The sequence below is a fragment of the Adiantum capillus-veneris genome, chromosome 21 (assembly GCF_014529385.1).
Source record: "Adiantum capillus-veneris isolate H3 chromosome 21, ASM1452938v2, whole genome shotgun sequence".
Classification (NCBI taxonomy): domain Eukaryota; kingdom Viridiplantae; phylum Streptophyta; class Polypodiopsida; order Polypodiales; family Pteridaceae; genus Adiantum; species Adiantum capillus-veneris.
This window is the reverse complement of record NC_140951.1, coordinates 91,897,752-92,041,930: the sequence shown is the minus strand read 5'-3', so window position 1 is coordinate 92,041,930 and position 144,179 is coordinate 91,897,752. Positions and strand designations below refer to the sequence as shown.

Genomic DNA, 144,179 nt, shown 5'->3' with positions numbered 1-144,179 from the left:
GCAAAATCTTTTCAAGTTGTATATACATGAGTTTCTATCTATACAATCACTTAGCAATTTGCTATTCATCATATAATCTATTGACTTATGTCTAAATATGAATCTGTTGTTTATGCTTCTGCAAAGAAGCACCAGCAAGCCCCAATCCTGAGCTTTTGGCATACACAATGGTATCATCCAAGGCTCATTAAACACATCTTTGCTTGAATCAAAGCTTGGGAATTGTGTGATCAAACCGGTGCCCACACGCAGAGAATAACTCAGTACTTGCATTTGAATGCCCTTCAACCTCTTTGTCCTAACACTCTGAAGACCGATGAGCTGCTGCGGATCAATGCAAAAGTCACTCTTGCCTCTTGTTGTGAGAGCTTGGGACCTCCCATAAGTCCCCGCTTGCCCTCCAGAGGTTGTGGGTTCAAATCTTCTATGACCCAATAGGGCTCTCTTTCAGCTGGCTGTGACAGAGACTCCCTCTTCATAGATAGTGTCAAGTGGAGGCCTCCATAGGCGTGCACAACTTTTCGCCAATATATGGCTTGTGTAGGCACTCTGCAGTTCTGGATTGCCACTGCCTAGCGAAGGGTCTGCAGCAGTGCGCTTCTCCATTTGCAGCTTTGCTTCTGCGAGCACGCGTTGCACAAATGCGCGTGACATAGCACGGCCCCGCTCTTTCTCATCCTCTTCCTCCTCGTCATCATCATCATCATTATGGCCATATGTTCCACGTCTTGCAGGCAATGGAAGGGGGGCTAATTGGGAGCCTTTGTAGCTTGCTTTCCTGGCCATCGAAGCTTTGGAGATCAATGCAGAGATGTCTGCATGCGATGGGGCTGTATTGAGCATACGCTTGGGGAGCAAAAAGTAGATCTGTCCAACATCCATTTCATCCGACTCTGAGAGGGTGGCAAGCAAGCCATTGGAGCCGCCACCTAAGAGAAGCTGAGAGAGGCCATCAACGTGGCAAATGAAGTGATCGGGGTAATCGACGAGAAGCTCGCCTGCTTGAAGCGGCCTGTGGAACTCTTCAATGAGACCATTGCTGTGCACAAGCTTGACAACCGGCTTGAAGCCAGCGTGTCTGCCAAGGCCACAATTGCCCATATGAAGAAGCCCCGAACTGCCTGATTATGTGTAGAGCTCAGCAAGCGCGCCCACTTACCCAATTAGGGCAAAACGCTGAATACCCAGTTATCGAAAGTGCGCCCCAACAGATTTAAGCGCCCACTTTACCTGATTAAGGAAACAGATTAAGCGCCCAATTTGCCGGATTAGGTGAAGCAACCCACTAATCAACAGGGTTGAATTAATGACTAATCAAACCACTTCTTTTGAATCAGCGTTTCTCGCTTTTGACAAAAGGGCTTTATATACGTATGGTTCTAGCAGCTAATGACTAAGTCAGCAGGTTGCGCTGCCCTCTCTCAATTCAACAGAAGAGAGCCTCCGGTTTTGGAAATGTGAGGAGTCATCACATGCAAGAGTACTATTCTTGAAGATAAGAAATCGCTCCCTTTTCCTTTGGAATGTTGATCACCTGGCCTCATCTTTGACCACCTACCGTCCTCCTGGGCCCTCACACGTGTGCAAATTGCGCCCTTTCTTATTCAAGATCCGTTTACCTCTTCTACCTGGCCGGCCATGGTGGGCTGCTTCCTTGCTCCTTGAATTTGCGCGCGCACGCACACACACACACACACACACACACTGACATTTTCTAAGAGAACTTTTGGTAATTTCACCAAAAGCGTTGTCAGTGGAAGGTTCATATTTCACGCAAGGCACCTATGAGCCTAGTTGTCATTGCACAACTTGTTGTTAACATACACAGTCTAGGTGTTCACTCTATGTAAAACTACTATATCATATGCGTTCAAAGGGTAGGATTATATTCCTTGTTTGGTAAATTATAACACACCCTTTTTCTATTAGATCTCTAAATTTGGTGAAGTAACCCTAGATATTTTTTGAATTAAAAATATCCTTCACACGTAATAGGTACATATGTTATAGGTGATCGTTGAGACCACACGAAAGTTCACACGATGTTAAACCTCACAAAATGTCTCACAACCTACAAGCGGAGATACTAGCACGAATCCATTCGCTATCAACAATGGGAACTCCAAAGAGACGAAGAAATCTTTTGTTTTCGAGAGGGACGTGTTGGCCAACTACTTGGTGGGTTCACCTTCATTTAATCTACCGTATCCACGATGGATGCTTTCCCATGCTCATGCTGTTTGTCCGTGGAGTCTAAACCATGCCTATAGCACCACTTGAATAGTGCATGCCTAGATGCATGATGCACATCATTTTCCAACACAACTCTTAGAACGCATTAGTTCACACTATGAATGGACATGTGTTGCACTTTTATTTTCTAGCACACACTACAAATCACTGATTGGCCAAGCATACATTGTTGTATCCATGGATGCGATTTCTACCCCAAAACATTTGCACACAAGGTTTTCTGTTGAGTGACCATGACAACAAAGCTAGTGAAAGGTTAACTATGAACAAGTGTGCTTGTGGGTGTTTCCTTATCAGTGCTCCACGAAAGTAAAGGTCACTCCGGCATGCGCTATGATGTGGAAGACAAAAGAGAAAGCCCACTGAATCCGAAAAAAGGGGGCCCCAAAAGTATTGGCCAACCCCTTTCCCTCATCTGAAAACTAGATACATTGCACATTGGCTTTAGCTTTTTTCCAACTACAACTCTCAGAAAATCAGCTAAACTAGCTACCTGTGAACAATAGGGTCAAATTTTGAAGTTTTACTAAACATTGTGCACAAAGTGCAGGAGAGATCATTGCTAACATAAGCTACGATGTGTGTGCATGTTGTTGAGAGGTCACTGGCACCCTACATCAAAGCTTCAAATGATGGGTCTGTCCAAGTCATCTTCGTGTTAAGATCTTTTAAGTGCAACGAGGTGAAAGATCATATAGGCATGTTAAAGCATATTAGTCTCTTGAAAAGTGTCTCTTAACTTACAATTCTATTGTTTAGAATTTTGAAAATGATACATCTAAACAAAAAAATAATTAAAATGCTCCTTGTAAATTTTAAAAAATATAAATTAAAAAAACATGCTTAAATAACTAAATTTCTACTTTTGAGAAGCTATAAAGAAAGTGTGCTTATTTATGTGTATTTTAACCCCACCCTCGTGATTTCTTTGTTAGACTAAATAAGCCTTTAGCAAAGCGTTGCATTTTGGGTGGTGTAATTGTGGACCATTGGATAAAGCTTGCTAATTATTGCCACATGGCAAGTTAATGTTGACAAACTTTCTTTTTAATTATTTTTTGTAGACCGTTGTGAGAGGGTGTTAATAGTTGTTTACCTCCCTCTTCAAAGGGGCCAATGTATTTTAACCGGCTGAAATTGTAAAATCCCGGTTAGGTTTTGAGTTTGCCTTTAAGGAAACCGGCAAAATTTACACAAGTTTTAGTGTAATTACCGGCAAAAGCTTCAAATTTTGACCTAAAAACCGGGATAAGTTCAAGTTTTCCCTTATTTTGATGGGTTAGGAAAAATGTATTTTTCTAGCCCTGGGGGCAAGTTCTTGTAAGTTTTTGGGATGATCAACATAATTCACTCACAATTGTGAATTTTGGTATTAAAAAAAAAAAGGGCATTGAGTATTGGGCCACAGAGTCTTTCCCATCTTCTTTTTGCTTTGTTTCTCAGTTTCTTACAATGCTTCCAAGTGTTTTCTCGATCATTAGTGGACTACATAAGTAATCCTTAGCAAAGAGATGAATGTTAGGTGCATCTTTGAACCATCGGATAAAGCTTGCGGATTAGTGCCACATGGTAAGCTAATGGTGATAAACTTTTTATTATTATTTCTTTTAGGCATTTGTGAGAAAGTCTTTACATGTGTGATTGATAGTGAGTATTGTATCAAACATTATTTTTTATGCTTTTGAAATATATTGTAATTTAAACAATTCACTTTTTTAAAAAAAAACATAATATTTTATTTTGCTACCGCATGTTGTAAAATATTAGTGTCACTTTGTATTTTTCTCTCTCAAAAAGAAGCCTCTTATTACGAAATTCTTCTCTATAGCCTTATGTAGACCATAGTGAATTTTTACATTGTTATTGATAGTGAGTATTGTATCAAACATTATTTTTTATGCTTTTGAAATATATTGTAATTTAGATAATTCACCTTTTTTTTTCAAAAAAACATAATATTTTATTTTACTACCACATGTTGTAAAATACTAGTGTCACTTTGTATTTTTCTCTCTCACAAAGAAGCCTCTTATTATGAAATTCTTCTCTATAGCCTTATGTAGACCATAGTGAATTTTTACCGTGTTATTGATAGTGAGTATTGTATCAAATATTATTTTTTATGCTTTTGAAATATATTGTAATTTAAATAATTCACTTAAAAAAAAAACATAATATTTTATTTTGCTACCACATGTTGTAAAATACTAGTGTCACTTTGTATTTTTCTCTCTCACAAAGAAGCCTCTTATTATGAAATTCTTCTCTATAGCTTTATGTAGACCATAGTGAATTTTTACCTTGTTTTTAATGGGTTTGGAATATATTGTAATTTATATAATTCATCAATATACTTGTTTTCAAAAAATGTAATACTTTATTGTGACAACAAGTTTTTAAAAATGCTAGTGTCACTTTCTCATTTTTTTTCTCTCATAAAGAAGCATGTTACTATTAAATTCCTCTCAATAGTCTTATGTAAGCCAGATTGAACTTTCTTATGTTTCCAACACTTTTAAGCCCCGCGTTTGAGGGACACATGTCCAACAATAGCAGATGAATGACCTTTCATCCTTCTCCCTGATGGCTTGTTTTAACAAGCCAAAAAGGATTTGAGGTGAAATGGAAAACAAGACATAAGCGTTATACACTCAAAGCAACTCAATTTCAAAATCTCTTTTAGCTGTTGTTTTTAAAGCGGAGATGATGGAGAATGTGCTTGTGAAATCTCTTTCTTGACGGGTCAATAAACATTTCTAGCATTTATGTTATTTTGAATGTCATTTCCATGCGGAAAAAAATGGCAACCAATCAATTGTTGATTGGTCTTGTATATTGCATAATGTCAGTATTATCAATCCTTTCGGTGATTCATGGTAGTTTTACGCTTTCAACCAAAGGGAAACAAGTGGAAAGAGAAAACTAATGGCCATGCAAAGGTGTTGTTGGTGGGTCTTGGCGAGCTCTTAGTACTTTGAATAGTATTTGGTGAAAATGAGTTCTTGCTATACTCTCTCTCTCCTGTGGTCTACTATCTCTATATTAGGTGGAATCTAATGAGATTCCTTCCCAAAGAGACACCAATCTAACATTTCAAGCAAAAGAAATTATTTATGTTATTTTGAATGTCATTTCCATGCAAAAAAATGGTAACCAATCAATTGTTGATTGGTCTTGTATATTGCATAACGTCAGTATTATCAATCCTTTCTGTGATTCACGGTAGTTTTATGCTTTCGACCAAAGGGAAACAAGTGGAAAGAGAAAACTAATGGCCATGCAAAGGTGTTGTTGGTGGGTCTTGACGAGCTCTTAGTACTTTAAACAGTATCTAGTGAAAATGAGTTCTTGCTACTCTCTCTCTCCTACGATCTACTATCTCTATATTAGGTGGAATCTAATGAGATTCCTTCCCAAGAGACACCAATCTCTACTGAAACTCTCATTCAACGATCATCAATTGAATGCAGAACCTTGGGCCTTACACATGGCGTTCAGCCTATGCTAATATACCATAATGCAGAGCCTGCAGGGCTAGCGACATCCTCTCAAAAACAAAAGAGAGTTTTCTGGGTCATCGGCCATCGTATGTGTCCTCCCCTAGCATGGTTGCTTCTGATCGCGTCCTGTGCTCGTTGCCTTCCATCCAGTGCTCGAAAAAAACCTTTTTCCAAAAACTTGGCAAACCTACGTATGTGAAACAGAAAGGTAAATTGACAAAATTTGAAGGTTTTTACACCAAATTACACTAATTTTTTCAAAATTTTGTAAGTTTTCTCACCTTTAAATATAAAATTTAGAGGCAAATCTCAAAATTTGTAGGTGGGATTACACTAAACCTAGGTTTTTTTCGAACACTGCTTCCATCCCACCATCTGGGTCTTTGATGTACTTGCTCTTGCCTTGCCGTGTGAGGTCTCTTGCTTTGATGCGACTTCCTGTAACGCATTTTACTTTACTTTTCATCCAAATTGGGGCATCTTCTAAGATACCCCTGATCAATGCTTTTGTGCACCTGGGTCTTCTTCGAGATAACCCATTAATTAGTTAAGAAGATTCCAAAGGAATCTTCAATTCCAAGGGAAAAGAGAATCCCCTCGCCTTGGCTGCCTGCTCCATGCTCCGCCTTGCATCGTGCCATTTCCGCATTGCGACCCTCCGCCCTCTCTCTCGCTGCTGCTCTGCCAACCACCACGTAGCTTTGCTAGCCTTTCTCAGCACCTGCACAAGCCACAGAGAGAGAGAGAGAGAGAGAGAGAGAGAGAGAGAGAGAGAGAGAGAGAGAGATCTATTGCTAGCTTTCCTGCCGCATCATTGCTCCCACCTACAATCAGAGCTATCATTATGTCTTGTGCTCAACATTGGTGCCGTCCTCTCTCTGCCGACCATCTCTCTCCCCATTGCTCCGAGTACAAACACAGATAAGCGCTTCTGTTTCCTTCCCTTTAGCATTACCCCTTCACTCGGCGAAAGGCATGCAAGCCCCTACCCCCGGCTGATCCTTTGCGTGTGTCGTCCTGCCCTCCCTTCACTCTTATCAGCACCATATCCCCTCCACTTTAAAGCCATGGCAGGTCCTCCCTTGGCCAACAGAGCAGTGATCGAGGCATACACAGCCACTACCTTCATCACACTCCATTTCAACGATCTGCATGGACAACTGAGAAGCGACCGGGGCACACAGAACCAACACACACACACATACACACTGTCTTTGTCGTAGCTTGCACAGTGAACCAGAAACATGTCTAGCCAGCTCAAACTGCACGAGCTCCGCATCGGAGGGACCAAGAAATCCTTCTCTGCATGCCCCGTCACCGCCGCAAATGGCAGAGTGCCTTGCTTTCCCCATTGCTCCCACATATAACACCTCTATTTTTGCATCGCTCCTACGCATGCCATCTCCTGACTGCATTAGCTCCACCATTTGTTCGGTAGACACAGAGCCACGAATAGCGCAAAAAAGAAATCTCTTCTCTCTCTCTCTCTCTCTCTCTCTCATACGATTATAGTTCTCAATAAAAATTTTGTACTCTCTTTCGATCTCTACTCCACTTGCTCTCTCCACGTGGAAAGATGATAGAGAGAGACTTTTCTTTCTTTTCAAAAAGCGTATCTCCTTAGATACCTTCTATTAAACCCCCAAAACCAAAATTGGCAGGGCTGCTAGAAATATGCTAAATGATATGCACTTTCTACCAAGGAGTACCAAAAAGAAAGCTAATGGCCATGCACGTCTATTGTTGTCTCTTGACAAGCTCTTAGTACTTTTATTGGTCACTTGGTGAAAATGAGTTCTTACCAATATAATGGAAATACAATTAATGATTTTGTTTTTCTTTTGCAATTCCCACATTACGGGGGATGTTGTATTAAGAAGAAACAACAAAAATAGTGTTCCATGGGATCATAGGGGCTACCAATTTTTGGCTAAAACCCATACATTTATCCATCCAGCCATATCCTCAATTAGGTAGTCCCAATGTCTTTACTAGACGGAATCTAAAGAGATCCTTGGGCAGTCGAAAAGGAAAAAGGAGTTTTGAATGGAACGAAAGTTTCCCTTTGACTTAAAAGGTGAAAGGGAAGGGTGATTAAAAGGTGAAAGGTAAGGGTGAGGAGGGAGAAAGGAATAGAACAAGTCAAAGGGTCACGACTGCTTTCAAAAACAATAAAAAAGTGATAAAAATGTACGTTGAATTAAACTGGTATCAGTGTTTGGGAAAGGATTGCCTTAGCTTAATCTTGAGCTGATTGAAAATCGAAACTAGCTAGCTATAAACCATGGTAAATGGAAGAAAAACTGATCAAATATGTGAGAAAGTTGTCCAAAAATTTTGCAAATCTCAAACTCTCTCATAGTATTTCTCGTTTTTTTTTTTTGTAAGGAGGAAATTCGATTAATAGTCGCTTAATAAAAGAGACTTTTTCGAACGTTAACACTGACTGGAATCAAGCTATAAAATGCAAGAAATGTAAAGCCATATGAAGTTGTGAAATGAAAAGTGAAATAAAAAGAACTAATTAATATATGTGTGTGTATAACTAATCAATATACTAATATGTGATCCGCGCGGCCAAGGAAACAATGCCTCTATTCTCATAGGGCTATCTTCTCTTCCAAGTGGAACATTGTGTATACTCTCTTCCTACATGTATAATCTATCGCATTTATAAAAGTGATGCATGCCACGACCTCTTAATAGATGCTCCAAACCATTCTTTGATACCAAGATTGGAAGCTTCTCATAGACATTATTTTTGATGAGGTGCTAGCACTTGTTCAACAAACTTAGAAGTGCTCCAATTCTATTGGGGTGTGTGTGTGTGTGTGTGTATATATATATATATATATATATATATATATATATATATATATATAGAGAGAGAGAGAGAGAGAGAGAGAGAGAGAGAGAGAGATATTCCTCCTTTTGGTCTACCTTGATCTAGCAATACTACCAAGCTTGATTATAGAGTTTAGATAAGTTAGCATGGTGTGAAGAGATGGAAGCTAAGAGAAGCCAATGTAATAATGATTTTATTTTTGGCTTTCTAAAAGAAACCCTTAGTGTTCACATCCTCACACGATGGAGACTTACCTTTCATTTCACATCCTGACATGTCTTTACTTTTCTTGAATTCTATTGTTTTCAATGCATGATGGAAACTTACCTTTCATTTCATATCGGGACATGTCTTTACTTTTCTTGAATTCTATTGTTTTAAAATGCTAAAGTAAAGCTTCACCTTGCATAAATTTAGTAAATTTTACACACACACACACACACACACATGTTTTTTTTGCATTCTATTGTTTTAGAATGCTAAAGTGAAGCTTCACTTTGCATAATTCTAATAAATTCTATACACACATTAGTTCTTTTTATTTCACCTTTCATTTCACAACTTCACATGGCTTTACATTTCTTGCATTTTATAGCTTAATTGCAGTCAGTGTTAACGTTCGAGAAAGTCTCTTTTATTAAGCGGCTACTGATCGAGTTTCTTCCTTACAATGAAGAAAATCAAAAATACTAGCAGAAACTTTGAGATTTGCAAAATTTTTGGACGACTTTCTCACATATTTCATCGGTTTTTCTTCCGTTTACCATGGTTTGCAGTTAGCTAGTCTCGATTTTCAATCGGCTCAAGACTAAGCTGAGGTAATCCTTTCCCAAACACTAATACCAGTTTAATTCCACCTAACAATTTAATCACTTTCTTATTGTTTTTGAAAGCCGTCGTGACCCTTCCACTTGTTTTTAAATGGAGTGGGTTCTAGAATTGGTTTCAATGATAGGAACACAATTGGATTCAATGTCTGTGCTCCACTCTCTTACTTGCTTCTATCCTTGTATGTATGTATGGATGTATGTATACATATATATCTATATGTACACACACACACACACAATTTATTTTTTTGCTTGAAGCGAAGATTTGTCACATAGGTCTTGAGGCATTTTGATATTGTTTCAATTATGTCTATATGTACACATAGTGCGTACACACACACACACACACACACACACACACACACACACACACACACACATATATATATATATATATATATGCTTCAAGGAAAGATTTGGTACATAGGTCTTGAGGTATCTTGCTATTGTTCCAATAAATAACTATACTATGTGACCCGCACGTTGCTACAGAGAAGGAAACAATGCCTCTATTCTCATAGGGCTATCTTCTCTTGCAAGTGGAACACTATCAGTACTGTCTTCCTTCACGTATAGTCTATTGCATTTATAAAAGTGATGCATGACACGGCCTCTTAATAGATGCTGCAAAGCATTCTTTGATACCAAGATTGGAAGCTTCTCATAGACATTATTTTTCATGAGGTGCTAGCCCTTGTTCAACAAACTTAGAAGTGCTCTAATTCTATTGGTGTGTGTGTGTGTTTTATATATATATATATATATATATATATATATATATATATATATATATATATATATATATATATATAGAGAGAGAGAGAGAGAGAGAGAGAGAGATTCCTCCTTTTGGTCTACCTTGATCTAGAAATGTTGCGAAGCTTGATTATAGAGATTAGATAAGTTATCATGTTGTGAAGAGATAAAAGCTAAGAGAAGTCAATGTAATAATAATTAAAAAATAAATAAATAGAGTGGGCTCTAAAATTGGTTTCAATGATAGGAACACAATTGAATTCAATGTCTGTGCTCCACTCTCCTACTTGCTTTTATCTTTGTATGTATGTATGGATGTATGTATACATATATATATATATATATATATATATATATATATATATATATATATATATATATATATATATATATATATATATATATATATGTACACATAGTACACACACACACACACACACACATACTTGAAGCGAAGATTCGTCACATAGGTATTGAGGCATCTCGATATTTTTCCAAATATGTCTATATGTACAACATAGCACTCCTACACGCACACACACACACACACACACACACACACACACACACACACACACACACACACACACATATACTAGCTCGCGCGTCCCGCCTATCGGTAGGCCTTGCTCGCTCTTACCACCTCACTCTGTATGTGTTTGTGTGTGTGTGTATCTTTATACATCTCTCCATGACACACACACGATCGACACTTTCTATCTTTGGCCCCTTTAAACTACTCATGGTACATTTAGCCCCTTTTGCGCGCGCGCGCGCGCGCACACACACACACACACACACACACACACACAGAGAGAGAGAGAGAGAGAGAGAGAGAGAGAGAGAGAGAGAGATTACATAAAAAGCACATGAGAGAGATTACATAAAAGCACATGACGAAAGCACATTACATAAAAAAATAGTTTACATTATTGCCAAAAAGGCTCATGAACATATCTGCATAGCACTCTTAGTTGTGCTATTTCAACAGGATCAAGATATTGAGCTGGAGCTCTACAAAATTCTCTTAAATCTATTTTTTGAAGCCAGCTCAAGTAAATCTTGTAATGACAAATCAACCTAAGCTCTTGCTTTAAGAGCATGCGCGTAATGCTGAGAAAGAAATAGGGATCAAGCAACTTGATGTAAATCGTGTCCAACTCTTCATCTACATATGACCCCCAAACAATGTAGTTTTTCTCAATCACTTCCCATGCCCATTGCCATCCCCGTTCAGCAGGTAACAAATTTTCTTCAAAGGCATCAACAATAAATTTTTTAGCACTTGGAAAAATATTCACAATTTCGTGGGCCATTTAATTGGCTGCAAGAAAAGAAGACAACATTAGTACTCAAAGCTTAAAATGAGAGAGAGAGAGAGAGAGAGAGAGAGAGAGAGATGATCAACATGGCCACTTAGACACTTTTAAAAAGTATAAGCACAATACGAACACTTCAATTACTAATTGTCATGCCAAAAAGTGTCAAGAGGTTCATTAGGTCAAAGTCTTTACAACATTCCATTTTTTTTTGTTTACAACGACTCATATTCTACTCTATAATTGGACGGTTGAGGATCGCTCCAATATACCCCATTAATAAACTTCACAATTAATTTCAAAATTTCAAACTCTTCGTCCGAAATGCAAGATTTGTGATTGTGATATATCTTTCGCAACTGAATATCACAACCACAAACATTGACATAATAAATATCAACCATATGTAGTTCTTGTAGGACTCTTATCAATTTTATTTCGCTCAGTATTTGTGATACTTTGCATAGTGAAATGCTTAACCGTCCACAATTTCCATACCACCCATCAACATATGAATACACCCAATGATGCCACCAACACCATGTACCATATTCTTGACAAATGTACTCTTCCTTAACTTTCAAATATATAATCATCCTTATATGTATTGGGAGAATAGCCAATACATCATGACCCATGTTAACCTACATTAGCAATTTGTAAATATCTCTCTCTCTCTCTCTCTCTCTCATACTCATATTAACTTATCTAGTAGATAAAAACCCACTTCAATAAGCCAACAATAACTTAAAAAATATGGTACTTAGCATGCATAGACAATGGATCAAAGTGTTCGATCATCTAGAGAAGTTGAGCCTACGACACACTCTACTTGGAACTCTTAAGATCCAAAGTCCGACACGTCAAACACTGCGACTGAGGCATCGAGGTGATTCACCCAAAGAATAGATTCTAAACATCCATTCATTCACTCCATAGGGATCGTATGAAAAGTTGCAATTGAAAGGCCGTTGCATACCTAACTCTCGTATAGTGATTCGCATATCAACTCTATGTGATAATAACCTACAACACTTCTAAAATATCGTGCTTCATATAATGCCAAGACAGAATGTTTGCAATAATATTGAAGTCTGCAATGAAAATAACAACTAACCATTCAAACATAAAAAGTAACAACACATTTAACGTCATATGGATTCAAATTCAAGCTGTATGCACCGAAGGATCTCAAAATCCTCGATAATATGAACAATATCCTCAGCATGTGCAGGACCCCTCCACAATGGAGGATCTAGAAAAAATGTAACACGTGTAAACATACAAAATAAAGGCCACAAAATTCTCATTCATGGTAAAAGTAAGTAACAAAGATAAGATTTTACATTTACATACCTCTAATATAAGTAGGTACATCATTGAGGGTGTACGAAACCATGATGTATCGTGCCATTCTTATTCTACTCTAACAACATAGATTTGGAAGTTTAAGAGGAACAAAGATGAAATAGAATAAAGAAGACTTTGACGATCATGCCGTAGAGAACCATGCCCTTCTTTCTTTTGTTTTAGTGAAGGATTTAAGAGAGAGAGAGAGAGAGAGAGAGAGAGAGAGAGAGAGAGAGAGAGAGAGATGAATGAAAGTAATTCAAAAGACTTTGAAATTTCACAACTTCACAAAGAGACAATACAAAATAGTTATTCAAAGTGTAGCCTTCGAGAGACTACATTAGGGATTCTATAAGTCCAAGGACCTATGTTGTATACGTTTTGCAAGGTACGGGGTGGTGTTTCAACTTGAGTAAATATCCTCAATCGATATGGTGTAGTGTGGTATCTAGCAACCCCCACCTGTTGTGCATTGACTGGCCTCTCGTCACTCACAAACCAAATATTAACTTGAATTTGACGATGCTCGTGGTCCGAAGAAAAGGCAACATGTAGTATCCAAGAACTTCCATAGACATATCTCTACCTAAGTATATCATTTCATAAACACTTACGATGATAAAACCTCGATGGGAGTGATCTCTGTAAAGGCATCCATGAAATATATGGAGCAATAAAAGCTTAAAACTACCAATATACCATATACAAAAAATAAAAACTCTTACAATATAATATGATTAGTATCAAATAAGATCACCAAAAACATAGCAGGAACTCTTCCCCTCCATTGCGGTGGATCTTCAACAAAGTAAGTCAATGTATAAGCCAATCTTCTCAAGAAAATAATTGGTCAAGTTAATAAACTAATTCAAAAAGAAGATAAATACCTCGAATGAATTCAGCGATGTGACCCACTACATAGGAGGCACTGCGTCGAGGATCCATCTGTGGGCTATACTTTGATCTAAGAGATATGAATAAAATTTAACATCAAGTGTGTCTGACTTTAAGTGAGAGCCACAATGTCACCCTAAACTTATTGTTATGAGCTCGCTAGTTGTAATACTTTCTTGAATACAATGTTTGGAGTGTAGTAACACTCCGCTTGCGTGTTTTCAGTAGTAACACTCCGCTTGAGTGGTTTCAGTATTGACAACAATCCTCATAGAAACTGCACTACGTACACGTGACATTGCAACATACAACTGTCCATGAGAGAAGATCAATGATGCAAGATATAGACCAAGAATTCCAAGTGTTTGCCCTTGTGCTTTGTTGATAGTCATCCCAAAAGCAATCCTGATTGGAAACTGACGACGCTTCATTTGAAATGGAAGCCCCTGAGGGTTTCCAATAATAAAGTCAATCCTTGGAAGAAAAACTCTCTCTCCAATATTCGATCTTGTAACTATCTCTGCCTCAATTACCTTATGATGAAATTGCTTGCATATCAATCTGGTTCCGTTGCATAATCCACGTCTTGGATCCAAATTTCGCAGCAACATGATAGGAGAATTTTCTTTCAAGACTAAAGCATGAGGTGGAAAACCACCAGCAAGAGTAAGGCTATTAAGATATTCAATTGTGTACAAATGTGTGTTTTCCTCCTTGCAATTTCCATGCATTCTTTGCAATGCATAATCATGAATTAAATCCACCTCTTTATTCCGCGGAGCAAGTATTGCACAATCTCTGAAAAAAGTTGCATGATCTTGCACATGACACAAATCTCCATATATAAAGTTTAGAAGATCTGCCAAACTATTTCCTGGAAGCATCATGTGTGAAGGTATTTTGACTCTGTCTAAATCTCCTCCATCATCCATAACCCCATTGCCAATATCAAGCACCCAACGAGAAAAACTTTGTTGATGTGAATTTGAACCGCAATCAAGTATACGCATATTTCTGGTAAGCCCCAATATCTTCGTATATTTCCATATGTGAGAATGACACAATGAAGCATTTACAATGTCTATACGACTACCATTTGGTACAACAGGTAGTATTTGTCAAAAGTCACCTCCAAGAAAAATGACTTTTCCACCAAACAAAGTATCTCGCTCCATAATATCTCTTAAAGTTCTGTCCACTGCTTCAAATGCATAGTGATGTGTCATGGGAGCTTCATCCCATATAAGTAAAGTTGAATTCCTTAGAAGTTCTGCAAGTGTTGCAAGTTGCTTCAGAGTGAAGCTCCAAAGATATCTTAAACCTAGAATGAGCAGTTCTTCCATTACTCAAAAGCAAAGCTGCAATACCCGAGGATGCACATGCAAGAGAAACTCTACAACTTCCTCGCACTCGTGAAAGAAGTGCATTATATAAGTAAGTTTTTCCTGAGCCACCAGGACCATCTAGGAAAAATACCATCCCTGAATGTGTGTCAACAACTTGTAGCACTTGGTGGTAAGCATCTTGCTGATCCTCATTTAAGGAAGTCTCCATACAATTTGCTATACCACACTGTTCATCAACGTTGAACATTGTTTCTTCAGCCATAACACCATTTTCACTTAAGGATACCATTGTTGAGTCTATTGCAGGCAACATATAATCGCAAAGCCTCTTGCCATGTTGTTGCAAAAAGCATTCTATATGAAGCAAAGCTTGATTTTTTGCCACATCAAATCACACGCTTGCATTTGAAATACGTATCCTTAGGGCATAAACATAGTCTTCACAAAATTCGGTACAGTCCCAAAGAGCAGCTGGATGAAGTGGCTCACAAAAGACTAATATGATTGCAAAGAGTTGTCTCAACTGCATTCCATTTTGAAAAAAAGATGTCTCTTGGAGGCAAAATGACCATTCTTCATCATCTTGCAATAATCCTCTAGCTATACATGCCTTCTTGTATGTATCATAAATGTGACCATCATACATCCGCAAGTCTTCAAAAGACTTACATCCCTTGCAAATATTGAGAAGCATTTGTAGGTTATTAATAAACCTCACCTGCAGCCAGTAGGGACAATATTATACATTCTTCCAATAGAAACACCCTTTGTCGTGGAGACCATGCCTTTCGACTTTTATTCCATACCTAACCATTTGGAAAGTCAGCATATGTGAAGCTATTTGCTTCTGGATAGTTTTGATTTGCAACAAACCATTCTGTCAAGGTATTTTTTTTATTTTGCTCATTATCTAGCAAATGTGATACATCATCACCATCTTGAAATGTAACCATATTATGCAATGGAAGGTGTACTTGCAATCGTTGAATAGCTGGCCTTTCACTATGCATGTCAAAGCCAAATATTCTCCACATAGCCTCAGATGCAGAAACATAACGTGCATTGAGATAACTCTTGATCTCATCAGTAGCTCCTTCACAATCTTGAAGAACAATAGTGTCTCGATCATGTCCCTTGTAGACATATTTATAAAGATATTTCACGGCAGTGACATTTGAGCAGATCTCCACATTAATATGGGCTTGGTATCTTAGTGATAAGAGGGGGCTATAAGGTACAACCCAACGATTATCTAAATTATAATTTTTAGATGGAACAAACCTTCCATCATCTCGTCTCATATACACAGGATATCCACTTTCATTTACATTTGTAGACGCGGAAAATGTTCGTGGAAACTTGAGTCTACACTTTCCATCGACCATATATGGAGAACTTGGGTTCAAAGGACCACATGGCCCATGAACATTACAACGACTCACTACATCAAATAATTATGGAAACACATTCTTGTCAGGGAGCTCTGCACAAACCAACTTGTCATAGTGTAATGTATCTATGGGTTTATATTCGGATGCAAGCATCAAAAATATATGAGCATGAGGAAGACCTCTCTTCTGAAACTCAATTACTGAAACATGTCCAATCACCTCCCCAAAAACGGCTTGCTTGATAAGTAAATGCATCATATCTTGGAACTTCTGATAAAGCACTCGTACAGTCAAATCAGGACGATCAACAACACTTTGTCCAGGTAGTAATGCATCATCTATTTCCTTCCATCCTGGATTACATGTGAATGTGATGAAGAGATCCGGTTTACCCCTACTACGAAAAATTGCCATTGCATCTTGAAATAGTTGGCACATATATCTTGGACCTCCAACAAAAGATGAAGGAAAAACAATTCTACAGCCAACATTTTGACCTTCAGCCCTCTCTAAGCCATCTCTAGCCTCAACCATGTCAACCAATCCTTGATACACTTCACCACGAAGTGGTTTTTGGTTATTTTGCATCCACAAAAGCCTTGACTCCTCTAGAGTACTATAAGCATCCACGACACACTGTTGTAATAGCCTACCCCCTCGAAGAAGACACTCCACTGTATCATCTCTTATTTGTAAGTGAAAGACATAATATTGCTTTTGACTCATTTTTTTCCAATCGGTAGTCTATAAATAAAGATGCCACCCATCCCCTCCACTTGGAAATAATAAAACATACAATAAGGAAATGTAAGCTCGATGCATGCTGGAGGTTCTTTTCAAGCCCCCGTGTCAAAAATTCAATACAATGTCGCGATAGCCAATATTTCTATCATCCCCTTGTCCTAGCATAATTGTAGCAACTTCAGAACCCCTTGGAGCAAGATATTGCCAACCATCACAACGATGCTCCACAATAACCATCCTCATATTGGGTACAGTAGCATCTCTAGACAAAGAAGCAGCAGATTGTAGAGCATTTGAATAGGGATTTACTCTATGCATCATCAATTGTAAACACTCTAGAATACTATGATCTAAATTTGAAACATGATGCAATCTGTTGCTCAACTCATGTTCGGTATCAAAAAAATATAATTGTGCAAAGCGTGGAACTTCATTTCGTCCTTCAGCAGAGCTGGCGCTAAAGAACCAATGCTATGATAGACAGAGCCATGAACCTTAAAAGTGTATACACCTCTCCCACCATAATTAATAGTCTCATCGATATGGGCACCAAGAGACACAAATGCCAATGCATTATTATATCCCCGAATGTTTTGTAAGAACTGTCTACTTCTTGTTGTAGTTGAGCTCATCAAATCTTTCAATTCGTTTGGTGACTCATTCAAAGGAAGTAATTGAACTCTTCCATCAGAGCAGCAATATTTACCCACAAATATTTGGATAGTCTTTCCTTCGTCCTTCCAGGCCTTTGCTCCACATTTGGAGTAAACATAATTTAAGCTTCCTAAGTTGTGCAGCACACACTTTTTGGATAGAACTGGTGCCATAGACTTGTGATGTAAAAGGAGAGACATTGGATATTCAAAGCGGATGGACAAACAATGCTTTTCTACTTTAGAATAGTTTCCCTCTACTATGTTCATTGTTGTCCCGACATCCATGGCTTCAGAGTTTCCTTCATGTACATCATGCATGCTCTGCCTTTCATTGCACTCCAATAAAGTTCCAATAGTACTTTATAGTGAATGCCTTGTTCTCTCTCGTGCTATTTGATGCCTCACCTTTTGCGAATCATCACACAGTTGCCTACGTCGTGCATGACTAGGTGATAATATACGTGGTCCAGATACTATCTATGAAATCAGGTGCAAATAGATCTCATATAAATATAATATACTTGCTATACTTTTGATCAATCACTAAAAGACATTCTTATGCAAGATAATCAATATAATATTGGACATCTAATTATATCCTCTAAACTAAATACATTTGACACATTAATAGTGTCTCAATTCAAAAGTACAGTTTGATGAAAATACAGGATAACATTACATATTTCTTCCATTAGTAGGATTAGGTCGTTGAGAAACTTGACGCTGCCTTGGTCGACCTAATCTAGCCAAAGAACTTAATTTATTTGAGGTAGCTCGGATATCTGAAAGTCTTGAACCTTGAACCTTTGTCAAAGCACCAAGCTTGTTGACGATACTTCTCAATCTTGGCATGATTTGTCGTAGAGTATTGTCTTGAATCTGTCCTTTTGATTCACGTTGACTCCGTGAAGCCTCTTTTCGAAGATTCTCAATAGATTCCATTATCATCGTTTGAGAATCCTCAACTTTGGAAAGTTTCTCTGTAATGTATGTCTCACTCTCTAGCCTCTGCAAGTTTGATGCTTTTGTCTCTTCTCGCAATTTCCATAGTATCCCACTTTCAATCTCCAATGCAGAGCTTAAAGTTTCAACCACATCAGAGACATTGGTTTGTATTGTCTCCATCCTATTGTTGCAGGAGGCTTTGATCTCTAGCAAGGTTTCAATAATTTGGTTTGTAAATTTCCTCTCGACATTTTGAGCTGCTCTCTTTGTCGCACGCACATTGCGAATACGAAGAGATGAAAGTATCTCTCGTTCATTAGATGATGCACTATTCCTCCCGACATTTGGAGCTGCTCTCTTTGCTGCACGCACATTGCGAATAGGAAGAGATGACAGTATCTCCTCTTTACCTGCTGATGCACTTACAGCTATTCTAGAAGATATCAAGCCGTTGGTTGCAGTAGCCAGTGGAATGGCACAATTAATCTCCATTTTATTGTGAACAAAAAACTACAGTGGCTGCAAAGTGATATGTGACAACCAAAGAGAAAGGTTTGAATGCTTGTAAATTCAAATGCTTGCTATTTTAGAATTAAAAAAATACATCATCTCTATCTAGATGTGAAAAACAACAAAGGATTACATGAGTGGAAAACAAAACCAAAATGCTCATGAATCACTTTTGTTAGTACATAAAAGTTTTTCTCAATACATAATCAACCCCATCTACATTTGAAAATGGGAAAAGAGCGTTTAGCGCTCAGACACTTGAAAATAGGCTCCTTATGATTCTCTATCTTATCAGGTCCTACAATGCTCTTTAGCACTTCAATTTTGCTATAAACTTCATATATAGAACAACAACCTAGCTCAGAATCAAGGTAGAGGGCATCTGAATATCCCAACTTTACTCAAATTTGCAAAAGGCGTAAGTTGCAAAACCATTGATTGGGATCATTCTGGATTCTGACAAACACCTGGGTAAAGGGTACCCCATCTCGAGTCATGGAAGTGCGATCGTAGGTTCTCCAAGCTTCTTATATAGTAACATCAGGAAAGAAACCTCGAACAATGCTTTGAAAGAAGTCAGCTTTGTTTTTTGGAGAGTAGTGAATCATTATATGATCCAATACTATCTCCATCGCTTCCAATTCATGACCAAAACATTCAACAAATACCCTAGGTCCCATAAATTTCCTAAGGAAAAAATAAGAGACAATGTGAGTGTAGTTGCTCTAGGACTTCATCCACAAAAATTGACTTTACAATATGTCTCTTTAGATGAGTGCTCGAAGCAGCATAGATCTCTCTCTCTCTCTCTCTCTCCCCCCCCCCCCCCCCCCTTTTTGAAATCTATAGAGAGGTTTGTTTTGATCTATGATGCATATGTAATTGCATCAAAAGAGATGCCCTCACTTCGCATCACATGAAAAATAGACCAGTCCATGTCCCTTTGGGACATGTTCCACTGTCAAAACACTTTAGAAGAATAGGTCGAGTTCAAGACTCATAAAATAGAAATGCTTTTAAACAGGTTGAGTTCAAGACGCTTTTATTTCTATATTGATGCTTTTATTACTATTATCAATCACGGCATGATGTAGAGAACAATCAGGTGTTTTATCTTATTGTTAAGAATAAGATGTTGATTGTGCAAATGCCCTCTTGAATTTCATGCCTTCATTTCAAAACTCGTCAGAGTTCTTTATAAATAATAGTAGATAAATGCTAGTGTCATGGCACTTACAGCATGTGGTCACCTTTTGGTGATCAAAATGTGGTTTATTTTGAACTGTAATGCATATGTAATTTCATCAGGAGAGATGCCCTCACTTCACATCATATGAAAAACAAACCAGTTCATGTCCCTTTGAGAAATGTTCCACTGTCAGAACACTTTAGAAGAACAGGTTGAGTTCAAGACTCATAAAAAAGAAATGATTTTATTTCTATGATGCTAACATCATCTCCTTGCACATGCAATTATCAAACACGGCATGATGTATAGAATAATCAGGTGTTTTATAGGGTGAAGGCAAAGATTGGCCTTGCTTAAAGGCCTATTTCAATGGTGATTTTTGGCCTCTGCGTCGATTTGTAGGTGCATTGGCTTTCTTCTCTGTGGTGATGGAGAATGCGGGTTCATTCCCTTCACTCGGCTCTACATGCAATGGTGGCTCCCTGTCTAGCCAATGTTGCTCTTTGGTCCTTTTTGGTTTTCTATGGAAGTATGCTCCTATTGTACTGGGTAGGGCTCCTTGTAATATTTTGTGGTTGTATCTTTGATCATCTTGAGGGGTCCCCTTCATGGGTGGTAGCTCTGTTGGGTTTCATGGCGACATCGTGATGGTATCCTTTTGGTATAGCTGTTGTGTATGGTCTGTTGAAAACTTCGGTCTGATAGAAGCCCTGGCTTGATGTGTGGAATGAGAGCTAGTTTCTTCAGATAGCTATTCCAGTGCTAGAGTTCAGAGCTACTGATTATCTAAGCAGTTCAGTTAGTGAGGACTAAAATAGAGTACTGGAGTGAAATAGAGAACTAAACTGGAATGATGTATTGAAATGAAAGACACAATTGGAAGAGGGGAAATGGTATTTGTAGATTCAGATCAATAGCTCAAGGATAATCAATACAGTGTACAACACACTTAAACTCAGGTGAAGTATGAGGATTGATTATAGGGGTGAATCCAGAAGCGAAGAGCTCGTAAACCAAGGGTGTCAGAAAGCCAAAAAGCCAAAAATCCAAAAGCCCGGTTACTGTGTAGCGGGTCCTATTTATAGCTCTCAGAGTTACTACAATAACTACGGTAATTATTTCCAATGTAGCTGTTCCCACTTCCCGTTGGTCGGCCTTCTAAGGAGCAATTCCCGCCTGTTGGTTTCCGCCTGCTGGGACTATCCTCGCCTTGTACATCCTTCCCTCCTTTCTTGAATTTTGGTATAACTCCAAAATTTCATTCTGGAAAAAATACACCGCCTGAGTTTGATTTGTTGTTGAGAAAACCATCTGGTTTTTTGATTTGGTCGATGTTCCTCATGATAGTACTCTTTTGGTATTGCCAGCTTTATACCATACTTCATGCTTCTTGAGTGCTTGACACCCATATAGTTGTCATTCCAAGGGTGCCTAGCCAAGGAGATTCCGGTGCCTAACTGGAAAAATCCATTGTTTGATTCTAAGATGGAACTACCTAGTATCCTTCCAAAGAACCCGCTTCCTCTTTCCCTTCTTCTTCGTTGGTGCCTCAGAAGTCCCAGTGCCAGTATTGTCCTTTCGGATAAGTCCATAAATGGCCTCCTGCTCAAGCTGATCCCGCCTTTCTGTGGTGATCTCAAATTCATAAGGCGTGAGGGCATTGTAAGTTTTGGTGTCGGGATCATAGAGACTGCATTTGCCCTTAGTGAGACGGGTTTTGGCCAGTTTATGACAATGTGAAGCTATGTGAATCCATCCCGCAAAAGTGGTTGATTTACCTTCAGTCTGGCCTCGAAGAGAATCTCCACCATTTCTCTGTATTGTGGTCCCTGCCTGGGTCTGGAAACGATATCCTTTTCAGGAATCTTGGAGGACTCCACAGTCAGTTGAAGCAACTGATTTGTGATCTCGTTAATCCATGGAGTTGGACCTTCCACTATCTCATACAGAAATTGAACCTTTACATTTCCTTCTGTAGGTTCCATGACAATGTCCTTTTTGAGGGCACCATTGACTAGTGATTGCCAAGCTTTCAATTCCATAGTGGCTCGCTCATACCAGTCCTGAAGTATATTAGTGATACTGAAATAAGTCAGCCGATCTACTGGTTCTGGATGATGAGGATACAAAGTTGGGAAGAATCTTGGCAGTTCAGCCTCTTTGGAAGGTAATGCATACAGGAGTACTGGAGAATCAGACACGAACTCCAGAAAATTGAGAACAACTTGGTTCTCCTGCTGCATCATCTTCCTAGTAATTTGCACAAGCTGAAAAAGCTTTCGAAGAGCAGTTGCATGTTCTCCTACTGTCATTTGGGTTTGGGGTCCTTTATTGCTAGAAGATTGATCTTCAATGATGGCCTGCACCCTCTGATCCGAAACACCTCTGTCAATCTGCATCTGAAGCAAGACTTCTTTCAATTGAGTCTTGACCTCCTTCATACATCTGTATGTAGGTATATTTCCTAGTAGTAGATCCAGTTCAAGAGCTATAGAGTGGCAATTTGCAGTGGTGGATTGTCTCTACCAATGTGGATTGACTGTCATATCCTCGGAAGTCAGCGTCCACTTAGGTACCCTTTCCAGCTAGATACTACTGGGATGCACAGATAATTGACACAGCTCTTGATCATGAAAGGCAGCCGAATTCCAGTGCTGAATCATTTCCCTGGCTCCTACACACAGCTCTTGGAAGCATTCCAGATCAGAGATAAGAGTGTCATCCTCCAAATACTGTCTATTTATAGGAGCTTGCTAATGTCTTAATCTCTTATTCAGTGTGATGAGCTGTAAAGAGTGTTGCTCATCAACCTAGAAGGATGCAATCACAGCCTTGGCTTTTTCTTTGCTATCTGGAATGTACCGTGACTGGTGTACTGGAGGATCTCCAGTGTTTCCCTTATTGTGCTACTGGCCACTGCCTTGCTGCTGATCATCAGATTGTTGGTCTAGCTGGTCTTGGTGCTAGTCTGTCTGGTCTTTGTTGGGTTCACTGCCCCTTGTGGCAACTGATCCTCCAGCTCCAAAGCTTGAAGGTGAGGAAGGAGGAAAATCATCATCATCACATTTGTCCTTCAGCTGGTCATCCCCTTCCTCATCCTGCTCTTCTTCTCGCTTAGACTCTTCGTTAGTATCATTTTGCATATTGATATAATCTATGATGGCATGATTTGCTAAGGCTGTGTTGTATTTAGAGACCTTATCTTGCAGATCACTCTGAATAGTCCCCATGAGTGCCTTCAAATTGTCCATATTCAAGGTTACATTGCCTTGTGGATTTAGGATATCAGCAAAATTATTATATATGTACCTTTCTGTAAGGGAAGCCTTTAATGCAGTGTGGATTGTCAGTAGCTCTTTGAAGTCTACACGCTTTACTTGTAGCAGAGTCTGAAATCTGTCAGCATCTCTTAAGGCAACATCCTTCTCTTCATTCAATCGCCTTTTTTTTTTCTAGCTTCAACAGAAGCCTTTAATGCAGTGTGGGTTGTCAGTAGCTCTTTGAAGTCTACACGCTTTACTTGTAGCAGAGTCTGAAATCTGTCAGCATCTCTTAAGGCAACATCCTTCTCTTCATTCAATCGCCTATTTTTTGTTTCTAGCTTCAACATCTTTGTTTGTAGCTCCTTAATTGTTCATGTTGATTGATTTTCAGCAATACCATGCCTGAGAGGCTGATCAGACATCTTCTGTTGAAGTTCGTGAGTCTGATGTTCGTTGCTTTCTAGTTCTTCTTTCAGCTTAGCCACTTCTGCACTGGAAGCTCATACATCCATCATCTATCCTAGTGAATGCACAATAGTGTTCCATGATGTTTGGATGATTGATGAGCAGCCATCGACTACTGTAGCTGCATCAAATTCAACTGGCTTAAACCATGACTGGAGCTACATATGGCAATGCTAGCAAATCTGGTTTTTGAAGAATCAATCGGACCTTTCCTTTGTTAGTATTAACCGCCACCTATTCAGTGCTTGTCGTTTCTTGCTGGCCTTTTCCAGTGCCAATTTCTATTGGAGTCTGCTCTTTGGGCATTGCTGAAGTCTGGCATGTTGAGGATTTTTCAGTGGGTAGGGGTTGGACTTGACTCTCCAGTTGCTTTCAGTAGGCCTCCACCTGTGTGGCCTTCCTCTTCTGTCAAGTTGTGGCCAGTTGATTGCGTGGATCCTCTTCATCTGAAGATAACTCTACATTGTTATTGACTAGAATGGGCTTCAGACTCCAAGCCATCTTTACCTGGGGAAAGGCTTCTTGAGTAGTAACCCGGTACAAAAATTGCCAGACATACCAAGATTTGAATACACTCTGAGATTTCAACTTGGCAGTCTGCTGTAAAACATTGTGAGACAAGAGCTGGCTCAGATTGATTTTGGCTTTAGCATTCAGCCTTTTTGCGAGCAGCATGGCAAACACCTTCTTTGACATACATGTGGGATTGTTCTTCAAGATGACAGCCTCAACAACAAATTTGTGGGCTGAGGGGACATCTAGTCCTACTATTGGAACCCCTTGTGCACCAATCTTCCTTTTCTTTTTGGCTGCTTCATCCTCCTTCAGAGCCAGACTTATCTTCTCTATAGATGCTGTAGTTGGCTTTTTCTCGTTGGGCATTCTGAAGGCGTAGGCAATGTCTTTAGGTGCGCCGTTATTTTTATTCCATTAGTAGTGGCATTGCCTTCCTCAACATTAAAAGAATCAAGAACCTGTTTGATAATGGCTTTGTCAAAATCTAACTTTGTAGCCTGTATGACCACATGCAAATCCCATAACTACAACAACAATTCTGCCTGCTACGTAAACACATATCTGTGTATCTTGTTGTGTGGGATAAGTGGGAGGGAGGTCTGAATAGAAGTGATGATTGCTGCAGTTTCAGCCATTGTATCCTGCATCTTCTCTTACACTTTCTTTCGACCCATACACTACGAGGAATGCAAATTTGTAGAGGAAGAAGACTTACTTGTATATTCAAACGCGTAGCAAGGTGTGTCAGGTAGGGACAGATAGGGACCAACAGAGTCTTTTGTTGAGGAGGTTTTTGGTTGCAGTGAAGAATTCTCAGAGCTTGGAGATGGTGAGTGTGTAACAATAGGTAGTCATCGTGCAGGAGACTTGTGAGGAAGAATGCCCACACACCTTACTGTTATACACGTACGCACCATAAAAGCTCCACTACTTATCATTCTTAGAGTTGTGTGCACCGTTGGCGATGTGCACACATGCATTGGCCATTTTGTTCCATAATCCCTGTCATAAAATCTAATATCTAACCAACCCAAATGATTTCCTCATATTAAACTGATCATTTAATGTGGGAGAATAAATGGGAACAAGGGTTAAGATATAGACATGTGTTTATAGATCTATCTCAATAAAGGGGCCCAAATGAGAGATGGTCTATCAAAGAGAAAGGCTAACCAATGGAGCATAAGACCTTAGGGTTAGCTTCATTGAAGACCTCCAATAGTTAGTGTAAAAGTCCTTTGACCTTAGGTAAGCAAGGGTTGAGCTTGAGGTGGGAACTCGGCCCAAGTTTGAGGTTCTTGAGGTGGGAACCTAGCCTAAGATTAAGGTGTTTGAGGTACCTGATGACTGAGATGCTTGAGATGCTTGATGATTGAGATGCTTGATGATTGAGATGCTTGAGGTGCTAGGGTTGTACTTGAGGTGAGAACCCAGCCTAAGCTTGAAGTTCTTAAGGGACAAGCTTGTGGTGGGAACAGGGCCTAAGCTTGAGGGGCTTGAGGTGTCAAAAGTCAAAGATCCAATCCCTACAAGGAGGGGGCGAGCCCTACATGAGGGGGATGAGAGAGAACACACACACACACACACACTCACACAAGGCATGCCTAGTACAAAGAAAGGAAAGGGGACACTTGTCAAGTTCCTCCTAATGTTGCCCTCATGGTGTGCTTGAAGCCTATTGGTTGGCCACCCAAGGGATCCAATGATAATTTAGGAGATTTATTTAATTATCTTGCATTTATCAAGTCCTCTCTCTCAAAGGGGAAAGGGGGACACTTGTCCCAAGGCTACCCTTGTTACTTGTAATGCCTCCTGCTTGTGATTGGCTAGGCCTGGAGGGGTCCAATGAGCTTCAAGCATGAGATACAAGGGGGGGTCGACCAAAGCAAGCTAGGGTGTTGATTGAGGGGTATACTCTCCCACACACACTCACAGACACTCTCATTTTGCAATGTGCAAAGTGCAAGAGCTCCCTCTCCTTCTCCAAGCAAGTAGAGGTGAGAGCCTACACCAACACTCTTGGCTATGGAGTGCAAATCCAACCAAGAGCCATGCTTCGATGCTTAAGCTTGCCATCTTCTCCATCTTCATTACTATGCTATTATGTATGCTAGCAAGAAGAGTGATGATAAGTGAGGAAGTAATTCTTTCTCCTATGAAATGTTTCTTCTTTCTCTTCCCTACCCTCATTCCCTGTTAGCTCTCTCCACCTTCGAAGGTGTTTGAGGTCTTGGGACTGAGGCTTAGGATAGTTAAATATTTCCACAAAGTTTATGTTATGCTTGTGATGCATGAAGCTTTCCATCTTCATTGCATCATCTAGGTCACAAGGAACACAAAGATTGTATTGTAACAAGTCTCTCTTAATGGGAGAAATCATAATACGAATGCCTATTGGAGGGGGGACCTCTCCACATAAATCCGGTCCTCAACTATTCATGTTCTCTAAATTCTCTCTCTGAAAAAAGTATTGTTCATGCCAAGTTAACAAATTGCTTTGCCTATGTTTTTATCTTCAATTATGTTCACACGCTATGCTCACAAAGTAATTTCTCAAAAGTACTCTCATTAATTTACACCACTCTCAAGTTAATAGGCCAATTCCATTACATTGGTATCAGAACATTTGGTTTCTCTTTTCTTGCTCAAGAAGAAAGGTCCTTAAGTAGCCTATAAATGATTGATTTTGTTAATTATACTAGGGTAAGTGGAACTGGGATCTATTATCGATTTTGTTGAGCCCACTATGTGGGATATGGTGCACACCTCGAGAGCTTTGGACTAAATAATGGAGAATTTTTAGACTTGCCTACGGCTTTACCATTATTGAGCCATAAGAAGTCCGAAAGGAGCTAGCCCTCGGCAACTCTACTATGTTATACCTACTCCACTACTCTCTATAATTAACCACTTCGAGCTGTTGGTGTAGATACTTAAGAGCCTATTTTTAAAGGCTAAGAGGATTGGCAACTAAGGTTTTGAAGTGCCAAAGCATACACTAAGTACGTACACAGTTTTTGTTAGCATGGATGACAATAATCAAGAGAGTACAATGAACATTGATAGCTTTGATTTTGCACATGAATGTGCTAATGATGATGCTCCCATGTTTGTGAATTATCTCGTTACTAGGTTGCAGCAAGCTATGGGCAACCTTGCCTTGCAAGACAAAGTTACACAACAACTTCGCGCTTATGGGATTTCCCTTCCTCTCCAAGGGGAGAGAGAGCCTATGAGACCCCTTGAAGAGAAAACTCTCTCCCATTCAAGAGGAGGAATCCAAAGAGCAAGAAAGCAATGAAACTTTAAGTTCCATTGAAGATGTGACTCCACAAAGACAACGGTCTAGACGATCGCCCACTCCTCCCAAGAAGAAAAGATCAACACATAGTCCTTCTCCTCCTCATTCCAAAAGGGAAGAGAGGAAACAAAGGAAGAAAAGGGCTAGAAAGAGGTCACCCTCTTCTCCTTCTTCTTCACATTCCTCCTCTTTCGATAAAAGCTATGGCTATTCTCCCAGAGAATACAAGAGGGGAGAACATCGCAAATCATACCGTGCATCACGAAGGTCACAAAAGCTAAAGAAGTTCAAGGAGGGAGGAAAGAGTATCTCTTTTCTCACCTATGATGGCACCTTTGGTGCTACTGACAAAGTGTTGGCCTTCATCCAACAATTGGATGCGGCCTTTGGAGACGAGGGCTTCCCAGAGTCCTCCAAGCTACACCATGTAGCTATGCACTTCCAAGAATCAGCTCGTCAATGGTGGGCTAGCCTTTGTGGAAATGGCGAATCCCCAAAGACATGGAAAACTCTACAAGTCCCATCATGAAGCAATTCCTTGCAAGCGATGCAAAGAACGAAGTGCTTACCGAATGGTGCAACTTGAAACTTCTCTCTCATGAGTCTATCCACAAGTATGTAGACAAGTTTTGGGATTTACATCTCAAGGCTATTGTCTTTCAAAAGATAGACTTTGCCGAGCAAAAGCAGCAATTCTTTGCAGGATTACCTGAAGAGATGGCCAAATACATCAACTCTCAATGGCCTGGTTCTATCACAAAAGTAATCCATCACAACATGGTTGCTTCACACATCAATTTCCATCAAGGGGTTAGAAGGAATGTCAAGCCCATGGAAAGCAAAGACAAAAATGATGCAAAGGGGAAAACCAATGCTCAAAATTCTTCCCACTGCACTTCCAACAAAAACAACAACAATCGGTCCAAGGAGAACGGAGTTTACAAAGGCAAAAACAAACTCTCTCCTGAAGAGCTTGAAACTTTTCGCAAGGACCATAAGTGTTTCAAGTGTGGGGAGCAAGTACATGGCTATCGTTCTTGCCCCAAGAAGAATGCTCGCAATGGAACTCCTAGGGCTTCCACCATCAAAGCTCCAAAAGGGGACGTTCATTGCAAAGGGTCATCACTTTCCTATGCTTGGGGAAAGGTAAGAGAGCATGATGACTTCATCTTGTTTGATCCTAGCTCTACTCACAACTTCATATCAACGGAGTTGGCCACCAAGCTGGGCATTCAAGCTTTTGAGATGGGAGATATGGTAATGGCTGACACAACTTTCAAGGGACAGCAAGCCTTCGTTACTCCCTTGATTGGGAAGTTGAGGCTTCATGTCCAAAGCTATGTTGACAAAGAAGAATTTTTTATCTCTCCTCTCCAACATGAGGATGCTATCCTAGGGGTTGCCAATATGAAGTTCCCTAAAAGGAGAATCTACTTCACCTAAATGGGAAAGAACATGTATATAGATGCTAGTGAGCGTGGTCGCACTATTCCACTTGTAAATCCTGCTGCTTTTGATAAGTCAATGAAGAGCTCAGTTTCTGCGTACATGATTTTTGTCAAAGAGTCTCCAAAGGATCCTAATGTTTCATCAAATGTAAATGGTAGGAATAAAGAAGAGTTAGACTTGTCTAATTTTCTAAAAGAATTCCAAGTTGTGTTCATCGATGATATCCCTATGGACTTACCTCCAAAACGAGGGGATAATGACCATGAAATTGAGCTCCTTCCAGGAAGCTCACCGCCTAACAAGCCTCCTTATTGAGTCTATGAAGCTCAAAAAGAGGAGATCATGAGGCAAGTATAGGAATTGGTAGACAAAGGGATGGTGAGGCCTAGTTTATCTCCCTGTTGTTCTCCAATCTTTTTTAGTGCAAAAGAAAGATGGTACATACTGTATGTGTTTGGACGAGAACTAAACGAGATCACTATCAAAAAGTCACGTGCCTCTAGTAGAAGATCTGTTTGATAAGCTACAAGGCTCTACCTACTTCAGTAGGATTGACCTTAAAAGTGGCTATCATCAAATAAGGATAGTGGATGAAGATATCCTAAAGACCGTGTTTCGCACAACGCTTGGTCTTTATGAATAACTAGTCATGCCTTTTGGTTTGATTAATGCACCAGCTACGTTCAATCGTCTAATGGAGAAAATTTTTAGACCTTACCGCAAATTCACTGGAGTGTTCTTTGATGATATCATCATCTACTCCAAGTTTTTGGAGGAACATAAGCAACATCTCCAAGTGATTTTTCAAGCATTGAGGGAGAACAAGCTTTTTTTCAACCAAAAGAAAAGTGAATTTTTCCTTCAAGAGATTCAATACCTAGGTCATATTATCTCTCAAGATGGTACCCGTATGGAACCATCAAAGTTAGAGGTAATAAAAGCATGGCCTAATACAAGGAATCTACATGAGCTAAGAGGCTTTATTGGTATGTGCGCATAGTATAGGTGCTTCATAGAAAAATTATTTCAAGTAGCAGGACCACTACACGCCTTAACTAAGAAGAACGTTAAGTATGCATGGATTGCTAAGGAGCAAAATGCCTTTGATAAGCTCAAAGAGAAGCTTACTTCCCAACTAGTCCTCATGCTTCCGAATCTCTCAAAGCCATTTGAGGTCCAATGTGATGCTTGTGGTGATTGCCTTGGAGCAGTTTTGCTTCAAGAAGGGCATGCCATAGCATATGAGAGCCGAAGGCTCAAAACGGATGAACGAGTCTTGGGCATTTATGAGAAAGAGATTTTAGCTGTTCTACATGCCCTAGACACATGGAAGCCCTTGTAGCTCATGCTTGAAGCTCATTGGACCCCTCCAGGCCTAGCCAATCACAAGCACGAGGCATTACAAGCAACAAGGGTAGCCTTGGGACAAGTGTCCACATTTTCCCTTTGAGAGAGAGGACTTGATAAAATGCAAAGACAATTAATTAAATCTCCTAAATTATCATTGGACCCCTTGGGTGGCCAACCAATAGGCTTCAGGCACATCATGATGGCAACATGAGGAGGAACTTGACAAGTGTCCCCTTTGCTTTCTTTGTACTAGGCATGCCTTGTGTGAGTGTGTTTGTGTGTGTGTGTGTGTGTGTTCTCTCTCATCACCCCCTCCTTGTCGGGATTGGATCTTTGACTTTTGACACCTCAAGCCCCTCAAGCTTAGGCCCAGTTCCCACCACAAGCTTGGCCCTTAAGCACTTCAAGCTTGGGCTGGGTTCTCACCTCAAGTAAAACCCTAGCATCTCAAGCATGGCAAGCACCTCAAGCATCTCAATCATCAAGCATCTCAGTCATCGGGCACCTCAAGCACCTTAAGCTTAGGCCGGGTTCCCACCTGAAGCACCTCAAGCTTGGGCCAAGTTCCCACCTCAAGCTCAGCCCTAGCTTACCTAAGGTCAAAGGACTTTTACACTAACTATCGGAGGTCGTCAATGAAGCTAACCCTAAGGTCTTATGGTCCATTGGTTAGCCTTGCTCTTTGATAGACCATCTCTCATTTGGGACTCTTTAACATTGACCCTGTGTTGAGATAGATCTATAAGGACATGTCTATATCTTAAACCTTGTTCCCGTTTATTCTCCCATGTTAAATGATCAGTTTAATATGAGTAAATCATTTGGGTTGGCTAGATATTAGATTTTATGACATTACCCCTCTCTTGAAATCATAGTCGTCCTTGACTATGAGGTAGAAGAGATAAAGCCTTAGTCATTAGTCAATTTTACTTAGTGGGTAGAGGATCCCTTTTTACCCTACGACGTCTTTCCCAGATAGATGACTAATCCATTTGGTGCTTAGGAGACAAAGCTACCGCAAGCATGTCCGCTCTTTACTCCATTTCATTCTCCCAAAGTAGAGTGACAAATTCTACTTGGTGTTTGAGAGACGTCATCATCACAAACATGATTCTAAGCATGCATACTATTTAAATTTGTGCACAATTAAAAAGAGAACTCGTCTTATAAGACAAAAACATGGGTCATTAAAAAGAAATTCGTAGATTTTCTTACACTAATGCAGCATTGTAAGCATTGACAAGGTTTATACTATCCTTAAGATGTATTCCTTGCATCCATCTAGCTCTCCTTTGTAGGGCTTGAGTAGGCTCACATGAAAAGCATTGTGTATGAGCCAATGGTTGGGCAAATTGAGTTGATAGGCTATCTCATTGACAGCCTTCAAGATTTGGAAAGGACCATAGTATCCTTTTGCTAGCTTAGCATAATACTTTTGATGGCCCGCAGGATTTTTGCCCGTTGTTGCCTTAATCGAGTCTTAGGAAACTTAAGTAAGACCCAATCATTCTCTTTAAATGTTAATGCCCTTCTGTGCTTGTCAACAACAACTTTTTGCCTTTGTTGAGAGATGGATATAGCCTCCTTAATCTTTTGAAAAGCTTCTTGTAGGTCACAGCTATATTCATTGGCAACGAAGATCTTCCCATGTACTTTGAGTAGCAAGGGACTTTTAGGTCTTTCCTCAATGATCTTAAAAGGTTCTTTTCCTGTAGAAGTATGTACAATGTTATTGTAGGCATACTCTACAAGTGGTAAGTACTTTTCCCATTGTGAGCATTGATCTACTTCGGTAACATAAGTCTTGAGTAGATCGAGTATCGTAAGATTGGCTACCTCACTTTGGTCATACGTTTGTGGATGATAGGCCGAAGAGAAATTCAATCTTGTTCCTAGATTTTCAAAGAGACCTTTCTAGAAATTACTGGTCATTCTAGGATCTCTATCTGACATGATGGATGTTGGTAATCCATGGTGTTTGAAAATCTGTGATATGAAGAGAGTTGCCATTTGGTGTGCCTTAACAGTCTTTTTGACACGAATAAAGTGTGCTTGCTTGCTAAACCTGTCGACTATTGTCCATATGCCCGTATTCCCATGGATAGACTTGGGTAATCCAAAAATGAAATCCATGGATATACTCTCCCATGGTGTATTTGGGATAGGCAATGGCTAGAGCAATCCAAGTTGCTTCCATCTATCATACTTGGTCTTTTGGCATACTACACATTTTGAAACATAGTCATGTATGTCCACTTTCATGGTAGGCCAATAGAAATACGTCTCTACTCCTCGAAGAGTAGGTTGAATACCTCTTTTCCCCACATAGGGAGGAGCATGGGATTCGTACATAACTTTCTCACAAAGGGAATGGGTAACACATAGCCTATTTCCGTAGAGAAGATAACCATCCTGCAAGGTGAATGGTTCCTCTTTCTTCCCCAAAGCAAGGGCTTACATTATGTCTCTAAAGTCAGGGTTAGTAGCATACTCATCTATCATAGAAGATAGATCATTGTGAGTAGCTATAGACACCACATAAACTTTTGTTCATCGTGAAAGTGCATCAGCCACTTGATTGTGATTACCAGCAACGTGAGCAATATGGAAATTAAATTGCCAAAGAAAATTTTCCCACCTTATTTGTTTGTCAGAAAGCTTGGTTTGCGTCATGAAATACTTGAGACTTTGGTGGTCGGTTTGTAGAATAAATGGAGTCCCCAACTCACACACACTTTCATTATGCGATGTGAAAAGTGCAAGAGCTCCCTCTCCTTCTCCAAGTAAGTAGAGGTTGAGAGCCTACACCAACACTCTTGCTATGGAGTGCAAATCCAACCAAGAGCCATTCTTCAATGCTTAAGCTTGCCATCTTCTCCGTCTTCATTACTATGCTATTATGTATGCTAGCAAGAATAGTGATGATAAGTGATGAACTAATTCTTTCTCCTATGAAATGTTTCTTCTTCCTCTTCCCTACCCATATTCCCTGCTAGCTCTCTTCACTTTTGAAGGTGTTTGAGGTCTTGGTACTGAGGCTTGGGATAGTTACAGCTTTCCATAAAGTTTATGTTATGCTTGTGATGCGTGAAGCTTTCCATCTTCATTGCATCACCTAGGTCACAAGGAACACAAAGATTGTATTGTTATAAGTCTCTCTTAATGGGAGAAATCATAATACAAATGCCTATTGGAGGGAGGACCAGCTGCATATAAATCCGGTCCTCAAATGTTGTCATGTTCTCTAAATTCTCTCTCTTGCAAAAGTATTGTTCATACCAAGTTAACTAATTGCTATGCCTACATGGTTATCTTCAATTATGTTCACCCGCTATGCTCACAGAGTAATTTCTCAAAAGTACTCTCATTAATTTCCGCTACTCTCAAGTTAATAGGCCAACTCCATTACAATCCCTTTAATGATTATCACATTCATTCCCGTTGGCCCTTTTCCCCATAGAAACTGGTATTGACTCGAAAACTCTACTAGCTCTATCACTGGCATTGGTTTACATGAATTTACATGGAAAAGATTTAGAATGGTTGGGGCTAAAAATCCCTGGTCATTAGCACCCGGAATATCAGTATCATCTCCTCTGGAGGTCTCTTTTTCATTAGAATACTATAACTTGATCTTGGACCCATTATAAACACCTGGCAGCAGTAACTCAGATAATTCTTTCAACCTCACTGCGCCATTGGAAAATACCCAATCGGCTTTATATGGACCAGCCCAAGCTATCTTTAAATTTGGTTTCCTAGGGCCAAGGTTGGAATGATAAAGCAAAACTAAGTCTCCCTTCTGGAACTCCCTAACCTTGATTCTTCTATCATGCCTGTTAGGGGCTCATAGCCCTAACAAGTGTTAAGTGCAAGAAACATGATGTGGATAGATAAACGAGGCAGGAGACTGCATGTTAAACCACATAACTGCATAATAGAGAAATGAGAAAGACCATAATGAAGATAAGAAAGTGTAGCATTTATTGCATATTCATCATCACAAGAAAACTACAAAGCAAGAGCAATAGTACGACTGCAACAGATTGCCAAAAGTGCATGTCGATTACATCCGAAAACTGCTACATGCCATATGACCCTTCAAGACTTTTAAAAAACTAACTAGGCATAAAGTTGTTGTGTAGACAAACCCCTAAGTCTTAAAGCTAAGACCTTAGTTACACCTAAAAAGTAAGTACCCTGATAGATCAGGCACCAACACCTAGCACACCCGGTGGGAAATTTTTCTCAAACATTGTGAGGACCCACCATTCCTTGATCAACAACTTCAACATCAAGATGATCTGTATCTTCAGGTTGCTTTGAACTTTCCCCTTTTGTTGCAATTTCCTTACCATCTTTATCAAATCCTGCATCCATTCAGCTTCAGGTGCCTTCATTAGAACCTCTACATCATCTTCAGTGAGTATCTGCTCCACAATAACAATACTAGATCTTTAAACTGCTGTTGTCCATCTGCAGCACCTGCTCCTTCATTTGCAATTGCGTTTGAAATTGTGATTGCACCTTCAGTTAATTGTTCATGAGCTTCAGTTTCAAGTTGCTCCAGTATCACAATATCTCTCTGAGTAATCACTTGTTCAAGTTGATGTGTTCCCTGTTGATCCAGCTATAACTATAATTCTTCATACTTCTTCTTTAGTTCATCAAATTGTCTATGCACAAACACATTTTCCTCCTTGGCTTCTTCCTCCAAAAAAATCTAGTATGGTTTGCTAACCACATCATGCATTCTGAGTTTGATCTGCTCCCACACTCCTTTCATGTACTCCATTAACTCAGTTTTCATTTTTTCCACATCAGCCTTAAGCTAAATACCAACCCTCTATATCTAGCTCTTCTTTTGCCATCTCCCTAATATTTTCTTCCACTCTTCTGCATGTTGTAACTCTGTTCAATAGAACTCTATTATTGCTTTCAAGTGTTGCATTCAAAGTTGTCATTTCAGTCAACTACCCCTGTAGCACACCTAGACACTCATCTTTCCACTGAGTAATTCTTCCTAAAGTCTTTCCTCTGTATACTGCCAATTGCTTGTAAGATGCCAACTCTTGTTTCATAATCTCTTGGTTATCAGTCAATTCCTTGACCTGCTTTTGCAAAATCTCCATTTCAGACTAAGTCTTATTTTCCTTTTGTGCACCCTCTCTGATTTGCTTCAACTCATTGTGTAATCCCTCATTTTCCCTGCTCAACAAGGTAAAATCCATGGCTTATTGATCCACATACTCCTTCACTACACCCAATGCAGTTTGTACCTCATTTACAGATACATTTGGAATACTTCAAGTAAACCATGGGCATCTGATTCTGCCTCCAACTCACCCATGGAAGTCTTGCAAAATCCAATAGCCCTATGCCCCTCAACCATGTTACATTGTCATCATTGGCCACCAAATCATATTTGAAATCCAAAAAAGTATACTCCTGTAGTGGTTCTTCCTTTGCAATTGGCATAGCCTTGAGAGGTGTTAGCAACTCAGTCTCTTCTTCAGAACTGGGGTCACGGATAACGGGCCTTTGATTTCTGACTTTATGCAAAGTCCTTAGCATGACAGGAGGTTCATCATCCTCCAAATGCGAGTCGGACGCTGCTCCCCTAGAAGTATTGTGATGGCTTGACATATTGTAAGAAGGAGAAGCACTCAGCGCAACAGAAAAACATTGAGAACTCGTAGCGCTCTTGCTAATAGTCACCTCATTAGCCATCTCACATGAATAAGTTGTCACTATCCCATCATCATCATTAAACATATGCTCCACTTGAGGCCCGATTATTTCTCCAAAAAATGGAATTAATCGAAAATCATTAACTGGATCAGCAATGAGCTGCCCTGACTTATCAGTTAAAACAAAAGTATTTGTCCTCGCAATTTTAGCTATCTGAAATGGACCCACATATCTCAGTTTCAATTTGCTAGGTCTGTGTCCTAGCTTGCTATTGTAAACCATCACCCAATCTCCTGCAGAGAAAATTTTAAACTTTATATTCCTGTTGATCCATGCTTGCCTTCTTTGTTGGATAACCTCTGCAACATACATGCTTTAAATTTTGTCTTCCTCCAGCTTCAATAATGCTTCCTTTCTACAGTTTATTGACTCTTTAGGTGACAGTTTCTATTGAACTGCAACCCTTAAACTTGGTACTAAAAATTCCATAGGAACTACTGTTTCCAACCCTTACACCAACTTGAACGGTGTCATACCTGTTTTGTCACTTTAAATGTAGTTCTAAATGCCCAAAGTGCTGATTCCACCCAATATGTTCTATTTTGGTTGACCAATTTCCTAATTATCGTGATCAAAATTTTGTTTGTACTCTCTGCTTGTCCATTTGCTTGGGGTAGTATACGGTTGATTTCTTATGCACGATCATATGCAACTCAGTCAGTTTACTGATCACTTTGTTAATGAAATGTCCTCCCTGATTAGAAACTAACTCAATGGGACATCCAAACCTGGTCATAATGTTTGTATACAAAAACTTTTCCACACTACTTGCTGTGTTATCTCTCAAAGCCACAACTTCTACCCATTTTGTGCAATAATCAGTTGCAACCAATATGTACCTGTTCTATATAAACCTTGCAGGTGGCTTGACTGGACCAACAAAATCTAATCCCCACTTCTGAAATGGTTCCAAAGGTAATATAGGTTGCAAAGGGCCTCTTATCTACATTTAGTGGCCTACCCTCTCTCTGACACAACAAACAGTTCTTACTGAATTCTTGAGCATCTTTTATAATAGTTGGCTACCAAAGTCTTGGTTGAAATATTTTCCTTGCAGTAACATCTCCTGAAAAATGTCATCGTGAATACATGCATGAGCTTTTGCCAGTATTCCTCTTTGTTCAAATTCAGGAACACATCTCCTGATCACCTGATCAATTCCTCTCCTGTACAATAACCTTGCAATTACTGTGTAAGGTTTACTTCTTAATGCTAATCTTTTTCTTTGATCCTTAGTCATTGCTTCAGGTAACACCCCTTCAATAAAAAATTGAAGCATGTCTTCATACCAATCCCCTAACTGCTCTACCACTTGAACTAAAAATAACTCTCCATCATGTAATTGATCAGGTACTCTTGAGGAATAAACCTCACCTGTTCCAATCTACTGAGATAGTCAACCAAAACATGAAGTCTCCCAGGAGTATGTACTACCACATGTTCAAATTCTTGCAAGAGCAATATCCATCTGGCCAATCTTCCTGATAAATGTGGTTTGTTCACTAGATAAATAAGAGCCTTATGATATACGTCTATTGGCCAAAATAATGTCTAAGTTTTTGCAATGCATAGATCATTCCCAAGCATTCCCTCTTTGTGACTGTGTAATTCTTTTTTGCAGGTGTCAGTACCCTGCTTGCATAGTAAATTGGCTTAAACCAACCTTGTCTGGTTTCTTGCGTCAATGTTGCACCTACTGCCACATGAGATGCGTCTACAAAAATATGGAATGGCAAATTCCAATCAGGAACAATTAAAATTGGTGCTACAGTTAACATCTTCTTTAGAATCTTGAATGCTCTTCCCTGGTCTTCTCCCCATTCAAATACTATATCCTTGCTTGTAAGCTTTGTTAAACATGTGCTAAATATCTCAAAAATCGGTTATGACACTTCACTTGACCCAAAAATCTGCTCAACTGCTTAATTATCCTTGGTTCCGGTGCTTTACTAATTGCTTCCATCTTCTTTGGATCTATAGATACTCCTTCTTCAGAAATTACATGTCCCAAGAGAACTCCTCTCTTAACTGCAAATGGACACTTGGCTGGGTTCAGTGTGACAGTCTGAATTCCTTGCATTTCTAATAACACAACATCAAGTGCTCAAGGTGCTCCTGCTTCTTTCCAAAAACACTAAAATCATCCAAAAACACCCTCATAAATGTTGTAAGGAATTCAACAAACACACACTGGACCACCTTTTGAAATGCCGGTGGAGCATTCTTTAAGCCAAATGTCATCACATTGCTAGCATAAACTCCCCACTCAGTGACAAAAGTTGTCTTCTCCCTGTCTTCAAGTGCCATTAAGGTTTGGTTGTATCCACTAAAACCATCCTGAAAACTATAAAGCTCATGTCCAGCTACTGCATCCAATAGTGTATCACAAAAAGATAATGGAAATGGATCAGTCATTGTTATAGCATTTAGTTTCCTATAGTCTACACACACCCTGATCTTTCCATTCTTCTTGGGAACTACAACAATTGGCGACAGCCAAGTAACCTCATCCATTTGGTAAATGAAACCCACAGCCAATAGTTTATCAATATCCTCTTTAACATGCTTGGCATAGTTAGGATTCATCCTGTATCTTTGTTGTATAATTGGAATTGCATCTTCTTTCAAGTTAATTTTGTGCTGACAAAAACTAGAATCTACTCCTTTCATATCTGTATATTTCCATGCAAAAACATCTTTCAATTCTAACAACAACTTTTTCAGTTTCTCCTTAAACTCCTCATCCAGGTCTGCTGACACCCTCAATGTTTGTGGTTCCTCCTGAGTGTTCATATTCAGTTCCTATACTTCATCTTGAGTGACCCTAGCAGTTCTTTCCATCTAATGTTCAAAAGCTCTTTCTGCCTGCTTTACTGCTTCAATAGCTTCCAATTCCTCTTGATTTTCAATTTGCAAATTTTTCAACAACTCATTACCCAATTTAGTAGTTGACTGCTTATCTTGAGCAATCAATGCTTCTTGAGTCAAAGGCTTCAACCCATTATCCAGATTCTACAAAACATATTTAGTTGCTATCTTTTGCACATCCACTTCAAAAATAGGTACCATTGATGAATTATTTCTCAAAAATTCTTCTTCTACATCCTCTCCAATTTCTTCCACCATGTTCAGTCCCTCTGCATGCCGTGCCCTAAAGCCTGTTGGTATTACCTTTTTGGCACCCATTTGCATTCTAACTTTCTTCTTTCCTCTTTTGATCACAATGGATTTTGCACCCCATAACTGCTTCACTCTTGTTGCTCTTAACCATGGTCTTTCCAACATTATTGGATAAGAATGAACAGATTCTTCCAACGTGAGTACTACAAAGTTAACTACAACATACAGTCCCCCAACAAATATTTGCAAATTCCTAAAAATTCCCAAAGGTTAAACTCTCCTCTGGTCTGCCATTTTCACCTGAAAAGGAGCTGGATACCACTTGAGGAGATTCAAATGTTTGCAAATTGACTCCGAGAGAATATTAACAAATGATCCCCCATCCAAAAGTACATCGGGAAAAAACACCTTTTCAATCGAAGCCCCTACTGCTGGTACTTTGTAATCAGCAACTAAAGGTTGAACTTCACAAACTTCCCCACAATGAGGATTCTCACTATAAATTCCTATTTCCTAATTCTTTCGTGCTACTTCCTTAGTAAGTCTTTTTATTAGTTGTTGTGAAAATGCAGGTACCAGCCTCAACATTTGCTTTACTATGATGGTTATCGAAGCTGTTAACAAAGCATCATAAAATTCATCACCACCAACCTGTTCTTGTAGTACAGTTGACTGTGTTCTAAAGTCCTTCTTCCCTGATCATCCAATGACCTTATAACTAAATCCACCCCCTCTCTGAGAGTCTTGCACCTCCTTGAGTTGCCCTGTCCTTACTACTTTTTGATCTTTCCAGTTCAAACTGCTCGAGTTGTCTACGACTTATAGGGTGGATTTTCCAACCTTAATGGACTTTTCCCTAGTGACCACCATGACATCAGTGTATCCACTGGGTTTCGGAACATCCTCAATTAGGACAAGCCGTGCAATCACAATTATAATACCTAGGTGTTTCTTGAGTTAGGTTGCTCTCCTGCACCTGTTGATCAGTTTGTTGTTTTTCTTTTGGAAACTCTGCCTTTTTCTCAATCCATTCTTCCTCAGTCCATGCCTCTTCAGTCCATTCCTCCAATCTGCTTCGTACATTTTTTCTTCATGACTCTACTTTGTCTCTGCTATTAAGTTAGAACTGCAACAATTTTCTTTCCGCTCAGTTGTCTCACATTTGTCTCAGTTGTATACTAATCCCCTCTATAGTTGTCATTGCAAGTTTCTGACTAATTATTAACCCCACACTAACACATTTTGGATCTATTAGCTATACTTTGGTGTAAGTTCGCTAGTGCAGCACTTGTACCCATTCCTCTTTTCGTATTTCATTTCTATGCATTGTACAATGTTCTAACTTGAATATTCAAACATTGTTAAGGTCGTCACTTCTAATTATATTGAAAGAAATTTTTATTGAGATGATTTGTCTATAAGCTATGCAACTACTCGTGTGAGCTAAGGTGCTCTGGGATACTGAACAACAGTTTGTAAGTACCCTCCTACTCAAACATTTTCCAAATTGGTCTCATACATGTGATAAATGTTATATTTTTATGCCTAGCCTAGTCCATTGGTCACGGACACAGAGATTCGCCGATTTAGGCAGTGTGTAGATACTCATCTGGGTGCAGATTCGCCGATTTAGGCAGCACAACAACAAATAACAGATTCACATTTTTTAAACAATACCAAATGTAGATTCGCCGATTTAGACAGCACATTGACAAACTTTAAATTTATTATTTTTAAACAATATCCAATGCAGATCCATCAATTTAGGCAGCATTAGTGTAGAATTGCCGATTTAGGCAGCACGCTTTATTGGTGTAGACTCGCCGGATGAGGCAACACCAATCACAAAATCATGCTGCAGTGGCTGGCCACCACTGTAACTGGTATGATTTTGTTACTCGGGTACATAATAAAAGTGATTTGGATTTGGACTTACATTGTGGAAATTGGAATTGGATTGGGATTTGATATCTGATGATTATTACAGCAGTATTTATGTGATGGGACTTGACATTATCAGATTAATCATGGGTGTGACCAATGATATCCTGATTCATCAGGGTATGACATATACTGCTTATTCTAGTGGTATGGGACACTAGAATAGGTAGGATGTGGACGACGGCAGGCATAAGCTAATGATTGTTTAGTTTCATAAATTTTTCATTTATTATGTGATATTTTTGACACAACATACTAATCACTGTTTTTGATAAGTATTGTTTGCAGATTTTTATATTCTCAACTGAGGACAGTTGCTTTCCAACGGAGAGGTATGTTATAGAATTGATATTTTATTATTTATTACAGCTGACAGATGGAAAAGACTAGACCCAGCTTGGCCTATGCGAATGGATATGTATATCATGTACATTTTATTATTCAAGTGCTCTTTTATGAGCTTTGGCCATTTATAACCGGCCGGCCAGTTTGTAACCAATTTGACCATTCAAGAAATCTATATAACAAATACGTGCAAGAGGAAAATGGTCACTCTTGCACGGGGGGAGATTGCACCCAGTGTCTGTGTATTCTTCTCTCCTCTCTTCTCCTCTCTCTCGCCGTGCCAGGCGTAGCACTCCACTCTAGGAGGTGCGCCTGTGTATGTTCTCTTCTTCTCTCTTGCGCGCTGTCTCACTCTGTTCGCGTACGTCACGGTTTATGTGCTATGGAAATTGCCAAGTATGCAGATTTGTCGGTTTATGCTAGATATTGTGTTATCTTGGGTATTTTGCAGGGCAGCCATGTTTCCGTTTGTAGCAACAAAGGGTAAAACTCAGCATTAAATTATCATTAAATAAACTATCAAAGGGAAAACCTTAGGTATGAAATACCACAGTCATCACAACCAACAAAGGGCAAAACTTAGCATTAAATTATGATCATTAAATAAACTATCAAGAGAAAACCTTAGGTATGAAATACCACAATCATCACAGCCAAAGGGAAAACCTCAGGTAAAGAATAAAAACTTTAAGCTTCTAGAAGTTTGATATGCTTCTTGGATACTAGGATGAGAGTGGAAAAATCTTAGTATCCAATTGGCACTTTTAGGCCATGATTCTTATACTTAAGACTTGTGATGCAGCATACCATTACGTGTCAAAGAGTCTTGATGATCTAGGATGATCTTAGGTACAAGGATTTCATAATCTTCTTCTAAAAAAGATAAATCATTAGTGATAGGGAGTGATAGTAGAGAACCTTTAAAAGGACAAAGAAGACTTATGTGAAATATGTTGTAAATTTTTCAAGAGTCAAGGAGAGCTAATAAATAGAACTATCATTGATATGTTCAATGATTTTAAAGGACCATAATACCATGTTGATAACTTGACAATAGGTTTGGTCTTTATACTCTTAAGATGTCTTTTTTCAATGCAAAGCATCACAGATTCTCATTTTTTGAATTCCACGGGTTCTCTCTTTTTTTTTTTCATATATGCATGTTGTGCTTTATCAATTTCCTTGCTCTAAGATTTTGGGTGTGTTGTCGAGCGATTTCATCAGCATGTGGTACTTCATGAGAAATGTAAGATAAAGGAGTAGTCAATGAGTACGCATATACAATTTGAAATGGTGATTTCTCTATGGATGAATGAGGAGTGTTGTTGTATGATGAAAAGCAAAGCAAGTGGATGTACGTGTCTCATGTTCCTGGTCTCCCATGAGAGTATGTCTATAAAAGATCTAGAATGGTGCTATTGGTCTCTTTGGTTTGTCCATTAGAATTTGGATGAAATGTAGAAGTGGTCTATTTGAGTACCCAAATTTGTTAAGAGTGTCATCAAAAATGATTGCAAAAAATTCTATTTTGATCAAATATAATAGATTTAGGCATTCCATGTGAAACAAAATATGCTTAAGAAATAATAGAGCTGCTTGCTTAGCTGAGAGGATCTTCTTACATGGTAGAAAGTAAGTCTATTTGCTGAATCTATCCACGATGGTCCAAATCATATCGTTTAGTGCATAAGTGAGTGAAAATCTAGTTTAAAAATTCATAGAAATATATTTCTATGGAGAGTTAGAAATAGGTAAAGACATTAACAAACCTTATTGCTTACCATGATGACGCTTGATGCATTGACAAACAAAACATTGTACAACATATGTAACAACATCTTTTCGAAGGGAGGTCCAATAAAATTGATATTCTTTGATGTGAATAGTTGTGGAAATCCCACATGGGACTATATAAGGTGGTTTATTGGGACTCTTTAAGGAGAAGTTGACGAAATGCAATGATTACACACAATCGCTTTTCAAAGAAAAAATACCCTTTAAAGAAAGAGTGTTGCACATAAAGAAAAGATATATGGTTACAAAAGTAAGCATAAATATCAGCAAAGTAAAAGTCATGAGCATAAGTATCAATCATGTTTGAAAATTTTTCAACAGACATAGCAAAAATATCATGAATTGATGGCATGTATATGCAACCTTATTTTGATGCATTGGTTGATACTGAATGAGTCGACTAAAACTTTGAATCAATGATGCCCAAATTTTATGACAATCAAAGGTAGTTGGTTGTGAAAGCAAATGATGAATGTTTTATTGATCAATTTTAATCAAAAATTCAAATCCCATCAAGTAATATTTTCACAATTTAAAACCATGCACAAGGGCTAGCAATTCGTCCTATAATTGAGTTCACTAGGTTTCATCTTTCTACTTTGATATGCAATGGGATGATTACCTTACATTAATACAGCACCAATCCATGCCCACTAGAATAAATTTTTGTAACCAAAGGGAAGGGTCTTTTGAAATTGGAAATTTATAAAACAAGAGCATGTGTGAGTACATACATTTAAGTGTCTCGAAAAAAATTTGATGTTTTTCACTCCAAGTGAAAGATGTGTTTTTTTTTTAAAGGTTTGTCAGTGGTAAAGCTAAATATAAAAATTTTCAAATGAAATTTTTATAACAACTACAAAAACCAAGAAAAGAATAAATCTCATGAATATATTGAGGTCTAAGCCATTAATACAATGAGTCTTCTTAGGATCCACACTCTAAAAGGAGGTAATCTTGAAGGTAGATCTTCAGTAAAAATTTCTTCATATTTCATCAAAAAGTTCCCTTGAGATGGAGACAATTGATCTTCGTGTGCTTCAATCTCATTGATGAGAACCAAAAAATTGTTTGCTATCTTTTTGAGCTAACCTTTTAGCCTGAGTGTGACTAAAAAGGAGTTCTAGTTCTACCTTTTGGTTAGCTTGTAATGTGAAAGTGTATACTTGTCATAGTCACTCTTTGGATTAAAATGATGTGTCCAAGGTATACCCAAAATTAAATATGTTTTTTGCAAAGGTGCTACTAAGAAATATTGTGATTGAATGAAGTCTCCAAATTGATATTGCAATTTTTTTACCATAAATGTACAATTTATTTTGATTCCTTGGAAAGCTACTTTTACTTTATATTCATGGGAGTCATATGCAATTTTGACTTTTGTGTAGCACGTGTAGTAATGAAATCATATGTGCTTACATCATCATGCAATAACTTAAAAGCATCGTCACCAATTTTAACTCTTCTACATAAGAGACTATGTACCTAAAAAGTAGGAGTATCTGTGTGATCTTGTTAGTGTGAGCTACCTTGAGGTTCTTGATTGTTAACTTCAAAAGTGTTGACAATGTTGAACTCCATCTCCATGTTGTACACTTGATGGTCAATATCATCTTCAATCCCCTCAATAAAGTGTGAGGAAGGTGCGAATTTGTGTTCAGGACACTTGTTAGTTGTATGGTTCCATCTTGTGACGAGTGTAGCGAACAACAATCTTCATATCAAGTTTTCCATTATTCTTGTTGCCATTATTGTTGATGTTTAAACTTTGTGGAGACTTCATCTGTGACCTTAAGAAAGGAAAAGATGAAGATTTAAAAACATTACTTGAACCATTGTTATTTACCTTCTTTTTTTCAAAACCATTTTGATTGAAATTTCTTGATTATGATCGATATTGATCGTAAGGTTGTATCCATTGTTGTCCATTGGTGTCATTGGTCCTTGGTTGAGGAGAAGTAGGATTTGCGATTGGTGGAAGAGAAGGATAACATTTTTTTATTGGTGACCCTTTTAGAGTTGGGTCTCTAACTTTTGTAGCTTCAGCATCATGAGCTAAAGAAATAGATCTTTCCAATGACCGCAATATGCAAAGTATACTTAAAGATGGCAGTATATTTGCATTTGAAAGTAAAGCGAGATTTTCTTTCTACATTTTGAAGAGCAACTAGAATTTTCTAAAATATGTATGTGTATTATGTGGCACTTTTTCGTGTCCTAGATTGAAGAGTATCCAATGCATGTTTAGCTTTCTCTTTGTATTGAGAAGGAAGAAAGTACTTCATCCTACATCACATGTAACTTTGGTCCCATAGGTCATATTTTACTTCTGAGGACGATAATAAAATCTCTCTCTCTCTCTCTCTCTCTCTCTCTCTCTCTCTCTATATATATATATATATATATATATATATATATATATATATATATATATATATATATATATATATATATACACACACACACACACACACACACATATATAAAGAGTGGCACTATGGCATGCGGAGGAGCTTTTAGAATGAGTAGAATGTCACACCCGTGCCATTAGGAGAGGAAAAGATCTGTATTTAGAATATATACATAATATGTATGGTCTATATTCAAAATCATATACCACGTGTTTGGGGTGTGGGTGCCTATGTGTGCGTGCATGCGTGTGTTTTCTTAATTCCAAAAATGTTCATCATACAAATAAACAAACTACACCATGTGTGTGTCTTAATATCTCTTCAACCATTGTTTACCTGCTGGCTTGTGGAGCTTCTAGAGGAAGCCAAGCTAAGTCTTGTACATGTAAATGTAAGCAAATAACTTATTCATATCAATGCTACTTGAAATCTTCTCCAACTCAAGGTATAGTTGCTTTGCTACTGTGATGAAGGAGTTGTTACCTCAAGATAAGAAATAGTCTCTCTCTCTCTCTCTCTCTCTCTCTCTCTCTCTCTCTCTCTCTCTCTCTCTCTCTCTCTTTTTGTGGACTTTGCTCTCTCTTCCCTTTTGCCAATGGATGCTAGAGTGTAGCTAGAGTTCTCCCACAAATTTTCCTCCATAGCTACCTAATGTGGTATCTCGTCTTTGGCGAAAATGTGACCAAAAGAAATTCAACACGTATGATATATTTAATAGCATAACGATTTAATTTGGCAGGGGGCTATGCATGAAACCAACGGTTAAATAGATCATTGTGGTTCATGATAAGAGAGAGAGAGAGAGAGAGTTCTTAGATCTAAAAAAGTGAGAGGGTGTGATATTATGATCATTTGTTAAACAGCCAGAGAGCTAGAGAGATACAGAGCTTCTACTCATATGCTAAAGAGATAGAGTCCAAGAAAATGTATATCTTCTCACTATGTTTTTTTTTTGTCTTTTGTATATATGGTTTTCTCTCAAAGAAGAAAACAGTGGAAATGGAGCCATGGTCAATCCAAAAAATATATATGTTTTTTTGATGTTATATATATATGGTCTTTATCCCTACGGTGCATGTAGTAGCTTGTAAAGGATGCTTTCCTGCGCATTGTAGAAGGAGATAAAATAGTTTTTTTAATTCAATTATGTAGTTAGTATATGAGCATTAGAATAATGTGCGTGTATGTATTAGCATGTGCGTGTATGTATGAGCATTAGAATAATGTGCGTGTATGTATTAGCATGTAAAAAATGTCTCTTCGCTTTTGCTGTAGGAAGAAAGAAAATTGCAACTTTTAACATGTATATATGTTATCATTACTTTTGGACATTTTATCAATTTTACTTATGTTATATTCTCAAAAACCATGTAAAAAAATCAATGTAAATTGAACTCTCTTTTACCTACTATTCTCAAAATTTAAGAGAAAAGCAACCACGTCTTCTATTTTGGGTGCATGCATGGAGAAAGAAAGAGAATCCCAAAATCGTGTCTTTGTGTGTACCATACGTTTTAAGCAAGAAGCATCTTCTTGACTGTTCACGAGGAAGATGAGCACTCTAGAGAGTCCTGATCAGGTGACTTAGTGTTTTATCCCCCTTTCAAATCCAACTAAGACACCAGAATCTCCATCAGAGCAAAGCTGCAAAAGATACACATTTGCCCTCTTTTATGCTAATTTTTTCTCTTAATCATGGTATACACTCTCTTAATTGAGTTGCTCATGCTCCCTTATCTTTCATAGATTTATCTTATTGTAATTCATGCTCCATGAGATGAATAAAGAGGTGGAAGGCAAGTACTCAATCATATTGATTGTGTTTTGATTCTTGTTTATGTTGTTCCCATTATTTGATGTGATTATTCAATCAATTTTCTTTTCTAAACTTATATTGTTGGATTAATGAAAACTGTGTTGAAAGTGTTGGGAAGATTCCAGGAAGCGAAAGTGGTCTTAGAGCTTTGAAAATGCTCCAAACAATGTGTAGAAGCAAACAAGAGTGCTTTTTGTGGAAAAATTAACTAAATCTAAGCATGATATTATGTTTGGAAGGCTCTCTATTTGTTATAGGTGTAAGAACAACAACCTTCCTCATCTCAATAGTTTCAATCACAACTTTGGGCAACTTACTTTGAAAAAAATGATGCAAGCAATTGGAGAAAAGCAACAAAGGAAATTCATACATCACTTACACTCTCAAAGGTCAATCACTAAGTATTGAAAATCAACCATAATATCAATCAAAGTGCCTATAATCATCACACACTCTCTCATCTGCCTCTATCCATAGTTTTGGATTGTTTAAAGGATTGCATATTCACTCAAGGTCTTCTTGGAATTTTTCTGGCTCGTTCAACATACACACATATCATCTTATTTCTTTTCTTATATTATTTCTTCTTTTTGCAAATTTAACTATTGCATATATATTTTAGATTTCCAGCTATATTTTACTATTATTTTGCTGAGTCAACCAACTATGACCATCCACAGATATTCTCTTGTTATGGATCAAAAGACCGATGTTCTTTTTGAAGAGATTGAAAAGGAACACAATGCACGTCATCTCCTTCAACAAAAGCTTGAAAAGATATAGAAGTAGAGTCTCCAAAAGCGCAATCATGAAGACGATAATGAAGAAAAGCGGCTTATCAAAGTGATTAAGCATACTTTGGATGTTGAAGCCAAGACAAAACTACAAAAGATATCTAAAAAGACAGTTAATTTTGTAAAGTACGATGGAAAAAAGGATGCATGTATGCTTCTCTCTTGGTTATCATCCTTGGATTACTACTTTCAAGGAGAAAAGTTACCGAATGAGACAAAATCACATGTGCAACAAGCAAATGACGGCATGCTTCTCTTTGGTGGAATGTGACTCTAAACGATAGAGACGATCATGAACTTGCAAGAAATTTCAAAGAATGGTACAAGGGGGTAGGTTAGGCAGTCAAAAAAGCAGCCTGGAAAGCCAATGAATATTTTGAAGGTGCCAAGACAGAGAAAATTTCAAAGAAGCTTGGTGATGTTTAGGGCAACAAGGAAAGCTTAAAAAGTATTGAGCTATGTGTATCCAAGCTACCATTTTAGAGGCTTGTGAGTTCCATTGTTAAGAAGGGTGTGCAAGCACAATGAGGTGGAAGAATGTTCCTCTGTTGGTCCTTCAAGAGGTAGCTCAAACATTTCCAAAATGATATTTGCATTGTTGTTGCGCATGGACATCGGTTCACTATTAAGGGAAGTGACTCAAAACCCTCAAGAGAATAAGGTGAAGATATGACAATCTCCTTCATTGACAATAAAATGAGGGATATTTTTCTCATATCAAAGCACAGGCACAACCTAAACTAAAAATTGTAGAAGTGGCCTATGAATTTAACATCAGGTCCAAATCCGAGCAAGAATCAAATTGTGATGAAATTGACACAATTGGAAGCGAGAAGGAAAGTTGGAAATTGGTGCGAAAGCTGAGAAGAAAATCCAATTATGATGGGGATGCCACAATAGGAAAGGAGAAGGAAAGTTGGAAATTGGTACAAAAGCTGAGAAGAAAATCTATTTGCCAGCATTCAATAATGAGATAGATGAGAGTAATAGTGAAATCATGTCCACAATGAAAAAAGGACTATCAGCAAAGATACCATAGCAGATGGGTCAAGGAAATTAGCAATTGAATCTGTGGATATTAATATATTGAAGGATCTAGATGCAGAAATAACCGAGTCTAATGTCTATATATATACCTAAAGTAAGTCCCATTCTCTTGCTTTAACTAACTTAGCTTCTAGTTTTGGATCGGATACTAACTTGCATATTTTGTTTATAGTTTAACACAGATCCAACTTCCTCAACAACACCAATGTGAGATATGTATTTTGAATCCAGCTATTAGTGATTCTTTGAGTGCAAAACACCTCTCATGGTACATTAGGCGGATGGTTTTCTCATTATCCTATGCTCCAAGTCACAATGATTGTTTTCCATACATAAGCAACAATCAATGGTGCCTAATATACATTGAGCTTGAAAAGCTAGTAGTTTGGACTCTCAATTCAGTTTGAGGAGCCCATGGAGAACTAAAACTAAGAGTGTTCAGATTTTGAAATGAGTATTTGGTGCCTTTAGAGATACATAAAGAGATTATTGCATGCATGTGGAAAGCTATCTCACAATTATTAATTGTATAAGGCAGACATAAATGATGTTACACTACTCAATCAAACAGATGTGATCTCATGTGGATGGAGACATCTCCTCCATGTAGAGTACATATTGTAGATCCACTTTGCATTAAAGCCATTCATGTCAAATGTAGCCATTTTGCAATGTATTACAATATTTTTTTGGTTGTATAGAATGAAGAGTTGATCAAAATTTCTTTTAATTTTGTAGAGTGCATTGAGAATATACACCTTTCAATATCTACTACAATACTGCACAACACTTATCCAGCATCTACTAGCTATCTCACATCCTCAAACTTTGGATGCAGAAGATAGCTTTGTGGATGACCATGAAGTGAAAATGACTATGAATGGCAAGATACCTAAGCCAGTGCAAATGAAAGAGTCCTCTTCAGGAGACCACTTCCCTCAAAAGCCTAAGGAAGATTAAAAAAAAAGGTACAAGAGGAAGAGGAAGATACTCGCCATGCAAAAAGAAGGGTTGAGGAGGAGAAAGGAGACCAAGTTTTCTTAAAAATGGATACTCCCAAGACTCAAACTGAGTCATCTTCCATGCAAACAAAAGTACCTCAACCTCAAATAGAAGACCCTAAACCTAAAGAAGATGAGTCCTCTGTCGTGGAAACACAAGAGTTTCAAACTTCGAAAGAACAAGGGATGGAGGAGAACCTTGAGAAATCAGAAGACAATGTCGACACTGGACAGGACAACCTCAAGAATAGTCAAACCCAGTATGGACCTTTTCTCCAACTAGTCATGGTTGTTTCGATAATATACAATGTAGTGAAATATAAGAGTCATCCTAGTTTCTAACTATTCATATGTTCCACACAATGTTTATAGAGACTGGTCGTTTTGGACATCAATGTAATGCTTTTGCTTTGAGAGCCATATATACAAGACATAGAGTACAATGGGTTGTGCACTTTCCCAATCAACAATCGCAACGCTATTGTTCCACATAATGTTTGTAGACACTGATCAATTGGACATCAAAGGAGTGTTTTAGCCTCGGGGGGTTCGCCTCTAAGACATGTAAGTTATCACGCGAGTTCAAATGAATGGGTTTCTTAATTGCCAAAAGTTTAAAATTTTAACAAGATTATATTAACAGAAGGGTTTTTGAAATTGATTTTAGAGAAAAACCCGTAAGTTTTAGAACAAAAAGGGGGTCAAATTATTACCTTAAGCATTTGAGTAAAGGGTTTTTTTAATACGTTTGAACGCATCTTATATGAATAGTTTCTTGAAGGTGCACCCCCCAAGGTTTTTGCTTTGACATCCATATATACAAGACATAGAGTACAATGGGTTGCACACTTTCTCGGTCAACAATCGCAAGGCTATTGTTTGTTGCCGCACCAAGGAATTTTTGCATTTTTCTTCTTCCACGGTTCAGGGTTGCTATTTGGCTTTGAAGAAACCCAAAACCTCAAGCCAGTGATGGTCGTAGTTTGTACATCAAAAATTCAATTTTGTGTATAGCCAAAAAAATTGTGTTGTCATCAAGGGCCATTGCTTCCCTACCAAATCCAATGTACACCTCGTTTACAAACCATTTTTCCAAAATTCTAACACTCCTATACATTAAAATAATTATTTGTAGCTATCAAGTTGGTGCCAATGATGTGTTATAGAGAGAGAGAGAGAGAGAGAGAGAGAGAGAGAGAGAGAGAGAGAGAGAGAGAGAGAGAGAGAGAGAGAGAGAGAGAGAGAGAGAGGGAGAGGGACACTTTTAATACACAATTGAAATAAAGATTTTTATTCATTCAAAACATACATTTTTTGTGAGAATTAGATGAGATTTACTACATTGGAACGATTTGAACTCGGTCACAAATATCTCTATAGAAAACTTGTTGCATCCACTCAACAAAAAATAAAATGTTGGGCTCATTGTTCACAGTCTCCTCCACTATGTCATGTCAGAGTTAGAGAAGGTTACAGTGCTTCCTTATTCTGATCATTGTCACAAGGTTGAGGTCTTTATCCATCACTTCCACATATATGATAGCATTGTTCTCCAAACCTGTTGACCCTTGATCAATAGGCACATAGAAACTTTGCCATCCACCTCTTTCAAATACCATCCTCTATCGAGAAGCTTATCACAGAAGGAAAAGTCAAGGGATTTTCAGATTGGCATAGTTTTAGCAATATATACATAGGAGGTGTGAAAAAGCTCAAGAAATACACTAATAGGATAGAGTTTTGTAAGCATGACCAATTTAGTGGGTACAAAGTTTTGGGGAGACTTTTGTACATCCTTGTAAAGCTTACTCCACAATGACTCATTCAATGTTGTGTTAGGAACTGCCAGTCCACGTAGTTCTAGTTGGTTGGTAGAGGAGTCTTTACCAATGTTTCTTTTTTATTCCTTTGGTTGAGTTGGTAGAAATGTTCCTAGTAAAAGAATGCACCTTCATCTGCAAGGCTCTTGCTAGTTCTTCCTGCATATTGTAAGCCACCAATGTGAACATGGGTTGCAGAGATGATATCTATGATGCACTCCATGGGCTCCTCGATTCCTCATATGAAGAAGAATAAACATCTGTAAATGTAAAATCTAGATGTAAGAGAACAAAATAAGGATAAAAAAATCTAGATGTAAGAGAACAAAATAAGGATTAAAAATTTTGTAAATCTAGAAAAGCTAGATATAAGAGAACAAAATAAGGATTAAAAAATATAAATGTGAGAGCTAAATGTAAGAGGAGCCATTGCAATAGAATCCGCTTACAACTGCATCGTGGAGATGCACCATTGAGACATCACCACATGAGCAATCACATCAGGGGGAGTGAAAACATATTGAATTAAATCTCTTTTACATTCTTCTTAGCAGCTTTCACTTTAACACGAGTCTTGTAATTAGACACTCAAGTGTCCTCAGACACTAGTGTCCTCTTTTCCTACCAGGTTTTGGCAATTTATTTGTCAATCTAGAAAGAAGTTTTTTACATCTTGCTTCTACCATAAGTTGGTTATGAGGGAAAGGAAACACTAGATTTTCTCCATGTCAAAATACAATCCCTATGGAGAGAATCACGGTGAGTTTTAAGTCATAAATTTTAGTAAAATTTCAAGCTGTTTTGCCAAAAAAATCATAAAAGTCTTATATCTTTTTCTAGAGATGGCCCTTTTTATGTTTATAAAACCCAAGTGTTAGTACTTAGTGTTACAAAATAGTTAATGGAAAGGGTAAGCAATGTATCACTTTCTAAAACTCACAAATACATCAAAAACATATTTTTCTTTATATACAACGATATGCTTAACATGGCCATATCAAAAACGTAGAATTTTTTAAATTTTTTTATATACTCTAAAGTAATTTTTTTTGCACATGAAACTTTCAATTATCTATAGCACAATTATGGAGAAGTCACGTAAAATTTTCCACAATGTCGGTTCATTTTTTCTTGAGCTTATAAAGTCAATTTCTTCAAAGCATCCATCGAAAAACTTACGAGGATCAACTTGATGAGTATAGTTCTTGATCATGGTAGCTTCTAAACTGCAAGGTTATATTTTTAAAAGACCCTCTAGCTAACATATTTAAGCATACCAAGAGGATTTCTTAAATACATTGTCTAATGCAAGTAGCATTTAATTTAAATTTGCAAAAAAAAGGACACTTAAGTGTCTTTTTTTGGTACCAAACTAGTGTTAAAGTCTAGCACTCTTGCTTTCCATGTAGAACAAAAAAGATTTGTTGTAATGGACCTTTTTCTCCTTCTTGCTACATGAGAACCCAAGAACCTTTGCTTATCCTTTGCACTTGTTATTTATATCTACGATGAAAGAGTTTGAAATGGAAATAGAGCTTATGTTAGTGCATGGCCTTCTTGGTAGACTCATGGTGAGATAAGTTGGGGGGAGAGTAGAGCAACCCCTAGAGGTTTTTGGACGGGAAGAAGAAGAAGCCATGGTTTTGAGAGTAACAAGAAAGATAGCCTTCTAATCAGAGGGAGAATGAATTCTAAAAGCTTTTCTTATAGAGGGACAATCATGGTGCTTTTAGGAGTATAGTAAAGTCACTATCTCTCAGTACCTGGACAGCTATCAGACTCTCTTGGAAACGGGTTCGCATATTGAATCGCCAACTACATGTATTTTCTACGTTATGTCGCACTACTACTCATTGGATGTACTTTTTTCCTCTCTTTTCAATGTGGCCCTCTAAAAGACCTTTCAAATCTCCTAATGATTCTATTGGTTGAAGAAGATGATGTATTGAAGAAAGAGAAAAAGAGGGTCGCAAAGAGAGGAGGGAGAAGAAGGTGGTAAAAAGAGGATGGAGGTACGAATGGAAGGGAAAATAAGTCCGTGGAAAGATTCAAAATCTCTTTTTTGCTAGTGAAAGAGATCTTCTTGAGGTAAAGGCATCATGTAACTAAACCTTCTATGCCAATAAAGGGAGGGCTTCCATTACGGAACCTTCTTGAGGTGAACATTCTGTAATGGATGACCTCCCCTCATTGGCATAGACAATTTTCTCTCTCTAAACTCTAAAAGAAAAGAATGGTGTGTATATGTGTGTGTGTGTTGGGGGGGGGGGGGGGGGGGGGGGGGGGGGGGGGGGGGAGAAGAAGAGTATTTTAACATTGTAGGAAACTATCCAAGAGACCTTAAAGATCTACTCGACGAGGAGAGTTGAACTATTCAAGGGGGAAATGGCATAACCAATCTACCACACGTACGTGTGTGTGTGTGTGTGTGTGTGTGTGTGTGTGTGTGTGTGTGTGTGTGTGTGTGTGTGTGTGTGTGTGTGTGTGTGTGTGTGTGTGTGTGTGTGTGTGTGTGTGTGTGTGAGAGAGAGAGAGAGAGAGAGAGCCCTTGGATGGAAAAAAGGAATAGAGAGGAATTATTCATGTGTAAGATCCATTATATAGGATAGCATGCTTATGCTAATTGTCATATAATCAGTTTTTTTCTAAAGATTTTGGTCATCAATCTCCTTTGTGTTGCCTTTATAGGAGTAACAATCTTTGTTTTGTATAATTGTTAGCCCAAATTACAGTTAAACACCTACCAATCATAGAAAAACTTTGAGTTCTTCCAAATTAGTAGAATGAGACTATTAAAGAATAGCATGCGTTTTGAAGTTTCCATTTCTACTTCATTTACTAAAATAATATGCTTAAGGCAGTGAACTTCTAAGAAAATCACAGTTACACACCATATTAGTGAATTTGGGAATTTCCCACTTCCCACTTTCAAAATAATCTTAAGATTTTTGACCACATGGCCAAATCTTACCAAATTTTAAAGAGCATAGCTCAAAAGAGTTTTTCAAGTACTACATTCTGGAAGCATTTGCACTTTAAAAATACTTTGAGATTTATCCATGTGGCAAAATCTTTAAGACATAAGTTATTCCCAAATTGATTGTAGAGTCTCAAACTCTCTAATATGTTATTATTATCTCTTTGGCATAAAGCTTATGTTGATGTAATAAGTCAAACGCTTGCCGAAGATGTTTTAAATGCTCCTCTTTATTAGGATTGTAAAGAAGGGTATCATCAAGAGAAAAAAAATGAAGTTTCCAGAGAAAGGTTTTAAAACACTATCTACAAGTATCATAATTGGGGCATTCATCAAGCCAAAGGGCATAAATAAAAACTCATAGTGGCTGAACCGTGTTTAAATAGCAAATTTGGATACACTTCATGCCTTATACATACTTGTAGATTTGTCTTCTTTAAATAATATACTCCATGCAATGAGTCAAACAATTTAGTACTTATTCTTAACAATAACCTAGTTCAATCTACGCACATGCATCGGATCATCTTTTTTCTTCACCAATAAAATAGGAAAACCCCATGGTGAAGAAATGGCTTGAATGAGCCCCCTATTGAGATACTCTGCAAGCTAACATTCTACCTGAGCTGCTTCTTTATACTAAGCCGATAGGGCGGCTTGCTTATACATTTACTACCTAGCATGATATCTATGCCATGTTGCACAGCTTGAACTAGTCGTAAACCATCAATTGCATCACTAGGGCAAATATCGTTGTATTCCTTTATCAACTCACCGAGTTGAAGTGTAACTTCTAAATCTTGACATAACTAAGTAGTTTGGTTAAGAGGTAAGCTTGTAGCTTGAATATTTAGTTTTGAAGCTTGTTCTAAGTATGATTTATTAGCCATTGGAAAGAAAAAAGATAGAGAAGCATACAACATTGAGGAAGCTTTATGTACCAGACTTAGAACTTAAGATAGAAACAAACAAAGCATGACACAATGAGTAACAAAGGAAAACCTGCTCTATTTCATTATCAGGATGAAGTTGTTTAGCTATATAAATAAGTATTGAGGGAGGGATGTCCTTTTCTCCCAACATCAGCACATGCAAACCATTAGCTTTTAAGATCAAAATATTGTACTCCTAGCTATGGTGTAATGAAAGATCCAACCCATGCAACCACTCTCGACTTAGAACCACATCCACCTTATCCAAGTTCATAACTTGGGAATCCATATTCACATTGTGTCATGGCACTTCGAGGGGGCATCTTTAAATTGAGTATCCCACATCTCAGGGTGTCATACACATTAAGCAACAATGCCTTGTAATGATGTGAATTGGGAATCTATGGGCAAATTAAGCTTCTTAACTAACTATAGTTAAGAGGCACCATCATCTGTCAACATACACTGCTTGTGCCCTTTGATACTATCGTGCCTTCTCTTGGATGAAATAACAACATATGTATATGGAAAATAGAATTAGTTATTTTGTCATCTCTTTTCTTCTTACTTAATGAATTAGTCCTCACTTGGTGCTCGCTCAATCTAGTTTCTCTCTCTCTCTCTCTCTCTCTCTCTCTCTCTCTCTCTCTCTCTCTCTCTCTCTCTCTCGTGTGTGTGTGTGTGTGTGTGTGTGTGTGTGTGTGTGTGTGTGTGTGTGTGTGTGTGTGTGTGTGTGTGTGTGTGTGTGTGTGTGTGTGTGTGCATAATGACTTAGGTCTCAAGCATGCATGATGAGACCTATTATCCAATCGTCCAAGTGATAACATTACTCTCTCTCTCTCTCTCTCTCTCTCTCTCTCTCTCTCTCTCTTCTCTCTCTCTCTCTCTCTCTCTCTCTCTCTCTCTCTCTCTCTCTCTCTCTCTCTCATGGTTCTATGTTTGAGAGCAAGTCGCTCGTCGTCTGTTGACTTGCTCAAAAATATTTGTTCGCCATTTGGTTAGACTCCCTTATCATCACCTATAGGATACAATGGTTTATTTTTCTATGCTGCAAGGGTTTCCTTCTCCTCGTCCTTGACAACTCTCACCATCTCCCATGGGATAGCATGGTTGGTTGCTTTCTATGGTGAGATGGGATCCCTCTCCTTGTAAATGATGTTGCAATGGTATATATAACTGCATTTATAGGGTTGGGCTTTAAACTACCTTAGAGTGAAGTTGTAAGCTGGATGTGGCATGTTTTCCATGTATGATACTCGAGAGAGAGAGAGAGAGGAGAGAGAGAGAGAGAGAGAGGAGGGGGGGGGGGGGGGGGGGGGGGGGAGGAGACTTCAATAGAACAAACACCATCTTTGAGAGAGGATGAGAGTGAGGGAGGATATCACGACCTTTGGACAAAAGTCTTGTGCCTACAACTTAGTGGTGGCTAGGAGACTACGGGAATAGGAACCATAGGGTTCCCTATTCTAGGAGATGCACATACGGCACAGGGTCCTATATATAGGGGCACGGACAAGCTATACAAGAAGCTGATTGGGTGGAGCCTATGGGAATAAGGACCATAGGGTTCCCTATTCTGGGAGATGCACATATGGCAAGAGGTCCTATATATGGGGGCACGGACAAGCTATAGAAGAAGTTGACTGGGTGGAGCTTTAGTGTTTTTTTCTTACATACTCAAGACTAAGGTCGAGGTCATGCAACTTCTTCCCTCTAAGTGGTTTGAAAGCACAATGTTGGATCTTCCTCTTCGCCTTTTGCGAAATAGCCCTTGATACCATATCTAGGCAATAGTGCTCAATTGAAGCACTACTTATGGCACTCAGCAATAGTGCTCAATCGTGACACCACTTGGTGTGTGTAATGGACCGTGTGCACAAGGTGGTATGGTCCAATCTCAACCACGCTATTTTATGCATTTATGGGACCAAAATCAGTCACCCTAGCATACTACGGAAATTTCTCCTCTATTGCACAAGCTGAAACAACCACATCACTTTGCGTCGAACTCTTCAGTGGGTCCCAACCCTCCATATCCATTTGGTTTTATTGTATTTTCATATTATTAAAGTTTTACCAATAATAGGCCTCTTCTTGTGTTGAAAGCACCTTTGGTCACCATGCATTCTCTGGCCACATGTCTCTTGTTCTTTAATCATGCACTCCTAGGGGGAAGACTTAATGGCGTTCGCCATCAAAATTTGAGTTTAGGATATTTACTTTTGAGTCTAGATAACATTGTAGGGTTGGATTGATTATTGCCACTATTTGAAAACCCATCCTCCAATTGGACCTCTAAAATCTATCCTAAGACTACACATGATAAGCAGCTTATTATGTGGTAGTTGCTTCAGAATTATGACTCACCCCCAAAAAAAAAATCGGGATTTCTCATGTTCAAAAACATGTAAAGAAAATCCCATTTGATAAGTCATGGAACTCGATTTCAAGAAAAACGTGTACATAATATATTTACTTATAACATCACAAAACTAAAATCGCTTACCATTGAGGTTGCGGGAATGGGGAGAGTTGTGGAGTACATGAAAGATGTGCCAAAGCTCGCCGCATCAGCTTGCTAGAATTGCAAGGGAAGCCAACAACAAAATTCATAGATGCAAAATATTGAACTTGAGATATTGTAAGGCATTAGAAAGGGGTTTGGAATATGGAATGCAGTCATGAAGGGACTCTTCCCTAGTGTCCCAACACCCCATTTCACATTTAAGGGAGTGAGAGCTAAGTTGGATCCTTGCTATGGTGTGGATTGTGGATCAAGGTATAGGCTCAAGCGTGAATGGGTGAGTACAATCTCCTCTCTCAAAGAACACGCTTTTGTAATTGAGAGCGATGTGGGTGGTGTAATGCATAACACGAGCATCCAAATCTTTCCATGGCATTGTACATTGTTGTAAAAAAGGCTTTTTTTCTAGGTCTAGCAATGCTACGTGAAGTGTTATGCACATTGTCCCTTGCAAGTTCAAGAATTTGAGTATCATGCCCTACTCGGGTGTTCAGCTTTTGGTCACATTTGAGCTTGCTTCCTTGAAAAATTCGGCCCTAAACACCCCCATACATGCCTCTCTCCCCCAACCACTTTGCAGACTTGCGATTAGCAGTCCTCAAACATCGAGTCATTAACATAGAGCATGCAACATGTTTCATTTGGTCCTATAATGCACTCATGATTGTACTTCCCCGAGCATATAGATGTGCACCCATAGCCCCATACATACCTCTCTCCCCCAACCACTTTGCGGACTTGCAATTAGCAGTCCTCAAACATCGAGTCATTAACATAGAGCATGCAACATGTTTCATTTGGTCCTATAATGCAATCATGATTGTACTTCCCCGAGCATATAGATGTGCACCCATAGCCCCTAGAGATAGAGCCCCCCTCATATACCATGTATGTTGTATCCTAGCCTCCCATGGATCACCCACTCCCACCATACCACAAGACCACATTTTTTTACTTTGTACTTTGTCCTTTCTCGATAGATGGAGGACACATGCCCATCATGTATTTGATTTGTCTCATGGGCCAACTTCGGCCTCTAATAGGCGTACAAAATCTCTCTCTCTCTCTCTCTCTCTCTCTCTCTCTCTCTCTCTCTCTCTCTCATGGCCCTATGTTTCGACCTAACATCCCTCTTTCTTTCTAGGTTAGTTTTGCACGGCTGCTTGCTTGCTCAATGCGATGTTTTGCACACACTGCTGCTTGGGCTAAGTCTGCCATCATGAGAAGCTTGTGTGGGGTGAAAGCATTCCTTACAACGTGTGAAAATAAAGGCCATCCATCCACCTCCAACCTACAAAGGTGTACTCACACATCAAAGGCCTATGATATGAGAGACAGCTGCAACCTCCCATCATCACAATTACAAAAGAAACGTTCACAAGCAAGGTATGGAGACACCAGCATTAAGACAAATTTGTAATACTCGGGATAATCAGCATGGAACAGGGTACATGCTATATGACGACATATCCACGGCGTAATTCAGAGTGCTTATTGCAATAAGCTAAGTTTTCTTTGAAATTACAAAAAGGCTTTGATGGACATCAAGTTACTCTGTTGAAGAGAGAATTCTTTCAAAGTAGTATACAAAACTTCTTAGTTGTGCGCTATGACCGTGCCTTCTAAACATACAAAGTGTATATCCTTATTGACAAACCGGAAGTCTTTTAAAGATCATCAAATGACTGAAAGAATGGACTTCTACGCTTGCAGATCTCTTTAGTGGAAAGAAGCCTGCCTATACCTCGGCATCACAATTTCAAGTTTCAGTTTAGATGTCCTACGATGTAATCCACTATTTCTTTTGTTAAGGGCTAAGCAGAGCCCGCAGAAACCTTAACAGAGTCATCAGATAGCTCCAAAAGCACATCATTGATATCCCAAAATACGTCCTCCTTCGGACGATTTCCATCGATCTGCACATAGAAAAAACTCTCTCTCTCTTTCTCTCTCTCTCTCAAAATCCTCTCATTCACTCACACTCTCACACACACACAAGAATTTCAACATTGTAGGAAACAACCTTCAAGATCTATTGAAGACTCTTGAACTCAAGGTTATTCAAGAGGAAACTGGACTCACCTTTCTATCACCCAATTGTGGTAGATTGGTTATCCCAGTTACCTCTTGAATAAGAGGTCTTGAGTTCAATCCTCGTCAAATAGATCTTGAAGGTCTCTCGGAATTGTTTCGTGCAATGTTAAAATTCTTTTCTTTTTCTTCTTCTCCCCCCCCCCCCCCCCGTGTTAGCGCACATTGTTCAGAGAGATGATCAGGCCAGATACATGTGGGTGAGATTGAGAGCTGAGACAGGCAGATTCTTATACATTGCTAAATGTTACTTTGCCCCCAGCACATCAGTGTATGCCGCACCTAGAGGACAGTCCCCTTTCTACGAGGACATATGGGAGTTTTCAGAGATGGTGACATCATTCTCTTGGGGAACTTTAATGCCCGCACGAGAAATCATCAGACATTTTTTTATGATACCCCAGATGTATCACTGAGAGAGCTAGATACCAGTGATACGGGGCTTGACAAACGCTCACACGATGAGGAGTACACTAAGTACAGGAGATATTTGAAGGAAATGGGAGTCTCACATGGATTGGCTACACTTAATGGCCTACAACAATTCCCCGCAGCAGCTGGGTTTACTTGCTTCCCACATAGGCATGGGGCCAGCACATGCACATCTACAAGTACCTTCTTTACCACTGAAATGGTAAAGACAGCCATTGACAAGATGAGGACCAAGAGGGCATATGATCATGATGGTCTAGTAGCAGAGCACTTTATACATGCTAGAGATATGTTCGCAGAGGTTTTTGTAGTCTTGTTCAATCGTATCATGTGTGAGGGTCTACTTGAGACTTAGATATTGTCTACTATTGTGCCTATCTTCAAGGCAGGTGATCCTATGGAGCCTAGAAACTACCGTACTAAAATGATGGACACACATTGGCACGGTTGTATGTATCTTTCCTTGAGTGGCAGTTGAGCGGCAGAGAGTAAGGGCTTACACGCAGCAAGGACGGGCCGATTTTCAGGAGAGGCTTCTCCACTCTTGACCACATTATGACAGAGCCATTATCGAGGAGGGTAGGGCACGTGGGAAACGGACTTATTGTAGCTTTGTGGATTTCCAAACAGCATTTGACATGGTGCCCAGAGCCCAATTGATGCGCAGACTACAGGAGATGGGAGTGCCTCATGAGTTGATTTGGGGGTTCATGGCTCTATACAAATCAGTGGCGGGACATGTACGCACTCCAGAGGGGATATCTGATTTAGTGCACTTCACTATTGGAGTGAAACAAGGTTGTCCATTGTAGATGAGGTGTCTAATTACATTGACAGAGAGGGTGCCCGGAAGGGGGGTAAGTTGTCCACGCTGAAGTCATGTATTTGGAACCATGATGACATTTGTGCATAGCAGCATGATGTGTCCCCTTGCAAAGCTAATTGTCTGGAGGACTCAAGGGCCAATTTGGCATATCTATCTCTAGTAGTACCCCATAAGTTGTGCATGAGGGAGACTGATCTGGTAAGCACCTCTATCTCCATTGGGGTCGTGGGAGGGGTGGGGGGGGGGGGGGGGGGGGGGGGGGGGGGGGGGGGGGGGGGGGATTTAATGATCTCATGTGGCATGGAGGCCTTGGCTCTAATCAGTCGAGAGATCATAGATACCAAGGGCCTCTCCATACCTCTCCACCCATTCTGACCTATAGAGAGTCCCCAAACCTGAACCCCATATAGCATAGCTGAAGCTACTACATATCAAAGAGCCAGAGCTTTGTTCGGGATTCCTTGAATTGAACCTACGAACACATCGTCTCCCATCCTCCCAAGGCCGCATACGCTCGGGTCAGTCTAGTCTCTACTGCTCTCTTCAAAGAACCTTGGCCCAGTGAAGACTACCCCAAGATAAGTGTATGCATCTGTGTACTCCGCAATCTCCTGACGATAAGTGAACGTAGGTGTTGATCTCCTAATCCACTGCAGTGTGGTCTTGCACATCATAACCTTGGTTTTACCAAGTTTTACAGACAATCCACTATCCTTTGCAAGCTATGTAATGCATCCAACTGTCGTTTGCATACCCTCCGCTGAGTCAGATATCAACACAATATCATCAGCATATAGCAACAATGGAATCCATGTCCTTGCCAACTAGTACTCCCTTGATGCGCCATCGTTGTCTCTTTCATGCGTTTAGATTACTAGACTCATTCGCCAAGACTTGACCCAATTGGACACCACGAGGGGACATGGATAGAACCAACACAAGAGTTGGGTACGAAGATGGCTTCCCATAAAGAGCATCTTCTCTAACTCATAGGGGATGGGTTTGTGATTCAACCCAGCTATATGGATACACATCTATCTCATGGGTTACGGTGTGCCATTGGTCAGATACGGACATCTTCCCACCAGCTTGAGGTTGAGGTAGATTCAGAGGGATACCAGCAGCCAGCAGGATATGCTGCCTATGCCATACAGAGCCAGAGACGGAGATGCATTGTATATGTCAGTGCACAATGTAACTCGCCATACGGGGTTGCTTCCACTGTCTATTCAGAGACACCTCCAGCCCCTTCTCTAGAGTCATGAGCTATCAAGACCAGAGATGCCTTGGACTGTGTCTACTTGAGTTACACAGACACCAAGGACAGTTTACTGAGGAGATCTGAAGAGAGACAATTCCCAAGACACATTACCGATTTCTTCACACCAGACACTGGACAGATAGAGGAGCAGCTACCACTGCAAAGCTCAGCTCATACTCACACCAGCGGTACTCTCATTGACTGAGCATTGGAACTAGGGAAATTGAGATGCCTGCAACTAAGGAGAGGAGCTTCACAGCATCAACAGAGACTGCAGCAGAGGATTCGAGCCATACTATCTCGACATCCATAGTACAAATGAGGATAGACTCATGACCCATCATATCACCCTCTTGTAGTGGGGTATCAGTGATCACACATACCCCACACAATTCCAGCTAGTAGCACTCCTAGATTCACTTTAGCATCCCTTTTTTGTACCCAGCCATGGGGGGGGGGGGAGAAGAGAGAGAGAGAGAGAGAGAGAGAGATGAAATGAAATGATCAACCCCCCCCCCCCCCCCCCCCCCCCCCCCCCCCCCCCCCCCCCCCCACACCCCAAGACACACACACACATTTGTTACAAGTATTAGCATTCCAATTGCTCAATACTTATCGGCAACTATGAGACAGGTCACAGAAAACCTAGAGCGCACCAATTTATATACATGTTAAAAAATAAGCAATTATTTTAAAGGTAAAGTATAGGTTTTCATCTTTCAAAATAGAACAACTCACAGAAGGTTTGCAATACACAAGGTGAGGCCCTTACCCTTCTGAGAATATCGTTATAAATAGCTAGAACTGCATCAACATTTTGTGAATGAGTCTGCAACCGTAACTTTGCCTGAAAAGCATCAAATGACCAGAAATATGTTAGGCAAAAATGAAGCAATCATTACCATAACAAAGCAATGAATTAGACACACTCAGTTTCAATTTGTTGATCGTCTTGACTACTACTTTTATTGTGTAAAGCAACAAGTCCTTACAAACACTCAAGAATAATAGCAACCACAACTTCAAGAAACCAGAAGCATAAAAGATCTCCGTCTTGAAGGCACACGGACACAATTATTTCCTATCTATTTGCATGGACCCAATGTTTGCATATGCGTGTATGGTTGCACGGTCTTTACACACACACACTTTTTTGTAAATCGATTTGATTAATTTACTAGTGGGAAACCTCGAAGCGAGGAAAACCCACAGAAAGGATCATATACAAGGGGAAGAACACATAACTACTCAGCTATACAGTGTAGCTAGAAACATTCATAGGAAAGCTGATGTATCTCTACGGTGATATCACCAACTTCCAAAGCAAACCGTAATGATTGCCTAAGAGAAAGCTTGAAGAGTGGGAACGGGGCTGCATGAGTACGATGGAACATGTAAGCATTACGCTGACGCCACAGGGTCCAATAAGCCCAGTATTTGACCCAAATGAAGAAAGCCAGGAAACGTTGTAGTGTCGGTGAGAGAATGCCAAACGCCCAGAACCTTTTGTGGAAGACAATCCTTGGAAAACGGAGCTGCATACACACACACACACATACATGCATGTGTATGTGTGTGTGTGGTGTGGTTTCGACGAGAGAGCCCCTGTACGACCTATGTAGCTGTGCGACCTGCCCCCTGCACGTCCCTCTGTTGCTACGCGACCAGTGAGACCTGCGCCTCTGCATCCCTGTGCGACATGCGCCCCTGCGTGTTCGTCGCCCTTTACACAGCAGTCGGTCCTCAGCATGCTCTATCCTAATACAGCTCTCGTCCCCAGCTAGTGTCCTGCTTTGGGGGCGGGAGGGCAGGGGGGGGGAGAGAGATTCATTGCTTCACAGAATTTTCTGTACGCTGCCCTGTGGGGTGTGTGTGTGTGTCATATGTGTGTGTGTGTGTGTGTGTGTGTGTGTGTGTGGTGAATCTGTGTCGAGCTCTTGACGTCTTCCTGTCTGCGCACGTGCCTGTGTCAGAGGCTGTCTGCTTGCACATTGTGGTCGACTTTTCTGCATGCGCGAGCTCGACCTGCACGAGCTTCGCGGCTTGACCTGCCTGCACGACTTCCCCTGCCTGCGCGAACTGAGCATCTTGACCTGCTCCAGCTCTGCGCATTTTCCTTGCAGCAGAAAGCCTTCAGCACTGTGGTTATGCCCCTGCGCAATCAGCTTCGATTCATTGTATAGGTGTGCCAGGGTTTGTAGGCTGTTTTCAGTCGGCAGGTGATGTTGTCAGGTTGATCAGAGGTTTGGTATCCGATTGTATTGTGTCAAGCTCGGAAGTGTGGAAAGGGCAATCCAATTGGATGGAATGTCACTCACACGCAAAAAGTGGATTGGATTATGCGCTTGAATGTTAAACTGCATTGCTGGAAGCTTTCTACTTGGCCACTGCATATGAGAGAGAGAGAGAGAGAGAGAGAGAGTCGACACCGCACAGCGGAGTTCTGCCCCCACAAGCACTGGCCCCAAAGACTGGCGCCCCTTCCGGTATTTCTTTATTATTGTTCACAGCAAAGTACAGCTCTCGAGGGTCCTCTGCTCTCAGACTCTTGAGTCCAGATGCTCTGCAGAGTGAGGCCCTTGAGTTCTTTATACACAATACAAGGGTTTCCTAAAAGCAGAGCCCCAAAAGCAATTCTCTCAAAAGCACCAAAAGCACTAAACCCCAAAAGCGTCTACTCCCAAAAGCTAGCGCTGGAGACTGGCAGAAGCAGCTAGCGTGATTTGTGGAAATCCGTACAGCCTGCTATGTGGCATCAACAATACAAAACGCAGAAAATCTGTATAGCAACTGCCACGTCACCATCCGTACAATGGGCCACATCAGCATGCAACGCGTTTTATGGAAAACCTCCTCAGAGTTCAAGCTTTGGGTTTTTAGGGTTTTAGGCCCCATGGTCTGTGCTCATAAGTCCCTTAAGGTTCAGTTCTTTAGTCTCTCTTGTCCACGCGGCCATTTCTCTTCCAGCTCAGCATGCCATGTCATCACTTTGTGACATTCCCTCATCTTGTAATCGCCCTCGATTACACCTGCAAAAACAACCAAAGGACTAACACTGACTCTATGTACTCATGCACCAGACTCCACCAATCCAGCACTTCTACAAAGACATCAGTCACTGATCAATCACATTTTTGTCGAGGGTCTCAGATACAAATCCTAATCATTGTAACCATTTAGCAATCACATCCATCTTTTCACGGATGTCTAGATCTACTAAATCTTGTTACTATCAGATTCATATCCTTTCATTTCACATTTCAGCCAAGCAGACCATGCCCATGACCATCCCACAAGACAGTACATCCACATAGCATGCAATTCACAAGATTACACACTTAGTTCACACTGAACATCGTGTTTCACTCATTCAATCTAGCCAATCTCATTCCATCCAAAACTCTTGATGCACCTAGATCATTGTGCAGCCATCTCATCCTATGGAACTCTTGATGCACTCACAACAAGATCCGGTCATCTCATCCAAATAAACATCTTGATGCACTAGAATCTCATTCGGTTCACGTAGCCATCACATCCAAATCTCGTTGATCATCAAATATCTAGATGCACTAAGTTCAGCTCATTCATCAGACAAAATATTGCAGACATTTCATCTTTCTCTACATGTCTGAGCACGTGTTTTCAATTCAATAGAAGAAGTCTCCAATTCAGTAAACATAGTTCACACAATCATTCCGCAAAATACTGTCAGCCCATCAGTATCCTAAGATCTCAAAGAGAAATTAGTGACTTTATTCAATCTAGCAATCTGTGACAAAGGAGTGGAGTGGCTCCCCTCTCGTGCAATCCGCACTGTACCAAATTCAACCTGTTGATTTATCGGTAACTTTTGGCATAGGCATTGCTAATAGCCCAAAAACGTCAAGAGAATTAGTGACTTTATTCAATCTAGCAATCTGTGACAAAGGAGTGGAGTGGCTCCCCTCTCGTGCAATCCGCACTATACCAAATTCAACCTGTTGATTTATCGGTAACTTTTGGCATAGGCATTGCTAATAGCCCCACTCTGAAAAGAATTTGCAATGTTCTCTACCTCCATCCACTCTGCATGGAGGGCCCAAAAGTACCCTTGACCAAATTATCCGGTGGACCTAGCTTACCTTTCTATTCTTTTCTCGTGCCCTGTGACTTGTTGGTAGCCTTGCTCGCCTCCGTGTCCTTGGCACCTCAATCTGGATCTGTGGAATTCTCTAATCTACCAAGCTGATTCCTTTTCCTTTCTCTCCTTGTGCCCTGGGACCTGTGGGTAGCCTCGCTAGCCTCCCTTGTCCACTCGCACGTCGGTCTCAATCGTTGGAACCTTGAAACGCAATATCATCTGATCCTTGTTCTTCTCCGAAATCCTCTCATGAACTTGCATCATCTAGTTCCCTTAGTTCATCAGAACCCTCGGATGTGCTACCATCCGATTCTCTTACACCCAGTTCGGGAATCCTGTGATGAGTTATCCAGTTCTGCGATATATTGGTAACTTGGCTGGCCCCCGGACACACACTCACGCTACCCGGATATTGCACCAATAGGCTAGCTGACACGTGGCAGGACGTATGGATTGCCAAAAATCACGATGATGACCTGGCAGCCCATACGGAATTGTGCAAATCACGATGGCTTTGGGTAAAAGATTTTTAAGGAATTGCTTTTGGGAACTTTGCTTTTGAGTTAAAGGATTTTGGGGCTCTGCTTTTGGGCATCCCTTGTACCAATAAATAAGTGGGCTAGGCCTCATTACTCAGAGCACTTGGACGTAGTCTAGGAGTGAGGGCCTGCCTACTCTCTTGTACTTTGAACACAGATTAATATAAAAAGAAATACCGAAAGGGGCGCCAGTCTTGGGGCCAATACCTCTGGGCACAGAACTACGCCGGGCCGTGTCGTCTTTGTGAACTGTTGTGTCATGGTAGAATCTTGACTTGGGGTGTCCAAGTTTGTTACAGGTTCCCCTGATTCATTCTTTTCACTGGAAGACTCTTGCCCTGGTGAGGTGGATACTATCCTATCCGTAAGATAAGTCAATGAGTCGGCATGCATCCCAAATACTTGCTTAGCATGTCCCATAAGTGTCTGAATAGAGTCAGACTTTTGTTCTAGACAATACTCTCAAATCTCTTTTGGCAAACCATAGCAAAACCGCTCAATTTGGTCCCTCAAAGTAATCCTCCGAAACGAAGACATTGGCAAATAAGTATCCCAAAACCTCTAGCAGTAGTCATCCAATGCATCTTTCTTAGTCATTCTCAAATGATGCCAAGCCATGATGACATCTCTTTCATATTCGTCTGATATCCAAGTTGACATGATAATTTTCTTTTAACTTTACCCACGTTGCAGGAGCTTCTCTAAGTAACAACAGAGGAGACCACCATGTCTGTGCAATTCCTTTCAAGTAAGATGCCGCCCTTCGCACCTTGAGTGTTCCGTGAACCAACCTCCAAAGAAAGAGACGTCAAACTTCTGTATAAATTCAAGGGCTCGATGGGTGTCCTAGTAGCCTAAAAATGTCTCAAACCTGACAGCCTGGTCCCCTTCCTTGAACTCCTTGGTCTTCTTGCTTATCTGCTCACTGCCAGAAGAGGACAAGCTCTTCTTCGTTTGAATTGCTCGATGGCCTCCCATGCTTGTTTTCCTTGGTGTTTTTGCTTTCTCTCCGCTTCTTCCGCCTTTTCTCATCCTCACTAGAACTAGAGGATGAGGAAATGTCGGAACTCTCTGAAGTCGAAGAAAAATCTGTGTCATCCTCGAAAGGAGCACGCTTCTTGGACCTGCTTGCCACCTCAAAAGTCGACTCCGGCCCAAATAACCAAGGAAATCCATCAATTTCTTCTTCTTCCGAGAGCGCTTCAAGCTTTTCATTATCTGGTTCATCTTCTTGTCAAGAGATCTGTCCAGCTCTTTCTACGAGTACAGTTTCCACTTTTTTGCACTCCGCTTGTCTCTCAGTTTTCTTCCTGACCAGAGGAGAATCAATGGCCTCACGCCATCTCGAGTGAATCTTATCAATCGGGTAATTCTGTAGATGTTTCGCAAATTTCGGGTCTCTGGAGTACTTGACCAATCTCTTCACACACGTGTCAACCTGCACTTGACGTTTGTACTCTGCTCTGTCAAACTCCCCACCAGAAAATTGTATGTGGCTCGCATTTCAAGGTGGCTCCCACTCTGTGGTTCTCTCATGACTTAATGGCCCTTAAGACAGAGCGATGAAGACGGAAGCGTGCTTTTGGGGATAATTGCTTTTGAATTGGACTTATTAGCCACTCCCACCCTTCATACATCGCGCATCGGGCCCACTCCCGTCTTCATCGCTCTGTCTTACAGGCCATAAAGCCATAAGGAATCCCAGATTACACATGGGTTCTCGTGAAGAATCTGACAGAGATGACATTTCTCAGTGGAAAGGCAAAGAAAAGTTGAAAATCCGGCGCAAGAATTGAAGAAAGAATAAAGATTTGGCCCAAAAAAAAAAAAATGGACAAGTTTGACAGAAAGGAGTACAAACGTCAACTGCAAATTGGCATATGTGTGAACAGATTGATTAAGTACTCCAGGGACCCGAGATTGGCGAAACACCTAAAGAATTACCCGATTGATAAGATTTACTCAAGATGGCGTGTGGCCATCGCTTCTCCTCTCAGGTAGGGAGGAAAGCCGAAAAGACAGACAAGTGCAGAAAAGCGGAACATGTACTCGCAGAAAGAAATGGACAAGCACTCTTGAAAAGAAGCACTTCTACAGAGCCAACCAATATGACTTCCTCGAAGACAAGAGCAAGAAAACAAAAGAATTTAGAGGTGGACAGTCGATTAAATTTGAATCCGTTTCTGGGTTCCGAGATGCTCGAACATGGTTGTCCACTCTTCTTCTGAGGAAGGAAGCTCCAATTACATGGTTGAAATTCAAAAGGCTCTTTATTTTCTTCTTGGTTGACTCGAGAGTACGAACGAGATATACGAACCGCTTGGGATATCTTTGGATGACCAAGGGAGATTCTTTGGACGCTTATTGCGAGAGATTTTGGAACTCTTTTCTACCAACCTCTTCATTTATGAAGGTCTCTTTTAAGGAACAGATTGAGCGGTTTTGCTGCGGACTCTCTACAGAGATCCGAGACTACTGCCTGGAACAAAAGTCGAATTCTATTCAAGAATTGATGGGTCATGCGAAACGGGGTTTGCGATACATGCGGGAAATTTGACTTGCCACTGATGAGATCTTGACTCAGAGAACCAAGAGACCTCTCACAATGAAAGTAGAAAGAGAAAGAGTTCACATGACAAAGAAAAGAAAGATACACATCCCCGACTGACTCTTAGAGAAAAGGCTATCTATCTCCAAGAGGGGAAGTGTTTTGGTTGCGAGGAATTTGGACACATCTCCGCAAAGTGCCCCAAATAGGCACAGCAAGAACAGACTGAAGACAGGCCAGAGAGTTCTAGAGCAACAGAGGAACATGGCTAAAAAGGCAGATGAAAACAGAACTGGTATCACTTTGCGTGGGGCCCGAACCGAGTTAGATGAACGAAAGTAAAAAACTTTGCCGCACTTAGGGCAAAGTTAAAGATCAGGAAGCCCTCATTTTTTTTGATGGAGGAGCCAAGGCCAACTTCTTTTCAGTTGAATTGGCGGCTCGACTTGGAATTACACCCGATAGGCTAAGGCCACAGGCGGATGAAGTTCTAGGGGCACCCGAATGGGATGTTGCCATTACACCCATCATTGGCAAACTTCCTTTGCAATGTCAGGGGTATTTAGGGCACGAGGACTTCTATGTAATGCCCTTCGAAAGGTTGTGACGTCCTCCTCGAAATCCCTTGGTACCACAAGAACAACACCGTGCTTGACTATCGGGCTGAGAAAAAGACTTACAAATGAAGGGCAAAGAGATTGTACTTGATGAAATTCAGTTTCTTTACTCGATTTTCTGGAGAGAACTGAATAATGATTAAAGGTCGCATATGTTTTGACCTTGATAAAGAATGCCACGATTCTCTCCACACTCATGCCGATTGCTTTTCTGAGGGCCTGTCAGGCGAGTTGCCATCATCTCATCTTGAGGATCATACTATTGATCTGATACCTGGAAGCACACCATCGAACCGACCACCTTACCGTGTGAGCCGAGCCCAGAATGAAGAGATTATGAACCAAGTGAAAGACCTCTTGGAAAAAGGTCTTATCCAGCTGAGTACTTCATCTTATTGCTCTCCGGTGTTGTTGGTTTTAAAGAAAGACGGATCTTGGAGAATGTACATTGATTATAGAGCTTTCAATAAAATCACTGTCAAGAACAGATTTCCGATTCCGAGAACCGATGATATTCTTGACAGATTACACGGATCCTCTTGTTTCAGTAGGATCGATTTGAAAAGCGGATATCATCATATCCGAATCGCACGGAGAGACGTCTACAAGATAGCTTTTCGGACGAGCTTCGGTTTATATGAATTTTTGGTGATGCCTTTTGGCCTTACCAATGCTCCAGCAACTTTTAACCGAATGATGGACAAGATTTTCAAAGAGTACAGATCTTTTGTTGGCACTTTCTTTGATGACGTTATAGTCTTCTCCAAGGATGAGGCAGATCTTTTGTTGGCACTTTCTTTGATGACATTATAGTCTTCTCCAAGGATGAGGCAGAACATAGACAACATCTGCTACAGGTCTTTCAGGCATTGCAAGATCACAAGTTGGTGATCAATGCAAAGAAGAGTGAATTTTTCTTATCAAAGATCCACTTTTTGGGACACATCGTCTCAGCAGGAGTAAAGATGGACCCGGCCAAGATTGAGACTATACATGATTGGCCCGATTTGAAGAATGTCCATGAAGTTAGAAGCTTCTTGGGCTTCTATTCTTACTATCGGAGGTTCATTAGAAAGTGTGCAGAGGTTGCTTCCCCTTTGCATATCTTGAAACAGAAATGAGTCCCTTTCTCGTGGGGACCCACAAAGGTGACTGCCTTTCAACAGACTTTGAAAGAAAAATTGACTACACAACCAGTTTTGACTTTGCCGGATTTACAAAAGTCATTCGAAGTATATTGTGATGCTAGTGGTCGTGATCTGGGTGCGGTCTTAATGCAAGAAGGCCATGTCATTGCCTATGAGAGCAGATTGTTTTCAAGGCCGGAATTGACAACATAGATTTATGAGAAAGAGCTTTTGGCGGTTATCCATGCTCTTATTCAATGGTGACATTACCTATTCGGAGCCGATTTTACGGTCTTCACTGACCATCACAGTTTACGCTACTTCTTGTCACAAAAGCAGCTATCAGAAAAGCAGATGCGGTGGGCTAACATCTTGTCACAATTTCACTTCCAGATTGTCCATGTGCAGGGACAGAAGACCTTGGTGGGAGATGCTTTGTCCAGAAAGCCGTTAGCCTTGGCTATTTCCACGATTCACCATAGAAGCTTCGAGGACATGGTCGATCAGTACGCCATAGATCCAGATTTTTTTGATGTATTCAGTCGAATACAGAATGGGGAGGTAGTAGCGGGATATTCCATACGGGATGCCTACTTGATGAAGAAAACGATGTTGTGCGTTACACAACCATTGAAGGAAAAGGTTCTAACCGAATGCCACTGTCCATCCGATTCACGAGTTCGTTTTGGAAGGCTATTTGGGAGAACATTTGCACACGGTTGGAGTTCTCGTCATCTTTCCACCCGTAGACAGATGGGCAATCTGAGATTGCAAATTCAATCGTACTGGATTTATTGAAGTCTTACATAGGATCAGAAGACTCAAGGGGAAAAGTTTTTGCCCTTGGTGGAATTTGCCTACAATAACACAATCCACTCTTCGACGGGGAAGGCACCATTTGAGATCATTGAAGTTGCTCCGAAGGTTCCACCCTTCCTAAGCACAAAAGATAAGATTTTTGAAGCCGATCGGTACATAAGGGACTTGGACACTGCTTTTGCCAAGGTCCGGGAGGCTTTAGCAGCAGATCGACACCGTCGCGATCTGAAATTAAAAGAAGACGATTGGGTGCTCTTACATTTTGAGAAGACACGTCTGAGAAAGCAAAAGGGAAAGGAGCGGCTCTTTCCAAAGGTTAGCATGAGATGCAGAGTCAGATGACTCTTCAAATGTGATCATCTATGCTTGCATTTTGAAGGCGTGTGGCATTATGTAGGATCAGCCCCTCGTCTGGAACCCCATGGTTAGCACTCAAAGAGGCCACTTGGTTGGTAGTCGGCCTCATGTTTCCTGGGGTCCCATGGCAACAGGTCCAGCGCGCTCTCTAGGTGACTGGCTAGAGTTCACAGGTTTGTAAGAGGAGGTGCAAGGGCTCCAGCTACAGGGCATGAGAGGGGTGCAGAGCATGTGTCAGGACATCTCAGAGTCAGTTCCAGCTGAGTGGCTCACGCCTCTCGAGCTAGTAGCACCCCGATGGATGGGAGCCTTCACACGACTGGAGGTTCTCATCTCAGTCAGGGCCTGCTTAGAGACTGTCCCAGCCCTATTCTTCGAGCTTCAGGGTGGGGGACGACTACAACGAGTTGCAGTAGAGGCCCCGCAGGTAGCAGAGTGCTGTTTTCAGAGGATCCCAGTCGTGGGCATCTGTGGGAGGACCTGCGTCATAGACCCTGACCCAGCAGCTCTTGAGACTGGACACTGGAGGCTGTGGGCTTGGGAGTGTTGTCCAGTGGCACGAGTACAGTGGGATCCTGGTGAGTGGCTATGGAGGGACCCCTTCTCTTCTGCAGACCACCCAGGAGTCCCGTTCTTTCAGTACACTGTTCGACTGGGACGTCATATTCTAGCAGCACAGAGAGAGGCCCGCCCCGCTGCAGCACGTCGTTGGCAGGAGGAGGGTCTCACAGTCGAGTTCTTGGAAACCTTTTGGGAGAGGTTGTGGGACTCCAGACAGCCGAGGCGAGTCACCTTGTTTCAGTGGCTGGTCACACACAGAGCTACAGCAGTAGGGAGCTGGCTAGTGCATAGTGGTCTCTCGACCGCATGTGAAGCTTGTGACCATTTGGTGGAGAGTCAGCGTCACTGTCTTTGGGACTGTCCCTCGGCCCAGCAGGTGTGGCTACGAGTTCTTCGGCTGATACCTGCTCTCTCCACGGCTCGACAATACACTTGGGGGGCAGCGGCTTGGTCCACCCTCACGGGCCCGGCACTTCAGTTTGAGCTATCTTCCACCAGCAGGATGATAGTGATGCAGGAGGGGCAACCTACACTCCAGCTTGCTATACAGAGCTTACTCCACAAGAGTGGTGCAGTGAGAGAGAGGAGTGTTGGGAGCTCATCAGTGGCCTGACACTTTGGTTCATCTGGTGGGTCCGCTGTTTCCGCATCTTTGAGGCTCGCCCTGTGCCACTAGCAAAGACTGTTCGTGACTTTTGGCTAGAGCTGATCCATACTCTCAGAGGCAGCTTGAGGGACTAGAGGGCAGCTCCGACCGCATGCGAGAGCACCGCGAGGCTTTCCTTTGACTCTGGCGCCTTGGGCCTTTCTACACCATAGTCCAGGGTGTGCTCAGATAGGGTGTGCTCAGATGGCACTACCGTCCACCTGTGTGGCTCTTCCCTCCTCCCATCTCTTGATTTAGCCTCATTGTATATATGTTGTTTTTTCATTGGGAGAGTCTCCCCATCATGTTTGTTGTAGCCCTCTCTTGCAAAGGTGGTTGTAGGCCTATGGGCAGTTTTCATTAACTAATAGAAGGATCTTTTTCTCGAAAAAAAAAAAGAACAGATTGAGCAGTTTCCCTTGGGACTTCCTACAGAGATCCGAGATCACTGCTTAGAGCAACAGTCAGATTCCATTCAGGAACTGATGAGTCGTGCAAAACGGGGTTTTGCCATTCATTCAGGCAGTTTGACCTACCCCACATATGAAATCATAACGCAAAGGACAGAACAGACTTCGAATAATGAAAGTAGAAAGAAGAAAAGCAACCCAGAAAAGAAAGAAAAGGATGCACGACCCAAGCTCACTCTTCGAGAGAGAGCTCTCTACATCAAAGAGGGAAAGTGCTTTGGCTGCGGGGAAACGGGGCATATCTCCGCGAAGTGCCCTAAACAAGGATGAAGACAGGCCTGAGGATTCGAAAGCAGCTGAGGAACGTGGACGAAAAGGCAAGATGAAAGCAGGACAGGTTCAAGATTGCATGGGTACTGACCCAAGCACGATTGACAAGAGTACAAAACTCTGCCGAGCTTGGGGCAAAGTAAAAGACCAAGAAACCCTGAGTTTCTTTGATGGAGGAGCCAAGGACAACTTCATTTCACCTAAATTGGCGGCGCGGCCCGAGATCGCACCCGATCGGATGGGACCACTAGCAGAGGCAGTTCTAGCGACACCCGGCAAGGACGTAGCCAATACACTTGTCATTGGCAAACTTCGGTTGCATTATCAAGGGTATTTGGGGCATGAGGACTTCTACATAATGCCCTTGGAAGGTTGTGATGTCCTCTTGGGAATTCTTTGGTACCAAATGAACAACTCCATGGTCAACTATCGGGTGAGAAAAGCGACTTTGAATACAGAGAAGGGCCGAACCATTGTACTTGATGTAAAACTTAAGGGCGAGTCTGTCCCTATTGTATCGGCTTCGGCCGTTTCAAAATTAATGAAATCCAGTCTGATTGTTAACTCTATCTTTTTGAAAGAGTTAAATGATGAGAATAGGACAAATATGTTTGAACTTGATAAAGAACGCCAAGATTTTCTCCACACTCATGCCGATTGCTTTTCAGAGGGCCTGCCAGGCGAGTTACCACCCGCTCGTCCTGAGGATCATATCATTGATCTGATACCTGGAAGCACACCATCGTGTGAGCTGAGCCCAGAACGAAGAAATTATGAACCAAGTGAAAGACCTCTTGGAAAAGGGTCTTGTCCAGCCTAGTACTTCACCGTACTGCTCTCCAGTTTTGTTGGTTTCGAAGAAAGACGGATCTTGGAGAATGTGCATCGATTATACAGCTCTCAACAAATTCACCATCAAGAACAGATTTCCAGTTCGTAGGATCGATGGTATTCTTGACCGACTACGGGGATCCTCGTGTTTTAGCAGGATCGATTTGAAGAGAGAATATCATCAAATCCGAATCGCACAAGGAGATGTCTACAAGACAGCTTTTCGGACGACTCTTGGGTTATTTGAGTTTTTGGTGATGCCTTTTGGCCTAACCAATGCTCCTGCGACATTTAACCGGATGATGGACAGGATTTTTCGAGAGTACACACTATTTGTTGGCACTTTCTTTAACGACATCATTATTTTCTCCAAGGATGAGGCAGATCATAAAGAACATCTGCTACAGGTCTTTCAGGCATTACGAGATCATAAGTTAGTGATTAATGCAAAGAAAAGTGAATTTTTCCTACCCGAGATACACTTTTTGGGACACATTGTCTCAGCAGCAGGAGTGCATATGGACCCGGCCAAGATAGAGACTATCCGTGATTGGCTCGATTTGAAGAATGTCCATGAAGTTAGAAACTTCTTCGGTTTGTGGTCGTACTACAGGCGGTTCATTAGAAAGTTTGCAGAGGTTGCTTCCCCTTTGCATATGTTGACACAGAAAGGAGTCCCTTTCTCGTGGGGATCCACAGAGGCGACTGTCTTTCAGACATTGAAAGAGAAATTGACTACAGGACCAGTTTTGACTTTGTTAGACTTGCAAAAGTATATTGTGGTGCTTGTGGTCGTAGTCTGGGTGCGGTCTTAATGCAACAAGGCCATGTCATTGCCTACGAGAGCCGACTGTTCTCAAGGCCGGAATTGACGGCACAGATATATCAGAAAGAGCTTTTGGCGGTTATCCATGCTCTTACTCAGTAGCGACATTACCTACTCGTAGCCGATTTTACGCTCTTCACAGATCACCAAAGTTTACGCTACTTCTTGTCACAAAAGCAGCTATCAAGAAAGCAGATGCGGTGGGCGAACATCTTGTCACAGTTTCACTTTCAGATTGTCCATGTGCAGGAACAGAAGAATTTGGTGGTAGATGCTTTGTCCCAGAAGCCGTTGGTTCTGGCTATTTCCGCGATACATCATAGGAGCTTCGAGGATAGGTCGATCTGTATGCCACAGATACAGATTTTGCAAATATTTTCACTCGAATACGGAATGGGGAGATAGTAGCGGGATATTCCATTCCAGATGGCTACTTGATGAGAAAAACCATGTTGTGCGTTACACAGCCGTTGAGGGAAAATGTTTTAACCGAATGCCATTGTCCACCTTTTACGGGTCACCACGCCATAGCTACTACCTTGAAAGGTGTGGAGAGATACTTCTTTTGGCCGGAACTCAAGAAGGATGTGGACGATTTTGTACGCACTTGCTTGGTATGCCAGAAGGTCAAGTTTGACAGGCATAAAGCACAGGGATTGTTACAGCCTTTACCAATACCCACCCGCCCAGGGGAAAGTATTGCAATGGATTTCATTTTTAATCTCCCGAGAACACAAAGTGGTCACGATGGTATCTGGACTGTTATTGACAGATTTAGAAAGCAAGCTCATTTCATTCCAGTAAAGAAAACCGTGAAGCCGGATCACTTAGCGAGACTGTTTGTGGCCCAGATCTTCAGATTACATGGCATATGCCTGAGATGATTGTCTCCGGCAGGGACCCAGATTCACGAGTTTGTTTTGGAAGGCTATTTGGGAGAACATTGGCTCATCTTTCCACCCGCAGACTGCTGCGGAATCAAAGATTGCCAATTTAGTGGTACAAGATTTATTGAAATCTTACATCTCGGATCAAAAGACTCAATAGGAAAAGTATTTACCTTTGGTGGAATTGGCCTACAATAACACGATACACTCTTCGACGGGGAAGGCGCCATTTGAGATTATTGAAGGTGCTACGAAGGTTCCACCCTTCCTAAGCACAAAAGATAAGATTTTTGAAGCCGACGAGGACACACATAACTTGGGAAACGGCTTTTGCCAAGGTCCGCGAGGCTTTGCAGAAATCTCAAGAACGACAAAAAAAGGCAGCAGATCGCCATCGTCGTGATTTGAAATTGAAGGAGAACGATTGGGTGCTCTTACGTTTTGAGAAGGCACGCCTGAGAAAGAAAAAGGGAAAGGAGAGGCTTTTTCCAAAGCTTAGTATGCGATACTACGGACCTTTCCAGATTTTCAAAAAGATAAATGATGTCTCCTTTAGACTGAAGCTGCCCCACACTTGCAGAATTCACAATGCTTTTCATGTGAGTCTCTTGAAGCCTTCTAAAGGTGATGTGCCTGAAGATGGGGAGCCTGATGAGAAACCCCAAGTGGAAGAAAACGAGGAGATCCTTGTTCTAGAACAAATATTGGCACATAAAGACAGAAAGATTAAGGGTAAAGTGATAAGGCGGTTCTTGGTTAAATTCAAGAACTATCCTGCATTGGATGCGAAGTGGATGGAGGAGGAGGACCTAGCAGATACTCCTTAGATTGTGAATCTTTACCTTAAAGCATTTGGATTAGCATAGTCTATTCTAAATGGAACCCCGAACTCAACTTAGGCGGAATTTGGTGCAGTGGGTATGCACAAGAGGGGAGCCGCTCCACTCCTTTGTCAACAGATTGCCTCGATTTTTTATATTAAAGTCACTGATGTCTCTTTGAGTTTCAGGGATACTGTGAGTTGACAGTATTCTGCTGTATAACTTTATGAACTGGAATTCCCGATACTGATTTGTACTTGACTTGTTTAAGTGCAGGAACTGATAGACGAAATGACTGCAGCATTTTGGTCTGGATGATCTCGATAGACATGGTTGCAATAAGGATTAGTCAATCGGGCATCTGTGAGGTCCCGAGTGGATCTAGATGCGATTGCTAAATACGTTGCCGATAACACACTTGTCTGAGATCCGAATGAATTTTGAATCTGATTTGTCATGTGATGTTCTGTGACGTCAAGTGATGTCCTGTGATGTCGTGTGATATCCTGTCAATTGGTACATGTGCTAGATGTGTTCCTAGTGCATCGGTACTAACAGTCAGTGTCTGCTAAGACAATTTATGGCTTCTGTTTGTTTTGCAGGCGTGATTCAGGGCGATTACAATGCTTTCAAGAGGGGGGTATGTCACAAATTGGTGACGTGGCTGTCCATGATACACACACACCCCTACCCGGGGTGGCTGCTACAGCTTCCCAAAATTCACGCAATGCTGACGTGGCATGACTGTACAGACATCTCTGCAGATTGCGGCACAAAACGTGGAGCCTGTACAGAACTGACACGTGGCAACAACATGCGGAATTCCCAGCTTTTGGGCCTGCTTTATTCTACACGATTTAGCAAGAGAGAGAGGGAGCTTTAACTGGCTTGCTTTAATTTCTATCAAGCAATGGCTTGAGAGATATTGCTTTATTTTTCATGGAGCTTTTGATTTTCAGCTTTTGGGGCTCTGCTTTTAGCAACCCTTGTGACTCTTTATAAGTGTAGTTGGGCTCCCACTTCTCAGAGCATTTGGACGCAGAGTCTAAGAGTGAGACCCAACCACTCCTGTGTACTTTGTGCAACAAATTAATACAAAAAGCAATACCGAAAGGAGCGCCAATCTTTGGGGCCAATATCTCTAGGCACGGAACTCCGCCGGGCCGTGTCGAATCAATTGTGAACTGTCGACTGTTTTGAGGTGAATTTTCAATTCCTGTCGTGTTGCGGTAGAATCTTGACTTGGAGTGTCCAAGTCTGTTACATCTCCTTTAGACTGAAGTTTCCCGATACTTGGAGAATTCACAATACTTTTCATGTGAGTCTCTTGAAGCCTTTAAAGGCGATGTGCCCCGATGATGGGGAGCCAGACGAGCAACCCGAAGTGAAGGAAAGCGAGGAAATACTCGTTCCAGAACAAATATTGGCACATAAAGATAGAAAGATTAAAGGTAAAGTGATTGGGCGGTTCTTGGTTAAATTCAAGAACTATCTCGCATTGGATGCAAAGTGGATGGAGGAGGACCTAGCAGATACTCCTCAGATTGTGGAACTTTACCTTGAAGCATTCAGTTTAGCATAGTCTACTCCGATAGAACCCCGATTTCAGCATGGGCAAATCTAGTGCAACGGGTTTGCACAAGAGGGGAGTCACTCCGCTCGTTTGTCAACAGATTGCCCCGATTTTGGATATAGAGTCATTGATGTCCCTTTGGGTTTGAGGGATACTGCTGGGTTGACAGTATTCTGCTATATAACTTTATGAACTGGAATTCCTGAATATGAAAATGATACTAATTGATTTGTACTTGACTTGTTTAAGTGCAGGAACTGACAAACGAAATGAGTGCAGCATTTCGGTCTCATAAATCTCTATAGACATGATTGCAATATGGATTAGTTAATCAAGCATCTGTGAGGTCCCGACTGGATCTAGATGCAATTGCTAAATACGTTGCTGATTAATCATGCTTTGAGATTTGGAATGATTTTGAATGTGATTTGTCATGTGATGTCTACTGTCAACCCAGCAGTATCCCTAAAACCCAAAGGGACATCAATGACTTTATGAACTGGAATTCCTGAATATGAAAATGATACTAATTGATTTGTACTTGACTTGTTTAAGTGCAAGAACTGACAGACGAAATGAGTGCAGCATTTCGGTCTCATAAATCTCTATAGACATGATTGCAATATGGATTAGTTAATCAAGCATCTGTGAGGTCCCGACTGGATCTAGATGCAATTGCTAAATACGTTGTCGATTAATCATGCTTTGAGATTTGGAATGATTTTGAATGTGATTTGTCATGTGATGTCTTGTGATGTCCTGTGATGTCTTGTGATGTGATTGTCGATTGGTACATGTGCTAGATGTGTTGTGCCTAGTGCGTCGATACTAACAGTCAGTGTCTGCAAAGACAATTTATGGCCTCTGTCTGTTTTGCAAGCGTAATCGAGGACGACTACAATGCTTTCAAGAGGGGGGTATGTTACAAATTGGTGACGTGGCAGCAGACCCCGGACACACACACGACAGTGACACGTGGCAGACTATACAGCATGACATGGCAGACTGCATACAAAAATTCTGGATTTTGCGGCGCAATTTCTTTGGTCACTGATGCCCCTCGTATTGGGATGTCATCTTTGGGCATCTTGATGGCCATATTCCGGGATGTCCCTTCGTTTCACTGTGGTTGCTTGATGGAAAGTTGTCACCTCAATCCTAGCATGGTAGCCAGTCCCCACAAGGTAATTCCCTCCGGTTGGAGAGCATTTTTGTTCTCTCACTTCGGTTCGGCGCTCTCCTCGACAAGCATATTTCTTTCGCAAAAAGGGGTATCCCAGGTTGATCAAGTGGTGGATGACACCGTGCACGTCCTCTCCTTTGCTACTGTCCCTTTTTGCTATGAGCTAGGACCTCATTATCGTCATTTGTCGCAGCAAATTCAGCAGTTTCTTGCTGGTGTTTCTCCACTGCCTCCATTGCTTGTGAACTCCCAGCTTTCAGATTGGAATCTCGCCTATGCTAGGTCGGATTGCATGTCAGCGGGATCAGTTTATGCTTTGCTGCAATCTAATGCATGGATTGTGTCACACGGAAATCAGTTGTGGTCGCTCTCCAAGTCTCAGTTGTGGTGGCAAAGAACGTTGTCTCGCATTTGAAAGAATCATCTACCTCTCAAAGAGCGCATTTTCTTATGGCAATGTATGGTGGATTGGTACTTTGTCGCATGTGCAGCGCATCGCCTCCTCTCGTTGTGTTCGATGTCATGGGGCTGACGAGACTGTGACGCATTTGCTTTGGGATTGCCGCTCCTCCCGGTCTTTCATCAGGCACGAGTCCTTTGCTCTACGCCTTCATTTCCCCTCCAAATATTTCACACACGATTCTGGACTTTTGGAGTCCTCTAGCCGCCACACTCTGTGCGTTTGAGGTCTTCTTCAGTTGGGTCAGAGTTTGCATTATGTGGACCATATGGCATCAACGTAACTCTCGGATGTTTCATGACATGTAAATTGAACCTTTCCCTTACTCCAAATTTTCACTTGGACAAGCACTTCACTTTGCTCATGATGTGGGAGACATTTCTCTTGAAGCTTATAGGATTTACTTTGATTGTTTCTAGTTTTCGAAGCATTATGATGCTTCGTCTTTTGTACCTCTTCTTTATTGTGGGTTCTCCCCCATTTGAGGTTTCTCACTTGTAAATTCAATCAAGATTTACAAAAAAAAGGGGTGTGTGTGTGTGTGTGTGTGTGTGTGTGTGTGTGTGTGAGAGACTGTTTCTAGCCTTTGGAGCCTCATAGTGCTCCGCTTTTTGTATCCCTTTCTTTTCGTGGGTTTTCGTCGCTTTGAGGTTTCCCACTTGTAAATTAATCAAAGCAGATTTACAAAAAAATGTGTGTGTGTGTGTGTGTGTGTGTGTGTGTGGACATTTTACGCATGCACATCAAAGTATTCATGCATAAAAATGTACATTCATGCATGCATACAAATAGATTTTCTACCATTGCAGTTGACAACTTTGAGTCTCAAGCTTGGAAATTGTAGCACTAACATACCAGGAACTTATTGCACCATAAACTAACTATGAGAGAGAGAGAGAGAGAGAGAGAGAGAGAGAGAGAGAGAGAGAGAGAGAGAGAGAGTTTTAGAGCAGAGTGAGAGTTTTAGGAAATCATCATATAGTAGAGATGTTCTCTAAAAGTGGTTTGTTGTAAAGGCAAGATTAGGACATTGCTAAGGCCAATTGCAAAGGCTTGCTCGAGTTCCATGTGCAGCTTTGTCTTGTTTCAAGTGTTTCACCTCAGGTGTTTCACCTCAGGTGTTTCACCTACCAGGTGAAACCTATCAGCAGGCGTTTCGCATTTAAGGGTCGGTGAAACACGTTTCGGGGTGACGCTGCATGGCACAAGCCTCACCCAAGCTAGGCTATGAAAGAATACAAGCTCATTCTCTTCTTACACACTGCATCGTAAAAGAAAATTTCTCATACAACCCATTAAACTACAAATGAAGTGGGGAGATTTTCCCTCGCTGTACGACAAAGTGGGGACAAGTCAAGCAGAAACCTGAGGTAATGTGTAATGCCACTCCACTTGCCCAGCTACAAACCAAAGAAAGAGGAATTGCGGCCCGTGCCTTGCAGAAACCGTACATAGTCCCAGCTCTGACCAGACCAGAGTGTGTATACACTGGTATAAGGCTGGCTGCTGAGAATGTGCATGCAATGAGCCTTCGTCAGTGGATAGTCGCTTGTCTAAAATCAAGTAGAAGCTTCCTGTTGCTGACAGCATGAAAATCGGTCATCTTCAAAAGTCTGTTAAGAACCCAAAACTTACTAAAGCTAACAAACCACAGCCCAGGTCACGAAACAATAATGAAGGTCACCATGCATCATGGGTATGCTTCACATCACAATTTGACACCGAAGAATTACAAAGGTGATCCACCTGATAGGTTTGAATTTTCTAATAGAAACATTGGAAAGTTTTAAGGTCTTGGTGTAATCACTTTGGACACGTGATCAATCCTGTACATTACAAGAATCTGCAACACATGAATCACTTTAATAGTAAACAACTGAATAAACTGAACTGAAATAAATGGTGAATATGAAGACAGGAAGTGCAAAATTTATTTTCACCAAGAGAGAGGTAGACTCTAGAGAAAGAAAAAGCTCTCTGTTCTAGAGAGAGAAAGTCTAGCAGAATCTTTTTAAAGAACAGATTCTAGCAAAAGAAATTCTGCCAAAAGAGAAAACTGTTTGAAAGAGTGAACACTCGTCTACCCAGCAGCCTCGTCATCTAGCCCTTCCCCCACCTCACCGCACTGCCTCCCATGGTAACTGTCCAGCTGCACTACCCGCCACCACGCTGCCCTCGCAGTGCCCCTTCGCCTGCTATTGCCCGTGTCATAAAATCTAATATCTACCTATCCAAATGATTTTCTCATATTGAATTTGATCAATTAACGTGGGAAAATGAATGGAAACAAGAGTTAGAATATAGATATGTGCTTTTGGACCTATCTCGCCACGGGACCAAAGGGAGAGAAGGTTACATCTCATGAAGGGTCCGAAAGGGAGATGGTCTACCAAAGAGAAATGAGCAGCTAATAGAGCTTAAAAGACCTTAGGGTTAGCTTCATTAAAGACCTCCAAAGGTTTGTGTTAAAAGTCCTTAGACCTAAGACCTTTGGGTACTTTAGACCTTAGGCAAGCTAGGCATGTGCTTGAAGTGCTTGAGCTGACTAAGGTGCTTGAGGTGCTTGTCGTGCTTGAGCTGACTAAGGTGCTTGTCTTGCTTGATGACCAAGGTGCTTGTGGTGTGCAAATCAAAAAGGATCCCTACAAAGAAGGGGGCAAGCCCTAAAGGTAGGGGCATGAGAGAGAACACACACACAAACACACTCAAGGCAAGCCCAAGACTCAAGAGGCAATAAGGACACACATCACGACCCTACCCATGCTGCCCTCATGGTGTGCCTAAATCCTATTGGATGGCCTTTAGGGAAGTCCAATGTCACAAAGTGATGACGTGGCGGACAGCAGAAACCCTAAAAATTCCTGCAAACCCTAATTTTTCCAAAACCCTAATTTCCGAAAATCGCGGAGGTGAAAAAGCAAAAAAAAAAAAAAAGGAATTTTTGGCGACAAAAATCTCAGCTTTTTGCTATGATTTGGGAAAAAGAGAACTTGCTTTTTACTGGCTCTCATTGAGAGAGAGAGAGAGAGAGAGAGAGAGAGAGAGAGAGAGAGAGAGAGAGAGAGAATTTGCTTTTGCTTTCAGAAGCTCTCTGTGAGAGAGAGAGAAAAGAGCTTTTGCTTTCAAGCTTTTGGGGCTCTGCTTTTGGGCATCCTTTGTAACCTTTAAATAAGTGGTGAGGGCTTCACTTCTCAGAGCATCGAGACACAGAGTCTGAGAGTGAAACCCTAACCACTCTCTTGTACTTTGATGATTGATTAATACAAAAAGAAATACCGAAAGGGGCGCCAGTCTTTGGGGCCAATATCTCTAGGCACGGAACTCCGCCGGGCCAGTGCAAATCTATTGTGATCTGTGAATTGTTTTGAAGTGGTTATTTGGTGCTGTCGCGGTCGATTCTTGACTTGGAGTGTCCAAGTCTGTTACAGTGGTATAAGAGCACGGCCGATTTCTCTTCTACGGGAAATCCGATCCCCGAATTTTTTTTCCGCGGCACCTATGGCTTCAGGCAATGATCAGTCGACTCCCTCTGCATCTGGAGATGCGGGCTGGGATCACAACGAAGATTTTGGCAGAGAGTATGGCCCGCCTCGGCCTACTCAAGCGGAGCAAAGAGAGATGGAACGTCGTCAATTGATTGGCGATGCAACAAAGATGATGCTCAATTTTGCCAAGGACCCAAAGATGGCAAAATATATGAACCAGACCTCTTTGGAAGAGGTACTGATGGAGTGGCAGAGAACCACAACACCACTCCCGAAACCCGCTCTCAGAAACCTTCTGCCTCCAAGAAATATACGGAGAAGGAACTGGAGAACGTGGTTGATGCACGGATTGCTCAGCTTTTCGACGTGCAAAAGAAAGACAAAAAGCACAGCAAAAAGCAGAAGAAAGGTACTGACTTCCCGGGATATTTGGGTCATCAATCGACTTTTGACAAGGCAAAGAAACAGAAGAAGCGTGTTCGATTTGAAGGAGTACCCAGTTCTTCTTCTTCTTCTTCTTCTTCTTCTTCTTCTTCTTCTTCTAGCTCCTCGGATTCGAGCGAAGAAGACAGAAAAGGTAAAAAGCGAAGCAAGAAACAAAGCTTCGGAAAGGGCAAGAAATAGGCAAAGAAGGCTACATCTCGCCCAGAGACTGACAGTTCTACTGAGGACTCGTCTACAGACAGCTCAGATTCCGATGACGGAAAGTTTAATGCGAACAAGAAGAATTTTTACAAAGCCAACCAGAATGACTTTCTCGAAGATAAAAGCAAGAAAGTCCGAGAGTTTAAGAAAGATGGCCACTCGATCAAGTTTGATACTTTTCAGGATACTCAGATGCTTCGAAGGCTTTGTCTTTTATACAGCAGTTTGACATCGCTTTCGCGGGAGAACGCTATTCAGAGCACTCCAAGATTCGGAGAGCTACCTCTTACCTTAAGGGGAATGCTCGTACTTGGTGGTCCACGCTTCTTTTAAACAAGACTGCGCCAGTTAAATGGTTGAAATTTAAGAGGCTTTTTATTTCTTCTTGGTTGACGCAAGAATATGAACGAGATATACGAGCTGCTTGGAACCATCTTCGGATGACCAAGAGCGATACAGTAAATACTTACTGTGAAAGATTCTGAAGCTCTTTTCTACCCGCCTCTTCATTCAAGAAGATCTCATTCAGAGAACAGATTGAGCGGTTTACCTTGGGTCTACCTACAGAGATCCGAGACCACTGCTTGGAACAGAAGTCAGCTTCTATTCAGGAGTTGATGAGTCATGCAAAGTGGGGCTTTGCAATTCACTATGGCAGTCCGACCTACCCCACAGATGAGGCCATGACACAACGAGCCGAACAGACTTATGGGAATGAAAGTAGAAACAAAAAGAGCAACCCAGAGAAAAAAAAAATGCACGACCCAAGCTTACTCCTGAGGAGAGAGCTCGCTTCATCAGAGAGGGGAAGTGCTTTGGATGCGGGGAACATGGACATATCTCCGCGAAGTGTCCTAAAAAGGCATAGAAAGAACAGAATGATAAAGACGACGACAGGTCTGAGGGTTCAAGAGCAACTGAGGAATGTGGCAGAAAAGGCAGATAGAAAAGCAGAACTGGTACCACATGGCGTGGAACCTGCACCGAATCTAATGAATGAAAGTACAAACTTTGCCGCTTTTGGGGCAAAGTGAAGGATCAAGAAGCCCTTTTGAAGGAGCCAAGGCCAAATTCTTTTCACTTGGAATTGGCGGCTCGATTTGGAACTACGCCCGACAGACTGACGCCACAGGCGGAGGTAGTTCGACTGGCACCCGGATGGGATGTTGCCATTACACCGAGCATTGGCAAACTTTGTTTGCAATGACAGGGGTGTTCAGGACACGCGAGTGACGTTCTACTCAGGATCCCTTGGTACCACAAGAACTACGCCGTGGTTGACTACCAGGCCGAGAACGCGACTTTGATAAATGAAGGGCTTAGAGATTGTACTTGATGAATTTCAGTTTCTTACTCATTCTTTTGGAAGAGAACTGAACGCTGGATAAAGGTTGAATATGTTTTGACCTGATCAAAAGAACGCCAAGACATGTCTACAAGACAGCTTTTCGAACGACTTTTGGGTTATTTGAGTTTCTGGTGATGCCTTTTGGCTTAACCAATGCTCCTGCGACATTTAACCGGATGATGGACAGAATTTTTCGAGAGTACAGGCTATTTGTTGGCACTTTCTTTGACGACATCATTGTTTTCTCCAAGAATGAGGCAAACACAGAGATCATCTGCTTCAAGTCTTTCAGGCATTACGATATCACACGTTAGTGATTAATGCAAAGAAAAGTGAATTTTTCCTACCAGAGATACACTTTTTTGGGACACATTGTGTCAACAGAGAAGGAGTGCAAATGGACCCGGCCAAGATAGAGACTATCCGTGATTGGCCCGATTTGAGGAATGTCCATGAAGTTAGAAGCTTCTTGGGACTGTGTTCGTACTACACGCGGTTCATACGAAAGTTTGCACAGGTTGCTTCCCCTTTGCATACCTTGACACAGAAAGGAGTACCTTTTTCGTGGGGACCCACAGAGGTGACTGCCTTTCGGACATTGAAAGAGAAATTGACTACAGGACCAGATTTGACTTTGCCGGACTGTCGATTTTGTACATGTGCTAGATGTGTGTTCCTAGTACGTAGGTACTAACAGTCTGTGTCTGCTAAGACGGTTTATGGCTTTTGTCGGTTTTGCAAGCGTAATCGCGGTCGATTACAATGCTTTCAAGAGGGGGGTATGTCACAAAGTGATGACGTGGCGGACAGCAGAAACCCTAATTTCTGCCAGAAACCCTAAAAATTCCTGCAAACCCTAATTTTGGCCAAAACCCTAAATTCCGGAAATCGCGAAGGTGAAAAAGCACAAAAAAAAAAAAAGGAAATTTTCGGCGATGCAAATCTCAGCTTTTTGCTATGATTTGGGCAAAAGAGAACTTGCTTTTTACTAGCTCATTGAGAGAGAGAGAATTTGCTTTTGCTTTCAGAAGCTCTCTGTGAGAGAGAGAGAAAAGAGCTTTTGCTTTCAAGCTTTTGGGGCTCTGCTTTTGGGCATCCCTTGTAACCTTTAAATAAGTGGTGAGGGCTTCACTTCTCAGAGCATCTGGACGTAGAGTCTGAGAGTGAAACCCTAACCACTCTCTTGTACTTTGATGATTGATTAATACAAAAAGAAATACCGAAAGGGGCGCCAGTCTTTGGGGCCAATATCTCTAGGCACGGAACTCCGCCGGGCCAGTGCAAATCTATTGTGATTGTGAATTGTTTTGAAGAGGTTATTTGGTGCTGTCGCGGTCGATTCTTGACTTGAAGTGTCCAAGTCTGTTACATCCAATGAGAATTTAGATACATGTAATTAATTAATTAAGCTCTCTCTCTCAAAGGAGGAAAGAAGGACACTTGTCCAAATGCTACCCCTATTGCTTGAAATGACCATAGCCTGTGCTTGACCAAGCTTGGAAAAGACCAATAGGGATTAAGCTAGAGTAAAGAGAGAGAGAGGTCGACCTAGGCAAGGAAGGAACTTCATTTTTGCTCATTTTACCACACTCGCACATTCTCTCATTGTGTTGTGCAAGTACTCCATCTCCTTCTCCAAGCTATAGAAGTAGAGAGCTTACACCAACACCTCTTGGCTATGGAATGCAAATCCAACCAAGAGCCAAGCTTCTATGGCATGCTCATCTTCTCTACCATCTATATTACTATGCGAAGCTAAGCTCCAAGAGTAATCTATGGTGAGGAAAGTACTTCTTTCTCGTATGCTACTTCTTCCTCCTCTTCCCTTCCCTCACTCCCTGCTAGCTCTCTCCACCTTTGAAGGTGTTTGAGGTCTTGGGATTGAGGCCGGGGACAAGCTAATGCTTTTACAAGATTAGTTACGCGCATAATATTGGTGCATGAAGCTTACCATCTTCATTGCATCAACAAGGTATCAAGGAACACAAAGTAAGTATTGTACCAAGTCTCTCTTCAAGAAAGAATCTATAATACAAAAGCCTTTTGAAGGGGGGATCGGCTCCAAGTAAATCCGGTCCTCAATTGTTATCAATTTCTCTAATTCTCTCTCTCTTTTACAAGTATTGTTCATGCCAAGCTAACTAGGTATAATGTTCATTTTGCTACCTTTAATCAAGTACTCTCCTTATGCTCTTTAAGAATTCTCTTAAGGAAATGCTCACTATTGTTACTTCAATTCCGCTACCATCAATGTTATAGCCATATTCCGTTACAGCCCGCATTCACAACCCTGTTGGATTGCTGCACTACTGGCCACCTCTAACCGCCTTTATTACCGTCTCTGCCCATCACTGCAGGCATGAGGAGAATTTTTCTACCCATTTGCAGCTTGCTTGCACTGCTGCTTTGCCTCAGGATTGATTGCTCACAGCCATCCATTGCAGGCATATTGAGAGTGAGTCTTCATCAAGCTCTTTGCTGTGAAGATGGTTTAAATGTACTAGTCCATTAACCTGTCATACGGACAACCATAGAAAATATGAGTTGAGATGGGAACCATCATCTCTGTGTGTCTTTCTTTCATGAGAAAGATTTCAAAATAGTTTCTTAGTACTCACCTAGCATGATGACCCAGAGAGAGTTTAATACAATGTCAATGTATGCCAAACTTCAACTCTCAAGTCAATTCTTATCTCTTAGCTCTTTTGTGCTTGCCAGCATGCTCTTAAGTGCTCACTGCAAGTGTTGCCAGACTTCAATTCTCAAGCCGAGTCTCTCTCTTAGCTCCCACGCTCCAGCCCAGACACCCAACAAGCCAAGACGCCCTCAGCTTTTGGTCAAAAGACATAAATACACTTTATGCAAAAAACGCAGCTTCTCCCCCCATAGCAATTGTCAGAAAGCTGAGTTTAGTTTTGCTTTTAGGCACAAGTGACGAAAAGCAAAAGGGAGGGAAAATTGAAATTCTTGTTAGCAGTAAAGAGCAAACAGGAATTCTCTCTCTAAGATAGAGAGAGAGAATCAGAGTTTAGAGAGAGGAATATGCTCTGTTTTAAAGAGAGAAAATCGGACAGAATTCTAAAGAGAGAAAACCAGCACTCTCTTGCGTGAGGAGAGAGTATCTAGAAATGAGAGAAAGTCGGTGCACAACTAGGAGGATCCTTGCTTTGACTCAGTTGGCATGAACTACCATTCAAGAGAGAATCTCCGAGCCTGCCAGACATACGCAACTGATCGTTGCGTACTGGATGTAGAAGTTCTAACCCTGAAACCCGCCAAACTTGGCTTTTATCCATAAGAAAGTTAAGATTTTGATTGTGGTGAAAAGGCCATCAAATTGATCGAGCAAAGAAGAGCCTGACAAAAGAAATTGAAAATTATTGCAAGTTTATAAGTCAGTGTGCAATTGGGAGAATTCTTGCTTAGACTCAGAATTGGCATGAACTACCTTTCTAGATAGAGAATCTCCTTGCCCACCAGACATGTGCAACCCCCAATTGCATCTTCAAACTAGATGTCAAAACCCTAGCCCTGAAAGGCGTCAAACTTGGCTTTTATCCAGAAGTTAGTTATTTGCTTTGATTTCTATGAAGAAGGCCATCAAAATGATCACGCGGCCTCACTTCAGAAGCCCATTCAAGATAAAGAAGAACCAGACGAAGTTGAAATTACTGCATGTTTGGAGGCACTGCCTCCGCTAGCAGTACATGCCTCCTGTTTGGCTCTTTCCCCCACCTATTCTGTGGGAGAGTCTCCCCTCTTTAGATGCATCCTCACATGGTAGGCATTGATGTAGCTCATTAAACAATTGTGAACGAAAAGAAGGATTTCAAGGTTTAGCTTATGATCTTTTCAGAGAGAGTGTGGATAAGGCCTCAGTTAAGTTCAACATCTTTCTACAGCTTGTTGATGAAGCCCGGGGAGATAGGCTATACCCATAAAGCTTCTTTGGTATGTCAAAGGCATGACGTTGGTGAGCGGGATGAAAAAACACAGAACGCCTCTATAATGACCCGACACACACTCTTGGGAAGATACACACACACACTATGGGGCACCACTCGGCTTACACAACCACCTGGCCGAGACAGGAAACACACCACACACATACACACACACCCAAAAATTCAACTCAAAAGAGGAGAATTTCTGATGTTTAGATACAAATGAGCTTGGGCCAACACCAATGGGGCAAACAGCTCACACAATATGGGTAAAAGATACCAGATACAATCACAAATTGGAGCGGAAGCTTCGCTCATAGGAGAAACTTACACAGCAGAAAAAGAGTGAGGAATTTGGAAAAATGGACAACGCCATCGCGTCCGGAACGGCCCAAAACCCCAGTCTACAATGTCAAAGTGCTCAAATCCGACCTCGGATGAGCAGTTTACGGCCAAAACAGGCTCCAAAATGAGCAAAAACACACCTGGGGCTGTTCCTCCTCTCTTCTCCACGTTTTTTCTAGTCTTCTCTCTGTTTTTTCAGTTCCCACACTTAGCTTTATTACTTGGGCACCCTTGGCCTTTTAGATGACCTCAAACGGACCCCGAACAGGCCAAAAACTGACTTCGCAGTGCATAGTTGTCACCTTTTTGCATCATCCGCACACCTGCCACTCAGCTTTTTTCAATAATGCATCCCGCCACCACGTGAAGTGGCCCCAAAGTATGGTCCTCATGATGACCTTTCTGCATAATTATCACAAGAAAACACCCACGTTGTGTCCGTCCTTATCCACGTGCAAGTATTGACCCCGTTCGGCCTCCTGACGCCACTAGATGCCATCTGACGCACCTGCTTACCTCATGTCGTCGGCCCGCGGATAGCTTCCTCGAGAAGTTTTAAGCACTACCAACTCCTCATTATTGTAGAAAAAACACACTGGTACTGGTAATAGTGAAAATCGATGCTCTATGTACATGGTGTCCTACCTGTACACATGTGGGCCCCACGTAACCACCTGGCTAAGGAAAATGGGCAATCCTTTATTCGATGCACCATGCATGTGTATGTACATATGCGCAATCCCTTGCTCCAAAAAACTCCAGACAACGTGCTAGTCAATTTTCAACAATCCCCGTTCTCTACACTTTTGCTTAGCTGCTTGGTAAGAGACAGGCCTCAAGAAAGTGATCCTCTTCAAGGATATCTGGACCCAAAAGAGTTGTATACTATGCATCTCACTTGTAAGTTGTGAAGTTTTGCTTCATGATCTTTAATGCAAGAAGAATCAGGCACTCTTGGTTGTCTACAAAAAGAACATCATGCTGCCCAAAATATAGATACATACTATCCAACATTAATTTTAAAAAGAAGTCCGTTCCCAATGTATCAATCTAACTATGTCCCAAGTAACAAAAAGAAGATTACGTGTGAAGTCTTTGGCCTGTTTAAACTAAAAACAAGAAGAATTATTTCGTTCTAATCTGATTTAGCTTAACAAACTGAAATTTTGAAGATGCCTCCAAATTTTCCACCAGAACAATTACCTTCAAAACAAGACACAGTGGTGAGCTTACCAGCGGTAAAACAATGCCTGATAGACCCACTTATAAACGCAGGGAAATTTTATTAGAAAGAAATACGGGGGTGCTGAGTTTTGATGCACGGGAAAAACAGATGGCAACAAAAGCGGCCACACACATTTTCATGTGATATTACCAAGAAAACTTCATAAAAGAACTTGTCACACAACCATCAAAACAAAACAAACCTGATATTCAGTGTCATCAAACCGCTGTGTCAGCCTGTCAGCGATCTCCTTTGTTTCCGGTGGTGAGAATTTGAGATGATATATCTTTCCAGCTACAGGATCAAGCCTCCTCCCTACAACCCTGTCAATAAGAACATCATCGGGCACCTGTAACAACGTACTACACAGGTTACAACTGTGCACCTCATGTGCTGAGATTGACTGACACAAACTTCTTGGCTGCTCAAGAAGAAAATGCCTTAATGCAGCTAGTTATACTAAGGCAGTCTGCTCTTTCATGAGTGCTGATATTAGTGAAATCGTTAACTGCTGTCAAGATTGTACCGAAATTTTCTCTTTTAGTATCACAGTCGCCTTTTCAAATGGCAAAAGATTTTGTAAGACTTCCCCAACCCCCCCACCCCCCCCACCCCAAAAAAAAAAACAAAACAAAACAAAAACCAAACAAAATTTAAAAAGAAAAACAGCTGCTCTGTTTTATTGCAAGAACACAAGGCCGTACTCTATTACCAAAAGTCCCTGGGGATGCCTCACTAGACCTGTACCCAAGGCAGTAAATATGTTACAATGAGCTAGCCTGATGGCATGAAAGTGAAATAAATTTATGTCAAAGCCACAAAAGGCATACTGATAACCAGAAAAGCTGAAAACGGCCAAGGGGCAAAACCCTCTCCTAGAGAAACAAAAAAGCCCAGGCGGAAGATGAGAGCAGCTCGAACAACCTCTGAAAGATCAGCACCTCAAACCCACTGAACCAATATCAACAACGGAGGCAACAAGAAGAACCAGCAGATAGTGGAAGTGATCAGCACTGCTACAATAGCAGCCTCCAACAATCTGAGCCAGACACAAGAATAAGAGTGAAGACGCTTCCAGGCAAGTCACCAGGCTCTCTGAGAAGGATTGCACCAAATTCCAACGGGAGGACAAGAAGTCTACACTGATCTAATTCACTCTCTGTAAAAAAAGGCATTCATTTACAGGCTCTGCTGCAGACTTTTCAGCCATTGAATCCAGCTTTGTATTTCCCTTGAGACAGGCTCATTAGCATCAATTTGCACCTAATCCTTCGCACCTCATCGCTATTGCACGTTAGCTTTTATATGTAAATGTTGTGTGTGGTCTAAGGTGATGCTACAGGCTCTACAAAACGCAACCTCAAACACCTTGTAATAGACTTGGACACTCCAAGCCAAAGATCTACAGCAACTGTCACAAACTGGTGATGTGGCTGCCCAGTTGGTGACGTGACTGCCCTGTACACACACACACTCCCCGCATGGACAGCCCACCCCCGAATTGCTGACGTGGCTGCTGCTGCTGTAAACAGCCCCACGGAGAGCCTTGCAGAAATGCTGACGTGGCTCTGCAGTGGACAGCCCGCAAAACGCAGCACAAATCATGGAAAGCAGTACGGATGCTCTGCTTTTTGGCTGCATTGGATTCTACGCAAGGAGAGAGAGAGAGAGAGAGAGAGAGAGAGCTTTTAAATTTAAGCCCTTGCTTTCTTTTAGCTCAAGAGAGCTTGTGAGAGAAAATTGAAAGTGCTTTATTGGACAGCTTTTAATTTTCAGCTTTTGGGGCTCTGCTTTTGGGCATCCCTTGTAAATCTTTAAAAGAGTCTTTGGGCTCTCACTTCTCAGAGCATCTGGATGCAGAGTCTGAGAGTGAGTCCCGACTACTCGCTTGTACTTTGAGTTGCAGATTAATACAAAAAGAAATACCGAAAGGGGCGCCAGTCTTTGGGGCCAATATCTCTAGGCACGGAACTTCGTCGGGCCATTGTCGAATCAATTGTGAACTGTGAACTGTTTTGAAGTAATTATTTGTGGTGTCGCAGTAGATTCTCGACTTGAAGTGTCCAAGTCTGATACAGTGGTATCAGAGCACGGCCCATTTCTCTTCTACAGGAAATCCGATCCTTTTTACGCGGCACTTATGGCTTCATGCAGAGATCAGTCGACTTCCTCTGCATTTGGAGATGCGGGAAGAGATCACAACGAAGATTCACGCGATGAGTACGGCCCGCCTCGGCCTACTCAGGTGGAGCTCGAAGAGATGGAGCGTCGACGATTGATCTGCAATGCAACAACGATGATGCTTAATTTTGCGAAGGATCCGAAATTTGCAAAATATATGAACCAGACCTCTCTCGATGAGGAGCACTCACAGTGGCGGCCGACCACAGAACCACCTCTCAAACCGGCTCTCAAGAAACCTCCTACTCCAAGGATGTACACAGAGCAAGAATTAGAAGAGGTAGTTGATGCACGAATTGCTCAGCTTTTTGACGCGCAGAACAAAGCTAAAAAGCACGACAAAAAGCAGCAGAAAGGCGCTAACTTCCCGGGTTATTTGGGTCGTCAGTCTACATTTGAATCAGCAAGAAAGCAGAAGAAGCGTTTTCAATTTGAAGGAGTACCCAATTCTTCTTCTTCTTCTTCTTCTTCTTCTTCTTCGAGTTCTTCTAGCTCCTCTGACTCGAGCAAAGAAGACAAAAAAGGCAAAAAGCGAAGCAAAAAGCAAAGCTTTGGAAAGGGCAAGAAAAAGGCAAAGAAGCCTAAATCTCGCCCCGTGGTTGACAGTCATACGCAGGACTCGCTTCAGATAGTTCGGACTCTAACGACAGCAGCTTTTTTGCAAAGAAGAAGAATTTTTATAAAGCCAACCAGTATGGAAGATAAAAGCAAGAAAGTCCGAGAGTTTAAGGAAGGTGGACAGTCAATTAAATTTGACACGTTTTCTAGTTATAGAGATGCTTCGAAAGCTATGTCTTTCATAGAGCAGTTTGACATAGCTTTCTTTGGAGGGCGTTACTCAGAGCACTCTAAGATTCGGAGAGCTGCCTCTTACTTCAAAGGGAATGCTCGAACTTGGTGGTCCACGCTTCTATTAAACAAGACAGTGCCAGTTAAATGGCTGAAATTCAAAAGGCTTTTTATTTCTTCATGGCTTACTCGAGAGTATAAACGCGACATATGGATAACCAAGAAGGATACAGTGGACACTTATTGCGAGAGATTCTGGAGCTCTTTTCTACCCGCCTCTTCGTTTAAGAAGATCTCGTTCAAGGAACATATCGAGCGGTTTACCTTGGGTCTTCCCATAGAGATCCGAGATCACTGCTTGGAACAAAAGTCAGCTTCCATTCAGGAGTTGATGAGTCATGCGAAACGGGGTTTTGCCATTCACTCAGGCAGTTTGACCTACCCCACACATGAAATCATGACGCAAAGGGCCGAACAGACTTCAACAAATGAAAGTAGAAAGAGGAAGAGCAATCCAGAAAAGAAACAAAAGGATGCACGACCCAAACTCACTCCTCGAGAGAGAGCTCTCTACATCAAGGAGGGGAAGTGCTTTGGATACGAGGAAACTGGGCATATCTTTGCGAAGTGCCCTAAAAAGGCACAGAAAGAATAGAACGACAAGGACGATAAAAGGCCTGAGAGTTCGAGAGCAGTTGAGGAACGTGGACGAAAAGGCAAGATGAAAACAGGACCGGTTCCAGATTGCATGGGTACTGACCCAGCACGACGGACGAGAGTACAGAACTTTGCCGAGCTTGGGGCAAAGTAGAAGACCAAGAAGCCCTGATCTTCTTTGGTGGAGGAGCGAAGGCCAACTTCATTTCACCGGAATTGGCGGCGCAACTCGAGATCACTCCCGATCAGATGGGACCACTAGCAGAGGCAGTTCTAGCGGCACCCGACAAGGACGTAGCCATTACACCTGACATTGGAAAACTTCGGTTGCATTGTCAGGGGTATTTGGGGCATGAGGACTTCTACATAATGCCTTTGGAAGGTTGTGATGTTCTCTTGGGAATTCCCTGGTACCACAAGAACAACGCCGTGGTCGACTATCGGGCGAGGAAAGAGACTTTGACCACTGAGAAGGGCAGAACCATTGTACTCGATGTAAAACTTAAGGACGAGTCTGTCCCTATTGTATCGGCTTCGGCCATTTCAAAGTTAATGAAATTCAGTCTGTTAGTTTACTCGATCTTTTTGAAAGAGTTGAATGATGAGGATAGGACAAATATGTCTGAACTTGATAAAGAACGCCAAGATTTTCTCCACACTCATGCCGATTGCTTCTCAGAGGGCCTGCCAAGCGAGTTACCACCCGCTCGTCCTGAAGATCATACCATTGATCTGATATGTCACAAAGTGATGACGTGGCTGCCCGCTATACACACACACACCCTCTGTTGGAAACCCTAATTGCTAAAAACCCTAACCCCAACTGCAGAAAAAATCCTAACCCTAATTGCTGACGTGGCAAGGCTGACACGTGGCAGTTGTACGGACGCCTCCGTGATTTGCGGCGGAATTTCGGAAAGCAGTTCTGGCGGCAGTTTTGGGCATTGCTTTTTTCACACAATTTGAGAGAGAGGAAGCCTCTTTGCTTTATTGAGAGAGAGAGAGAGAGAGAGAGAGAGAGAGAGAGAGAGAGAGAGAGAGAGAGAGAGAGAGAGAGAGAGAGAGAGCATCTTTGCTTTATTTTATTAAGCAAGATAGAGAGAGAGAGAGAGAGAGAGAGAGAGAGAGAGAAAAGGGAAAGCTCCTGCTTTATTTTTAAAAGGGCCTTTGATTTTTAGCTTTTGGGCTTTGCTTTTGGCATCCCTTGTAACTTTAAATATGTGAGCAGGCCTCTCACAACTCAGAGCATCTGGACGCAGAGTCTGAGTGTGAGCGCATGCCCGCACTCTTGTACTTTGAACTACCCAGTTCTTCTTCTTCTCCTTCTTCTGAAAGTTCTTCTAGCTCATCTGACTCGAGCGAAGAAGACCGAAAAGGCAAAAAGCGAAGCAAGAAACAACGCTTCGGAAAGGGCAAGAAAAAGGCAAAGAAGTCTAAATCTCGCCCAGTGAGTGACAGTTCTACAGAGGACTCGTCTACAGACAGTTTAGACTCTGATGAGAGCAACTTTTATGCAAAGAAGAACAATTTTTACAAAGCCAACCGGCCAGTATGACTTTCTTGAAGACAAAAGCAAGAAAGTCCGAGAGTTTAAGGAAGGTGGACAGTCAATTAAATTTGACACGTTTTCGGGATATAGAGATGCTTCGAAGGCTTTGTCTTTTGTACAGCAGTTTGACATCGCTTTCGCGGGATGACGTTACTCAGAGCACTCTAAGATTCGGAGAGCTGCCTCTTACTTTAAGGGGAATGCTCGAACTTGGTGGTCCACGCTTCTATTAAGCAAGACTGCGCCAGTTAAATGGCTGAAATTCAAGAGGCTTTTTATTTCTTCTTGGTTGACTCGAGAGTACGAACGGGATATTCGAACTGCTTGGAACCATCTTCGGATGACAAAAAAAAGATACATTGGACGCTTATTGCGAGAGATTCTGGAGCTCTTTTCAACCCGCCAGATCTCGTTCAAGGAACAGATTGAGCGGTTTACCTTGGGTCTACCTACAGAGATCCGAGACCACTACCTGGAACAGAAGTCATCTTCTATTCAGGAGTTGATGAGTCATGAGAAACGGGGTTTTGCCATTCACTCTGGCAGTTTGACTTACCACACCGATGAGATCATGACACAAAGAGCTAAACAGACTTTGACAAATGAAAGTAGAAAGAGAGAGAGCAACTCAACAAAGAAAGATGCACGACCCAAGCTTACTCCTCAGGAGTGGGCTCGCTTCATAAGGGAGGGGAAGTGCTTTGGCTGCAAGGAAACTGGGCATATCTCCGCGAAGTGCCCTAAAAAGGCACAGAAAGAACAGAAGAACAAGGACGACGAAAGGCCTGAGAGTTCGAGAGCAGTTGAGGAGCGTGGAAGAAAAGGCAAGATGAAAACAGGACTGGTTCCAGATTGCATGGGTACCGATCCCAGCACGATGGACGAGAGTACAGAACTTTGCCGAGCTTGGGGCAAAGTGAAAGACCAAGAGGCCCGGATCTTCTTTGATGGAGAAGCTAAGGCCAACTTCATTTCACCGGAATTGGTGGCACGGCTCGAGATTACTCCCGATCGGATGGGACCACTAGTAGAGGCAGTTCTAGCGGCAACCGGGAAGGACGTAGCCATTACACCTGTCATTGGCAAACTTCGGTTGCATTGTCAGGCGTATTTGGGGCATGAGGACTTTTACATAATGCCTTTGGAAGGTTGTGATGTTCTCTTGGGAATTCCCTTGTACCACAAGAACAACGCTGTGGTCGACTATTGGGCGAGGAAAGCGAGGACCACAGAGAAGGGCAGAACCGTTGTACTCAATATAAAACTGAAGGGCGAGTCTATCCCTATTGTATCGGCTTCCGCCATTTCTAAATTAATGAAATCCAATCTGTTTGTTTACTCGATCTTTATGAAAGAGTTGAGTGATGAAGATAGGACAAATATGTCTGAACTTGATAAAGAACGCCAAGATTTTCTCCACTCTCATGCCGATTGCTTCTCAGAGGGCCTGCCAGGCGAGTTACCACCTGCTCCTCCTGAAGATCATACCATTGATCCTCGTGTAGATTACAGGGATCCTCGTGCTTTAGCAGGATTGCTTTGAAGAGTGGATATCCTCATATGAGAATTGCACCTGGAGATGTCTACAAGACAGCCTTTCGGACGACTTTTGGGTTATTTGAGTTTTTGGTGATGCCTTTTGGCTTAACCAATGCTCCGGCGACATTTAACCGGATGAGGGACAGGATTTTTCAAGAGTGCAGGCTATTTGTTGGCACTTTCTTTGACGATATCATTGTTTTCTCCAAGAATGAGGCAGAACATAGAGATCATCTGCTTCAGGTCTTTCAGGCATTACGAGATCACAAGTTAGTGATTAATGCAAAGAAAAGTGAATTTTTCCTACCAGAGATACACTTTTTGGGACACATTGTCTCAACAGCAGGAGTACAAATGGATCCATCCAAGATAGAGACTATCCGTGATTGGCCCGATTTGAAGAATGTCCATGAAGTTAGAAGCGTCTTGGTACTGTGTTCGTACTATAGGCGGTTCATTCGAAAGTTTGCAGAGGTTGCTTCCCCTTTGCATATCTTGACACAGAAAGGAGTCCCTTTCTAGTGAGGACCCATAGAGGTGACTGCCTTTCAAACTTTGAAAGAGAAATTGACTGCGGGACAAGTTTTGACTTTGCCACACTTGCAGAAGTCATTTGAAGTATATTGTGATGCTTGTGGTCGTAGTCTGGGTGCAGTCTTAATGCAAGAAGGCCATGTCATTGCTTACGAGAGCCGATTGTTCTCAAGGCCAGAACTGACAACACAGATTTATGAGAAAGTGCTTTTGGCGATTAACCACAGTCTTACTCAGCGGCGGCACTACCTACCAGGAGCGGATTTTACTGTCTTCACAGACCATCAGAGTTTACGCTACTTCTTGTCACAGAAGCAGCTATCGGAAAAGCAGATGTGGGGGGCGAACATCTTGTCACAGTTTCACTTCCAGATTGTCCATGTTCAGGGACAGAAGAATTTGGTGGCAGATGCTTTGTCTCGGAAGCCGTTGGTTCTGGCTATTTCCGCGATACATCATAGGAGCTTCGAGGATATGGTCGATCAGTATGCCACGGATACAGATTTTGCAAACGTTTTCACACGGATACGTGTGCGCAGTTGCTTGGTATGCCAGAAGGTCAAGTTTGACAGGCATAAAGCACAAGGATTGTTACAGCCTTTGCCCATACCCACCCGCCCCTAGGAAAGTATTGCAATGGATTTCATTTTTGATCTCCGGAGAACACAGAGTGGTCACGATGGTATCTAGACTGTTATTAACAGATTTAGCAAGCAGGCTCATTTCATTCCAGTGAAGAAAACAGTCAAGCCGAATCACTTAGCGAGACTGTTTGTGGCCCAGATTTTTGGATTACATGGCATGCCTGAGACGATTGTCTCCGACAAGTACCCCCAGATTTACGAGTTTGTTTTGAAAGGCAATTTGGGAGAACATGTCACGTGACACATCCAACCCTATGTGTCCGTGGACAAGCTACAACATGACCAGGGTTCAATTCCGTCAAGTCAGTTTAGAATAGGAAGTGATCTGGCACTTTTGTGAGTCTGTTCGCAGACCATGTATGCCCAGTCACTTAGTGTAGATACATATCCTCTAGTTGCACACAGCATGATCATAAGCATTCCCATCAGAATCCTTCAGGGGAATTTTTCAGTGCATTTAGCCTATTTACCTATTTTTGACATTTTTCACTTATTATTTTTAAGTGACTTTTGTTGGAAAGTAGACAGAGCAAATTGAGTAAGTTTGTATATAAGCAAACCTAAACTAGTACTAATTGGCAGAAGAGGCAGTAGGAGCTCCACCGCTCAACATGCAACTTCTCAAGCAAGACTTCCCACCCTAGGCGATTCCACCCCAAGCAGAGCTTCCTAGCGTTTTTCCATCCCTTGGCGTTTTCCATCAAGCCTCATCACCATGTAGTCCCTGCTTTGGCGTTTTTGGCATCAGCAACCCATCGCCACACACTTTAGCACCTAGCGTTTTTCCCATGCCTAGTGTTTCCAAATTTGCACCATTAGCCATGGCGATTTTCAGCAATGAAGACCTGCAGTTTCAGCCCTAAAAGACCTGCAGTTTCAGCCCTAAAAGACCATCAGTTTCAGCCATAAAGACCAGCGAAGAATCAGCGTTTTCCATAGCATTTTCAGCCGCAGCAGATTTCAGCCCATTAGCATTTTTGGACAGCAGATAAGGAGTCGCAGATTTCAGCCTTAGATCGGTCGTCGCATCGTCGTCGGCATCGCCGACATAGCCTAGACTTGCATCAGTCACATGCATTCCCATTGTACCAGTTTGTGCAATCAATAGTAGACCACTCTCATCGACGAGAGTGGGGCCTTCTGAGGAGGGTTTTACAACAGTCTCTGGTGTCGTATTCTCTTCTCTCTCTGTCTCTCAGTCTCATACACTTGCACGCACAATGTCCATTCACTTTGTTGTGATCACAGTACTCTCTCATTAAGAACGGAAGGCTCTCCCTTCCATAAGAACAAAAGGAACCTTGAGCACAGTTCGGAGCAATCATCTTGAGCAAAGTTCAAACATTCATTCCGCTGCACCTTACAGAACATTGGCGCGCGGTTGCAGCTCTTGTCATCTTTCCACACGCAGACTGACGAGCAATTTGAGATTGCCAATTCAGTGGTTTTAGATACGCGGTTGCAGCTCTTGTCATCTTTCCACACACAGACTGACGAGCAATCTGAGATTGCCAATTCAGTGGTTTTAGATTTTATTGAAGTCTTACATCTCAGATCAGAAGACTCAATAGGAAAAAGTATCTACCTTTGGTGGAATTTGCCTACAATAACACGATACACTCGTCGACATGGAAGGCGCCATTTGAGATTGTTGAAGGTGCTGCGAAGGTTCCACCCTTCCTAGGCAAGAAAGATAAGATTTTTGAAGCGGGTGAATACAAACGCGCCTTACATACGGCTTTGGCCGAAGTCCGCAAGGCTTTGCAAAAATCTCAACAACGACCAAAAAAAAGCAGCGGATGATTGAAGGAGGATGATTGGGTGCTCTTACGTTTTAAGAAGGCCCGCCTAAGAAAGAAAAAGGGAAAGAAGAGGCTTTTTCCAAAGCTTAGTATGAGATACTACGAACCTTTCCAAATCTCCAAAAAGATCAATGATGTCTCCTTCCGACTGAAACTGCCTGACACTTGGAGGATTCAGAATGCATTTCATGTGAGTCTGTCACGGGGACGTGGCAACTGTTGACTATGTCACGAGGACGTGGCAACTACTAACTTTAGTTGTTGGTTTCTTTCCAAGGGGTTTTGTTTTATTTTTTAGACCCTCTTCTTGAAGTAGCAAACGATCGGACATTGCATGGCCAATGTAAACGGTAGTTTCACCAGCAGATGGGTAGTGGTCGGCACTTGAATCCGTATGGTAAGAGGATGTCTAGGCTCAGAGCAAGATCATATAGGTCCCCCCGTCGCACTTAGCAAGTTGGTGGATACTAGGAAGTGAACTCAATTAAGGCCTCAAGTGAGGGTGTGACTGCCAACAGAAAGTATCCGACAGTTGGGCCACATTGCACTTTTGGATGCGGTCCCAATGAGGATAGATGGTCAGAAGACCAGTGGGAGCCCAACGGAAGCATCTCCTAAAATTTAGGGAACTGCTATTTTGGGCCGTGAAATGTGTTCGCGTCATTACCTCCGGTATGACTAGGGGAACATTTTATAACTCTGCCGCGAAGTATCCTAGGCGACCAGTCGGAGATTTTTAAGCGGCGAACCCGAAACGGGAAAATGCTTGTAAATGCGCCAAGTGTAAATTTTTCATGCACTTTCCTCCTACAGAAAAAAGGGCGCTGATTTTTAAGCTGGGAAGAGGCCTCATTTGCTCTCTGTCACAAGCTAAGAGCTATGGAGTGCTTCCTTTCCCCCTTATGTACAGTGCGGTGCCAGGAGTGATGCCCTACACGCTACGCACTGCTCTCTCTCTCCCCCCTACGAGCAATATGTTATGCCCCACTAGTGGGCTTTTCATTTGACCAATGTACAGTTATGTGGGTTCATGCGCGATTGCCGAGGCAAGAGCCTCTTGCAAAGGTAGTGGATTAGCTAGCGGCTAATCCCCCGCAAGTACATGTGAATTCGGAAAGGTTTCACGTCAGAAATCTCGTCCGCTTCAAAGGGCAAGTAGCCCTACAGGTGCGGGAGCTCGAGGTCTTGCTACAGATGCGACCAGCAAGCGAAACGGAGCCCAAAACAGGGAATTACAGCCTGCTGTGTATTTTTGCAGGTTTAGGGTTTCGGCTCTAAACGGACCCTAATACCCCCAGGACGTTCGGGGACGCAAGGGGACCGTTGTACAGGTGAACCGGCGCATTTTCGGGGCAGAAAACAGAGAATTCAGAGTGCTGCAGATTCTCACCAGGTTTTGCAAAGTGTCCGTATGCGTCGGGAAAGTCACCTATTGCGTGGGGATACTGACTGTGAAGCGTCCTAGTACAGTTATGCTGCCGAAATCGGGCCAGAACAGGTGTTTCTTAGCCTAGATTGTGCGGAGCAGCTTGTAGGAGATCACAGGTTTTATTCCCTCTGTTAAAGAATAAAGAAATACCGAAAGGGGCGCCAATTTTGGGGCCTGCAGGTTGTCGGCGTCTGCTCGGAGCATTCTAGCTCCCGAGCCGTGTGTGTACTTAGGTGTTAATCCCCGTTACAGGTTACCTTTGCAAGGTACTTTGTGTGTGTCTAAAGTAAAGAATTTCGGGTGAAAGCCAACGCCTACCGCCCCACGGGCCGGTTTCATGGTTCCATTGCCAGGATATCAATCACTTTTTCCTTAAAGAGTGAGCCTGGATTGTTTTGGGTAAAGACACGGAGTGCAGGAACGCGGGATTACACTATGGCCGACAAGGGGAAGGGCATTCTAGAAGAGGGTTCCTCTTCAAAGGACAGGCAGGAGATCCCTAAGGTTTTCGAGATTGGCGAGAGCTCACGGCCACGTCAGTCTGTACCTCCTGTCAATGTGAATGTCCCTCCAGTTGTACAGGGCTTTACGACTGGGCAACTTGAGGATGATGCGTTCAAGCCTTAGTTGCCGCGATGAATGTCTTTTTGCAACTAGTGCAAAATCCAAGGTTTATAGAGTTCTTGCAAGCGCCACCAGTGCAACAGCAAAATAGGCAACCTACGCCGCGTACGGAGCTGGTTGATGCACAAGCCCAGGTACTTCATGCGGCTCAGGAGGAAAGGGAACACTCGCATGTTGCGGAGTCAGGGGCTCCAAAATAGGTTACGAGCAACAACAAAGGAGGGCAGCAAAAGAAAAATTCAGTGAAGAAGCCCTTTGTCAAAACGGCTCCTGATGCGTCACAAGGGTCAGAAAGGCCACCAAAGACAAGGATTCAGCCGGGACTTCTGGAGCGCAGGCAAAGAAACAAAAAAGGAAGCCTTTTGTGCGCAAGTCGCTCGAGGAAAAGAAGGTCCTAATGGCTGAGAACAAATGCTTTATATGCGAGCACGCTGGTCAATTTTCTATCAATTGTCCACAAAGGAAAAGACCAGCTGACTCAGAGGATAAACAAGACCAGAAAGGCAAGAAGCCTAAACCCACGGCAGGTTTAGTGCCAGACATGGTGGGTGACAGGCCCAACACAAATGCCAGTGAGTTATGCACAGCATGGGGTAAAGTTAGGGATCAGACGGCACTCATCTTCTTTGATCCAGGTGCCAAAGCCAACTTTATCTCACCAGAGTTAGCTATGAAGCTGGGCATCAGAGCTGAAGAGATGGGTTACACAACAGAGGCAAGGTTTGCATGTCCTGGCCACTCAGAGTGTGTTACTCCCATCACTGGAAAACTGCGTCTGCATATTCAGTCGTATGTGGACACAGAAGAGTTCTATCATGCCGCTGTAAGGTTGTGACGCCTTGTTGGGGATCCCGTGGATGTTTCGAGTGCATGGAGTCTTGGATGCCTACAACAAAAAGATCATTGTACAGCATAGGGACAAAACTCACATCTTGGATGTAAAGCTTAAAGGAGAGTCGGTCCTTATTGTATCTGCTTCTGCTATCGCTTTTGTAATAAAGAATCATCTTTCTGTGTACTTGATTTTTGCGCGTGATGTCTCAAATAGTGATCAATCAAATTTATCAATGTTAGATAAAGAAAGGTCAGCATTTTTGCAAAAGTTTAGTGACTGTTTTTCTGATTCATTACCGTCGCAATTACCGCCGGAGAGACCTAAGGACCATCGGATAGATTTGGTGCCAGGGTGTAACCCACCAAATAGACCTCCCTACATGGTTAGTGCGGCGCAGCAGAAAGAGATTATGGGCCAGGTTGAGGAGTTATTAGAGAAGGGCTGATTCAGCCTAGTTCTTCACCCTTTTGCTCCCCAGTGCTCCTAGTGCAGAAGAAGGATGGCTCATGGCGCATGTGTATTGATTACCATGCGTTGAATAAGAATACCATCAAGAATAGGTTTCCTATTCCTACAATTGATGATATTCTCGATCGTTTAGAGGGTGCGATAGACCTTAAGATTGGGTACCATCAGATTCGTATAAGGCCAGAGGATGTGCACAAGACTGCGTTTAGAACGACATTTGGTCTTTATGAGTTTCTAGTGATGCCGTTTGGGCTAACAAATGCTCCTGCCACGTTCAACAGAATGATGGACCGGATTTTCCGCTCGCATCAACAGTTTATTGGGACGTTCTTCAATGACATGATAGTGTATTCGAAGAATGAAGAGGGGCATAGGCGTCACTTGACCATTGTGTTCGAAGAGCTGCGCAGTCACGGGTTACTTGTCAATCCTAAGAAAAGTGAATTCTTCCTCGAAGAGATCCACTTTCTTGGCCACAGTCTCAAAGGATGGTGTTAGAATGGATCCCACAAAGGTCGAAGCTATCAAGACATGGCCACACTTGAAGACTGTGCACGATGTCAGAAGCTTCTTGGGATTGTGTTCCTACTATAGAAGGTTTATCAAAAATTTTGCAGAGATAGCATCGCCTCTTCACGCTTTGCAAAAGAAAGAGGTCACTTTCAGATGGACCCAAAAAGAGATTTCAGCTTTTAGTCTCTTAAAGGAAAAGTTGACTTCAGATCCAGTAATTGTTTTGCCAAATCTCAGGAAGTCATTTGTGGTCCAGTGTGACGCGTGTGGTAGTAGCATCGGAGCAGTGCTAATGCAAGATGGACGGGTAGTAGCTTATGAAAGCCGAATTTTGCAAGGGCCAGAGAGGACTATGCAAGTCTATGAGAAAGAGCTCTTGGCCATGATTCATGCGCTTTCTAGCTGGAAGCACTACCTCTTAGGTGTTGATTTTGTTGTCCAAACAGATCATCAGACCTTTGATGAGCGCGCGGCGGTGTGTGCAAGTGAAAGAGCACGTGAGAATGTGTGGGGTGTGTGCAGGGAGAGATGGCGAAGGCCAACAGGAGGCTGAGCGCTAGCAGATCAAAAGAGGGAGAGAGAGAGCACGCAAGTTTCAAGGGGATAAGTGAGTGAGTTTTTTAAAAACTCACTATCCCTTTATTATTTGTATAAGGACCAATTTAGTGAGTTAGTGGCCAAGTTCAATGTGAACTTGGCCAAAGGTTAGTACCTTTAAAATATACATTAAAAGGGGGCAATTTGGGCCTTTAACCCAACAACCTCCCACTTAAAGGCATAAATGGCGCCTTTAAGCTACGTGACTCCCACCATCTCTATGCATAGATGACGTTGTGCTTTGGGTAAGCACTTAGTGAGAGCATCGGCTGGATTTTGTGATGTATAGACCTTAACCAATGTAATAAGGCCATCCTCAAGCACTTCTCGTATGAAGTGATACTGCACATCAATATGTTTTGTGCGTGCATGAAACATGGCGTTCTTTGCCAGACATATGGCACTCTGGCTATCACAACCAAGCATAGGTGCCTTGGCAGGCAAACCAAACTCACTGCATAGGTGTGCTAACCAAATAGCTTCTTTGGAAGCCTCAGTAGCTGAAATATATTCAGCCTCTGTCGTAGACAATGCAACAATCTTTTGCAATCTAGAACACCATGAAACAGCACCTCCCGCAAGAGTAAATACATAGCCACTTGTGGATTTCCATGTATCCACATCACCAGCCATGTCAGAGTCACAAAATCCCTTCAACTCCATTGGTCCTTTACCATAGTAGAGGCTTTTGTTTTTATTCCCTTTCAAGTACCTCATAATGGACTTCACTGCATCCCAATGCAACCTGCCTGGATTAGCCATAAACCGGCTCACAACTCCCACTGCATGGGCTATGTCAGGCCTAGTAGCAACCATAGCATACATAAGTGAACCACAAGCTGGAGCATAAGGCACACTTTGCATGTCATTGGCTTCTTCCTTTGACTTGGGACAATCATCCTTGGAGATTTTGACATATGGCTGTAATGGCACACCAAGAGGCTTTGCTTCATCCATGTTAAATCTATCCAGCACCTTTTCAATGTACTTTTCTTGCGACAAATACAATAGGCACTTGTCTCTTTGCCGTGTAACACGCACTCCAAGTATATGTTCAGCTGCCCCAAGGTCTTTCATTGAAAACGCAAATTTCAGCTGCCCTTTAAGAGCATCAACAGTGCTTCTTTCTTTGCAGCTATCAACATATCGTCTACATAGAGCACAAGAATGATAGGGCTGCCATCCTCATCACGTTTGGTATACAAACAATGGTCTGCATGGCTTCTTTTGTAACCATGTTTAAGCATGAAGCGATCAAACTTCTTGTACCACTATCTACATGATTGTTTCAGCCCATACAAGCTTCTATTGAGCAGCCCATACAAGCTTCTATTGAGCATACATACCAAATGTTCCTTGCCAGGGATAACAAAACCCTCGAGTTGCTTCATGTAAAGCTCTTCTTCCACATCACCACGCAAGAAAGCGGTATGTACATCCATTTGGTCCATTTCCAAATCAAGAGCAGCCACAATAGAGAACACTTCCTGAAAGTCTATGCGAACATATCCCTTTGCAACAAGCCTTGCCTTATACTTGGGTTTTGCATCAACAGTCTTGAGTTTATACACCCATTTGTTAGGAATAGCCTTCCTTCCTTTGGGCAATTCAACCAAATCCCAAGTATGATTAGCATGCAAAGCTTTAATCTCTTCCTGCATTGCAAGCTCCCACTTGTCGCTGTGCTCACATGTTTTTGCTTCTTTATACGTAAGAGGCTCTCCCTCATCTGTCAACATAATGTAATGCAAAGAGGGGTCATATCCACTCACAGGCCGTCTTTGACGAGTAGACCGCCTCACCCAATGATCCATTATCCGGCAATGGGTTTACATCAGGTGGCACTACAAAATCATCAACAATGGGCTGCTGTACATCATTTTCAGCACCATTTTCAGCATTGTTTCTTGGTTGCATATGCCTTTCAGGAGCCTCAATTTGCTGTCCAACATCATCTGGCTCAAACACCACTGGATCATCTACATTTTCAGCCATTTGTGGTGCATCCTGAGGGTCAAAAATAGGCCTAACAAGTGGCTGGTCATGCTGAAATTTCACCCTTTTATGGTCATGCTTTGAAGCACAATTGTTTTGAAGCAGCCTTGCCTCATTAAACAACATCCCGGCTGCGTACAACCCTTTTGAGCTGAGATAACCAAATCCTATAACCCATTTCGCCTTCTTCACCATATCCCATGAAGAGGCCTTTAATGGACTTCGCATCTAGTTTACTCCTCAACTCAGGTCTAACATGCACAAAAGCTTCGCAACCAAAAATGCGTAAGTGATCATATGAAGCAGGCTTGCCAGACCAAACCTCGTCAGGGATGTCACCTTTCAAAGACATGTGAGGGGATCGATTGCATATATGCACTGCAGTTTTCAAAGCTTCTTCCCAAAATCCATGAGAGAGATTAGCTGGGCACAGCATGCATCTCACCCTCTCACAAAGTGTCCTATTGAATCTTTCAGCCACACCATTAGAAGAGGGGCTGTATGGCACAGTAAGCTCCCTCTTAATGCCCAAATTTTCACAAAACTTGTTAAATTCAGCACTTGTGTACTCCCCCCATTGTTTGTACGCAAGCATTTTAGCTTTCTACCTGTTTGGGTGGTCACAAATGCATGAAATCTCTTAAACGCAGCAAAGGCTTCATCCTTAGACTTAGGCAAATAAACCCAAATTTTCCTAGAATGATCATCAACAAAGGAGACAAAATAACATGCACCTCCCATAGACTTAGCAGGCATTCTACATACATCAGAATGTACAAGATCAAGCACACAAGATTTACGAGAGACACCAGAGTAATAAGAACTCTTTACTTGCTTGCCATATTGACATTCATTACAAAAGTCAAGCTTGTTCAAAGTACAAAGCTTAGAAAGGCCCTTTTGGCTCATATGGCCAAGCCTCTTGTGCCACAACTCCATGTGAGAGTTAATTTCAGCCAATGCAATAAACTTGCCCAACACGGCCTTTCCATGCATGCAGTAAAGTGTCCCTTTCTTTGTGCCCTTTACAATTAGCCTTGAGCCTTTGGTCATTTTCCATGATCCTCTCTCAAACAAGATGTTGTAACCATGAATATCCATCTGACCAACAGAAAGCAGACTCTTCTTGATTCCCGGCACATATCTAACATCATGCAAGACAAGCTCATTCGTGCCATCTATGGAGAGATGCACAGTGCCAATACCCTCAATGGAACATGCATGATTGTTTCCAAGGTATACATGGCCGCGCTTGCCTACATCAAAAGTAGAGAAACACTCCTTGATTGGAGTCACATGAAATGAAGCACCGGAATCAACAATCCAAGTATGGGACAATGCATCATTGACACTCAACAAAGCATCAATAAGATCACTCTTGGTGATCTGCATGTCCTATGAATGAACATTTAGAGAGGCATCAAAGTCATAAGCATCATCATCTGACAAAGTGGCACACAAGATGTCCTCTACATCTGACAGCTCCTCAATGACGACACTAGAAGCCACATTGGCCTTCTCTTTGTCCTTTGAGCTATCCTGTGCATCTGCCTTGACTTCCTTCTTCTCTTTCTTTTTGTCTCCGCCATTCTTTTTCCTTTCTAACTCAGCTTTATAGTACCTGCAATCGGGTTTCTTGTGACCTTTCCTACCACATTGATAGCAAGTCACATCACCCTTGCCTTTGCTTGCATTTCCCCTTTCTTTACTCTTACTCTTACTCCTTTGTGCATAAGCATTCTTCTTTTTTGTCCTGCTTCTAACCATGTTGGCAGAGCTGCCTTCCTCTCCACTTGCTTTCCTCCTGATTTCTTCATTCAAGATAGAACCTCTAACACCATCAAAGGTCAAATTGGGGTTATTGGACAACAAAACCACCAAAGTTTCCCATGACTCAGGTAAGGTCATAAGCAAGAAGATAGGTTTCAGCTTATCATCAAAAGGGGACATGCCAGAATCCTGTAACTGCGACAAAGTACCTGCGAATAATAACAAGTGCTCTGCCGCGCTCTTGGACTCATCTAGTTGCATGCCAACAAGTTTTCGCATCAAATGCACCTGGTTGACAGGCGTTGTATTTTCATACATTCCCTTTAACTTCTCCCACATATCAAAAGCAGTCGTGACACCTTTCACATCAATGACGGTCTCATCCGTCATGGCCATTTTAATGTATGTAACGGCCTTCCTGTTCATCCTAACCCATGCTTCATCCATCATATTCTGTGGCTTTACCTGTTCAAGTGCCCCTTCGCAATCCTTAAGGAATAGGATTCCCTGAATCTTGTCTTTCCAAAGATCAAAACCTGTTCCATCGAACCTCCTAATCTCGAAGAGGTTCTTCATATCCGAAGAAGATGAGGCCATAGTTGCACGAAATAAGAGGGATGATACGCTGAATTTTTGGGCAAAATGCGCAAAAATCGGAGTATAGCCTCACAGAGATGTGCACTACAGCTCCGAATGGTCACAGGAGCAATTTGGGGCAAAATAGGTCGAATTGGACACAAAAATCAATTTCTGAAATTTATGCGCAGGAAATTTCAGCGAGCGAATTTGTACTCAAAAACAACAAATTTAGTTGTTTTTAGCCTCACAGAAGATACATAAGGCTAATACACAGCCTTTAGAAGCATGTAAGAGCAAAAGCCCCAATTTGTAGCATCAAAATTGCATGAAATTGAGCCACAAATGGTCATACATTGCCAAAATTGCATGGTTTGCATCAATTTGCACTTTCCCTGATGTAATCGCACCATAAAAAACACTTGCAAAAACCTGCGCAAATCTGAAATTTGCTTAAAACGCCTGCTTTAGGGCTTGTTTTTCGGCAATTTCAGTGTTTTCGGGTATCGAAAACTTAGCAAAAGTATTCCCACACCTTAATACATCATTTGCAAAACCTGTATTTTGCTTTCATAACCTGTAATTTGCTGTTTTTGACCTAATTTCAGCCTGTTTTGGGTCAATTTGGGTTGCCGAGGGCTCTCAAGTGTCCGGGGACGAGTCGTTTGGCAACGAAATTGCAAAATCTCGCGTGAAAGTTGACCTTTTTGGCTGAAATTCAGCGTTTGCAGGTTTGGGGGCAAACCCTAATCGGGCTCTGATACCAGTTGATGAGCGCGCAGCGGTGTGTGCAAGTGAAAGAGCAGTCGGAGATTTTTAAGCGACGAACCCGAAACGAGAAAATGCTTGTAAATGCGCCAAGTGTAAATTTTTCATGCACTTTCCTCCTACAGAAAAAAGGGCGCTGATTTTTAAGCTGGGAAGAGGCCTCATTTGCTCTCTGTCACAAGCTAAGAGCTATGGAGTGCTTCCTTTCCCCCTTATGTACAGTGCGGTGCCAGGAGTGATGCCCTACACGCTACGCACTGCTCTCTCTCTCCCCTACGAGCAATATGTTATGCCCCACTAGTGGGCTTTTCATTTGACCAATGTACAGTTATGTGGGTTCATGCGCGATTGCCGAGGCAAGAGCCTCTTGCAAAGGTAGTGGATTAGCTAGCGGCTAATCCCCCGCAAGTACATGTGAATTCGGAGAGGTTTCACGTCAGAAATCTCGTCCGCTTCAAAGGGCAAGTAGCCCTACAGGTGCGGGAGCTCGAGGTCTTGCTACAGATGCGACCAGCAAGCGAAACGGAGCCCAAAACAGGGAATTACAGCCTGCTGTGTATTTTTGCAGGTTTAGGGTTTCGGCTCTAAACGGACCCTAATACCCCCAGGACGTTCGGGGACGCGAGGGGACCGTTGTACGGGTGAACCGGCGCATTTTCGGGGCAGAAAACAGAGAATTCAGAGTGCTGCAGATTCTCACCAGGTTTTGCAAAGTGTCCGTATGCGTCGGGAAAGTCACCTATTGCGTGGGGATACTGACTGTGAAGCGTCCTAGTACAGTTATGCTGCCGAAATCGGGCCAGAACAGGTGTTTCTTAGCCTAGATTGTGCGGAGCAGCTTGTAGGAGATCACAGGTTTTATTCCCTCTGTTAAAGAATAAAGAAATACCGAAAGGGACGCCAATTTTGGGGCCTGCAGGATGTCGGCGTCTGCTCGGAGCATTCTAGCTCCCGAGCCGTGTGTGTACTTAGGTGTTAATCCCCGTTACAGGTTACCTTTGCAAGGTACTTTGTGTGTGTCTAAAGTAAAGAATTTCGGGTGAAAGCCAACGCCTACCGCCCCACGGGCCGGTTTCATGGTTCCATTGCCAGGATATCAATCACTTTTTCCTTAAAGAGTGAGCCTGGATTGTTTTGGGTAAAGACACAGAGTGCAGGAACACGGGATTACACTATGGCCGACAAGGGGAAGGGCATTCTGGAAGAGGGTTCCTCTTCAAAGGACAGGCAGGAGATCCCTAAGGTTTTCGAGATTGGCGAGAGCTCACGGCCACGTCAATCTGTACCTCCTGTCAATGTGAATGTCCCTCCAGTTGTACAGGGCTTTACGACTGGGCAACTTGAGGATGATGCATTCAAGACTCAGTTAGTTGCCGCGGTGAATGTCTTTTCGCAGCTAGTGCAAAATCCAAGGTTTATAGAGTTCTTGCAAGCGCCACCAGTGCAACAGCAAAATAGGCTACCTACGCCTTGTACGGAGCTTGTTGATAAACAAGCCCAGGTACTTCATGCGCCTCAAGAGGAAAGGGAACACTCGCATGTTGCGGAGTCAAGGGCTCCAAAATAGGTTCCTCCTGTGCTTGAACAAGTGGCTAGAGCACCTATTCCACAGGTTATGCCAGTTCAACCCACCACCTTTTAGAGCCAGCATGCTGTCTTGAATGGACAGGGAACTGGATACCAGGCTATGCACTCAGTTTTTCCACCACCCAGGGTACATCCTGGGTATTTCGGGGGTGGATCAGTGTTCCAAAGTATGGTTCGTTATGCGCCTGGAAGTCAATCGTACATGCCAACAGGAACAGTGTTCGGGGGTATGCAAGGTATCATGCCAAACCCCATGTATGGTAGTATCGGCATGTAGCAAGGTTTTCACTGCAACCAAGGCCAGTTTGAGGTGCCATAGGGTCATTTTGGCATGGCTGGTTTTTCTAGACAGCAGCCAGATATCCCACCTCTGACGCAAAATGTGAATGGCCAAGATGTGTTGATCATGCCTACCACAATGCCCATGTTGCAAACCATCCCTTATGACAACTTGGGGGCACTAGAGAAGCCGAAGTCTTACAAAGAAGGTGGTGCAGCTGTAAAGTTCAGTACCTTCAGTGGTTTCGAGAATAAGACGAAGGCTCTTACCTTCCTCCAGCAGTTTGATACAGCTTATGCGGGAGGGAATTTTACAGAGGCCTCGAAGGTCAAGAAAGCTGTCACTTTCTTAAAGGACAATGCGCTTACATGGTGGACGACATTGTTAATGCAAGGACAGGCACCCGCCACTTGGGTTTACTTCAAGTAAATGTTTGCATCTGCTTGGCTATCAAATGAATTTGAAGCCGACGTCATGACAGATTGGCATCAGCTTACTTTAGCTTTGTGCAAGAGCTTGCTGGAGTACAACAATAGGTTTTGTAAAGCGTTACTCTCAGTGACCTCCTACAGATTTGTGCCATTGACAGAGCAGATAGAGAAGTATTGTTGTGGGTTGCCTAAAGGGCTTCACGATTACTGTACAAAGAACAGAGTGGCTACCCTCACTCAGCTTATGGAAGTTGCAAACACTGGTCTTGCCTTGTTGAAAGGAGAGGACAGTGGATTTCCGAGCAACGACAAAGGAGGGCAGCAAAAGAAAAATTCAGCGAAGAAGCCCTTTGTCAAAACGGCTCCTGATGCGTCACAAGGGTCAGAAAGGCCACCAAAGACAAGGATTCAACCGGGACTTCTGGAGCACAGGCAAAGAAACAGAAAAGGAAGCCTTTTGTGCGCAAGTCGCTCGAGGAAAAGAAGGTCCTAATGGCTGAGAACAAATGCTTTATATGCGAGCACGCTGGTCAATTTTCTATCAATTGTCCACAAAGGAAAAGACCAGCTGACTCAGAGGATAAACAAGACCAGAAAGGCAAGAAGCCTAAACCCACGGCAAGTTTAGTGCCACACATGGTGGGTGACAGGCCCAGCACAAATGCAAGTGAGTTATGCACAGCATGGGGTAAAGTTAGGGATCAGACGGCACTCATCTTCTTTGATCCAAGTGCCAAAGCCAACTTTATCTCACCAGAGTTAGCTATGAAGCTGGGCATCAGAGGTGAAGAGATGGGTTGCACAGCAGAGGCAAAGTTGGCATGTCCTGGCCACTCAAAGTGTGTTACTCCCATCATTGGAAAACTGCGTCTGCATATTCAGTCGTATGTGGACACAAAAGAGTTCTACATCATGCCGCTGGGAGGTTGTGACGCCTTGTTGGGGATCCCGTGGATGTTCCAAGTGCATGGAGTCTTGGATGCCTACAACAAAAAGATCACTGTACAGCATAGGGGCAAAACTCACATCTTGGATGTAAAGCTTAAAGGAGAGTCGGTCCCTATTGTGTCTACTTTTGCTATCACTTCTCTAATAAAGAATCATCTTTCTGTGCACTTGATTTTTGCGCGTGATGTCTCAGATAGTGATCGATCAAATTTATGTGTGTTGAAACCCTAACCCTAATTGCTGGAAACCCTCACCCTAACCCTAACTGCATGAAAAACCCTAACCCTAATTGCTGACGTGGCAGGGCTAATACGTGACAACTGTATGGACGCCTCCGTGATTTGCGGCGGAATTTCCGGAAAGCAGTTCTGGCAGCAGTTTTTGGACATTGCTTTTTCCACGCAATTTGAAAGAGAGAGAAAGCCTCTTTGCTTTATTGAGAGAGAGAGAGAGAGAGAGAGAGAGAGAGACTCTTTGCTTTATTTTCTTAAGCAAGAGAGAGAGAGAGAGAGAGAAAAGGAAAAGCTCCTGCTTTATTTTTAAAAGGGCTTTTGATTTTCAGCTTTTGGGCTCTGCTTTTGGCATCCCTTGTAACTTTAAACATGTGAGCACGCCTCTCACAACTCACAGCATCTGGCCGGAGAGTCCGAGTGTGAGCGCTTGCCCGCACTCTTGTACTTTGAACTCAGATTAATACAAAAAGAAATACCGAAAGGGGCGCCAGTCATTGGGGCCGATATCTCTAGGCACGAAACTCCGTCGGGCCAGTGTCGAATCAATTGTGAACTGTGAACTGTTTTGATGTGGTTATTTGGTGCTGTCGCGGTGGATTCTTGACTTGGAGTGTCCAAGTCTGTTACATGATACCTGGAAGCACACCACCGAGCCGGCCACCTTACTGTGTGAGCTAAGCCCAGAACAAAGAAATTATGAACCAACTGAAAGACCTCTTGGAAAAGGGTTTTGTCCAGTCTAGTACTTCACTTACAGCTCTCCAGTGTTGTTGGTTTTGAAGAAAGACGGATCTTGGAGAATGTGCATCGATTATAGAGCTCTCAACAAAATCACGGTCAAGAACAGATTTCCGATTCCTAGAATCGATGATATACTTGACCGACTTCAGGGATCCTCGTGCTTTAGTAGGATCGACTTGAAAAGTGGATATCATCATATAAGAATCGCGCCGAGAGACGTCTACAAGGCAGCCTTTCGGACAACTTTAGGGTTATTTCAGTTTTTGGTGATGCCTTTTGGCCTAACCTATGCTCCTACGACATTTAACCGGATGATGGACAGGATTTTTCGAGAGTACAGACTATTTGTTGACACTTTCTTTGACGACATCATTGTTTTCTCCAAGGATGAGGCAGAACATAGAGAACATCTGCTTCAGGCCTTTCAGGCATTACAAGATCACAAGTTAATGATTAATGCGAAGAAAAGTGCATTTTTCCTACCAGAGATACACTTTTTGGGACACATTATCTCAGCAGCGGGAGTGCAGATGGATCCGGCCAAGATAGAGACTATCCGTGATTGGCCGGATTTGAAGAATGTCCATGAAGTTAGAAGCTTCTTGGGATTGTGTTCATACTACATGCCGTTCATTAGAAAGTCTAAAGAGGTTGCTTCCCCTTTGAATTTTTTGACACAAAAAGGAGTCCCTTTCTCGTGGGGACACACAGAGGTGCTGCCTTTCAGACATTGAAAGAGAAATTGACTACGGGACCAGTTTTGACTTTGCCAGACTTGAAGAAGTCATTTGAAGTATATTGTGATGCTTGTGGTCGTACTCTGGGTGCGGTCTTAATGCAAGAAGGCCATGTCATTGCTTACGAGAGCCGATTGTTCTCAAGGCCGGAATTGACAGCACAGATTTATGAGAAAGAGCTTTTGGCGGTTATCCATGCTCTTACTTAGTGGCGGCATTACCTACTCGGAGCGGATTTTACTATCTTTACAGACCATTAGAGTTTACGCTACTTCTTGTCTCAGAAGCAGCTATTGGAAAAGCAGATGCGGTAGGGGAACATCTTGTCACACTTTCATTTCTTGTCAGTTTCATTTCTTGTCACAGTTTCCAAATTGTCCATGTGCAGGGACGGAAGAATTTGGTGGCAAATGCTTTGTCTCGAAAGCCGTTGGTTCTGGCTATTTCCGCAATACATCATAGCAACTTCGAGGATATGGTCGATCAATATGCCACAGAGACAGATTTTGCAGACATTTTCACACAGATACGAGATGGGGAAACAATAGCGGGATATTCCATTCGGGATGGCTACTTGATGAGGAAAACCATGTTGTGCGTTACACAGCCGTTGAGGGAAAAGGTTATGACCGAATGCCACTATCCACCTTTTACAGGTCACCGCGGCATTGCTACCACCTTAAAAGGGGTAGAGAAATACTTCTTTTGGCTGAGACTCAAGAAGGATGTGGACGAGTTTGTGCGCAGTTGCTTGGTATGCTAGAAGGTCAAGTTTGACAGGCATATAGCACAGGGATCGTTACAACCTTTGCCCATACCCACCCGCCCCTGGGAAAGTATTGCAATGGATTTCATTTTTGATCTCCCAAGAACACAGAGTGATCACAATGGTATCTGGACTGTTATTGACAAATTTAGCAAGCAGGCTCATTTCATTCCAATGAAGAAAACAGTCAAGCCGGATCACTTAGCGAGACTGTTTGTGGCCCAGATTTTCAGATTACATGGCATGCCCGAGACGATTGTCTCGACAAGGACCGTGGATTCACGAATTTGTTTTGGAAGGCAATTTGGGAGAATATTGGCACGCAGTTGCAGTTCTCGTCATCTTTCCACCCGCAGACTGACGGGCAATCTGAGATTGCCAATTCAGTGGTTTTAAATTTATTGAAGTCTTACATCTCGGATCAAAAGACTCAATGGGAAAAGTATCTACCTTTGGTGGAATTTGTCTACAATTATACGATACACTCTTCGACGGGGAAGGCGCCATTTGAGATTATTGAAGGTGCTACGAAGGTTCCACCCTTCCTAAGCACGAAAAATAAGATTTTTGAAGGCGATGAGTACACGCGCCACTTGGACACGGCTTTTGCCAAGGTCCGCGAGGCTTTGAAAAAATCTCATGAAAGACAGAAAAAGGTAGCAGATCGCCATCATCGCGATTTGAAATTGAAGGAGAATGATTGGGTACTCTTACGTTTTGAGAAGGCACGCCTGAGAAAGTAAAAGGGAAAGGAGAGGCTTTTTCCAAAGCTTAGTATGCGATACTACGGACCTTTCCAGATCTCTGAAAAGATCAATGATGTCTCCTTCCGACTGAAACTGCCTGACACTTGGACGATTCACAACGCATTTCATGTGAGTCTCTTGAAACCTTTCAAAGGTGATGTGTCCGAAGATGGGGAGCCTGATGAGCAACCCGAAGTGGAAGAAAACGAGGAGATCCTTGTTCCTGAACAGATATTGGCACATAAGGACAAAAAGATTAAGGGTAAAGTGAGAAGGCGGTTCTTGGTTAAATTCAAGAACTATCGTGCATTGGATGTGAAGTGGATGGAGGAGGAGGACCTAGCAGATACTCCTCGGATTGTGAACCTTTACCTTGAAGCTTTTGGTTTAGCATAGTCTATTCCAAATGGAACCTCGAATTCAGCTTGGCCGGAGATCTGGTGCAGTGGGTTTGCACGAGAGGGGAGTTGCTCCGCTCCTTTGTCAACAGATGCCTCTATTTTTTAATACTAGAGTCACTGATGTCTCTTTGAGCTTCAGGGATACTGAGAGCTGACAGTATTCTGTTGTATGACTTTATGGAATGGAATTCCAGAAAATATAAAACTGATTTGTTCTTGACTTCTTTAAGTGCAGGAACTGATAGACGAAATGACTGCAGCATTTTGGTCTGAATGATCTCGATAGACATGGTTGCAATAGGGATTAGTCAATCGGGCATCTATGAGGTCCTGAGTGGATCTAGATGCGATTGCTAATTGCATTGCCGATAAATCATGGTCTAAAATCCGAATGAATGTTGAATGTCATTTGTCATGTGACGTCCTGTGATGTCATGTGATGTGATTGTCGATTGGTACATGTGCTAGCTAGTGCGTCGGTACTAACAGTCAGTGTCTGCTAAGACAGTTTATGGCCTCTGTCTGTTTTGCAGGCGTAATCGAGGGCGATTACAATGCTTTCAAGAGGGGGGTATGTCACAAACTGGTGACGTGGCTGCCTTGTACACACACACACACCCTACATGGACAGCCCACCCCCAAATTGCTGACGTGGCTGCCTGCTGCTGAAAACAGCCCCGCAAAGAGCCTTGCAAAAATGCTGACGTGGCTCTGCAGCGTACAGACAGCTTGCAAAACGCGGCGCAAATCACAGAAAGCAGTACGGACGCTTCTGCTTTTTGGCTGCGTTGGATTCTACGCAAGGAGATAGAGATTCCTCGGGTTCTGTCGAACGTCGGCGCGGACGTCGGCTCCGCTGATCTATTAGTGCGAAGGGGACAACCAAAATAGTTATGCCCTATTTGAAACCATCCAAAGCATTGGCCTTCTTGTAATAAGGTGTCTCATGACTTTCATGAGAATCTCGAGAATTTGTTCATTGTTACAAGGAGTTCGGGTTATTGGCCAAAGTTGCTTCTGTAGTAGATTATAGCTTTCCTTTCATCAATTTGTAGCCGACCGCGGCATGGTCCATAAGCTCTTGCATGGTTGAGACTTGCTTAAACAAAAAATATTCTTGCAATGGTGATGATAGTCCAATGGTGTATCGCTCGCACTGGTCCTCCAAGGGAATGAACTTAAAGAAGGATACCAAAAGGTAGACGTCGAGAAACCTTTGGTTATAGTCATCCACAGTCTCTCTGGCAAGCATTTTCAAGTTGCCCCATTCTGACAAGATCGGGACTTCAAAGAGAGAAGTCATATAACTGCGTGCAAATATTGCCTTGAAAACTTTCCAGGTCCTTGGAGCATGCGCTTGTGTCACGATTGAACTCCGCCACTACATAGCATTATCTTTAAGAAATCCCATTGCTCGAGAAATCTTGAATTCTTCTATATAGTTCCCCAAAGCATAGATGTTGTCGAATTGTTGTACGAACTGCAATGCTTTCTTCCAATCTTTCACCCTTGAAAAGACGAAAAAATTGACTGTCGTGCCGCCATCTTTGAAATCCTTTGGTTGGTTAGGCACGTAACCTTGGTACGGATAGTAAGGGTATCCATACACGCTCCAACCATTGTAGCCTGGTGGCGGTGATGGTAGGGGAGGTGGGGGCAACACCGAAACAGACGGGTGGGAAAATTGCCGGTTGAAAGCTTGTACTTTATGGTGCCGGAGGAGGAGGTACCACCTGAGGCATCAAAGGAGGTAACATGTAATTCGAACACTGTTGGAAACCCTACAACATCGCCAGATTCTGTTGTGGGTGTCCTGAAAGAATGTCAGGAAGCTCGTTGAGGAGAAACTGCAGGTACTCTCCCAAATCCATAAACGCCATGTGGTCTTGGGTTCTTTATGGCTTATGCCCCTTAAGAGAGAGCGATGAAGACGGGGGCGCGCCCGATGCGCGATGAGGGTGAGAGTGGCTAGTAAGTCTCGGGCACGGACACCAAGATTCTTTGATAACTTGCTCTGACTCCTCTTGAAGGACCGATATGCTTTCAGAGAAGCACACTTGCAGCTCTGATACCACTGTACGGGAAGGCGCCACGTGCCAACAGAAAAGAACAAACGCGACTACTTCAAAACACTTGAACTGAGAAAAGAGTGCACGACACACGAGACAGGGAGTGGCAGATTCCACCCCAAGAGAGCACTGGCCCCAAACCCTTGCGCCCCTTTCCGTATTTCCTTATATTGCTTGAACTCAGTACAACGCCAGAAGCCCTCTACTCTGCACCCCCACGTGGGAAAACTGCCATAGGGTGGGCCTTATGCACATATTTACAGGCCCTTGGCCTTGGAAAAGCACTACATGAAAAGCATCAAACTCTCAAAGCATCTTGACTGCCCAACAGCTGGTAGCAGTTGAAAACGCGGAAATCGGTACGCCTGCCAACAAAGCTCTGATACCATGTCAAAGTCGATGATGCGGAAGCGTAGAGACCAAGGGGGGAGAGAGAGAGAGAGAGAGAGAGAGAGAGAGAGAGAGAGTCTCTTAAACCAATCAACCTTGGCAATGAATAATTGGATGTGTATACAATGGAGGCAAGGGGTTGCTTATATGGCAACCTCAGTAAATTGCCCTACCCAGACTTTCACAAATAAGTAAACTAAATACCTAAAAGCCAAAAGAAATAATGCGATCACATTGGGTAGTTCACTTGAGATGCCAACACTCTTAACATGCTATCCATACAGCGCTGCCATGTCATCACGAAGTACTACAAATCGCAGGCACATCCGTACACAATTGCCGCATCATCATCTAGCTACGTAGTTTGATCTATGCGTGTGGGTTGCTTTATTTTAACTTCAAGCCCCCTCGCCAAGGTTTTGCCAAGGTCACTTAGATGTTCCTTATGCCACACAGATGCAAGTACATGGCATTAAAAAGAAATGAAGATTTAATCACAACATAGAGGATTCTAGCTCCGACAAAGAGCGTACCATGGACCACCTCTATAGAGAGAGAGAGTTTGTGGCTAGCCAAACAAACGCAGTGATCAGATGAGTTTCTGACCTCGACACAGAAACCCTAACCCTAAAATTTGTCACATACCGCTGTCACAAAATGATTATGTGGCATGACCGCACGAACAGAGGACATTGACGTGGCAGAATCCCGAAATCTGCGCTGACATGCTAACATGGCAGACAATACAGATTTCCGCGATTTGAGCTGGCAGGTGCTGATGTGGCAACCTATACGGATTTTCGCAAATTGCGCTAACTGCTTTTTCTGCCAGCTCTTAGGACCAATTGCTTTTGGAACAAGTTGCTTTTGAGTTTAGAAGCTTTTGGGGCTCTGCTTTTGGGGCATCCCTTGTAAGAATAAATAAACCCTTTGGGGTCTCACTCTTCAAAGCATCTGGACATAGAGTCTGAGAAGAGAACCCCTCAGGTGTTGTACTTTGCTCAAGCATTAATATAATAAAGAAATACCTAAAGGAGCGCCAGGTTTTGGGGCCAACACCTCTGGGCATGGAACTATGTCGGGCCTTGTTGACTTGAATTTTAAAGTTGTGAAGTATTTTAAGTGATTCTCTCATGTGTCGTGCTAGATTCTCGACTTGGGGTGCCCAAGTTTGTGACAACCGCCTTCTAAAATCAAAGCAATCATCCTCGATTGCAAGGTATAGCAAAGAAAAAGTAATAAAAGAATGTCCACACTTTTATTATTTACAAAAATGAAATCCCAAGAGTAAATCACTAAGTCATGCATAATTGTGCAATGATGGCCGTGCGCATAAGAGAGAGAAGCTAGCTGCAGACACCTCGGGTGCGTCTAAAATCTGTTATATGGCCAGTATCATAGCTAAAAGGACATTGGATCATGCTTGGATGTCGATCACACATCCAAGATCACATCATCATAATCATAATGATCATTCATCATAAATTCATACAAAGTTCAAATGTCACCGACTTGGGCACCCCAAGTCTAGAATCTGTCGCGACACACGAGAGAATCACTTAAAATACTTCACAACTTTAAATCACAGTTCAATTGGAGACAACACGGCCCGGCGTAGTTCCGTGCCCAGAGGTATTGGCCCCAAAGAGTGGCACCCCTTTCGGTATTTCTTTTGTATTAATGCTTTATCAAAGTACAACTCCCACGGGTCCTCGGCTCTCAGACTCTGCATCCAGATGCTCTGCAAAGTAAGGCCCTTGGGTTCCGTTTATTCTTACAAAGGGATGCTAGAAGCAGAGCCCCCAAAAGCAGTGAAACTTAAAAGCAAACTGCCCCAAAAGCAACTGGCTCAATATCTGCCAGTAAAAGCAGCCAGCACAAAAAGCGAAATTCTGTACAATCTGCCATGTCAGCAGCGCAAATTACAGGCGTATGTACAAACCATGTCAGCACCATACCATCTGCCACGTCATCTGTCAGTACAACCTATCCACGTCATCATTTTGAGATATAGCCCCCTCTTGAAAGAGAGAGAGAGAGAGAGAGAGGAGGACAAGAGCAAGAGATCAAGGACAGAGATTCCCGTGATTCTTCTTGCACCTGCCCAATCAAACGATTGAAGGGGCCGTTTTGTATCAGGTCTTCTAGCGGGCATCTCACCAACAATTTATCAGTTTTCCTCATCCTCTCTCCTTCTTTCTCACCAACAATTTATCAGCTTCCCTCACCATCTCTCCTCCTTTCCCTTTCCTTTTTTCTATTTTTCTAGTTTGTGGATTTTGTTTTGTTTGTTGCTTGTGTGTGTGTCTCTATTGTGTGGGTGGGTTTGATCAAGATTTGCTTTCGGGTGTGAGTTTATTTATGGGTTGGATGGGTGGGTCGGGTGGATGAGTGGATCATGTTTTGATAGTAGTTTTGTTTTGTTTTTTGTTTGTGTGTTTGCGCTTCTCTCTTTTTTGTTTTCATGTTCTCTTTGGTTTTGGGTGTTTTGAGTTCTTTTTCGATTTCTTGTTTTTTGTTTTGCATGTTTCCTTTCGTTTGGCTTGTTCTCTTTTAACTCGGTGTGCATGTCCTACATGGGTTGATTCTCCACAAGTTTTTGCGATCGAATATCTTCTATTCAGCCATGTTTCCCTTTACTAGCTCCTATCATAGACCTTGTGGATGGATCATAACTTTCTATACCATTTGAACAAGGCTCATAAAGAGGAGCTAGAGCACCAACTAGAAGAGTTATTAAACAAGGGGTTTATATGTCCCCATGTAAGTCCTTTTGTTACTTATATTCTTTGTGTTCGTTGGAAAGATCGCTTATCATGATTGTGTATGGGTTACAAGATTCTCAACAAGACGACGATCAACATCAGGTTCCTTGTGCCTCGCATCGACTACATCTTGAAGCGTCTCAGTCGCGTCACAGAGTGAGTCATCTATAAGATTGCATGTAGGACTAAGCGTGTTTTCATTGGAAATTCAACTACAATGTTGTTCGGTCGTAGGGTGTAGCTAGTATGTTCAATGTATGAGATGCATATCTTCGTCAACTTGGTCGGTGTGTTTGTAGTTTTTTGGATGGCATTCTCTCATTCATTGACTTTGTGAAGGTTTAGCTCGTTTGGATGCTAACCTCCTCTACATTGAAGTCAGAAGTCGGAATGTTTCTAGCTGCAGTGAGCTACTTGGGCTATATCATTTCTTCCGATAATATTCGACTTTATTCAGCAAAGGTAAGTGAAGGTAAGAGATGGTCGATGCTTGAAATGCATACCATATTCGATTATTTCTTGGATTGTTTCTCGCATACATAAAATTGTGCACACATTGCAGCATCTTGTCTCGCATGTTAAAAGAAACTCGTTGTCGTGAACTTGATTGATGTGGCCAAGAGTGCTTTTGAAGCACTCGAGGTTGTTGACACAGAGGTACCTTGTCTAGCTCTGACAACTTGGGATGATCCCTTTGAGATCCATACGAATAAGCAAAAATATCCAAGTAAAGCAGTTGAAATCATCCACGAGCAACATCAAGTAAAGAGGTATGCCCAAAGACAAAGTCTGCATAGGTCCACAAAGGTTGATGTAAACCAACTCCAAAATTGCAGTAGCTCAGCATGTAGAGTGCTCTTGAATAGCCTCTCTATGTTTCTTTCCAGGAATGCAAGTAATGCATTTCCCATGCTTACTCCCAACATCTAATAAGCCTTCAATCATCTATTCACGAAAAGCACGACCAAGAGCATCAAGTTCAAATGACCAAACCTACAATGCCATAAATCACTTGTGGGAGTACCAATCACTAAAGAAAGAGCATGAAGCTTGAAGAGAACATTCTCCACCGTGTCCCCTTTGAATCCTTGCCGGAGTCTCAATCCCGGATGAACACTGCATCCTCTGTGAAAATCACGCTTGCACACCTCGTGCACAAACATATGTACAGCTGAGCGCAAAACACGGAGGGCCTGCTGACATGGCATCTATACGAATAGGCCGCAAAATGCGGAACTGGGCTTTGGGTACAAACTTTTGGTGCCTACAGCTTTTGGAAGCAGAGCTTTTCATAATGTACTTCTTTTGGGCCAAGGGCCTTTATATACAACCTTGGGGGGCTCACTCTGGCATTCCAGTTGCGGAAGCAAAGCGAGAGCCCTCCCGGCTATTGTACCTTGCGAAAGCAAAGCAAGAGCCCTCCCAACTATTGTACCTTCTTCCCTCCACTATAATAATCTGCATGTCTGTAGACTGCTGCATCTAGGTCAAGGTCGGCATTTGGGTCAGGGGCAACAGGTTCCAGCCAAGTGGCAACTTGTACTAGCCACTACATCAAGTAGCATTGCTCACCTTTGCATGCTACCATCTAGCTCAATAGCAATTACTGTGACAATCTTTGAAGCAACTTCTTGAGGTGTGTAGAGATTACAACTACTTATGGCAAGCTAACTTATGATACATTTGCAATTTTTCTAGCCTTAGATCTCAATCAACTATGATTAAATTGGCCCTTCATGATACGCATGCTCAATCGCCCAATGTTTGATATCACAATGAATAAGCTTTGGGTAGGGGACGTGGCTACCAAAATCTAGCAAAACACAAACAATCATGGAAGACAAGTTTAAAAAGAAGACAAAGCATTCAACCTTTGCCTTTTCAAATTAGCTTCTCTCCACTACAGGGCGAGTTTTGGTTGGAGGTTTCCCCTTAGCTAACACTATATCTTCTTGAACCTTCCAATAAAACTATTTCTACTGTGCTATACCAATCTAGCGACTTCTTGTACAGATTTGATATCTATTGAGACATTCACAATTTGTGCAAATCCTTGCATTGAAACCTTACTTTAGCTGGCAAAATGGGTGCCTCGAAACATGACAGCATTGACTTCTGTGGAGAAAATACTTGCATGTTGCACTCAAATAGAAAAGGATGAAATATTTACCCCAACCAGAACAGAAACTGTAGTTCTCTATGTCTTAGGCCTTATCCTTCCATAAAAATGTGTATTCAAGCCAAACAGTAATCACCTCCAAGAGAATAAACACGTCTGGTCTAAGCCCAGTAGCTTCTATAGCATCTGCTTGTGATTTGCTTCTTGGATAACCATCCAAAAGCCATCCCTTTTGTTGCGCATCCGGTTGGTTTAATCTTTCTTTCACCATCTGCAGAATTTGGAGGTAACAACACAAAAACCAGATCAATAAATCCCAACAAGACCACTCTGTGAAAAGGATGAAACGTCCCAAGGGAAATTGACCTGCTTACATTTACAATGATTTCATTGGGAACGAGCTCTCCTTTTGTCATATATTCTTTTGCTCTTTTGCCATTCTCAGTCCCAGCAGCGACCTCAGCTCTTAAAAGGTCTCCTGCTGAAACGTGGACCAGATCATGCTGCAAACAAGCTCAGAGCACATGACCTTTCAGTTTACAATCTCCACGTGCTTTACGGAAACAGAGAGCATCACATTTCTTAACCTACCATTCAAAACGAGGCTACGGACTTACGTTTTTCACAATCAGCTCACACTGAGTGCCTTTTCCTGATGCAGGCGCTCCTGAGATCATCACTTTCAAAGGTTTATGAGCCTTGCTAAGCTCCGCGGAAACCTGAGTCATGTGGAAGACGGGAGACCTCTTGGAGTGAGCATTCTTGAAGGAAGAGGAGGCTTTCAGCGAAGACGGCAAGGATGAATGCAGCTGAGAGGGGGTTGCAGAGAAATGAAGAAATGAAGATGGGGAAGAAGAGGAGGAGATCTTGGGCTCGGTGGAAGGGGTTAAGAGCGAGGAGAGGGAAGCTGCAGCCATATGCGTCGAGTATCTTGTTGTTGCCTACTGCATATCAACTCTCTCTCTCTCTCTCTCTCATGCACGCACTCGCCCGTTAGCAGGTGCGATTACTCATAGAGCTTGCAGCTAGAGATCCCGCATGGTATAATTCTTAAGCATCTTTTGTGGCGTGTTCTTTCAAATGGATCAGCCACATTTTCGTCATCTACGCTTTTGTATTCCACCCTCTCTTGGCCGACCTTAGAGCGCCTTCCCATAGGCTGTTCAAAAGCGCCTCTCAGCGGGACTTCGCATGTAATTGGTGAGCCCATACAGTCGCCAAAACAGCCACGCCATTGGAAGCAGCCGCTGTTCTGGTGGGTTTCAACCATCCCCCACAATGGCTGCCATGCATCCGGAGTGGGGGATCTTTACTACTTATTTCCCGGTGACCTTTACAAACGTGACCAGATGGCAGCGGTTGCATTGTTTGAACGCCTATGGCGCCAATTTTTTCTTCTCCACCTCATTGCAGGACGTTGAGGCGACCTTCTCCAGCTTGCGCTTGTAAAGCATTGTGACCACGCCAGGAAAGGTCAAGATCTGCAGCTATCGTCATCCCCCTTTGCAAGCCCTGCGCCATCGCCAGGTTGCTCTCTCTCTCTCCCTCACACACACACACGCACACAAGCACTCCACACAAGTACTTTGCCTACAGGTAATTCTGTCTACTACTCGTCTGCGCAGTGGTTTTCAGTTGCAAGCGTCTCTCTCTCTCTCTCTCTCTCTCTCTCTCTCTCTCTCTCTCTCTCTCTCTCTCTCTCTCTCTCTCTCTCACACACACACACACACACAAGCACTTTGCCTGCAGGTACTCTACTACTCGATTGTGTCTCGTGAATGCGCAGTTGTTTTCAACTGCAAACGGCTCTTTCGGTGCTAAGCAGTGATCGCTCTCCAGCATGCGCAGATCAGCAGGGCCTGCAGAGCAGCCAGCTACCTCAAAATGTCAATGTGTCTGCATGAGGAAGGTGCATCTTGCATGCTGATCACTCCACAGCAGGTCAACACAGATTGTGTTATTTTTAAACATTGCATTAACCTACAGAGTATAAAATAACTATGTTATTTCATTCAGCTTTGTGGCGGACCGACCACACTCTAATATTTATCATTGTTGTGGGTGTTACTTTTCAGGTGAACAACTAACCCCATGGACATCAACTCCTTGTGTGCCCTCCACACAAATGGAAAACGAGATGCACTTCATGGAGGAGGACTGTGAAACGCCACCGCCACCTGCAATATCGCAAGTACAAGCCTTTGCAGTGAATGCTCCTCGCCTCGTTCGGCCCCATGGAAGGCCGATACAATGCGGGGCTTGAGGGGCAACAATTGTCTCTATTAGTCATCATACACTCCTTGGAACTTCAGCGTTGTCAACCCACCCTCCTATCCAAGAACACCCACCACAGGTGCGATCGGCACTAGCTCCAAACTGTGCAGTGGGTGGCGGGACAAGGCTAGCTCCGATTCCAGTCTCAAGTGATAGCAACAACGCCAATGTTGAGGGGGGATCCAATACCACTCCAACCACAACCGCTATGTTGCCATCTTCTCGCAATGTGTGTTAGCAGTTCCTAATAAAGCATCGTCCGCTGGTGGACGTGTGAATTGGTGTCCACTTGAGGTGATCATCTTGGTGGAAGCCAAAAAGGACCTAGAAGTCTGAATCATGGAAGGTGGGCTTCTGATCATGCTAAAGTATGGATGGCAAGCGATCGCAGACATCTGTCGAGCTAGTGATCTGCATCGCAGTAAAAGTCAATGCAAGAACAAGTGGGAAAGAATCAGTGGGATGTTTAAAAGGATTCGTGATTATGAGAATCACATTCCTTCGGGATGAAACAGTTTCTGGCAAATTTCTCTAGCAAAGAGACGCGACAAAGGCTTTTCAACCGATGATTTCTCGAGTGATCTCTACGACAAAATGGTTCAATTGTTTTGCTGGCGATCGCAACGTGGATGTTGGGGCCAATTTGGTCAACTCCCATCCCGACGACACTGCTCCCACAGGTGAGCATGGTGTCCATTATTATGTGTGTGTGTGTGTGTGTGTGTGTGTGTGTGTGTGTGTGTGTGCGCTAAATGCTACCGAATACCTTGTAGGGGATGACCTTGAAGATGCCCACACACCATCCGACATGAGTGGCCAAGATTCTGCTAAGGACCCCTCCTCAAGGGAGTGAAGCGAAAACGTCGTCCTCGAGTGCATGCTGAGACCATCAAAGATCTAGTCGGAACAACCAAAACGCTCACAACTATCTACGAGGAGTCCGAGGTTGGTCGTGCAAGGCGCTTTGAGGAGGCTGAGCGTCGAAGAGATGCACGAGAGGAGGCTCAAGACCGACAAGCATTAGAAATCGAGCATGCTAGGCTTCAAACAATGCGTGAGGGCACGAGTGCAATTTGCTCCTCTTTGGACAAGATTGCAAAGTGCATTGCGTTAATTCAAAAACCCCACGACCCTCAGGTGGAGTAGGTTATCAACTAGGTCATAAAATGTCCTTGTCATGTTTCTTTTTCCTCATATGGCACTTCTCCATCCTTTAATAGTCTCATCTCCATTGCTCTCACTCTCTCACATCGGCCTACATTTTTTTCATTCAAATTCTCTGAGTGTGGCACAAAGTGTATACGAGCTATGACAGTCAGAACCATAATAGACTTCTTCTTTTTTTAGTGCTGCATCGTGAGAATGTCATTTACTTCCACTACCAATCAAATGGTTGTTTCTTTTATTGGCTTTCTATGCAATATTTCCATGCAATACATACAATAGGTAGTAAGTGTGCAAAGTAAGTAAGAGTTCAGTATACATTTTATGTTGAACCTTGCTGAAGGGAATACATGGATAAAACAACCCAACAAAGGCCAACTCTCTCTCTCTCTCTCTCTCTCTCTCTCTCTCTCTCTCTCTCTCTCATAAACACCAGGAGCTTGAACACCACTTGTAAACTTGAGCATAACACCATAGTGTAAAACAATAAAAGGGCACCAAAGTTGCAAACTGAATTTAAAAAGAAACCAACATTGCGACGAACCATGTTATGAAGTTAACATTACAAGGAATCATGCGAATATCCTCACAACAACCCTGAGGTCCTCATGTATTCGAATAGGACATCCCTAGTGCATCCACGTAGCACTTGTGGGGTAGGTGCTATCGTGGAGTCATCCAACAACACCTCATCATCTCCATGTTGTCTCGTGCACTCCCAAGTCCACCCATATGTTGTTGTTGGACGGGAGCGACTCACACACCCATGAAGTGCATGCAAACACTACCTAGATCAACATAATGTCAACCGAGGACACAGATGACACGATAGGCACACGGAGAAAATCTCTTAAGCTTGTCACGCTGAGACCATCCTACACATACAACACTCAGGAAGGCCAACTAAACCACAATCAAGAACCTCACTACTCTCAACTACACCACCTAGCCACATACACACATACGGAAGGTAACTCACCTAATCATGCCAGATTCATACGAAACTTAAGGAACACCATCCCCTCACTAGGATACACCTGTCCCTAAGCTTCTACACTCAAAACCCTCACTCTAAACCCATCTGCGGAAAACGCGTAGGATGACAGAGCCGAATTTTGAAAGTGTCCGAAACTGAAATTTATGAGTACCTATGCGTAGCTTATGTCGCCACGATTCTATAGACTACTAGCACGCAGAAAACAGACATCGTTTGATACACTTACGGCCACAAATAGCTCGTAGATGCGTTGGCGTGTGCGCTTCGTCTCGCGTGGAATGCTTGGCGTTGTCGCGTACCTCTCCTCGAGCCTACCGCAATGGTGCAGTCGGATCTCCAATGTGTTGAGCGAGCCGGGCGTAGCGAGAGGATGAAGCTCACGCTCACTCTCTTTCTCTCTCACACACAGTAGACGGCAGCGCTAAGTTTTGATTATGATTAAAAGTCTCTTTACAAAATGACTTAGGTACCTTATATACTAAGGCTACCTTAGGTTTAACCAAAAATAGGGTTGAAAGGGTCAAATGGCTTTGTATTTACAATCCGGAAGTGCCATTGCACCCCGGCTTCTGAAACTAGAATAACTACTCATTACAAATGATGTTTATAGTCATAATCCGCAGCATTTCATAACTCGCAAAAGATAAGACGTTGGTACGGAACTTGAGTTATTTTGTGTTGTTGACCCAGCGGTCAACATTCCCCCTTTCCGCGTTCATTTTGTCCCCGACATGATCTGATTGTCGATGGCGATGTGGTCTTTGCAGTCGTTTTGTTGTTGTAAAGAAAGTATAGACTATAGCCTTTGCAGTAGCTTGTCTTGTTCGTCCAATCCGATGTACATAGTCTTCACATGATTCAGGAAAATCATAATTGATGACGAACTTTTATGTCTTTCACATCCACGCTCCGAGCTGCAGCATCTGTTTCTGTCATTATAGGTCTACTACCAGATCTAAATTCAAAAAGAACCCAATGTCGTTTAACTTGACTTTTATCATCATGGATAGAAAAGGCTCCATCCATCATTTGCTCCAGCAAATCTGTCAATTCGGAGTATTTGTGATTCTCAGAAACAACTTCTACAATCTGTAGAATTGAGTGATTGGCTTTCTGATCTTGTGAGCCAATGACAACTTTGTAAGGATTTTGTAGAAATTGTATGGCTAAACCCTGAACTTCTTTAGGCCAAGTTGCACTCCAATGCAAAGTCTGTCTTCTGTTAGGCCGAATCCAGGACTTAATTATGCTAATTTGAGGTTCAAAACCCTGTCAAGCATTCGATGCGCATTATCAAGGACAAGCTTTTGAGATCCTCTGATTACCCTTATGTCTGCTCTTTGTCATTGAGGACTTCTTTGTTCTTGAGTCATGTTGTGTTGTTGACCCAGTGATTAACACTTTGCTGTTGTTTTGGCTTCATCTGTTGCACTGCTTGTATCTTTGTCGAACCACAACATGAACTATGATCCATTAGAGCGGACGTCTATCATCGTAACCATTCATCTTTTGAGATCCTCTGATTACTTTTATGTCTGCTCTTCTTCATTGGTAACTTCTTTGTTCCCGTGCAATCATGTTGTTAGTGTTGTCTCCAGCTTTGTCATTGTAGGCCATTCTTCGACTCGCCATTGAGGAGAAGTATGCTATGATCTTGAATTGGTGCTCCAATTCATTTGTCAATTGTTTTGAGTAGCAGTTCTTTATGTTTGATGTAGAAGGAGTATGTACAAGAGGATAGTGATAGGTGTCTTTAGATTAGGGTCTAAAACCTGGATGACCAAAGGGAAAAAACCCGGTGGGAAAAAAATGCCTTTGGTATACGCTCTTATTGGAGTTGAGCAGTTGAACATGAAGTACATGTTCATGAAAGGTGAGTGCTTGGGTGAAACATGGAAAGAGTGCCTGATGCAAGTGCCAATTATGGGACACTCTATATGCATATGAGAAATTTGTCAACAAAAGCATGCGATGTGAATGAAGGAAATGATGGGTGTTTCGAGGAATAAATGTAGCACATGTGACATCAAAAGATGTCTCAATAGCTTCCACCTTTCCAAGAAGGGTTTTCGATGTAGAAGTTTCTCCACTCGTATCTCATTGTGCTCAGTACGTGAGTGTCTTTTGGACCTTCTCCTTCACTTCACCAGACTTAAGTACTTAGACTTCGACTCTTTTGCTCACCTATACCAGCATGAGCGACACAACGTAAATATGCTCAACTCTTTCAGCTTGAGCAGTACCTAGAATAGCTAAGACGCTTAGACCACAGAGAATATTACTTGAAGCTTTGGGACTAACACCTCACTCATTTTGTGGCGTAGCTACTCGACTCTGACTTGTATGACTTGTCGGTTGCATGTTGACACTGCTTTGTGACAAGTTCTTCGGCTGTTGTAGTGGCTGCTGAGACATACTTCGTGAAGTTTCATCGTTTCCCTGTACCTTCGTCTCTTTGTAGTGCTCAGACCTTTCGTCAGTCTTTTCTTCATGTGGATTATGGATTTTTTTATTTTTTTCTTAATAATAAACAAAGAAAATCTTAAAACAACTCAACAAAAGAAAAATCATTCAAATAGAAATCTAAATGCTATGTACACTATACACATGTCCCTAGGGGCTCATATATGGATTTTGTCCCCATACTCCTATGTAACTCTACTATGAGGGCATATACTCTAAATTTCATCAAAAATTTATCACAATAAAATGCAAAAATTCAATGCATCTCACAAAACATTGCCCTCTAATAGTCATAATGTTAGGTCCGCATTCAGAATGCCTCCCCCCTTCCTATTTGGAGTCATTTTTTACGACAGGGTATCGCAAAGGGTATGTGTTGTGCTTGGGCAATTAAAAGTTGTGCCTATGCAGGCCTTGTAATGTAGCCCTATTATGCATACACAATCAATGCATGGAAAAGATTTATGTTGTGCAAGATGTGGGTATAAGCAATTTGCTTATTGGCATTTGTTGGCGAGGCTTCCTATTCTAAGCAATGTAATGGTCTTTGAAGCTCCTGTATCGTTGCTTGATTGAAGCGACTTGCTCTCTTCTAATTGTACTGTAATCGTAGGAAGAATTGTAAGAATTCAAGCGGCGATGCACCTTCAGCAGTTTTGTTGTTCTTCTTTGGGACCCATTTCTTTGCGACTATTGGCTGTTTTGTTGCTGACTCTTGTTTGGGAACCCATACTTGCCCATGCTTCATTTGTGTTTGAAGAGACTTCTTTGGGATCCACCTTTTTGTTATGTGAGTCGATAGTGGTCTTTGCTTCAGCCCTTGTACGCTTGGTTGGGAACGGGATTTAGGCTTTGAAAGTTGATATTGTGGTTGTTTTGGAATCCAAATGAATTCCTGACTTTTTTGTGCTTGAATCAACTTCTTTGGAGCCCAAACTTGAGTTGTGAAAGCTTGTGACTTTGTGATATTCTTACCCGTTTGTGTACGCTTTCCTTGTTTTTTTTTTGGTGTTGGATCTTGTGATTTGTCATTAGAGATCTTTGTCTTCTTGATCCATATATGTTTTTGGTCGATCTGGCTTTTTGGTATCCAGATTTGTCGAGCTTTTTGGCTTTGACTTGTTGTCCTGTTCTTTTGACCTGTCATGGTTGTTGTTGAAGGGGTTGGTGATAGTGATGGCCTAAGTTGATGATAGGGGATATCGTAAGATTCATCACTATCGCTACTATCCTCAGCAAGGTTGACTTCTTGTACTTTCCCTTGATTTTTTGGCTGATAGTGGAAAGTTGCTGTCTGTTTGCTCGTGGGTGGTAGTTTCTTGGAGGACTTTTCTAGTCCATTGATTAGAGCATTGTTAGCTCGTTGCTCTGGTCGTATTCCTCCTAGCTGAGTCTTAGCATCCTTATTAGGATCCATGTATGAGGATGCTGGGGGTGGCTTTGTCTTCACGGAGGACTTTGGAATCCACTTTTGATGCACTTTATTCGTGTAGCGATGACATTGATTCCTGGGCCGTTGATCTTCTTGAAGCTCGAAGTGTTCTACAGAGTCATAGAACTCGTTGTCTTCTTCATCTTTTGATTCTCCACATTTATTTGTTTGATCCTTATTTTGAGAGCTTGTTGATGTCTGGTTCTCTTCGTTTTCTTGGATTACACTCACTGCAAAATAAGGAACGACATCATAGCCATTTTCATCACAAAACTTTGTTGTGGGAGCATCCTCCACGGTGCACACGTCCAGAGTAGCAAGGATGTGTTCCCATCCAAAAGGCTCTAACTCTTCTTCAGAAAATGGTTCTAGGATATAGTCCTTATCCTCTATAACCCGCTCTAGGATACATTCCTCACGTTTCAAGCTACCACATTGTGAAGCTCCACACATCCACAATTCTTTAGGCTTACCTAACCAAGCTGGAAGTTCTGATCCTGCTACTGTGGCGGAATCAAACTCCTCAACCGGTGTTCTCGTCACATCCCTATAGCTATGGTCCCTGAAGTTTACCTTTGTTATGGTTTCCATATGTCTGAGGTATATATGGTCATAACCCCAATCTTGGACCATTTTCAATTGTCACATGAATGGTCTTCCCAGAATGATGTCATAGTTGTTCTTCTTGCCAAAGTCAACAACAACAAAAGTGTGTTCATATTCAATGCCACAAGAAGTAACAAGTACTTTTTCTAGCAGTCCTATGGGCTTTTCCTTGTGTCCGTCTGCAAGCTGCAGTGTCATTCGTGTGGATATCAAGGCAGGTTTTTCCCATTTTTTCCAAACCTCTTTGGTTGCAATGGCCACACCAGCTCCACTGTCAAGTATTGCCATGGTTTTTACACCATTGAATTCCACAGGAAGGGTGCTGTTTCCATCTTATCCCTCGTAATACTCGCCTACCTTGTTTAATGGCACTGGCCTAGTATTTAGTTGAGGCATTTCAAGCTCTTTGATGCCTTCCTCGATTTGAGTCATTGGGGTTTTTACACCAAATTTCTCTAGACATTTACCCACATTAGCCCACATGTTTGGTCTTATTCTGAGCAACTCGGCTAACATTATTGTACAAGTGACTGGGGTAGATAGAATATCTACTAGCCCCTTTGAATCGATCGCCTTGTTGGGAGACAGTCTCTTTGATGGGACTGCAACCACGTCTGACTTGGTCTCGTACTCTCCCATGTAGGACGGTAGTGTTCTTAGCGAATGGGGTTGACTATCCATAGATTGTACAGATCCTTTGTCGCCCCAACACGATTGCACGTCTAGATTCATTTGAGATCCAGTCTCAAATTCCTCTATTGGTGGTAGAAACACTCCTCGTTTATCACCAGTCTTGTCTACTCGTCTTCTTAGGTCATCGGCTTCATTGGCCTCTCTGACTTGTTTCCACAATTCGTCAAGACAATCTATCTCTTTACAATCCTCAGGTATAGCTTGTTGAAATCCCTCGGAAGAGTTATCCGTGGTATTCAACACTATCCTTGGTTCTAATGATGGGTCTTTGAGTTTTGGTCTGTGCTCATGACTAAAATCTGGCTCTTTTAGTTCCTGGTTTGGTGGGATTACTTGTGTAGGCATGACATGGATCACATCCTCAGGTTTTGCAACTGGTGGTTCTAGTAAAGCTTGGGCTGTTTGAATCATTTTCTGGCACATTTCAAACCTGTGCTTTTTTAGTTCCGCATAGGGATATGTCATCCACCTTTGTTCTTGGGTTTGGTTGGTTTTGAGCTTCACATCATAGGCTTTCAAGAGGGCATCTAATGCCTCATTAACCTTCTCTGCCAACACAGATCCTCCTGAACTAGCACTTCTCGGTTTCTCATCCGTAGATGGTTCTTCTAGAGGTTTAACCATCTGTGTAAGAGAAGGTGCCTCCTTTTCCTCATGTTGTTTTATCTTCTCCTACGCTTCGGTAAGCTTCTCAGCTAGGGATTTTTGCTCTCGTTCCCTGCGTGCTTTCATCCTAGTCTTTCTAGCTTTCCAACTATTTCGTTTGCTCTTGGTTTTCTGACTAGGTGCGTCTGTCTTTGGTCCATCATCTGTCTTTGGACTCACGTCACTTTTCGTGTTCTTTGTCTCTGGATTCTCATCAGCTTTCTTTTGAGCTTGTGTTCTCGTAACCACTTGAACTGGTACGACATTTTCATTTTCTGAGCTACTAGGGAGCTGAACAATCCTTGATACATTTGTCGTGATTTTCCTGATTTGGTTTGGTTTTTTCGGGCGATCGGGGATCACGTGAGTGATGCCACACTCAAGACAATAGGCATTTACTTCAGTGATCTCCGTATGAGGACATTGTTGACCAAGTGGTTTTCACGACTTTTGTGACAATCTGTCTCTGGTTGAGGAGATTCTTTTAGCATTTTCTCTTGGCTATAAGCAAGCTTTGACCTAGATAAGCCGCTATTTGCAATGAATCGCAATGTCCTTTTGTCCATTTCATACCTTCTTTCTTTCGACTGAAACCCAGGAGTTGTACAGGCCTCACCACTCCATGTGTTTCTCTCACATTTTGTTGCTCCGAAGGGTAGTACTCACTTTGGTTGCTATACCACATTGTAGCTGGTACTGGCGTTGGTTTATTTGATGCTTCCATCATTGGCATGTATCTCATGTCTACCGGCATTCTAGCACCTGGCAGCGGAGGTTGTTGTCCTAAGACAAGCTGTGGCCTTAAAACTCCTACTGGTCCTGGCGCATTCCCCGTAATGTATCTAGGTGGAGTAGGTGCTTCTGGAACAGGTTGTACATACCTCTCCCTAGCATTTTCCATGCTATAATAGCACTCTTCCCCCGTATGGTTCTTCCATTTTCTCTCAATTTCACACCACTTCGGCTCTCCCGAATCAGACCTTACAAGAGGAATCAACCTCTTGACCAAGTCGTCGATAATCTTTTCTTGATCAATAGGTGCCGTTGGCTTGGCAATGGACTCACTTATCTATGAAACACTGTGCTGAGAGGATGTGTCATCTCCTTGACTCTTTAAGTCCTTTTCTTTGTATGCCTCACAGTTATCCACTAGATAAAGAGCTTCTTTGATCAACTCATTTAGCGTCATCCTCCTTATCATATGAAGATCCTTCTGAAGGCCTGCATGTCTCATTCCCTGGATAAAGATCAGCATCAGTCGTGCTTGCGTAGGTAATTCCGCTCTCGGACAGAGCTTAACATATCTCTTGAGCCGTAATGATGCTTTGCGTACTGATTCATTCTTTTTCTGTTTGAATCTATGGATTTGCGAGACCGTGTTGTGAGCAATGCCTTTTGGCGAGAATTCTTCAATAAACTCCTCAAACAGCTCATCTAGGGTCTCAAAATCCCATTTTTCCACCGAGTCGAACCATGTAGCTGCATCATCTTCTAGAGTCAATCCAAATCCTGCAAACTGTGTCGCAAAATCTGAAACTTCCTCTGCTCTAATCACTCTTCTAAAAGCCGTTACGTGATCTCTCGGATCTTTATCTCCGGAGTATTTTTTGTTTACCCATTTTTGGACTTGGGATGGTCTAACTCGTCGATTGTCTACAAGTCTAACCAGAGACTCTCCCAATCCTTCTCTCGTTATCGCTCTTGAAGGGAATCCTGGTGGCTCTCTTCTTGGAATTCCTATAGGAATTCTCGTGTTTGGTGGAGGCATTTGTGGTCCTTCATTGACCAAATATCCACCTCTTTCTAGTACAGTCTGTGGATTTGTGCTTTCTACAACTCTGTATTCTCGTCCATACTTGTCGACAACTATAGATCTCCATCGACAGTTGACTCCGTATGTGTAGACATATAAGAGCCTGTAATCCGTTATCTCTTCTAGGTATGGATCTAAGCACCTATAAAGATTGACCTCATTGTAGTCAATGTATCTATATAGTCCTTCACTCTCATGACCAATCATCCAAACTCTCTCAACACGATGGATCTTTATCAATTGCAAGTTTGGAAGATCCATTGTGGGAGGATATTCCTCTATCGTCGGGATCTCCAAGCTTGTGTAAGCTGCGTTTGAATCTAGGGTAGGCATGATTTCTGGGCTTAAGAGCTTTTGCTTAGCTCAAGTAGACTAAGTCCACTGTGTTCAAGTGCTTTGGTTAGGGAAAAGTCGAAACTATGTCCAAAACCGCAACCGTTTTCTCACAATTCTCGCAAATTGTCGCTTTCAGACACCCCTGATTTCCGGATGAATTTTGAGGCCTCAAACGATGTTTTTTTCAAAGTAGAACAAAATGGTTGTCGTTGGCATACATTTAGTTCATGTTTTGCTCTAAGATCTGTAGAGCCGCTCTCAGGCTACGTTTTGATATAAAAACTTTTCCAATCCGATACAGTTTGTCAAAGTTATGGCCAAAACAGTGAAATGCAGCTTAGACTGGTCAAAATGAGTCCAAATTCAATTTTAAAAAAGGATTTGGGATCTCTATGAGACTGTGAACCCTTCTGTATGGTCAAAGGTACAGTTGGACCCTAAAACTGGCCTAGAGACATCCTATGCGTAGGATTTCTATATGCTCAGAATTTAACAAAATTTGGTCCTGAGACTCCCCTTAAGTCCAGCAACACAATGGTATGCTCAGAATTTCATTTGGATTTAAAAATGGCCTTGAGACATCCTAAGCGTAGGATGTCTTTTTGCTCAGAATGACTTGAAATTTTCACCCTAGCTTCTCCTTGATGTGTTGATCACAGTGGTGTGCTCATAAGTTGGTTTGGAGTCCTAAATCAAGCTGGAGACATCCTACGCGTAGGATGTCTTTTTGCTCTGTTTCAGCTCAAACTTGCACTGTAGCTTCCCCTTGATGTGCTAAACTCACAACTATTTTTACTTTTTGATTCTGACACCTATAGGTTGGTCAAATGATTAAGAATCTGCTTCAAAAGCCTGATGTCTGTTCTGATGAATTCACCAGTCAAATCAACTCCAAATTGGACCAAATTTGCTTAGGAGGCTTATCTAAGGCTATATGACAGCATGGTATGGTCACAGTAGAATTTTGGTCTCAGAATTATGCAGTAGACATCCTACGCGTAGGATGTCTAACTACTCAGAATTGCCCCAAATTTGAACCACAGACTCTCCTTAAGGTGCTGATCACTGTGGTATGCTCAGAATTAAGTTTGGAGTGCAAAATCACACATATGACATCCTACGCGTAGGATGTCTTTTTGGCTGGTTTGACCCCAGACTTGACCCAAAGCTTCCCCTTGATGTCAGCAACCCAGTGGTATGCTCAAATTTTGGTTTGGATTTCAAAAGACCCCAATTTTAGCTGTTCTAGCCTTTTTCAGTCAAAAGTGCTAAAGTCCGCTCAATCTTCCCTTTCACTGACCCAAATGAGATGAAATTTATCACATGCACTCAATACAACATTTAGAACATGCCTATGGAGTCATCCTATGGTTTGGTCTCAAAATTAGGCCTTGGACACAATTTGGGTAGGATGTCTGGCAATTCTCATCTTTTGGCTTTAATCTGTCAAAACTTGGTCAAATTTCCACTTTCCAGGTGAACATAGGGTAAAACCTACCTTCTAAACACACTGGTAACCTCAGATTTTCAAAAAAGTGCCCAGATCACCCTGTAAACATACTACGCGTAGGATGTCTACTGCTCATTTTTTGAGACTGAAGTGTCCCTGATGCTTCCTTATGCTCTCAGCAAGTGCAAGTATGCTTCACAATTGCAAAAATCACTCAATTATGCCTTTTCTGAAATTTTACGTTTTCTGACTCCGCCTTTTGGCTTTTGGTCAACAAAAATAGGGAAAAACACCCAAGTCAATATGTTACTAGGTTAAAACCTACCCTCTGAACCCACTGCTGCAGTCAAAATTTTCAAATTTGGTCTCCATAACCCCCTTGAGACATCCTACGCGTAGGATGTCTATGTTTACAGAATTGCAAGTTTTCTTCACAGAACCTTTGCAAATGCTCTTTTATATGCACAGGATCAGTCAGTCATACAAATGTCCACAAAAGCTTGTTTAATGCATTTTTACCCTCAAAAGCACACTTGTGCGCTCCCTGCCGCACTGTCGAAGCAAGGGCCTTGCCTAACACTGTGTGCGAGCCATAGACGGCTCCAAGCACACAACTAGCTTAACTAGTAAGCTCAAAAGAGGGCAATGGTGTGTCACTCACCGCTCTATGCTCCTGCCGTGGAGGATTCCTCGTCGCGAAGAAGAAGGAGACGTCGCTACGTCGCGCTCAACCGCTTCACCGCCGTCGTGCCTTCGTAATGCTCGATCGCACACACACTCTCCCTCTCTCTCTCTCTCTCTCTCTCTCTCTCACACACACACACACACACACACACACACACACATACACACACACACGAGGAGGTGAAGAAGAAGAAGATGGAGATGGAGATGGAGATGGAGATGGAGCAAGAGCACTCTTCTATTGCACAAATGAAAGAATAAGTGAATTTTAGGTTTAGTTGGCTTTTATATGAGCTCACCCCATTCACACTTGGGCGCCCATGCTTAGCCAACTAATCCCTTGATCATGAATGTCCCAGTTAGAGTGCGCCTCTCATCGACGATCACTCTTATCCTTTTCCTATTGGTCCGACAAGCCCGGTACCTGACTCTACCAAATACATAATACACATCCATCGTAGGTGATGGGGTGTCCGTGAGCCGTGAGGGTTAACATGCCCCCCTTCTTGATGTAGATTCCGTCCTCGGAAGCTATTTGAGTTGAAGCTCGTTCGTTGAGGTGGAAGAGCATTTGAGATGAATGTCCTTAGCCTTCTTCAGTCACTGCAAAATCAAACAACATTGGCACAGTAATTGCATTCTCATAAGTGATTAAAAAGCATATGCAGTTTTAGGTAGACAAATTGATTGGTAAAAGAATTTCAAACAATTTGTCAGCAATGAACATTAAATTGCAATGTAATCAAATGCATAAACAGATGTAAAGGTCAAAAAATTAAACAAGTCTGGGGTCGCTAATTTGACGGTCGAAAGGCACTAGAGATCGAATATGAATACCATGGGTAAGCTTCTTAATTTTCTGTGGTCAATTAAGTTGTTTAATCGTGAGAGCCAAGTATTCATGTTTGAGGGCTGACTAGAGGCTATATCTAGAAGACCTTGTAGTTAAGCTACCATAAAAGGAATTTCTCATGAAATCATCGCCTGACTTATTACTTTTTCTTTGACCCCCCAAAGTCTTTTCACAGTGATTCAATTTTGATGTGTGTGCTTATTTTGTATGCCTTGGGTTTTTTGCTTTTCAAGTAAAAAGCGCCCATACTGGGAACCTCTAGGGCTCTAGTACCATAGGCAATACATGTGAGTGAAGTACCAAATCAAGCTGAGATTTCTCTTCCAGCTTAAGATTTTACAGTGTGGCACTTTGATTTTTTGTTTGTTCATTTTCAACATTTTAATTTTGTAACTTTGGGGGGTCATATAACACTGATACACCTCCCCAGGCTCATCACACTAGTAAACTCCCTTTATAATACTTAAGCTAAAGGTCAATAGGGTCAAGCCCACTAGAAAGCCCAAGTACATTTCACACAATGAAGCCTAAATCGGATTAAGAACCAAAGTAACCATTAATTATTAGGAAGGCATTCCCCATGGTATTAAGAGAAGATTTCAACACCTAACTTGGTCAAACTAGTTTGTTGGACTGCTTGATTTTTAAACCTAGACAAGTGATTATGACAAAAAATTACATTGAATTAAATGTTTGATACTAAGCAAACGGTGAATATTAGGCTACCAATCACAAATATCAGCTGACAATCATAGATGCAAAAAAGATAAGGGGCAATGCTAATGGACAAGAAACACCTGTTTGTGTTGATGGTCGCGCTTGATTTGAAGAGTGAGTCGAGATAAAGATTCCATGAAGGTCCAAATTCTACCAATAGCAACACGCTCCTGTACACACTAGGAAACAAAAGGAATACCTCCAGGAGGCACATTAGTGGAAAAAGGTACCAACATTTATTGAACACAACAAAAAACATAAGGAACCCTAACCTAATTATTTGCACTCCTCCTAGAGAGTCAAGGGAATAGGATATTGTAGAGGTTGGGGGGAAACCCTAAGGCTAAACGCCTATCCTCGTCGTCGAGATAAACAAAGTCATCATCCATGAGACCATATGTGCCATCCGTGTCGTCATGTAAATTTTCTTCTTCATCATAGGTGCCCATGTTTACTAAGAAGGTCACTAGACGCCTATAGTCATCTTGGTCAAAAGGGTAGGCTTGTGCAATGGGAGAAACGCTCTCTACTAAGTATGGATCAGACGTGGTTAAGAGACGTATCAGCCATTCCAACTCCTCAAAATTCCTCTCACATGCTAGCGTACCTATCAAATTCCATTCACATGCAAGCACTGGAAAGACCATGTGAAATATTTGTGAAAAGTAACGAGGGTACCTCTCACCCAAGGCAGGAGTGGATGATTCTAGCGTACTAGCCATATCTGTACACGCAAATGGATGATGGTTAGAGTGCAAATATTACAAGGGTCGTGTTCTTGTGCATAATTTGTTTTTATGATTTGTGTTATGGCTCTTGCTCTTTTACTTTTTTATCTTGTTTTTGTGAGTATAAGGCTTTATATATACATTCCCTAAGATTGGAGATTAAGAGGTCAGGGAGAAAGGTTGAGATGGAAGCAAGTGAATGATGGATGTCCACAAACACTCCCCCCTTCCTTGGGTAGATCATACCGTTTGAAATGATGTCGTCACCCTTTGAAACCAATTGTTCTAGTTGGTAATAGGTGAGGATTTTTGCCAGTAGTTTTCTATTACCCTAGGTGCCTCGTCAAGTTGCAAGGGTGGTAAGGTACTCTCCCAGGATCGAACTTGAAGTGGTTCATCAGGTGATTCTTGAACACTGGGAGGTGTGGATTCTTTT

The 144,179-nt window shown here is 42.1% G+C and overlaps 3 protein-coding genes and 1 pseudogene across 5 annotated transcripts in view; 1 reads left to right on the top strand and 3 right to left on the bottom strand.

Annotated features, from left to right (window-relative positions):
- Positions 1 to 1,429, bottom strand: part of LOC147431349 (uncharacterized) — a 1,440-nt gene extending 11 nt beyond the window's left edge. Inside the window, exon 1 of the mRNA XM_086494570.1 lies at positions 1 to 1,429. This exon is cut by the window's left edge and continues 11 nt beyond it. Coding sequence (XP_086350696.1) covers positions 448 to 1,101 — 654 coding nt within the window. The 5' untranslated portion in view covers positions 1,102 to 1,429 and the 3' untranslated portion in view covers positions 1 to 447.
- Positions 1,430 to 13,968: 12,539 nt separating this feature from the next.
- LOC147431348 (uncharacterized) lies at positions 13,969 to 14,757 on the bottom strand. Its single transcript, XM_086493663.1, has one exon. It carries the CDS (start codon positions 14,755 to 14,757, stop codon positions 13,969 to 13,971), a length of 789 nt encoding a protein of 262 aa, XP_086349789.1.
- A 45,857-nt stretch (positions 14,758 to 60,614) lies between these two features.
- Positions 60,615 to 127,961, bottom strand: AMK2 (adenosine monophosphate kinase). 2 transcript variants are annotated; one of them, XM_086493944.1, is made up of 8 exons: positions 127,506 to 127,961; positions 127,263 to 127,391; positions 127,025 to 127,159; positions 93,608 to 93,754; positions 83,779 to 83,919; positions 64,528 to 64,602; positions 60,981 to 61,061; positions 60,615 to 60,883 (listed from the first exon to the last, which is right to left on the bottom strand). In XM_086493944.1, exons 1-8 carry the CDS (start codon positions 127,803 to 127,805, stop codon positions 60,791 to 60,793), a joined length of 1,101 nt encoding a protein of 366 aa, XP_086350070.1. In that variant the 5' UTR covers positions 127,806 to 127,961; the 3' UTR covers positions 60,615 to 60,790. The 2 variants fall into 2 exon arrangements, with proteins under 2 accessions (XP_086350070.1, XP_086350069.1); XM_086493943.1 differs by lacking the exon at positions 83,779 to 83,919 and having other exon boundaries at positions 60,615 to 61,061; positions 127,506 to 127,955.
- A 767-nt stretch (positions 127,962 to 128,728) lies between these two features.
- LOC147431346 (uncharacterized) lies at positions 128,729 to 130,500 on the top strand (annotated as a pseudogene). The gene is made up of 3 exons (XR_015185670.1): positions 128,729 to 128,774; positions 128,964 to 129,842; positions 129,936 to 130,500. The product of XR_015185670.1 is annotated as an uncharacterized LOC147431346 (transcript).
- The last annotated feature ends 13,679 nt before the right edge of the window (positions 130,501 to 144,179 follow it).

Coding starts and splice junctions, on each gene's coding strand:
- LOC147431348 (XM_086493663.1), bottom strand. CDS start 14,757: ATGCGTATACTTGATTGCGGTTCAAATTCACATCAACAAAGTTTTTCT.
- AMK2 (XM_086493944.1), bottom strand. CDS start 127,805: ATGGCTGCAGCTTCCCTCTCCTCGCTCTTAACCCCTTCCACCGAGCCC. Junction 83,920..93,607: donor TTGATGACACTGAATATCAG/GTTTGTTTTGTT, acceptor GCACATTCTCAG/CAGCCAGCCTTATACCAGTG. Junction 61,062..64,527: donor ATAACGATATTCTCAGAAGG/GTAAGGGCCTCA, acceptor TTCTATGTGCAG/ATCGATGGAAATCGTCCGAA.